The 121,896-nt window shown below is 44.6% G+C and overlaps 4 protein-coding genes and 1 pseudogene across 13 annotated transcripts; 2 read left to right on the top strand and 3 right to left on the bottom strand.

Moving 5' to 3' along the window:
* The first annotated feature begins 299 nt into the window (after positions 1–299).
* ABCC3 (ATP binding cassette subfamily C member 3) lies at positions 300–49,661 on the top strand. 2 transcript variants are annotated; one of them, XM_043904152.1, is made up of 31 exons: positions 310–631; positions 13,581–13,757; positions 14,107–14,232; positions 14,438–14,575; positions 15,386–15,511; positions 15,722–15,783; positions 16,449–16,580; positions 17,967–18,158; positions 21,401–21,578; positions 21,677–21,838; positions 22,354–22,446; positions 23,687–23,890; positions 23,996–24,142; positions 24,555–24,642; positions 25,011–25,077; positions 25,296–25,422; positions 25,504–25,680; positions 31,285–31,452; positions 31,769–31,961; positions 33,482–33,596; positions 33,768–33,915; positions 34,013–34,220; positions 34,506–34,816; positions 35,948–36,147; positions 36,290–36,416; positions 37,449–37,550; positions 40,125–40,271; positions 40,407–40,565; positions 41,129–41,295; positions 46,283–46,477; positions 49,043–49,661. In XM_043904152.1, exons 1-31 carry the CDS (start codon positions 587–589, stop codon positions 49,149–49,151), a joined length of 4,590 nt encoding a protein of 1,529 aa, XP_043760087.1. In that variant the 5' UTR covers positions 310–586; the 3' UTR covers positions 49,152–49,661. The 2 variants fall into 2 exon arrangements, with proteins under 2 accessions (XP_043760088.1, XP_043760087.1); XM_043904153.1 differs by lacking the exons at positions 35,948–36,147; positions 36,290–36,416; positions 37,449–37,550; ... (3 more) ...; positions 46,283–46,477; positions 49,043–49,661 and having other exon boundaries at positions 300–631; positions 34,577–34,738.
* A 1,462-nt stretch (positions 49,662–51,123) lies between these two features.
* ANKRD40 (ankyrin repeat domain 40) lies at positions 51,124–67,801 on the bottom strand. The gene is made up of 5 exons (XM_043904154.1): positions 67,366–67,801; positions 61,208–61,356; positions 60,022–60,507; positions 54,105–54,286; positions 51,124–53,503 (listed from the first exon to the last, which is right to left on the bottom strand). Exons 1-5 carry the CDS (start codon positions 67,497–67,499, stop codon positions 53,357–53,359), a joined length of 1,098 nt encoding a protein of 365 aa, XP_043760089.1. The 5' UTR covers positions 67,500–67,801; the 3' UTR covers positions 51,124–53,356.
* On the bottom strand, positions 67,552–76,289 carry LOC122693229 (annotated as a pseudogene).
* On the top strand, positions 76,290–99,398 carry LUC7L3 (LUC7 like 3 pre-mRNA splicing factor). 8 transcript variants are annotated; one of them, XR_006341252.1, is made up of 13 exons: positions 76,290–76,549; positions 85,518–85,584; positions 88,478–88,517; positions 89,476–89,620; positions 89,999–90,073; positions 90,881–90,985; positions 92,236–92,397; positions 92,785–93,068; positions 93,759–93,919; positions 95,979–96,104; positions 97,254–97,394; positions 97,500–97,605; positions 98,064–99,398. XR_006341252.1 is itself a non-coding variant. In XM_043904150.1 (13 exons), the coding sequence occupies exons 6-13, from the start codon at positions 89,498–89,500 to the stop codon at positions 97,694–97,696; spliced, it is 1,248 nt and encodes a 415-aa protein (XP_043760085.1). In that variant the 5' UTR covers positions 76,475–76,549; positions 85,518–85,584; positions 85,821–85,996; positions 86,666–86,723; positions 88,478–88,517; positions 89,476–89,497; the 3' UTR covers positions 97,697–99,398. The 8 variants fall into 8 exon arrangements, 7 of the variants coding, with proteins under 7 accessions (XP_043760079.1, XP_043760080.1, XP_043760082.1 ...); XM_043904150.1 differs by lacking the exon at positions 95,979–96,104 and adding exons at positions 85,821–85,996; positions 86,666–86,723 and having other exon boundaries at positions 76,475–76,549; positions 97,500–99,398; XM_043904149.1 differs by lacking the exon at positions 95,979–96,104 and adding exons at positions 85,821–85,996; positions 86,637–86,723 and having other exon boundaries at positions 76,475–76,549; positions 97,500–99,398.
* A 6,704-nt stretch (positions 99,399–106,102) lies between these two features.
* Positions 106,103–111,654, bottom strand: ANKRD40CL (ANKRD40 C-terminal like). Of its 2 annotated transcripts, none has more exons than XM_043904142.1 (4): positions 111,590–111,654; positions 111,063–111,152; positions 107,166–107,341; positions 106,103–106,363 (listed from the first exon to the last, which is right to left on the bottom strand). In XM_043904142.1, exons 2-4 carry the CDS (start codon positions 111,097–111,099, stop codon positions 106,220–106,222), a joined length of 357 nt encoding a protein of 118 aa, XP_043760077.1. In that variant the 5' UTR covers positions 111,100–111,152; positions 111,590–111,654; the 3' UTR covers positions 106,103–106,219. The 2 variants fall into 2 exon arrangements, with proteins under 2 accessions (XP_043760077.1, XP_043760078.1); XM_043904143.1 differs by having other exon boundaries at positions 111,063–111,147; positions 111,590–111,644.
* Between the last annotated feature and the right edge of the window lie 10,242 nt (positions 111,655–121,896).

Here is a 121,896-nt window from a genome sequence, read left to right as displayed (position 1 = left end):
AAGCCACCATCTGAACGATCCTGGGACCCTCTCCCATTCTCTCTCCTTGGGTGTACACACACACACACACACACACACGTGCACACTGTGTGTTGGTCTCTGCCAGTTCCCAGATAACTCAACAAGCTCTTCCCATTTCACAGATGAGGAGACTGACATTCAGAGATGAAGGTGGCAGGGGTTTATTCACGGAGAGAGTCTTGTTAAGTCCCTTTCCACGTTCCTTGACTCCTGGGGGGCCCCTCCCCCAGCAGAGTCCGGGAGCGGGTTGGGTGTGTCCCTCTTGGAAACAGACCCAGCTCCCGCCCTAGCAGCTTCATCTTTCTGGGACTTCTCTCGACGCGGCACAGGGGCCACCTGAAGGGGTTGTCGCTGTGTCAGTGGCCTCCTCCTGCCCCCCAAACCTTCCTGGACCGCAGTTTCGGGGAGGCGCTGTCGCAATTCGACCCAAAGGGCCTGGGGGAAGGGCTTGCGGGGGCGGGCCGGGGCGGAACGCCGGGGCGGAGGCGGCTCCAGGCGGTCGCTAGGTCTGTCCCGGGCTGGTAGGCGATAGTGCTCACCCTCCTCGCAGCCGCGCCCGGACCTCATGGACGCTCTGTGCGGTTCCGGGGAGCTCGGCTCCAAGTTCTGGGTAAGGAGGTGTCCCCGGACTGAGGGCGCGAACTGGCTAGCCCTTACACAGCGCCGGGGAGAGGCGCTGTGGTGCGGGGAGGAGGCCTGGGTGGCACCGCCCAAAGCCTGGTCCCTAGTGGCCTCCCTGTTCCCCCCCCCCCCCCGCCCCCCAGCCGCATGGCAGAGTCTGGGAAAGCCAAGTACTAGGCTCCTTCAGGGCTCGGTGGGTGGCATCCTGAATTCAGAAGGTGTCCCCGCTTGCCCCCCTCACCCCAGTCCCTCTCTGGGGCTGACTGCAGGGGGCAGAAGAGGCATGTCCCGGTCCCTCAGATGCTGATAACCCTTCAGCACCTGCCCCGTGGACTAGGACTTGGGTGCCCACCCCCCCACCTGGTTGACCAGGTGCTTTGGGAGGCTGGCTGCACTGGGCTTTCCTCTCCTTCAAGGGTTCCTGCCCTCTTGGGAAGAGTTCCTTCTTTCCTCTGGGCAAGAGCCACCAGAGAGCAAGCGATCCTCGCTACCCCCGCTGCAGGAGTGAGAGGCAGACCTCACTCTGGAGGCAGGGCCTTACAGGTACAGGGTATCAGGATTTCCTGGTCCACCCTCTCCTTTTACAGATGGGGAAAGGAGGGCCTGGAGACTTGCTCAAAATCAGCCAGTTAGAACGGCTTAGAGCTGGGATAGAAAAGCAGACCTTCTGATTCACACACCGAATCTCTAAGATGTTAGGCTGCTTTTCAGGCTGCTGACTGCAGACTCCCCGCTAGTTCAGGTGCAGTCCAAGTAGACAGCCCAAGAGCTTTCTTACAGTTTTCAAAACCTGCTCACAGCAGCTCCTTTGGTCATCATTGCTACTCTGGGAGGCCAAGCAGTGGTGCATCTCTGTTTTACAGATGAACTCAGATTCGAGGTGGTTATCTGGGCCTGCCCAATGTAGGCTGGTCTCAGATCCAGGGCCTCAGAATCCCAGTCTCTAAATCTTTCTCCCATTTCAGGTGTTTGTACAGGTGTACTTGGTGTTGTATGTGCCTAATGTGTGTTATCCATGGGTGGGTGCTTGTGTGGGTGCGTGTGCCTGTGTGTACTTAAGTGTGTGTATACAGTCAGGAACCCTACCCTTGGTCTGTGTTTGGGCTGGACTGAGGAGTTACATGGATTTTTTAAATGTGGGGCATTGGAATACCTGTAAAAAACGATTTGGGGGATCACTCTTTTTCTCTGGGCCACTAATTGATTCATCAGAGATGGTGTGAGTTCTCTTTGGCTCTCCTTCTTGCCCAGCCCCACTGGAACCCCGTCTGTCTTCCAGCCCGACCTGGTCACTTGTTACCAGAGTCCAGAGATTGTCCCTTTGGCTCAGGAGTAGACTTCCTCTCACTGCCACTTAAGCCTGGCTGATGTAGCCATGGCAGATCACAGTGTCTGAGGTGGCCAAGCAGAGGACTTGTAAATCAAGGGGGCAGATGTGCCCAAGCCTCAAATGCAAGGGCCCCTTGTTCCTGGGTAGACTGTTAACCCTAAAAGCTTAGGACTCTCCCAAGAACAGACTTTAATGGACCAGGAGTTGGGGAACTCAGGACTCCTTTCCTGTTCTCAGGCCTTCCATGATACTGTGGAATCCAAGTGTCAGAGCTTGTGGACTTGGAGCAGCCGGTCCAGCCCCTGATTACAGACCTGAAGGAAGGGGTAACTGAAGGAAGGGATTTTTCAAGGTCACGTGACAGTCAGCTACAGATTCCTGGACTGGAAAACAGGACCCTGAGATATGGTTCTTACTTTGCCATTGCCTGACTGTGAACCTTTGGGCTTCTGGACTCCCTGGTCCCTGAATTTCCTGTTGCTTATGAGCTATGTGCACCTCCTCTGAGAACCCCAGGGTCCATGGGAGTCAGTGCATCTATGTTAGGTTCAAGAGGTGACTCCATCGAGGTCTCTGACTGGATACCTCAGATGACAAGGGAACTGACCACTCCTCTTCCTGACTTCAATGTCTAAGCACCTTCCATTTTCCACATTATCTTCTTGGCTCCTGAAAGCTGTTCTAGGCTACACCCGGTGTGGCTGGTGACTGGAGGGGGGTGAAGAAAAAGCAGGAAGGTTCCCAGCTCATCCTCTGAGTGTTTGCAGAGCTGAGACAAGGGGAGCAGGGTCTGAGGCCTGGAGGCTGGAGCTGTAACCTCAGGTCTAGCTCAGTTACCCAGAAGGCCTGGAGTTCAGGGCTCCTCACTGATGCTGTGCTAGTTTACAGCTCATATTCCTTGTGTGTCAAGTATACTTGTCCCTGAACCTTTTATCTTTGAGGCCTGTGGATGACCCACTTTGTTGGAAGTTGGTTCAGGGCAGCCAGAAAATACCTGAGCCAAGGGTGAAAAGCAGGGGCAAGAGATATGGTTCAGGCCCCTCTGGGCCACTTGTTTGTTCTACCAAGCCTTTTTGCTAGCTTATCCTCCCAGCCTGTTTTTCCACCTGTGACATGGGGAAATAACCCATCTCTTAACTATCTCACAAGACATATGGAGATCAAATTAGAAACAGAATGTGAAGTGATTTGAGAACTTAAAACTCTCTGTTGGTAAGATGTTCATGGGTCATGATATCCCTGGGAAGAGGAATAAAGAGGAAGAGATGAGGTTAGCAGGTCTAGATTTGGGAAGACCTACCAAAAAAGGGCTGGCAAGGCCATTGGGCCAGGGGCTCCCATTTCAGCTGTTTGCTGGGTAATTTGTGGATAAATCCATCTGCCTTAGCCCCAGCTAAAGGTGAGAGTAAGAACCCCAAGGGGACTCCTGAACCCCCTGGACATGTGCATACATGCTATGTACTCACACACACTGTGCACTGGATGAGTGAGTCATCCTTTCTTTGACTCTCTCTCTTACCTCTACACGCTTTGGGGTGAATTACCAGCATCTCTGATCATGCTTGGGAGTGTGTGGAAATAAATTCCAAGGGAATGAACTGTGGCCAAGTGGCCCAGGGATGATGGATCCCGAGATGCCTCTAGAACAAAGAAGGTGGAAGTGTCCCTTTGATGTACCATGTCGCCTCTTGCCCAGAGGATTACTCTGTTCTGAGCAGTGGAGACAGGGGAACACCCACATGGTAATGAGTGTGCACAGAGGAAGGGCCTTCAGCTGTTTGTCCTAAGGAGGTCTTGACCTGTTTGCAGAATTAACTTTCATCTGATGGCTCCAAGAAATTCCTGGGAGGCTGATGCAGGCTTAGAAATCCAACGGTCCTAACCAAGAGAGCTGTCCAAAGATGGCACTGCCTGCCTGAGCAATAGTGAGCTCCCCATCACTGGGGGGCTCAAGCACGGGGTTAGCAACCACTTGGTGGGGGTGTTGGAAAGAGGAAGGAGGTGGGGTCCTGGCCTGAAATTCTGCGACCAGCTAGGAAGAGAGAACGTGTTGTCAATAGGAGACTCACCAGTTCCTCCTCTGAGATTTTCAGACCTCTTTCCCTGACCCTGTCCACACTCACCACATGGAATTACCTGGCAGCAGCTCTTGGCAGAGTCCTGTGGGTCTCCTACTGGTCTGACACCATTTTTCACTTTCACTATCCCCTTGGCCGTTTACTCACCCTGGGGAGGGGCAGGGCTTTAGTCCCTAGACCCTCCCTGTGTCTCCTGCTCTGTTCCAGCTAGTGCCGTTCTGTTATTCACCAGCTGTGTGACTTTAGGCAAATTGCTCCCCCTCTCTGAGTTCCAGCTGGGACCTCCTTCAGGTCTAGTTGCTCAGTTCTGATTCTGAGGACCTGGGCCTCAGACTCAGGGGGGTTATGACTAGGGTTCTGTGGACTTTAAGGCTCTGGGATGTCAGGGTCTTCCCCGGCCTCCTCCTGGGTCACTGCACAGTCTGAATAGGTGGCCACCGTAACATATGAGTAACAGACAAGGCTCTAATTTCAATGTATTTTGATTCCCAAATGAAGATAGTAACCCTCAAAGATCTGGGGAAACTGGCAGAGGCAGGGATGGCTCAAGCAGGTAGTAGGAGGTGGACACCCCTCAGCCTACTGGACACCAAACTCCACCCCCACCAGAAACCCAGTCTTCCCTGCCAGCCTAGGGGCTCTGGACTCCCTTCTCTCCATCCCATCTGGGGCACCAAAACTGAGCCTGTGAACTTCTGTCTCCTGGTAGAAAGATGAGGTCCCCAGGCTGGCCTCTCCCAAGCCCTGATGTCCCAGACCTGGTCTGGAGAGCTGGAGACTTAGGGAAGGAAGTGAGTCAAGGAAGTGGCACTTGGGAGGGAACTTTGCCAAGCCCGCCTGCTGGTCCTCTCACCAGGAAATGACCTTGGAGCACGGGACCAGCCCCCAGGGAGGGAGGCCCCCGTGGGGCCTGCCAGCTGACTGGCCGAGGAGGCAGGGTCAGAGCACCTGGGTCGTGTCCACCCCTCCCTGGCGTGGCTGACCCAGGGGCACAGATGCAGCAGGATCTGTGCTGCACCTGGGGTGGGGCAGTGAGACTTGGATGTGTCACTGCTGTGTGTGGGGCCTCCCCTCCCCGACCTGGAGCTGCTCCTGTTTCCAGGGCTGGATCCAGGAGGTGTTCCTGGGCTGGGGTGGGTGCTCATGGGGGCTAATCCGTGGACTGGATTTCTCCTTCTAACTGGATAGTCAGGTTTCTAGTCCAGCGGCTCCCAGAATGCCGGCTAGTCTGTTACCCTGTGATGGCAGCCTCTTTCCCTCTGGTCTGTGAGAAGAGCCACAGCAAGGAGGTGGTTTGAGGGCAGGCTGTACGGCTGAAAGGAGATTTTTAATGTTTCAGGTGATCTGGACACACACGTTCTATCCCCAGGATGGTTCATGTCATGTTGGAACCCAGACAGGAACTGGGGCTCTGGAGCTGCATGGCCTGGGGTCAGGTCTGGCGTCAGCCCATGCAAACCGGGGCTGGTCACTTTTCAGCCATGAGTCTCAGCTGTTGTGGACATTAAATAAGAATCTTGGAACACAGTGGTGCTCAAGTACCCGAAGTTCTTGCTGGTTGCCAAGGCCCTTTTAGAAGCAGACGGGCCGGCCAGGCTGTGAGCCACAGATTTTTGCCTCCAGACCCAGACCCTTCCAAAGGCTACAGTTAGTGCGTGTGAACAGGCCCTTGCCCTTTTTCTGTATCTCCATTTCTGCTGAGATAATGAACTTGTCAGTTGATCCCTTCTCCCCACAACACAGGATTAAGGAAGTAATTACTCTTCTCTCGACAGAGGCTATCAAAACGCCTGGGGCGCCCGGGGGCTGGAAAGTCCCTAAAGGCGCTGTGGCAGAGGGCTCTTGGGTCCTTACCGCCACCTGTCCCCTGCCTGGGTCTCTAGGGATTTCAGTCTTGGTGCCCGTGAAGGGGCTCCCCGGTATGTGGTCCATTCTGGGTTCCAGACCTTATCAGTCCCATCCAGCTGTTTAATCACATTGTTAAGGTTGTTGTTGTTGCCGTGGAAACTGTGTGGGTGGCAGTGGGGGCAGGCTGTGGTCTTGGCTCCCAGCCCAGCTGGTGTTCTTCAGACTGGGGATTGGGGGCTGGTGGTTTGAGAAGGGATCACCCATCCTGCCCTGTGGGGTTGCAAGGAGTAGTACGGGGTCCATGACCTCCACCAACCCTGTCCTTTACACTTAGCTTTGCTTGGGTCAGAGACCCTCTAGAGTGCCTTGGTGTCAAGGAGGGGACAGTCTGAGCTCCTGGGCATTCAGCTGCAGATGTGGGCTTTAGAGGGTAACTTTAACTTCTTTGTCCATTTATTCTTTCTTTCTTTTATTCCACAAATGCATAGGAGTGTGGTCTCTGTGCCTGGAACTCTTCTAGGCAGTGGGGCTGCCTAGCTGGCCCAGCAGAACTAACAAACCGGTCCTCACAAAGCACATATTCCAGTGGAAGAAGACAGAAAAATTATAAACATAACAAATAACTCAGTTATATACTATCCTAGATAGTGATACTATCCTAGATAACGGTAAGGGCTATGGGAAAAGAGGACAGGCTAGCAGGGGTGGGGATGCAGGGCCCGGATGGGGGTTACAGTTCCAGTTTTAATTAGAAAGGTCAGGGTGGACCTCCACAAGATCTGAGATCTGAGCACAAGCTTGCAGGTGATGAGGGAATGCTGCAGCACCACTGCCTTGAGACAAGTGCAGGCCTGACCTTTGGAGACCACAGAGGGCGGGAGGCAAGGGAGAGAGGGCAGTGGGGAAGCTGAGGTCAGAGAGACAGGGGAGCAGATAATGTGGGTCTCAAAGGCACCCTGGGCTTTTACTCTGAGTGAAATGGGGAGCCCTTGACAAGTTTTAACCAGAGCAGTGACATGGTGCGTCACTAAGACGTCCTGCTTAGGTTTCGTGAAGACTTGCCTCTAACTGCTGTGCTGAAGGAGACTGCTGGGTAAGCGGCAGGAACAGAAGCAGGGAGATGAGAGAGGGGGCGATGCCACAATCCAAGTGAGAGAGTGGGGTGGAGAGGAGCAGTTGGATCCTGGACCTATCAGGGAGATTCAGGTGAAGATGCCTTTTTATACATAAAAAGCATTGGATATAATCCTTTCATGTAGTTCACCTAATAATTTGAAGGGAGAATAGACAGGATTTCCTGAAAGGTTGGGTGTGAGTTGTGAGAGAAAGAGAAAGAACCAAGGATGACTTGGAGGATTCCAGCCTGAGAGAAGGAAAGCATTTTCCTGCATTGAGGTGGGCAGTCTGGAGGAGGGACCAGCAGGAGTTCTATTCTGGACATGTATGTGGTGGGTCCTGTCATTGTCTTAGCAGGCTGCTGTGCTGTGCTATGCTTAGTCGTGTCTGACTCTGCGACCCCATGGACTGTAGCCCCTCAGGCTCCTCTGTCCATGGAATTTTCCAGGCAAGAATACTAGAGTGGGTCGCCATTTCCTCCTCCAGGGGATCTTCCTGACCCAGGGACTGAACCCACATCTCTTGTGTCTCCTGCATTTGCAGGTGGATTCTTTACCCCTGAGCCATCTGGGAAGTCCTTAGGTCTTAGCAGAATGTCTGAGGCAAATAGACAGTCTGGGGACAGAGGCATGGACCGGTATGCTATCTCCTGGAGAGGGCTCTACCCAACTGAGCCCAGGCCGAATCTCCCTGTGGGTCATCTGGTCCTCCTAAGATCTCTTGATTGTTGCCACAATGGAAGTTTATGAAACCAAAACAAGGTCCCAGCAGCTTCTGCTCGTGACTGCTTCCTCCAGTATTGCCCTATTTGAGTCAAGGTGCCTTGCTGTTCATTCTCCCCCCGAAGTGAGCTGGCTGGGATGCTATCACTACTGCTGTTACTCACGGTCAGAGACAGGTTCAGAGAGATGAAGGCACTCACACACGATTCCACAGCTCCAAAGAGACAGCCCACACTGGGTCCTCTACATCAGGGTCTGTTCTCATGGCCGTTCCGTGCCTCCCTCAAAGAGCCCTGCCCTTGACCCCTCGCAAGCGTGATTCCTGGTTGTGCCTTTGAACTCAGGCTCTGATCCCCCTGCACACGCGCTCCCTCATCAGTCAATGAATAGACCTTGGTTGACAAGGTCAATCTGGGCTGCTCCTTGTACCTGACCCTGTGCTGGAAGGTGTAGGGCAAGAGAGGAGAGGAGTAACAGTAAGGCCCAGTGTCTACCCCGAAGGGCTCACATCGCTGTAGAGAGAAGATTTATTCACAGGTGCAGGGCCAAGGAGCATAAGGTGGGAGTGTCTCGGTGTTATGAGGCCTGGTTGTTCCTCCCAGCTCCTGACTGCCAGGTGTCCTTGGACCTGTTGCCAGAGCAAGTGGAACCTGTTTTTTCTTTTGCAAGCCAGGCCTAATACTGTTCCTCTTCTTTTCTTTTGGAATAATGACCACTTAAGTGCTATAATAAAATGCTGCTGAAACATAAAGGGCCTCGATCTCTCTCAGGTAATAGTCATTTGCCTGAGTGCCAAGACCATACAAAGCAAAGCAAAGCCAAGCCCCTTGGAGGCTGGGGCACCCCAGAAATGCTTTCTGTAGAAGGAGTAGCTTGAGTTGGGCCCAGAGAGGTCAGTAGTTCACTCCCTCCGGCCCAAAGACCAGGTGATAGAGTTGGGTATGGTCTTGGGCCAGGTATCGGACTGGTAACTAAGAGGATGGGATTAATGGGTTTGTGAAGGGTTAAACAGGGTGTGGCTGCCACTTGAGGGTGGAATGGATCAGTACATGGTCCTTTTTTTTTTTTTCCATTTATTTTTATTGGTTGGAGGCTAATTACTTTACAACATTGTAGTGGTTTTTGCCATACATTGACATGAATCAGCCATGGACTTACATGTATTTCCCATCCCGATCCCCCCTCCCACCTCCCTCTCCACCTGATCCCTCTGGGTCTTCCCAGTGCACCAGCCCCGAGCACTTGTCTCATGCATCTAACCTGGGCTGGTGATCTGTTTCATTCTTGATAATATACATGTTTCAATGCTGTTCTCTCGAAACATCCCACCCTCACCTTCTCCCACAGAGTCCAAAAGTCCGTTCTGTATGTCTGTGTCTCTTTTTCTGTTTTGCATATAGGGTTATCATTACCATCTTTCTAAATTCCATATATATGCATTAGTATACTGTAGAACTTTTATAAACAAAAATGTTTCCTTACTATGTGTGTGCATGCTCAGTCGTATCCGATCCCTTGCGACCCCATGGATTATAGCCCACCAGGCTCCTCTGTCCCTGGGATTTTCCAGGCAAGAATAGTGGAGTGGGTTGCCATTTCCTCCTCCACATGGTCCTTTTATACAATGGACCACGTGTAAGAATGGGGAGGAAGAATCCCCACACTCAACACTGAGGATATGGTGGTGGTGGTTTAGTCGCTAAGTCATGTCCGCCTCTTGCGACTCCATGGACTGCAGCTGGCCAGGCTCCTCTGTCCATGGGATTCTCCAGGCAAGAATACCAGAGTGGTTTGCCATTTCCTTCTTCAGGGGATCTTCCTGACCCAGGAATCGAACCCGGGTCTCTTGCATTGCAGGCAGATTCTTTACCGACTGAGCTACGATGCCACCCCTCAAATGCAGTGCAGAGTGAAGAAGCTAGACATGAAGGATCTAGGCTGTGTGGTTTCGTTTATAGGAAGGTCCCACGTGGGCAAAATCACATGTTGTTGGAACTCAGAACAAAATTCCCCTGGGATGAGGAGTGGCTGAGAGGAAGCCCAAGAGGAGCTTCTGGGCATCAGCCATGTCCTGTTCCTTGATTTGGGTTCTAGTTACACAATCATGTTCAGTGTGTGAGAATTCACTGAGGTGTATACTTAAGCTGTGTGTACTTTTCTCTAAGTTTATTATACTCGGATAAGAAATGTCTTAAAGAGGAAAACCATGCAGGCCGGGGTGTCTGCCTCCCCCATCTTGGAAGAGCCTGACCAGGCCTACAGTGTAATCCCGCTCTATGATCCAGTCCTCAGCCATGGGCTGAGTGCCAGTGCTCAGCAAGAGTCTGCTGGGCCTTAGCTTGCATTGCTTGAGTGACTACCGAGTACTGGGTTCTAGAATATAAGATGTATGTGGCGCAACCTCTGCTTTCCAGGGTTTGAGTGAAACGCCCCCAAAGCAGTGTGTCTGTGGACCTCACGCTTCCTAGAGGCAGGAACCGTTTGTCCCAAGTGTGCCTCCACCCCACCTCCCCAACCTCCCCACCAAGCCCATAGCAGGCCTTTACCGGAGCATCATCAAGTGGAAGACGTATTCTGGAAGGCGGCTCTTTAGGTCTTTAAGTGCTGAGTTCAGAGCAGGAAGGATGCTCAAGATGGGAGAGGTGGGTCCTAAGCTGGGCCCGTCACCCTGCTCTATTGTTATTGGGATTCTGACAGGTGGAAAGAGGGACCAGACTGAAAAAAGGTGTAGGAGTGCAATTTAGAGTGAAGTGAGTTTGGCAGTGGGGGAAAGGAGCAGTGGGAAGGCAGGAGGGGTGCTTGGACTTGGCTCCAGGAGCATGTCTGGGGACACGAGGCAAGGGGCACAACATTGCATTTCAGAAATCTCGCAGCTGTGGGCAGGTGCATTACAGGCAGAGTGCTGACCCAGATGGAATGAAAGAGTGGGGACAGGCTGAGGAACAGGAAGCAGGGTGTGCAGACCACTCCGTGAACTGTTTTCTTAAGATGATAGAACTCAGGCACATAGTTTAATAATTTAGATAGATAGATGGAAAGTTCAAGGCCAGCTGTGGGACTTGAATACCATGCTTGGCCTTTGTCTTCTAATCAGTATGAAACCACTGAAGGTTTAGAGGGAGGGTACAAGGTTATCCTTTTGTTTATTCATTTATTCAACAATTGTTTAATCTATTTAAAGCAAATTTTTAGTGAGCACTTAGTACGTGCTGGGCATTGCTCTCAGTAGTTAGGATACATCAGTAAATGAAATAAAGATTCTTTAAAAAAAAAAAAGATTCTTTCCTTCAAGAAACACATATGCCAGCAGGAAGAGATGAAAGAAAACACATTAAACTACTAAATTATATAGCATGTTAGAAGGTGGTAGGTATAGGGGAAAAAAAAGCAGAGAAAGGTTAAGGGAATGCTGGAGATAGGGTGCAAGAGACAATAATAAACGGAGTGGTCAAGGTAGGCCTCAAAGAGAAATAAAGACTTAAGGATGCCTAAGGGAGGAGTGTTCCAGACAGAGAGCAGCAAGTGCAAAGGCCTCGAGGCAGGAACATGCCTGGTGTGTTCCGAAGTAGTAGTGAGGCCACTGGCTGGAGTGATGGAGGGAGAAGCAGTGAGAGAGGTCACAGGTTGGCAGGAAGGTACACTGTGGGGGCCTTGTAGGCTCTTGTACGATGTGTAAATGGAGATGTCCAGTCGGCAGCTGGATATAGAGTTGAGGATTTGGAGAGTGGTGGGGTAAAGTTAGGGCTTCTCAGGTGGCGCTAATGGTAAAGAACCTGCCTGCCAATGCAGGAGACGTAAGAGATGTGGGTTCTATCCCTGCATCAGGAAGATCCCCTGGAGGAGCACGCATGGCAACCCACTCCAGTATTCTTTCCTGGAGAATCCCATGGACAGAGGAGCCTGGTGGGTTACAGTCCACAGGGTCCCAAAGAGTTGGACACGACTGAAACGACTTAGCATGCAGGCATGCACAGGAAGAGATAAACTTGGGAGCCATTGGCACGTAGATGAGACTGGAAGAGATTGCCCTGGGGTTGAGTGCAGATGGAAAAGAAGATGGAGAAGAGGAAAGGACTGAGTTTGGGGGCACTCTGATGCCAAGAGAGGGAACCAACAAAGAGGCTTAGAAGGAAAGAAAGACCAGAAAGGAAGGGGAAGACCAGGAGAGTGTGGGCAGGGATCTGGGCCCATAGGGCATAGAAAGGAAGAGACCAGAAAGGAAGAGAATCCCATGGAAATTGCTCAGGAAGAGAAGAGAGCTTGGGCTAGACTGATGGCTGAGGGGCCAGGTGGGAGGGGCCCTGTGGGAGATGTTATCATCCCAGTGTTACCCTTGAAGAAACTAAAGCCCAGAGAGGTAAAGCTCAAGCATCTTGCCTAAGGTCAAACTGAAAGGAGTAGAGTCAGTAGCAATGAACTTAGCAGTGAACAATATTTACATAGTCAAAAATATGTAAACTCTGAATGTTTATTTAGCAACAGCCTGTGATGTTTCTACACTGGAAGGCTAAGGGAGTTCAAGTGGAGAGGGAGATAAAAGCCTTACCTTCCAGTGAGAAGAAAATGGCAAAAGAAAATAGCAATTACCAAATAGTGGTAGATCATGTAATAATAATGAAAGCAAATTGCTTAAAATCATGAAAGTAGCTCCCAGAACAATGTTAGCATGTTTGACATATTTACCCCAGGAAAATGGAGCTAGGGGTGGGGAGTAATGAGGCAGGGTACCATTTTCCTTTTCACAGTTAGACTTTTAAAATTATATGCATGTTATAACTTTGAGAAAAATAAAAATGGTAATTCTTTAAACTGGCAATTAGAAGGTAGGAGGTTCTATCCTTTGGTATTGTCTCTAGGTGAGTGGGCTTGTGGGTGAGGCTTGTTTTTTATTTGTTTATATTTGATGAGCTTTCTGTAAAGAATGTCTAATACTTTGCAAGAAGGGAAAAAAGGATTAGTTCGTCGGTGGCCTTGGGGGAAACAATTTTAGTAAAATATATGTTTGAATAGTTTCCCCCATCTATTTCCAAAAGAATTCTTAGGTGTAAAGACAAAACGGAGGGTGGGGATCTTGTCTGGACCCAGTGGTTCCCAAGGACCCAAGACTTGCAGTGCTAGAACCAGGACAGTCCTCTGCAAAATGAGAGGATGGGTCACCAGGGCTTTGTTTACAAAGCTCTCTCGACATCACCTTGTTCCTTTGAGTTCACTCCCACTGAGGGAGGTAGGTGGGGTGGGGGGATGGCCTCCACTTTTAACAGAGAGGCAACTAAAGCTGAAAGAGGCTCCCTACCCCTTCCCTGGGAGACTTAGAGAGGAAGTGGACTCTTCAACCATGTGCATATACTACTTTGATAAAGTAAATTAATTTAAAAAAAATAAAGAGGAGGGGGAGAAAAAAAAAAGAAAAAAATAAATAAATAAAGAGTGGAAGTCTAGAATGACAGAAAGCAGTTCAGTGGTTGCCTGAGAGGGATGGGCTGCAGAGGGGGCACAAAGGAACTCAGATAATGGTGGAATATTTGATATCTTTATTGTGGGTAGCGGTTTTGCAGGTATGTACAACTGTCACTCACTGGATTATGCACTTTAAATGGGTGCAGTTTATTGTGTTTAAATTATACGTCAATTAGAGAGAGAGAAAATATGAGGAAATGAGGAAACTAGCACCCTTAGCCTCCTGGGAGAGCTCATGCTTGGGACAATGCCTGCTTATTTGCTCACTTAGCCTTTCAAGATCACACACCTTCCAACCACTAGGGCGCATGGAGCAGCTCTCTGGCCCAGCCCCCTTCCTGGAGCGTGAGCCCATTGCTGCCCCTGAATTCTTCTCTCTTTTCCCAGGACTCCAACCTGTCCCTGCACACAGACAACCCGGACTTCACTCCCTGCTTCCAGAACTCCCTGCTGGCCTGGGTCCCCTGCATTTACCTGTGGGCTGCTCTCCCCTGCTACCTGTTCTACCTGCGGCGCCACCATCAAGGCTACATTGTCCTCTCTCACCTCTCCAGGTTCAAAACGGTCAGAGGCTCAGGGCTCTCCTGCGGGTGGGCCTGGAACCTGAATGAGCCCCTTCCCCCACCTCAGTGACTGGACTGGGCTCCCCAGCCTCACCCACCCTGCGCTCAGGGCCATGGCAGCCTGCCAGCTGGGTCTACAGCCCGTTGAGATAATCTCTGGGGAAGTTCAGTCAAGGTCCCCAACAATGCTCTCCCCACTCTGGAGGAGCTTCCGGCCAGTGCCCAGCCCGGCCCTTGAGGGCAGGCCTGGGCAGATCTGTTGGTTTCAGGACCAAATGCCCCTCCCCGGGGGGGGGGGGGCTCTCCGTTTCTTTTGAGGATGGAGGCTCCAACCTATGCCCTGTTCATAGGCCTTGGGCGTCCTGCTGTGGTGTATCTCCTGGGCTGACCTCTTCTACTCCTTCCATGGCCTGGTCCACGGCTGGGCCCCTGCCCCCGTCTTCTTTGTCACCCCCTTGGTGGTGGGGGTCACCATGGTCAGTGTGGGACCAGGGGATCTGGGTGGGGGAGGATCTCTAGTGGGTTGTGGGATGCTGATGGGGGAACTGTGGGCTCTGAGGAGAAGGCTGGACACCTTAGAAGGGGGTAACCCCAGAAGCATCTAGCCATGGGGCGTGGGGAGGGATGGAGTCAGGTCCAGATGTGTGCTCTGGCCCAGCGCCTGCTGCTCTCACTGCACAGCTGCTGGCCACCCTGCTGATCCAGTATGAGCGGCTGCAGGGGGTCCGGTCCTCGGGTGTTCTCATCATCTTCTGGTTCCTGTGTGTGGTCTGTGGCATCATCCCCTTCCGTTCCAAGATCCTTTCAGCTTTGACACAGGTAAGGGGAAAAGAGAAACCTGCTAGGTCCACACTGTCTAGGGGTTGGCCCCAGAGCTCAAGGTCACTGTTGGCTCCCAGGCTCCTCCTCTCTGCCCCTCCCCAGCTCCCAGGACCACCTCTGCTGTTCAGTCCCTTTTGTGTCGTTCCTTACTTGTTGCCTCTCTGCCGAGAAGCAGATTGGTGAGCAGGGTGAGAGTCAGTGTAACCAAGGAAATGCAGCAAGATGAGCCCTTCGTTGGCTGCTTGTGGAATGTAGCCACTGCCACTGTTGCCACCACCATCAAATTCATATGTTTGTGCAGTGAGAACGTGTGTGCAACCATGAACAATTCTGGCTTCCTTGGAGTCCCATTATCTTGTTCTCCCCCTTTTTCCCACCTCCCTCAGTTCCTGGTCTTCCTCTTGATCTTCAGTGGTGGGTGGGTGGGGAAGGTGATGTGGTGGTAGGAGCACTGGGGATCAATCTAGTATCTCCCTATTTCTCCATCTCAAGAGAAGTCAGTCAAGTGTATTCATAAGAGCACAGGCTGGGAACAATCCAATTACTTTGTGATCTTGGGCAAGTTCCTGAGCCATTTGAAGCCTCATTTCTTCAATTACACAAAGTGATGTAGGTGAGCAGGGCAAATCTCCACCAAATAGCAGACCCCCTATGATCTTTCCCCTCTCTCAGAACCCTCTGGGTGGGGGACCCAGGGGCCCTCAGGGGCTGACTCCTACACAGAGGGGTCTTGTGCCCCCAAGAAGTCCTTTGGACTGCAGGCCCAGGGATCCCCAAGCTATGATGTTGCTCCCCTCTCTCCCCCAGGGCAAGATCTCAGACCCTTTCCGCTTCACGACCTTCTACATCTACTTTGCTCTGGTGCTCTCTGCCCTCATCCTCTCCTGCTTCAGAGAGAAGCCACCGTTTTTCTCCCCTAAGAATATCGACCCTGTAAGTTTTAATGGAGTTGGGTGGTAAAGGTGGTTCCACAGCCCATTGGTCAGCCCAGCCCTTCCGATTCATTCGATCTTCTTGTCACCTCCAGAGTGTGCAAACTAGGGCTTGGAGCAGGAAGGAGTGAGGCACCCTCCTCCCTCTGCTCTGCCTTGAGAGGGTGGTGTGCGCTCCTGATTTCCCCTATCTCACTCTTTTACCTTCTAGAACCCCTGCCCAGAGGCTGGAGCTGGCTTCCTCTCCCGCCTATCTTTCTGGTGGTTTACAAAGTAAGTTTACTGTTCCCTAAGCCTGGGAATCTGGGGGTGGGGTTGGATAGTTGGGGGATTAGAAAGAGGAACAGGAGCAGGCAAAGAATCCCGGAGCTTGAGGAACTGTGAACCCCAGTGGGCATGGGGCAGGCAAGGGTGGGGAAACCTCTCTGTTTGGGCTGGGGGCTGAATACAGAAGCCAGGCCTGGTCTGGTTCTGATCCCAGGGCACAGGCCAGCCCAGGGTCTGGCAGGCCATGGGGACAGGCCCAGGGTTCTAGAGGGAGAATTAGTTCCCAGCTCTTTGGTCAGGGATAAGCTTGCAGCTGTCATTTCCTTGGGCATCTCTCAGAGGAGCTAAAGCAGGAGAATTATGTCTGTGACCTCGGTGACAGCTCATTAACCGTGTTGCACTGAGGAAGCTCCTGGGCTTGGGATCCATCCAGTGGGTCTTGTCATCGCTCAGGGCCCCCGTCAGCATCAATTTCATCACCAGGGCCCAGGAGTCAATGGGGCATCTGAGAGGGAGGGAGAAAAGGCTGGAACTTGGAGTGGGAGTCACTGTAGGAATAAAGGAGACACTCTTCTTGGCTACTGTCCCCCCAGGGACACCCTCCTGTCTGGAGACCCTTGTCCCCAGGCTCCTAAACTCTGACCCAGTGTGGTGCTGCCTGCCCACTCCAGGTTGGCCATCCTCGGCTATAGGCGGCCCCTGGAGGAGCGAGACCTCTGGTCCCTAAACAAGGAGGACCGCTCCCAGATGGTGATGCAGAGGCTGCTGGAGGAGTGGAAGAAGCAACAAGATCAGGCAGCGCGGTGAGGCCCCCCTTCCCCTGGTCCCCGCACCCCTCCACCCCAGCCCCTTCACACAGCCTGGGTCTCCTGCAGGCAAGGTTGGTGGATCACATGGCTGGGGGTGGAGAGAAAAACAGGTGCAAGTGGTCCTGGGGTGTGCAGTTTAGGCATGGGGCCAGCTGGAGAATGGCTGACACTTGCGCATTTACTTGGTCCAAGGGGCTTCCCTGGTGGCTTAGACAGTAAAGAATCTTCCTGCGGTGTGGGAGACCTGGGTTCAATCCCTGGGTTGGGAAGAAGCTCTGGAGAAGGGTATGACTACCCACTCCAGTATTCTTGCCTGGAGAATTCCATGGACAGAGGAGTCTGGCTCGCTACAGTCCACAGGATTGCAAAGAATTGGACACAACAGAGCGACTAACAGTCTGTCTGAGGGGGTAGTTCTAAGATTAACCCAGTTAGTCTGACAGCCCTACTGCACCAGCTCTTTGTGTGACAGATGACATCACTGAACACTGAGGTTTGATGATGCACCCAAGGTCCCCTAGCTGGTGGTGGCATGGGCAGAATCCACACCCAGCTGTCTGGCCCCCTGCAGTCACCACTGCACTGCCCTGACTGACTTGAAGGGTGGATTCCAGAGACTTCCCTCGGGAGGGGAAAGGACCAGGAGAAGGTTAAGGCCAGCATCTCCACTTAATCCTGCCTTCTATGTGGAGGCAACAGCTGGAGGAGATTACCATCTGATTGAGGGCCTTCCCACTGACCCAGGAGTCTGTCTCAGGCTGACTACTCAGACAAAAAATCTGAGACTCTGAGTCCTCCTTCTTCACCTACACTCCACCCCCCAGGACCAAACCCTTTTGCTTTCCACCCACAGTCTGGGTCCCAGAAGTCCCATGCTAGCTCTGTCTGAACCCCTGATGGCCAACTGGCTGTGGAGGAGCCAGGGACTTGGACTTGGTCATCCGTGTCTTGGGTTCATGGCTTGGAGCCTCTGAGACCTAATGGTCTCCAGTCTGCCTGCTACACTCTATTTCTGTCCCTTCATGCCACCTCCACTCCTTCCCTGCTCAGCCCCCCAGTGACTAGGCCACTAGCCAGCCCTGCCCAAGTCTCCTTACTCATAGCATTCTCCTTGGAGCCAGCCCTGGAGAGGCAGATGCTGGAAATTTCTGGGTGTATAGTTCTTGGGGAGCAGTTAAGACACCCCTTCATATATCCTCTAGAACCTGGAGACAGAGTCACTTGGGGATTCTCAGCTGGAAAGTTGCACTGTCTGTCCCAATTCTGAGAGCCAAGAAAGCAGCTCCCCCTCCTACCTGCTCTTTAATAGCCCCGGTGGCCCTTGGCTTCATGGGGCCTTTGTACCCATTCCTACTCACTGTTCCTTCCTCCTCGGACCAGACGCCAGGCTGCAGAGGCTTCGAGGAAGAAACTGTCCAGCGAGGGAGAGGTGCTGCTTGAGGGCCGACCCCGGGCCCAGGAGCCCTCCTTCCTGCGGGCCCTGATGGCCACCTTCAGCACCAGCTTCCTCCTCAGCATGGGCTTCAAGCTGATCCAGGATCTGCTGTCCTTTATCAACCCACAGCTGCTCAGGTCTGTGCACGCTCCCTTCCATATGGCCCTTCCTGGGACAAGGGGCTGGCCTAGGGGATGATCAGTGGGAAAAGAGCCCCAGTCCAGGAACTGGAGGGGCTAGCCTCATTTTCTGTGTGACCTTTGGCAAGTGGCAGAGCCTTTGCACCTCCTTTCCCCATTCACATCCAACTTACCTGGCCCGAGTACAACTGCCAGGTACCCTGATGTATACCTTAACAAACATTCTCTCTTTAAATCCTCCCAACAGTCCTACAGAGGATTCCCATTTTACAAATAAGGAAGCAGAAAAACAAAAAACAACAACAAAAATGAGGAAATAAGAACTCAGAGAAATGAAGTGATTTGACCAAGGGCACACAGCTGGTAAAGATGGATTTGAGTTCAGAGCTCTGAACTCCAGCTATGGTGCTCTTTCCAGATAGGCTCCACCATTTGTCCCCTGAGTAGCTTGGGCTAGAAAGTGAAAGTGAAAGTGAAGTTGCTCAGTCGTGTCCGACTCTGCGACCTCATGGACTGTAGCCCACCAGGCTCCTCCATCCATGGGATTCTCCAGGCAAGAATACTGGAGTGGGTGCCATTTCCTTCTCCAGGGATCTTCCCGACCTAGGGATCAAACCCAGGTCTCCTGCATTGCAGGCAGACGCTTTAACCTCTGAGCCATCAGAAGGAGCTCTCAAATGAGGGAATGGGAAGGAGCCCTCACTCCGTTGCCCCTCCATCCATGAATTTGTGCATTCATTCATTCAACAAACATTTTTTGAGCCTCCAGGGTCTCAGAATAGTGCCAGACCCTAGGTATACAGAGATAAATAAGATATGGTCTTAAAGTCTTGTGGGAGAAACCGGTGTGTAAATCTATTAGAGCACAGTGTGGGCAGATGTGTATTCAGGTGTCTGAAAAACCCCTCAGAGGGGCAGGAAGCCAGTCTGGGAAGGGGCAGGGTACTCTTGCCAGCCAGGGAGGTTATCTAGTTTGGAAGGACAGGCAACTAACTAACTAGGTGAAGAAGGAGGTGGAGGTGCAGAGTCACAAAGGCCTGAAACAGCATGACTCAGGAAATCCAAGTACTTATGAATGCTAGAGGGAGGGTGACTGGAGGGAGGGGCAGAACAACAAAGGGAGAGAGGGAAAGCTAAGAAAATCCTTGAAAGATTTGAAGCCAGGGAGGGGCATCTGGCTTTGCATCTGGAAGCAGCCCCTGCTGGTAGTGTGGGTGGTGTAAGGCAGTGTAGCCAGATGGAAGTGGGCCAACTAGGTCTAAGGAAAGTCCAGGTCAGGAATGAGCTGGATTCAGGAGCTACTCTGGAAATGGGTGCTTGTGTCGGAAAGGGAGGGGACAAAGGTGACCTGGCTTCTCGGATGGCTAGAGGATGATGGATTTTTTTTGCTGAGATAGTGAACTCAACAGGAAGAGAGACCTGGGCACTGGGCAGAGTGGTGAGCTGCATCTTTGCCATGTCAGGCCTGAGGTGCTGGTGGCCCCCAAGATTCCCAGCTAGCGGGAGGTCAGAGAGTTTTCAGAGTCATCATGGAAGCCCAGGGCTCCATCTCTTTGGCTAACCCCTCCCAGAGAGGGGCCTTCACATGAAGGGAGACAGAGTCCTAGGGCATTCTGACAGATATGGGGGAGCAGAAGACTAACTTGGAGGGGCCAGAGTTGGGGAAAGAATCCAGATTATGGGCCAGGGAACACATCCAGGGAAAGCCATGGCCTCCAGTGAAGCAAGTTGACAGGTAAAATAGAGCCTGAAGAAGGCAACATGGAGTTTGTTGGTGACTTTGCCAAAAACGGAAGCTGAGACAAAGGGGAAGGGCCTGAGAGAAGGGTGTCTGCAGTGGAGATAGGGCCAATGAAGGTCTAGAAACTTCCTATAAAAGTTTTTAGTTTCCTAGGGTAACAGAGTCCCACAAACTGGGTGGCTAAAAACAGAAATGTATTCTTTCATGATTCTGGAAGCATGGTCTGAAATCAAAATGTCAGTGGGTTGATTCCTTCTGGAGGCTCTGAGTGAGATCCATTCAGCTTCTGGTGCTGCTGGCAGACTAGACTTCCTTGGCTTGAGACTCATCACTCTAATCTCTGCCTCCATCTTTGCATGGCATCTTCCTGTATGTGTGTGTGTGTGTGTGTGTATGTGTGTGTGTGTGTCTGTCTGTCTGTCTGCATTTGTGTCTCTGTGCAAATCTACCTCTCTTTTCTCTTATAAAGATTCCAGTCACTGGATTCGGGGCCACCCTATTCCAGTACGACCTTATCTTAACTTGACTACATCTGTAAAGATTCTGTTTCCAAATAAGAAACATTCATAGGCACCAGGGGTTAGGACTTGAGCATGTCTTTTGGGGAGTCACACCCAAACCCACAGCAGAAGAGGCCTGGCCATGACTGTGGAGGAAGCTTCATGGGGCCAAGGGGAGATTTGTCCTAACATGGAAGAGACTTGATCATGTTAGTCGGCAAAGGCACAGAGCTGCCAGTGGAGAGGAGGTTCCTGGAGATGAGACAAAAGGGGGCCAATGATGAAGCATGCTCCTGAGGAGGTGGGTGGGATCTGGGGCTTATGGGGCAAAATCCAGCGTGGAAAGTCAGAAGGATGCCTCTGTCCTGAGGCAAATGGAAGAGGGTGAATGTTTGCAGGGAAGTTTGTAGTTGGTAGGGAGTTCTCAATGGGAACAAGTAAGTGGGCCACTGCTGAGAGAGGTGGGGAGTGAGGACAGATCAGAAGGTAAGAGGTGAAGAGGACTGTGGGAGAGGAATTAGATTAGGGTCCTGGAGAAGGTCAGCGGGCAGCACTCAGCACTGGGGGCTGATATTGAAGAGGATGGATTTAAATGGCAAGAGTCTGCGTAGTCATGCACTGGACTTCAGAGCCCTCAGCAGTCCAAGCAAAGATGCAGGAAAGTCTAATCAACAGACATGTGGCATTGCTTCCTGCCACATGGTCCAAGGAGGCAAGACAGGCAGGCCAGTGAGGTTGGTGGCCAGAGAGTAATAAAGAGGTGGGTGGAGGGAGGCCATGGTAGATAGGAAAGGAGGTGGAGGCAGAAAGGAGTAAGGAGGCAGAGCCTTGCGGCAGCTCTGCCCTGATTCGCATGGTCTGGGTTGGGGCTATGGAGGGCCAGCAGCCTCCAAATGAGATGCCTGAGAGAGTGGAAACTGAGGGGCAAGAAGAGAGCAGCAGTAGGGGAAAAGCCTGGGGGGATTCCCCACCCTTACTGTTCTCTCCTCCATTTGCAGCATCCTGATCAGATTTATTTCAAACCCCACGGCCCCCACCTGGTGGGGCTTCCTGGTGGCCGGGCTGATGTTCGTGTGCTCCGTGATGCAGACCCTGATCTTACACCAGTATTACCACTGCATCTTTGTGATGGGGTTGAGGTTTCGCACGGGGATCATAGGTGTCATCTATAGGAAGGTCAGCTGGAGCGGGGCATGAGGGGCTGGGGAGGCCAGCCCCGGGGAACTTTGGAGAGACTCGCACGACAAGTCTATCAGCCAACTATCCACCTGCAGGCTCTGGTCATCACCAATTCAGTCAAACGTGAGTCCACTGTAGGAGAAATTGTCAACCTCATGTCAGTGGACGCCCAGCGCTTCATGGATGTTGTCCCCTTCATCAATCTGCTGTGGTCAGCACCCCTGCAGATCATCCTGGCAGTGTACTTCCTCTGGCAGGTGACTCCTGAACCCTGCTCTCTGCCTCCTTCCTCTGACTTCTCCTTCCTTCATATGGGACAAGAGAGAGTTATTCTGGGTCCGCAGAGGGGTGGGGGACAGAACTATGAGGATGCTGGTGTCTGCAATCAAGTCTTTCCAGCCTGTGTGATTGTCCCGCTCACAGAACCTAGGGGAGGGAAGAGGGACTTGGAGATGAGGTGGGTGTGACTCTGGTTGTCATTGCCTATCTGTTTGTATTTGCCTTCCTGTGTGTCTGGACACCCTTCAATGGAAACCAGTGTTTGTCCCTATCTGTTGTCATTACCTGATGGCTGGCTGTTTCTGCAAATGTTTTTGCAATTTTGGCTTTATCTGTATGTTTACTTTTCACTGTCCATCTATTTGGCTGACCACTGACTTTTGCTTCGGGCCCATCCCCGCATTTCAGGTCAATAGGCCTCTGTCTGTTGGGTTCTGTCTATATACTCTGTATATCTATCTGTCTATCTAATCTATCCATCGTGCGCCCTCAGAACCTGGGTCCCTCCGTCCTGGCTGGAGTTGCTCTCATGATCTTGCTAATCCCGCTCAACGGAGCTGTGGCTGTGAAGATGCGTGCCTTCCAGGTGGGTGAGCTGCTCCTCCCTGGAGCCCTGGCCAGGTGCCTGGTGGAGGGCAGTCACAACCTGGACCTTATCCACTACCTTGCTTACTGAGTACAGATGGCTGTAAGCCAGTTTCACAAACCTCAGCTTACTCTAGCCTTACAACCCTGAGAGGGTTTTAGAAACATTCTTATTTTGCAACTGAGGAACCAAGGCCCAGAGAGATTACAGCAAGCCAGAATCAGACAGAACTTGCCTCTTCTGGTGTAACGAGAGTTTCTCCGCTACATTGCACTTAGTGTAAATAGCCTGTCATTCAGTCCTTTATTTGCAAACATTTACTGAAGTCTTCCCTAACTTCCCACTGTACATAGAATAAATGACAAATTTCCACTACCACCCACTAGGCCCCTGCTCACCTTTCAAGCCCTCACCTCCTGGAATGTGGCTGAATTTCAGCCAGTCTGGCCTTTCTTTTCTCCAAATCACCAAGCTCTGCATACCTCTGGGCTACCATACATACTGTTCCCTGAAAGGTGCTTCAGCTTTTCTTGCTTGCCCAGTTCCTTTCCTTCCTTCATAAACATAAACATTGATTTCCTAGCATAGGATAAAACTTTGATTTCCTAGCATAAACTTTGATTTCCCAGTTCTTACCCAAATTATTCTTATCCCAGAATCCTGTTACTCCCATTGGAGTATGCATAATGATTTAGTGTAAGCATTTATTCAGGTGATTGTTTGCTTCCTAGCTACTTCTCCTATCAGACTGTCAGCTTTATGATGGCTAGGGCCTTCAGTTGTTTGTTATTATCTGCCCTACATCTAGCACATGGCCTGGCACATAGTAGGTACTCAATAAATTGGGACTGAATGAATAAATTAGAGTGACCTGCTACACCTTGGGTTGGGGACTGGGGAACAAAGAGAAATAAGGGATCTATTCCCTCAGGCTCACATGGATTTGAGGCGGCATACATGTTCAGGGTGCCCTATGAGAACATGCCTTAGAAACCCAGGGAAGGGGCCTGGGATGGTCAGTGATGGGGTACTGAGGCTGGAGCTGGATTTTGTCCAGCAGAGAGGAAGGGAGCTTGGCCTGGGCATTCCAGGCTGGGGTACAACACAGGCTGGCAGGGAGGAGGGTGGAGGAGTGGTGAGGAATCTAGCTGCCATGTGTGTGAGTGCAGAGAAGATGTGTGCCCCTATTGATAGAGGTCTGGGGAGGGGCTCGGGTATGCACTTGCCACACTTTTCATAGGTAGAGCAAATGAAGTTCAAGGATTCACGCATCAAGTTGATGAGCGAGATCCTGGGCGGCATCAAGGTGCTGAAGCTATATGCCTGGGAGCCCAGCTTCTTGAAGCAGGTGGAGGGCATCCGGCAGGATGAGCTCCGGCTGATGCGCCAGGTTGCCTACCTCCACGCCATATCCACCTTCATCTGGGTCTGCACCCCCTTCCTGGTGAGGCGCCCATACCTGGGCTGGTGCCCCATCTCCTGCTTGGCCAACCCCGGGCTTCTGAACCCAGCAGACTCCACCCTGACACCCATCCCCACCACTGCCCAGGTGACCCTGACCACCCTCGGAGTATATGTATCCGTGGACAAGAACAATGTGCTGGATGCTGAAAAGGCCTTTGTGTCCGTGTCGCTTTTCAACATCTTAAAAATTCCCCTCAACATGCTGCCCCAGTTAATCAGCAACCTGGCCCAGGTAAGCCTGGGTAGGGCTGGGGTTCTAGTGGAGTTTGGGCAGGTTGATGGGGCTGTTTAGGGTCAGGGGATAATCAGGGAGAGTTATGGGAATCAGGGGAGGGCCGTTTGGCATTATGAAGAATTGTTCCAAGATGAATGAGGTTAATAGACTCATGGGCCATATGGAGTCAGGGTTAGGTAGGGTTTCTGGAAACGCAAGTTCTGGAGACAGCCTCTGCTTACCAACATGGACCCTATCTTTGGCAGTGGGAGCCAGCCAAGACTCAGTCATGAGAAGGGACCCAGCACCAGCATCTGGGCCCTCAGGGGGTCCAGCCTCACCCAGGAAGTTGGGGGCCAGCAAGGGTAAGAGGAGATAGGTGTAAGAAAGGCATAGCTTCCAGGGCTGACTCCCACCCTTCTGCATGCAGACCAGTGTATCTTTGAAACGGATCCAGCATTTCCTGAGCCAAGATGAACTTGATCCTCAGTGTGTGGAAAGAAAGACCATCACCCCAGGTCCAGACAGCCTCTCCCTGGGCTTCCCTTAACCCAGCCGCTTCTCCAGAAAATTCTGTTTTAAGTTTTTAACTTTTCTCTTATGACCTCCTTTTCTTCATCCTCTTTTCCCATCTGCCCTCACTCTGTGCCTGCCCTCTTCCTCTTCTGGTTCTTTACTCTCTGTTACTTCTTCCCAGGCCTCCTCCTTCTTACCCTCCTCCTCTAGGGCGCTTCTTATTCCTCCCTGGGACGTCCTGCCACCTCCCCCTCACCACCCCCAAGCTTCCTTGTGCTCCCCGTTGCTCCTTTCCCTAGGGCTCTTCCACCCAGGGATCCTCTCCCCCTTGCCCTGGGCTCCCTGACCCTGTGCACCTCTGTCTTCCCAGGCTACGATGTCATCATACACAATGGCACCTTTACCTGGGCCCAGGACCTGCCACCCACCCTGCACAGGTACCAGCTTCTCCTTCCCTTCTCAGCTGCCTAAAGTGGACCGCAATTCAGATCATAGCAGAACTCACCCCACTCCCACTCTTCAGTTTTTGACCTGGGAAGCAGGAAGAGCCTCAGGTGCTGTCTGAAAAGGAGGAGAGCTTGGGTCTTCAGGTGGAAGGTGGGGGACAAAACCTCGATGCCTCCTCTGACTGGGCTACTTGTCTCCTTATCCCCAGCCTAGATATCCAGGTGCCAAAAGGGGCACTAGTGGCAGTGGTGGGGCCTGTGGGTTGTGGGAAGTCCTCCCTGTTGTCTGCCCTGCTGGGAGAGATGGAGAAGCTGGAAGGCAAGGTGTATGTGAAGGTGAGAGGGGCAGAGATTACTGGGAAGGGAAGCTTGGCCAGGCCTTGGGCAAACCCCGAGGTAAACTTCTCTTTTGGCCAGGGTTCTGTGGCCTACGTGCCCCAGCAGGCATGGATCCAGAACTGCACTCTTCAGGAAAACGTGCTATTTGGTCAAGCCCTGGACCCCAAGCGGTACCAGAAGGCTCTAGAGGCCTGTGCCCTGCTAGCTGACCTGGAGGTTCTGCCTGGCGGGGACCAGACGGAGATTGGAGAGAAGGTACAGTCTCTTCTCTCACTCTCTGGGGAAGTTAGCACATAGAGCTGCCAACCTCAATCCAGCTCAGATCCAAATAAGCATTCATTCATTCACACATTCATCTATTAATGATATCATGCCTAACTCTGTGCAAGGCACTGGTAAAGCAGATCTATCACTGGGGGAAGCTGACTTGTAAACAGGTAGGGGCTGTAGAATGTCCTGGAGGCCAGGCTAAAGGCCTGTTCAAGGTACTGGGAAGGAGTAAAGGAGGTAGTCTACATAAGGAAAAGCATCACTTTTGAGCTGAATCTTAACAGCTAAGGAAGAAGCTCTTATCATTCATCAGATTTTATGACATACCTACTATATGCCGGGCAATATTATATATTAGTAAATGTGTGTGCGTTCTAACTCACTTCAGTCGTGTACAGTTCCTTGTGACCTCATGGACTGATTCCTCCAGGCTCCTCTGTCCATGAGATTCTCTAGGTAAGAATGCTGGAGTGGGTTGCCATGCCTTCCTCCAGGGGATCTTCCTGACCCAGGGATCAAACCCACATCTCTTATGTCTCCTGCATTGCCAGGCAGGTTCTTTACCACTAGCACCACACGGGCAGGCCATACATTAGTAAATACACCAGACTAAAATCTCTGCCTTCATATAGTTTACATTCTAGTGGGGAAAGAGATGTTAGCAAGATAAATCAGTAAAATATATAATATTAGGTGAATGCTAAGGGGAAAGGATGTGCAAGGTTGTATTATCAGTATGCTTTGTGAAAGCCTCACTGAGAGTTGGAGACTTGAACAGAGTGAAGGAGTGGTCTATATCCAGGAGCATGAAGCCCTGTCTGGGACATTTCAGGCAGAGAGAGCAGTAAGTGCAAAGGCTCTGAGGCAGGAGTGTGATTGGGGCATTTAAGGACCAGCGAGAAGAACAGTGTGACTGGAATGGAATGAGCAGGGATGAGGAGGAGGAAATGAAGTCAGTGAGGTCCAGGCAGCAGACATAGGGCCTTAAGTCTACTGTAAGCACTGCGGCTTTTACCAAGGGTGATGGAAAACATTTAAGGGTTCAGTTCAGTTCTGTCACTCAGTTGTGTCCAACTCTTTGTGACCCCATGACAGGGCCAGGCTTCCCTGTCCATCACCAACTCCCAGAGCTTGCTCAAACGTATGTCCATTGAGTCAGTGATGCCATCCAACCATCTCATCCTTTGTTGTCCCCTTCTGCTCCTGCCTTCAGTCTTTCCCCAGCATCAGGGTCTTTTCCAATGAGTCAGTTCTTCTCATCAGGTGGCCAAAGTATTGGAGCTTCAGCTTCAACATCAGTCCTTCCAATGAATATTCAGGACTGATTTCCTTTAGGATTGACTGGTTGGATCTCCTTGCGGTCCAAGAGACTTTCAAGAGTCTTCTCCAACACCACAGTTCAAAAGCATCAATTCTTCGGAGCTCAGTTTTCTTTATAGTCCAACTCTCACATGCATAACATGACTACTGGAAAAACTATAGCTTTGACTAGATGGACCTTTGTTGGCAAAGTAATGTCTCTGATTTTTAATATGCTATCTAGGTTGGTCATAGCTTTTCTTTCAAGGAGCAAGCATCTTTTGATTTCATGGCTGCAGTCACCATCTGCAGTGATTTTGGAGCCCAAGAAAATAAAGTCTGTCACTGTTTCCATTGTTTCCCCATCTATTTGCCATAAAGTGGTGGGACCAGATGCCATGATCTTAGTTTTTCGAATGTTGAGCTTTTAAGTCAGCTTTTTCCTCTCCTCTTTCACTTTCATCAAGAGGCTCTTCAGTTCTTCCTCGCTTTCTACCATAAGGGTGGCGTCATCTGCGTATCTGAGGTTATTGATATTTCTCCCAGCAGTTTTGATTCCAGCTTGTGCTTCATCCAGCCTGGCATTTCACATGATGTACTCTGCATGTAAGTTAAATAAACAGGGTGACAATATACAGCCTTGACATACTCCTTTCCCAATTTGGAACCAGTCCGTTGTTCCATGTCCGGTTCTAACTGTTGCTGCTTTGAGGGTTAGTGTTAGGGTTAAGGATGGAGGGCATTCGATGCAACTTGGTGTGACTGGAGGTTAGCAGTGTGCAAAAGATGCAGGGTAAGGTAGAACTTTGATGACTTTAGTTAAGGTTTTGATCTTTACCCTAAAAACCATGGGATATCAATGAAAGTTTTTATTTTTTTATTAATGTATTAATTTTTGGCTGCTGCAAAATATACATAACATAAATCTCTTTTTTGGCTGTGCTGGGTCTTGGTTGTGGTGGAGGGTTTCTTTAGTTGCAGTGCATGGGCTCTAGAGTGTGGTGGCATTAGTTGTGGGACAAGGGCTTAGCTGCCCCATGGGATGTGGGATCTTAGTTCCCCGACCAAGCAAGGGTTGAACTCCTGTCCCCTGCATTGGAAGGCAGATTCTTAACCACTGGAATATGAAGGAAGTCCCCATAACATAAATCTTTACCTTAAAAATCTTTTGAAGTATATAAATCAGTAGTGTTAAGTTCATTCACACTGTTGTGCAACCAATCTCCAGAACTCTTTTTATCTTACAAAACTAAAGCTCTGTACCCATTAAACAACAGCTTTTACTTACCCATTCACTCATCAATGGACACTTGGGTTGCTTCCACCTTTCATATATTGTGACTAATACTACTATGAACATGGGTGGGGAAAGGCCTTTTTAAGACCCTAGATACCCTAAAGTGGAATTTGTAAATCAATTCTATATTTTTATTCTTTGAGGAACTGCCATACTGTTTTTCATGATGGCTGCACCATGTTATATTCCCACCAACAGTCCACAAAGGGTACAACTTGCACACATTGTTTTCTGGGGTGGTTGTTTGTTTTTTGGGGTTTGCTTTTTTTATAATAACCATTCTAATGGATGTGAGGTGATATTTCATTGACATTTCAATTTGCATTCCCCAGTCATTAATAATGTTGAGCACCTTTACATGTGTTTGTTGGCAGTTTGTATATCTTCCTTGGAGAAATGTCTATTAAAGTCCTTTGTCCACATTTTAGTCAAGTTGTTTAGTTTTTTGTTGTTGAATTGTAGGAGTTCTTTATATATACTAGATAGTAACCCCCTATCAGCTATATGAGTTGCAAATATTGTCTTCTATTTATTCTGAAGGCTGCCTTTTCACTTTGCTGATTGTGTCCTTTGATGCACAGAAGGTTTCAGTTTTAATGTGATCCAATTTTTCTATTTTTACTTTTGTCGATTGTGCTTTAGATGTTATATTCATAAAGTCATTGCCATGTTCTGTGTCATGAAACTTTTTTCCTGTGTTTTCTTCTAAGAGTTTTATAGTTTCACCTCCTTTTTAATACACTAACGATTTCAACGTATATTCCTTCAAAACAAAGACATTCTCTTAGGGATCTATGGTTAAGTTATCAAAATCAAGAAATTTATCATTAATACAGTGTTACTATCTGAAAATCACTGCCTGACCTTCGAAATGTCATCGTTTATCCCAGTAATGTCTTTTTTAGCTGTGTTCTTTCCTGGTCTAGAATTCAGGCCAGGATCATGAGTTGCATTTAGTTGTCATATCTCTTCGTTCTCTGTCAATCTGGATAATTTCTCAGTCTTTGTCTTGTATTTTATTTTTGAACATCTATGTATTTATTTTTGGCTGTGTGGGTCTTAGTTGCATCACGCAGGATCTTTGTTGCAGTATAAGAGCTCTTTCCTTGGGCTGTTCCTTACGCCCCGCAGGCTTCTCTCTAGCTGTGGCACACGGGCTCCAGGGCACGTGGGCTCCGCAGTTAGTGGCACGGAGGCTCTCGAGTGGAGTGGGCAGGTTCAGTAGTTACAGTGCAAGGGCTTAGTTGCTCCACAGCATGTGGATCTTAGTTCCCCAACCCGGAGTTGAACCCGCGTCCCCTGCGTTGGAAAGCAGATCCTTAACCAGTAGACCACCAGGGAAGTCCCAGTGTGTCTTTTAGAATATCAACACTTTTGAAGAGTACAGGCTAGGTATTTGGCAAAAAGTTTCTCAATTTGAACACAATCAGATTTAGGGTACATATATGTGTGTATATATGTATATACACACATATATATACTTTTTTTTTTTTGCAGGGGGTTGGGAAACCAAAGAAGTAATGTTGTATCCTTCGTGCGTCATATCAGGAGGCACATGATGTCAGTTCATGTCTTACTGACTAAAGTTAACTTTGATCTCTTGATTGAGATGACATCGTCCATTGATGATTTCACTTTACAACCTTCATTGATTTTTGCCTGAGTCAATGTTACTATGATGTGGGCCAAATGTTGAGTTTGTAACTCCATTCTTTCTGTGATTATTAGTTGGCGTTTTACTCTAAGAAAGAGCTTTCCTCTCCTCCCTTTTTACTTATCCTTTAGTGTCTTTCTGTCAATGTGGGCTCATGTTTTCTTATGTGATTCCATGGGTTATAATCCATTACTATCATTTTTCATTTTGATGTTCAACTTGTCAGTGAAGAGTTTTAAGCAGGGACATGAATCGCATTTTGAAAAGTTGCCCTGGCTGCAGTGTGGAGGGGCCCAAAGGCACAGGAACCAGTGAGGAGGCTCTCCTGTTGGTCTGGGGAAGTGATTTGGGCCTGAGCCTGGCAGTGGGGATGATAAACTTTTAAGTAGGAGTCCGAGGTTATTGGAACCCAGAGCAGACCTCCCCATCTACAATCTAACTCCTCCTTGCCATCTCTCCTGGACCCACACTGACCTCACAAGCCGAATTTAGTGCCCGGAACATAGTAGCACTGAAGGAAGAAGACTGGTTGGTTGCAGGCATGTTCACATGTCTCAGTCACTATAGCTGCCGTGGCCACCCCTTGTTTCTCAGCAGCTGCAGCTCCCACCCCAAATTTGCTCTCCCCAGGGGTCAGTTTCTTAGGGTACCCCTAAAGAGCTGAGCCTGTTCCAGAGGGAATGAGGAAAGCTGGTGGCAGGAAAGTAAGGTGTACCTCTGGGGTCTGCCCTCTGGGGTCTGCCCTCTGGGCTCTGCCTTGCTATGTGTCTGAGTTTCTGCATAATGGGTTTAAGAGTGATCTTACTTTCCCTCTGGTATGTGAATGATCTCAGGGTTGATGAACTCTGAGGTGGATGCTGGGTTTCCATTCTTGCTTTTGCCCTTAATAGTTTGGGACTTTGGACAAAGTCATTAACATCTTGGGCTCTAGTTTCTTCATCTAGAAAGTGGGGCTAATGATACCTCCCTGGAAAGACTGACATAAGGACCAGAAGGGATAATTGTTATGAAAGTCATCTGCAGACCATTTGGGCGATGGGAGACTAAAAGGTCTTTTAAGGACCTCCTGGGGATTTCCAGGATCCTAGAGTAAGATGGTGGAAGGCAGGGAAACCAGCTGGGCAGGGAGCAAGTTGTCCTCACCTGCTCTAGGAGGACTCTGAGAGCCACCACCCCTTCGTCCATGACCTTAGAGCCTCCCAGGGACAGGACCAGGCATATGAAATGTGAATTTAGAGGTCTGCCTTGCTGAATGACAATAGACAGGGTTTTTGCCTCCCTTGTGATGGCCTGACTCTCTTCCACCCAATACACACTTCTCACCTCCCTTCTCCATCAGGGCATTAACCTGTCTGGGGGCCAGCGTCAGCGCGTCAGTGTGGCCCGAGCTGTTTATAGTGATGCCGACATTTTTTTGCTGGATGACCCACTGTCAGCCGTGGACTCCCATGTGGCCAAACATATCTTTGACCAAGTCATTGGGCCAGAAGGTGTGCTGGCAGGAAAGGTGAGGCTCCCAGAGGTTAAGGGGGCTAAAATGAAGATAAGGCTACAGGAAAGGAGTGGTGGGATGCCAAGGGGTTTGGTGAGACCTGGACATATGGAGTGCCTAAGGAACAGGCTGGGCAACAGGGGAAACCTGGGGCAGGGGAGGGAATGCCCCTCGGGCACTGAGTTGACTTTGGAGAGCACAGGTTGAGTCCCTGATGTGCCTGCTCATGTTGCTGGTACTCAAGCACCTCACGCTTGCTCCGTGGCCCTGCACTGTGCCAAGGGTGTGTGCTGAGGGCAGTAGGAGTGATAGCCTGCTGCCTTCTCCCCAGACCCGGGTGCTAGTGACGCACGGCATCAGCTTCCTGCCCCAGACGGACTTTGTCATAGTGCTATCTGACGGGCACGTGTCTGAGATGGGCACCTACTCGGCCCTGCTGCAGCGGGATGGCTCCTTTGCCAACTTCCTCCGCAACTATGCACCTGATGAGGACAAGGAGCACCAGGAAGCTGACAACAGGCCAGGTATCTGCCATTCTTGGCTCTTCATATTCCCCTCCCCTCCCTGCATCTCCCCTGTCCTGGGGCATCTGAGTGTTTCTGGACAGCCCCAGTGTTATGCAGGGAGGTTCTGGAGTACTTGGATCATCCATGTGATGTCAGACATCAGCAAGACGGAAAGTAAACTGGATGGAGTCGAGTCCCTCCTCCTCTTCCCTCAGTCTTCCTATGTGTCGAAAGGGCCTATGGGCCCAGGCCCAGCTTATACAGCAAGGCTGTTTTACAGATGAATTGTTTAGTAAATATGCAAGTGCTTTTTGTTGCTGTTCAGTCACTCAGTCGTGTCCAACTCTTTGTGACCCCACGGACTGCAGCCAGGCTTCCCTGTCCTTCACCATCTCCCAGAGCTTGCTCAAACTCATGTCCATTGAGTCGGTGATGCCATCCAACCATCTCATCCTCTATCGTCCCCTTCTCCTCCTGCCTTCAGTCTTTCCCAGCATCATGGTCTTTTCCAATGAGTCAGTTCTTCTCATCAGGTGGCCAAAGTATTGGAGCTTCAGCTTCAACATCAGTCCTTCCAATGAATATTCAGGACTGATTTCCTTTAGGATTGACTGGTTTGAGCTCCTTGCAGTTCAAGGGACTCTCAAGAGTCAACTCCAACACCACAGTTCAAAAGCATCAATTCTTTGCCATTCAGCCTTCTTTATGGTCCAGCTCTCACACCCATACATGACTACTGGAAAAAACCATAGCTTTGACTATGGAAGTGCCTAGAAAAGTCATTTATTTATCAACAAATATTTATTTATTGAGCAACTAACTTTGTCTAGGCACTATTCCAGCAATAGTGAGACAGCACTATTAATAGTACTACTGAGACAGCAATGAACAAACAAAAAAATCCCCTTCTCATGGAGCATATTGAGACATTGAGACCCCCTTGCTGTTCAGTCCTGGCTCTTCAACCTCAGGCTCTGGGCTGGCTCTCAGACCTTCTGGGCTTTCTTGTCTACTTCTGTATATGCAGTTAACATGTCTCGAGCATTTACTAAGGGCCATCTATGGGGTTGCACAGAGTCGGACACGACTGAAGCGACTTGGCAGCAGCAGCAGTGCCTGTTGCAAGCTCTTGACACACATTCTTTCCTTTAATCCTCACAATGACACGATGAAGTAGGTACTATTATTATCCCCACTTTACATGCCCGCCTAAAGTCATGTGGTGAGGAAGTGGGATTTAAGCTCAGCCAGGCTGACTCCAGAGCCCAAGCTCCTGACCCTTATATTTGAATCCTCTTCTCCACAGTCCCTGAAGGGAAGCTTTTCTTCCTACCTAACATAAGTCTTTCTTGCTGCCCCTTTTTTTCTCCACACAAAATTGGTCATTTATTTTTATTGTTGTTCTTGCTGCCCTCTCAGTCCCCCTCATCTTCCCTTTTGCTTATCCATTCAGTCCTCTTCATTGGAGTGGGACTGGGGGATAGCAGGGCCTTGCAGGGTGAGCTTGCCAACCTCTCCTTTCTGCCTCCCCACTGTAGCCTTAGAGGACAAAGAGGATGAAGGGGTATTGATGATTGAAGACACGCTCAGCAATCACACAGACCTGACAGATAATGAGCCCGTGACATACGAGGTCCAGAAGCAGTTTCTGAGGTGAGCTCCTGAGAACTGTCCACCCCTGGGAGATGGTGTCAGGGCCCCCACGCCCTGCTGGGGAGTGGGGCAGGTGGGTGTTCTCCCTAACACTCCCTGGGGCTCCGCTGGGGCTCTGTCTGTGATTGTGCTGGAGGCTGCCTCTCTGGGCCTGACCTGTTGCCTCCACAGACAGCTGAGTTCCATGTCCTCGGAAGGAGAGGGCCAGGGTCGGTCTGTACCCAGGAGGCGCCCGGGTGCGGCAGAAAAGGTCGTGCTGGCAACCGAGGCAAAGGCGAGCCATGTGCTGACCCAGGAGGAGAAGACAGAGATGGGCACTGTGAGTAGGGTGGGCGAGGAAGGCTGGAGAGGGTGGCAGGCCCCTAGCACTCCTGGGGCTCACGGGAGTCCTCTCTTTGACCGCTGTGGCCACACAGGTGAAGCTGAGCGTGTACTGGGATTATGCCAAGGCTGTGGGGCTCTGGACCACTCTGGTCATCTGTCTGCTGTATGGGGGTCAAAGCGCAGCTGCCATTGGGGCCAATGTGTGGCTCAGTGCCTGGACCGATGAGGCTGCGGTGGACAACCAGCAGAACAGCACCTCCTACAGACTGGGTGTCTACGCTGCCTTGGGAATTCTGCAAGGTGAGCCTGCAGAGATACTTAGAAGGGGCGCCAGTGTTCCCTTCCTCATCTCTGGGCTGCTGGGTCCCCCAAACCATGCCCTTGCCTCTGAATCTCTCTCCACCGTCACAACGCTAGTGACTCCCTGACCTGCCCTACCTGCCTCTGGGCCTGTCCAGCTCATCCTAGCTATGCCTTGCCTTTGAGACTACCTAGTTCACCGAGGAGATCCCTCATCTCGGAACTTGCCCCTGCATTCTGCCCCCTGGCCCAGGTGAACAAGCACCCCTCTGCCTCCTCCATCAGGGCTCCTGGTGATGCTGTCAGCTATCACGATGGCGGTGGGCGGTGTCCAAGCTGCCCGCTTGCTTCACCAGGCGCTGCTGCACAATAAGATGCGCTCGCCACAGTCCTTCTTTGATACGACGCCCTCCGGCCGCATCCTCAACCGCTTCTCCAAGGACGTCTACGTCATTGATGAGATTCTGGCTCCCACCATCCTCATGCTGCTGAACTCCTTCTACAACTCCATCTCCACCCTTGTGGTCATTGTGGCCAGCACTCCGCTCTTTGCTGTGGTCATCCTTCCTCTGGCTGTTCTCTACCTCTTTGTCCAGGTGCGCCCTGAGTGAGTGGGCATGACTTAGCGTGAGCATGGCCGTTGTGTGGGCCGGGCTCTCTTGGGGGTCCCCAGTGGCAGATGTAGGGAGGGCACACCCCCTTCACCTTCACAGCTGGATTTGATTCAGTAAACACCTTTTTGAAACTCATTTTCCTCACCGGGTAAAATAGAATCACAGATCCAACCTCATAGAGTTATCAATAGGATAAAATTAAATCCTTGTCAATTATGACTGGCCCTGGAACTCCTTCCTGCTGGCTATTTTTTAATAAAATATTGTCAACAGTTTAAGACACACTATCCTTCCCTTGTTTTTAGGTATCATCTAAACTTACATGCCATATCATATGATGCATGTATGATATATGATGCATATCATATAAACTTACATGTTTTTTTAACATAGACGAGTGATAATATTCAGATACAGCTAACTCTAAAAGGCATTTGTGTTGCTGATCCCCTGTCCTGCCATTAATCAGTTGATGAAGGTAACCCACAAGTGGTAGAAGCTCAGGCCTGTGTGTGAAGACTGACCTGGGCTGCACTCTGTCCTGGGACAGGGACTTTCAACTGTACATCCTGCATGGCTCTGGCCATCTTGGGGCCCATGGGGTAGAGGATGGAAGATGGAGGCAGACTGTGGTTTTGTGGGGCTGACATTTAAACAACTGAGGGGTGGAGTCGGGAGAGGCTCTTTAAGAAAAAGAATACAAAATTATCTTATTTTTGCAAATTTTTCAAAATTTTCATTGTGTGAACATATTGCCAGGCCCCTAAGTGGAGATAGGCATTGTCACTGACTTGGGAAGCAAAATGAAGTCAGTGGGATAATTCAGGCCTGCAGAATGAGGGGCCAAGAGCTAAGAGGCAATCGGGAAAGGCTTTGTGGACAAAGTGGCCTGAAAGACTTGAGCAGAGCTGAGCAGAGGGGAGACAGTGGGAGGAGTTCATGGAGCCATATCAGGATCCCAAGTCTTGGGTTCTTCAGGGCGAGGGAAGGGAGTGAGGTCTTATGGGGCAGTGGGACTGACGGGGAGGTGGCTCAGATGGGCCCAGGGGACACTCAGGACTGAGCTGGGATTCCACGGTCCTGACTCTAAGTTCTCTCTCCAACCTCTGTCAGCGCTTCTATGTGGCTACATCACGGCAGCTGAAGCGGCTGGAATCTGTCAGCCGCTCGCCCATTTATTCCCACTTTTCGGAGACAGTGACTGGCTCCAGTGTGATCCGGGCCTATGGCCGCAGCCAGGACTTCGAGACCATCAATGATGCTAAGGTGGACACCAACCAGAAGAGCTGCTACCCCTACATTGCCTCCAATAGGTCAGAAACCACTCCGTCAGCCCCTGCTCCTTCCATGAGTCTCTGCAGGAGAGATCCTGGTGTTCTGGGTCAAGCCCCTCCTTTCCTCTAAACAGCCCCCTTCCTGCATCCGCCCCGTTTCCTCCTTGCCTGATCTCTACAGGTGGCTGGGGATCCGGGTGGAGTTCGTGGGCAACTGTGTTGTACTATTTGCTGCGCTCTTCGCTGTGACTGGAAGAAGCAGCCTGAGCCCAGGACTGGTGGGCCTGTCTGTGTCCTATGCCCTACAGGTACGCAGAGGTCTCAGCCCCAAAGTAGGGCCACCCCTGGGGCAGAGGCCACACAGGTTTCATAAGCATCTCCTGAGTACCCCACTCTACCCAAAATGGGGACCAGCCACAGATTTTGATCCCCCAAACTGTGAGCTCCCAGGCAGGCATGGAGAGTCATTCCCACCAGCAGGGGATGATACTTTGGGGTGTGCAGATCTTAGTGGAGGAAGGACAAAAGATAAGAGCCCAGAGGAGGTCTCTACCTGGGAGTGTTGGAGAAATGACCTTGGAGCTTGGCCTCAAGAGACAAATAGAAATTTGCTGTGCCTGCACAAGATCTAGAGGTCAACCCTGACAGGGGTCCTGGGGCAGGGACATGGAGAGCTAGACTACACCTTATTTCACAAGCCTACAGAGAAAGTACCTGGAGCAGGTAACTAGAGCCTGAGCAGGTCACCCTGATATCAGCTGATATTGTCAAAAAGTTAAACAACTGCAAATGGAATTTTTGTAAGCAGATCATATTTGCAATGCCTCAGGTGACTCAAGTCTTTGAGTTTTGATAAATAAAAGACAATCCAGACAGGTCAGTCTTCTCAAACTATTCAGTGTGCCTATGGATCACCCGGAGATCTTAAACTGTAGATTCTGATACAATGGGCCTGGGGCTGTGGCTTTTGCGTGTCTATCAGGACTTCTTGATTCACGAAGTGTGGTCCGAGGACCAGTTGCATCATCTGTGAGCTTGTTAGAAATGTAGATTCTCGAGTCCTACCACAAACCTACTGAATCAGAAGCTACGTTTTAACAAGATTCTCTGGGAAATCTTTCTTGTGCATGTTAAAGTTTGAGAAACACTGGGATGGGGGGCCATTATCACTGCCTGAGGTACAGTTGTGATTAGAGCCCCAGGTGGCATAGCTGTGGGTTTGCCCAGGCCCACCTGGGTCATAGTTGGGATAGGAGCATAATGAAGGAGTCTGAACTCCTCCCGTAGCCATGTCAAGGGAGTACAGATTGCCCCACTTATGACCCAGTCCCTCTGGCTAGGTGACGCTGGCTCTGAACTGGATGATACGAATGATGTCCGACTTGGAGTCTAACATTGTGGCTGTGGAGAGAGTCAAGGAGTACTCCAAGACGGAGACAGAGGTGGGTATGGAATCAGCCTGGGGCAGGCAGAGTTGAGAATAGCTGGTAGGGGTGCTTGATGGCCCACCATCCATCCCTACATCCCCCTAGGCCAGCTCTTCAGGTGGCTTTTCATTCAACCCTTAATGAGTGTCAACCAGAGGTCTATGCGAGGAGGTGTAGAGGATTCAGAGTTGGACAAGGCAATTCCTGATGAGTAGATAACAGCTCCCATGTTCCAAGCCCTCCTCAGTCACAGTACTCTGTCCTCCCTGGGACCGCCAGTCCGGTGACCTGCCTCTGTCCCTCGGTCCACGAGTTCATCAGCCTGGACTCTGGGCTCCACCAGTGCCAACGCTCTCACCTCCCTTGCCCTTCTCTCTCAGTCATCCTCTCTCCAGTTGAGCCCATCTGTCTACCTTCTACAGGCCGGTGCTCAACTGCCAAAATGTTACTGGAGAAAATCACTGATTTTACTTCAGGTTTATAACCACACACCACTGCCGGGTATTCCCATCTTGCTTCTCCAAGAAGCATGTGTTTCCAGTTTCAGAAAGATTTGTTTTGGCCATTCCCTTTCCTTAAGCTCCCACTCCCTGTGCTCAGCCATCGACCTTGCCTAACAGTTCAGTGAGGAAATAGGTTATGAGATGTGAACTCCCTCCAGCCTTCCTGCTGCTAGACTTTCAAACCTGCCTGTGTCCCTTCACCTTTTCCCTCTTTTAGCAGGAAATGTCCCTTCTCGTTTGAAAGTCCACTCCCTCTACTTGTTCGCATGGCTACCCGAGGACTTCACTTCCTTAATTACATGCTACATCATCCATCTTGCTCCCTCTGTTGGATGATTCCCATCCACATGCAAAAATATGCACTTGTACCTTCCGTTCTAGACTCTCAAACCAACCCTCCCTTTCCTGTGTATCATGTATCCCATTTCTCTGCTCTCCTTTGTCATGAAACTGGCTTTAAAATAGGTGCTCTCCCCCTGCCTCATCACCCGGTAGCTTGTCTGCCTGCTGCAGCCTGGTTTCTGGCCCTGTCACTCCACTGGATGCACTCAGCAGTGACTTCCTTGGTTCTAGAGGTAGGGACACTTTGCTGTTCTCTAGTTCAGCCTCTTAGCATTACTTGGACAAAATACCCCTCGCTGCTTCTTGAAGGCACTTCATGGTTTCTGTGACCTGAGTTCCTGCCCTTTCAGCCCCCATTGAGCCCCCACCCCATCTGTTCCTCCCAACCTGGCCTCTCCTGTCCCTGGGGCCCCCATCTGTCCCTGTCTTCCCCAGGCTTCTCTTGTCACCCCCTCCTCCCCCCATTCTCTGGGATCTTCAAATTCTCTCTCTTCAATTTCCCCTGTCTACATACATGATCCTTTAGCCACAGCCTCAAATATTCTGCCCCTAATCCTGCTACCCATTGTTTTGATACCTCCTCAAGAGAGCATGGCAACCCACTCCAGTACTCTTGCCTGGAAAATCCCATGGACAGAGGAGCCTGGTAGGCTACAGTCCATGGGGTCTCAAAGAGTCAGACACGACTGAGCGATTTCACTTTCACTTTTCACTTTCATGCATTGGAGAAGGAAATGGCAACCCACTCCAGTGTTCTTGCCTGGAGAATCCCAGGGACGGGGGAGCCTGGTGGGCTGCCGTCTATGGGTTTGCACAGAGTCAGACACAACTAAAGTGACTTAGCAACAGCAGCAGCAAGAGAGCAGTTTATCTGTACTGGCTGCTTTGTTTTTTGATTGCTGACACTCTGACTCCCCCATTTCAAAACATCCTACCCTCTGCCTCCCCAAATAGCAGCAGAGAGATCCCTTAAAAACATACCAAATCACATTATTCTTCTGTGTATGGCCCTACATCTTACTCAAGGTAAAAAAAACAAAACAAAACAATAAAACAGTCCTTAAACTGCCCTGCAAAGCCCTGCATGGTGGGGTCTTCCACTACCTGTCTCCTACCTCTCACCTCTGTCACTGTGCTCCAGAGCACACCTGGAGGTATTTGTCCTTGCTGTCTCCTCTCCTGGCATGCCCTTCCCCCAGATATCTACTTGTCTTGTTCCGTTACTTCCTTCAGGTCTTTATTTAAATATCACCTCCTCCAGGAAGCCTTCCCTGACCACCCTGTACAGAACAGCAACACCAGGCACTTCACCATACTCATCACCATCTGACATTATATAGACTTACTTATTTGTTAATTGTATGCCTCCTTAGATTAGGATGTAAGCCTCACAGGGACAAGGACTTTGTCTAGTTTACCATTGCTCCCCAATACCTGTCATGGAGTAGCCACTCAATAGTAAAGAATGGTGAAAGGGGGAGTGGGGGCAGGTGGAAGGGGCTACTTAGGGATCTTGGGCATGAGGGGAGTAGAGGAGGGCAAAGTTCTGTGGGGAATAATGTCAGATGGATAGAGTCATTGAACCACAAGGTTGGGCCACTCAAGCGCCAGGGGCTCCCCGCCAGGGTCCCTGGTGGGTGAGGGTGGCAGGGGCCTGGGAAGAGAGGCAGACTGAAGATGCAAGGGGCTGGGCTGGGGAAGAGATGTCCCCCTGATGCAGAACCTGTCTTCCCCTGGTGGCCAGGCCCCCTGGGTGGTGGAGGGCAGCCGCCCGCCAGCAGGCTGGCCACTGAAGGGTGAGGTGGAGTTCCGAAATTATTCCGTGCGCTACCGGCCGGGCCTGGAGCTGGTGTTGAAGGACCTGAGTCTGCGAGTGCATGGTGGCGAGAAGGTGCGTGTGGGGCGGGTTTGTGCCTGGGGGATGTGGGTCTGTGGGATGGCAGGTACCCAGCCTAGAGGTCTGCTTAGCCTCCCAAGGGAGTCCCGGAGACAGACCCACCAACTCCCCAGCCTCTACCCCCTCCAGGTGGGGATCGTGGGCCGCACTGGGGCTGGCAAATCGTCCATGACTCTCTGCCTGTTCCGCATCCTGGAGGCGGCTGAGGGCGAAATCTACATCGATGGCCTCAATGTAGCCGACATCGGGCTCCATGACCTGCGTTCTAAGCTGACCATCATCCCCCAGGTACCGGCCTGGCTTTGTCTGGCCACACTGACCAGTGACCCTGGGGGCAGGCCCCAAGACTGGAACCTCTATCTGAGAAGCTGGGGAGCAGGACAGCAGGAGCAGAGCCACAGAGCGACCACCTGTCATGGGTCTGGAAGGGACAGATGTATCCTCCTCAATATCACCCTGTCCTCTGACCTCCTAGACCAACAGAACCACAGACTCTTCCATATGGCCCACGCCAGAGGTGTTCTATTCTGCTGTCCTGGTTTCACAGCTCTGAATTACGTTTCACTTTTCCTGGCTTCTCTGGAGTATTTTTCTGCTGACTGGACACTTTGGAGTCAGATTAGCGGCTCAAGGTTTCTACTTTAGCAGGGGACTTTGGGTTGGCAAAGCTGAGGTTTATCACGTCCCCACAGGCATTTTTCTATCTCCTTGGCCATTGCCTACCTCCTGGAGGGTTGGGGACACAGTAGAAATGCTGCCATCTCAATCCCTTTCTTGTTGCCTGGCCTCAGGGCCCATGGCTCCCTATGGGGCCTGAGCTGCCTCCCTCTGAGAACTTGCTTTGTCCCCAGGACCCCATCTTGTTCTCGGGGACCCTGCGCATGAACCTGGACCCCTTTGGCTGTTATTCAGAGGAAGACATGTGGCAAGCTTTGGAGTTGTCCCACCTGCACACATTTGTGAGCTCCCAGCCCGCAGGCCTGGAATTCCAGTGCTCCGAGGGTGGAGAGAATCTCAGGTAACAGCTGGGAGTGGGTGGGTCAGGAATAGCACTCTGCTGCACTAGAGGATCTAGCATCAAATGACACCCAGGCCAGCTCTCTCCTGCCCTCCCACTAACATCTTGTTGTTCAGTCACTAAATTGTGTCCAACTCTGCAACCCCATGGACTGCAGCACGCAAGGCTTCCCTGTCCTTCACTATCTCCCAGAGTTTGCTCAAATTCATGTCCATTGAGTCAGTGATGCCATCCAACCATCTCATCCTCTGTCACCCACTTCTCCTCCTGCCCTCAATCTTTCCCAGCATCAGGGTCTTTTCCAGTGAGTTGGCTTTTCATATCAGGTGGCCAAAGTATTAGAGCTTCAGCTTCACCACCAGTCCTTCCAGTGACTATTAAGGGTTGATTTCCTTTAGGATTAACTGGTTTGGTCTGCTTGCTGTCCAAAGGACTCAAGAGTCTTCTCCAGCACCAGGATTCCAAAGTATCAATTCTTCGGCACTCACCCTTATCTAGGGTCCAACTCTCACATCTGTATATGACTACTGGAAAAACCATAGCTTTGATTATATGGACCTTTGTCAGCAAAGTGATATCTCTGCTTTTTAATATGCTGTCTAGGTTTGTCATAGTTTTTCTTCCAAAGAACAAGCATCTTTTAATTTCATGGCTGCAGTCACTGTCTACAGTGATTTTGGAGCCCAAGAAAATAAAATCTGCTACTATTTCCATTTTTTCCCATCTATCTTCCATGAAGTGATGGAACTGGATGCTATGATCTTCATTTTTTGAATGCTGAATTTAAGCCAGCCTTTTCATTCCCCTCTTTCACCTTCAACAAGAGGCTCTTTAGTTCCTCTTCACTTTATGCCATTAGACTGGTATCACATGCCTATCTGAGGTTGTTGTTATTTCTCCCGGCAATCTTGATTCCAGCTTGTGAGTTATGCAGCCCAGCATTTTGCATGATGTACTCTACGTATAAGTTAAATAAGCAGGGTGACAACAAGAGCCTTGATGTACTACTTTCCCAATTTGGAACCAGTCCATTGTTCCATGACTGGTTCTGTTGCTTCTTTTCCTGCATACAGGTTTCTCAAGAGACAGGTAAGGTGGTCTGGTATTCCCATCTCTTTCAGAATTTTCCAGTTTGTTGTGATCCACACAGTTAAAGGCTTTACCATAGTCGTTGAAGCAGAAGTAGATTTTTTTTTGGAATTCCCTTGCATTTTCTATGACCCAACCAATGTTGGCAATTTGATCTCTGGTTCCTCTGCCTTTTCTAAATCCAGCTTGTACGTCTGGAATTTCTCAGTTCATATACTGTTGAAGCCTAGCTTGAAGGATTGTGAGCATTACCTTGCGAGCATGTGAAATGAGTGCAACTGTACCATAGTTTGAACATTCTTTGGTATTGCCCTTCTTTGGGATTGGAATGAAAACACCTTTTCCAGTCCTGTGGCCACTGATGAGTTTTCCAAATTTGCTAGCATGTTGAGTGCAGCACTTCCACAGCATCATCTTTTAGGATTTGAAATAGCTCAGCTGGAATTCCATCACCTCCACTAGCTTTGTTTGTAGTAATGCTTCCTAAGGCCCACTTGACTTCACACTCCAGGATGTCTGGCTCTAGGTGAGTGAGAAAGAGTGTATCTTTCCCTTTCTCCTTCGCCTTTCACTTCTTTTCTCAGCTATTTGTACAGCCTCCTCAGACAACCACTTTGCCTTTTTTGTGTTTCTTTTTCTTGGGGATGGTTTTGGTCATTGCCTCCTGTACAATGTTACTAACTTCTGTCCATAGTTCTTCAGACATTCTGTCTACCAGATCTAATCCCTTGACTCTATTTGCCACTCCCACTGTATAATTATAAGGGATTTGACTTAGGTCATATTTGAATGGCCCGGTGATTTGAACTCAGGGGGCACTCTATTGTATTGAGCATATTCTGCGTGCCAGGTTTCTCACTGACTCCTCACATAAGCCCCAGAGAAACTGAACTAGGGCCAAAGGAACATAGCTGGGAGAAGGCATGCCTGGGATTTCAGTTAGGTCTGGGAGATTCCAAGGCCCCAGTCAGTCTTCTCTTGTGAGGTTGTCAATGCTGTGCTTCGCCTGATGAGGCGGTTGTGGACCGAACCTATTGAGAAGACAGAGGAAACATACAGAACTTTAGAGAAGTCTTTTATTTTTTCTGAGTTGGATGCAATTTTGTCTCTGGTTTAGAAGCGGACAAAGTGAGCTCTCCAGGCCTTTCTTTGCTTCCTTATAGCCCCAGATTTTATATCCCCAGCCACTGACTGGGTCATATATCAGAGAAAGTCAGAGTCACTTCTTAATGAGTCTAAAAGCTTGAGATAGATGTACCTGTGTTAGCTGTGTGATCTGGGGCAAGTTGCTTAACCTCTCTGTGCCTTCTTTTTCTTAACTCTAAAAGGAGTGTGGGATAATAACAGTTCCATTCCTTTTAGCACCATGCTGCCTAATAGCCACATTGAAAAAAGAAACAGATGAAATAAATTTTGGAATTATGTATTTTATTTAGCCCAGTATATCTAAAATATTATCACTTCAACATGTAATTGATACAAAAACTATTACAGATATCTTGCATTTTTTCATATTAAGTATAAAATCCTATGTGTATTTTTTTTTCCTCCAATTTCTCCTTTATTTATTTATTTATTTTTTTCAGTGGGTTTTGTCATACATTGATATGAATCAGCCATAGATTTACACGTATTCCCCATCCCGATCCCCCCTCCCACCTCCCTCTCCACCCGATTCCTCTGGGTCTTCCCAGTGCACCAGGCCCGAGCACTTGTCTCATGCATCTCACCTGGGCTGGTGACCTGTTTCACCATAGATAATATACATGCTGTTCTTTCGAAACATCCCACCCTCACCATCTCCCACAGAGTTCAAAAGTCTGTTCTGTACTTCTGTGTCTCTTTTTCTGTTTTGCATATAGGGTTATCGTTACCATCTTTCTAAATTCCATATATATGTGTTAGTATGCTGTAATGTTCTTTATATTTCTGGCTTACCCTATGTGTATTTTTATACTTACAGCACATCTCAGTTCAGATTTGCCACATTTCAGGTACTCCACAGTCATGTGTGGCTAGTGGCTATCATTTGGACAGGGCAGTTTTATGGGTTTTGTGATGAAATGGAAAGCATTTAGTCCAGATTATACTCCTGAGAAATTTAGCTATCCTTATTATTCTACTCAGTCCATACCTACAGACTGGACTGTCTCCAGACAAAACAAAAACAAAAACTTGTACATTTCAGTTCAGTTCAGTTCAATTGCTCAGTCGTGTCTGACTCTTTGCAACCCCATGGACTGCAGCACGCCAGGCCTCCCTGTCCGTCACCAGCTCCAAAGTTTACTAAAACTCATGTCCATTGAGCCACCCAACCATCTCATCCTCTGCCATCCCCTTCTCCTCCTGCCTTTAATCTTTCCCAGCATCAGGGTCTTTTTAAATGAGTCAGCTCTTCACATCAGGTGGCCAAAGTATTGGAGTTTCAGCTTCAACATCAGTCCTTCCAATGAACATTCAGGACTAATTTCCTTTAGGGTGGACTGTTTGGATCTCCTTTCAGTCCAAGGGACTCTCAAGAGTCTTTTCCAACACCACAGTTCAAAAGGATCAATTCTTCGGCGCTCAGCTTTCTTTATAGTCCAACTCTTACATCCATACATGAATACTGGAAAAATTTAGTAGTGTTCAAGGCACTTTGGCCTCCACTGTCTCCTTTAATCTTTACTGCAGTCCTGTGGGCTAGAAATGAGGCTCCAAAGTATAAAATTATTTGCCCAAAGCCACTTAGCTAGTAAGGGGTGGGGCAAGGACTCAGGGAAGTGGGAGTTTTTGCCCCAAGCCTTTCCTTGCTGCATCATAGCCACTGGTGGGATTCCCCTGCCTCCACCGTCAGACCTGTAAGAATGAATGTGGCCAGTCCCTGGATCTCACTTACACAACCACGTTGAGAGTAGCTGGCAGACAAGCCTAGGCTACCAGACCCTATGCCCCATAGCTGTTTTTTGGCCCATTCTCCCATCCCTGCTTGCCATCAGCACCTCTCACCAGATCTTCCCCTCCATCCCCGCATCAGCCAGGACCTGAGACAGAAATCCACTCCCCTCCTCCCTCCCTGAGCTTGTAGTCACTTTAAGTATAACCTGTATCCTGTGCCAGTCCCACCATAAATCAGCCCTGAGTTCTATCTGGCAGCTCATTCTGCTGCCAAAACCTTCATTAGTTGCGGGAACGGGCTGAAAGAGAGCCTGGTCTTCACTCGGGCTGGAGTGACTCACCCCTTTGGGAAGGGCTGAGGTATTTGTCCTTGGGTGTGGGGGTGCTGTAGCCTCTGTGGTTGGGAACACAGCCTTGCTTTGTTCATTAGCTCTGGCTTCCAAGGCAGGGGTTGAAGGTATGCATTCCACCCCTCCTCCACCTCTGCAGAGACCAGACATGGGGACCCCCCCAGATCCTCCTCTGCCCTGCCCCTTCGGAGTTCCCACAATAGAGCCCTGATCTGTATTCCCTGTGGGGGCAGGAGATGGCTGAATTATGTGATAGCAGGCTCAGCAAGATAGCATGATGCATGCAAATATCCAGGAGGAGTCATTTAAGTGTGTTATCACTAAGGTGTAAATGACTAACAGAGTGAAACAGAGAAACTCGGTGACATAGCTGAAGAGTGAGAACAGGGAAGAAAGCTCAGAAAGAGGAAGCCAGGGGTGCCAGAGAGAAACTGGGGATTTCAGTGTTAAGTGCTGGCTCTACCTCAAGGCCCCTCATCACCCCAGTGGTGTCCAGACCTCAACTCTGTGTTCCAGGAGTACTGGGCTAAGGCAGAAATGGGAGAGGTTAGACAGAGAGCCAGCCCTAGGCTAATGAAAAGGAGTGGAGACAGAAACAGCTTGGGGAGTAAAGCCTGGAGGGCAGGTTGGGGGCACCCAGCCGGAGTCTTCCCTGTTTTCCCTATTCCCAGTGTGGGCCAGCGGCAGCTCGTGTGCCTGGCCAGAGCCCTACTTCGCAAGACTCGAATCCTGGTTTTAGATGAGGCCACAGCCGCCATCGACCTGGAGACGGACGACCTCATCCAGGCCACCATCCGCACCCAGTTTGAGACCTGCACGGTGCTAACCATCGCACACAGGCTGAACACCATCATGGACTACACCAGGTAGGGCACTGGAACCCAAGCAGGGAGGGGCCTGGCTGGGTCTCCTGGGCCATGGCGGAGGGACAGGCAGATCAAGTTTATCTGGATGTGGGGATATGGGAGCCTTATGGGATATCTGCGGTATGGAAGGGGGATAACAGCATGGGTTACCTGGGCACTGGGTGCACAGTGATGGTTTCGGAGACACAAGGGACACTTTGGAGTTGCCAAAATGTTGGGAATGGGCATGTTGGGGCTCCTGAGGCTCGGTTCACTCCCCCACCCCAGCCCTTAATGCTGAGATGAGGGGAACTGGATCCTTCATGCCAAATCCTGTCACTTCCTGAGCACCTTGCCCATGGCTTCATTTGCTCCTCATTCCCACCCTCTGGGCATATAGACCAGGAAGCCACTGAGGAAAGGTGTATGATGCTTGGGTCCCTGCCTTGGTAAGCCAGACACACCATCATGCAGAATAGATGCTTTGTTGTGGGAAAGCAGAGGGCTGAGTCCCAAGCCTGGCTCTGCTGCTGTGTGACCTCGGGCAATTTGCAAAACCTTCCTGAAACTCTGTCTCTCGAGGTTGTTGTAAGTAATCAATGAAATAAAGTATTAAAAGTGCAGGTGATCCTAGAATATGTTGATTTCCTCCCTAACCCCTTGTTGTAATTCTCCCTAGAATCAGCTTCTCAAAGAATTAGGGAAGAAGCCTTGCTCTTGGTATCTTACAGCTTCCTTGGGGAATCAGCTCATTCAGCCAAAAGGAAAAAATGTGACCTGTTCTCTCATTGTGCCTAATGTGTCAAGGTGTGGTGCTGGAGGACAGAGTAGGGGTTGGGTGACTCAGAAGCCTGATGGAAATGAGCTGGTACTGGACTGCCAGGCTAGCTCCCTTGGAAAACCCTTGTCTCCCTGGGAGACACAGGAGCTCAGAGTGAGGAAGAGGCAGGAGGCTGCAAAGAATCTATGCTGAGGTGTACGGTGGGAGTACCTCAACAAGGTTTCATTCACAAAACAAACACCTGCAGGGTGTGGGGAGGTGGGGAAACACACACACACACAGGGCAATGGGCAGACCTTGTCCCTCTCTCAAAAGTGTCCCTACACAGGTCTCAGGGGCTCAGAAACGAAGCTGAGAATGCCTGATGCTACTGTTCCATCCCCACCATATCCCCACTCTCCACACCTATTCAAGACCCACTGGGAGAAGGGTGGGTAGGAAGGCTTGAGCCCTGGGTCCACCCAAGGGAAAGGGCCAGACCGACAGGATCTCTTCCCAGGCCTAACTGAAAATGGATTTCACCAGCAGCCCTGAGGGGCAAAAACTCAAATTGACCTTGCGGGTTGGGAGTTCAGTCATTTGAGTGGATCAGGCAGAAATTAATGAAATAATCACACTACTGAACTGTAACTAGAGCCTGCAGGAAGGAAGCAAGTGTCCACGTATGTAGGCAGAGAAGCCAATCCATACAGGCAGCAAAGGAGCCAAGGGCCTGGGCTTAGAATTCTGCTCCCGCCTCACCCTTGGAGCCAGCTTGTTGGCCCTGCACTAGGTGCACCCTGTGTTTAGTTGGCAAGAGATTCTAAGCCAGGCTCAGGCTTGAATTCTCGTCCTTAAGGGCACCAGCCAAGCCCTAAAGGATGAGTAAAAGTTAGGTGGCAAGGAGATGTGATAGGGAGGGAGCTGGAAATTTCAGAAGGCACATGCAAAGGCCCGGAGGTAAGAGGGCACATGAGTGGGAAAGTAGACAGGGCAGTAGAATCAAGAGGAGGGGAAGAAAGATAGGCCTCACTTTGCTGCACTTTGAGGACCATGGGACAGCGTTTAGTCCTTACCCCAAGAGCGAAGGGAAGCCACTGAAGGGGGCCGTCTCCTAGACTTCAGTTTGGACAGTGGCTAGACAGTGATGTTCACAGACACACCTCTTCCCAAAGGGCTCTTCCAGGAGCCCCACAGGTGGGTAAATGAGCACATGCAGTCCAGGCCCTCCTACTGGGGAGCATCTCCTAGGACTTGGGGGAGCCCTTTCTGCTGCCACCTCATCCTGGGAGCCAGCTTGTCAGCTCTGCGCTAGGTGCACTTTGTGTATAGTTGGCAAGAGATTCTAAGCCCAAGCCCTGGCTTGCCTATGTATGTGTGGGCGGGGGGAGACCCACCCATCAACCACAGCCAGGTTTGTAGCCAGATTCCAGTGTCGGGCCTCACTGCAGCCGTTTCCCGCCGTGTGCCTTTGTGAGTTGGCACAAAGCAGATGGATGCATTCAGGCCCGTGGCTCCCTGCGCACAGTCCTGTGACCCTGGTGAGGGGAAGGGCTCATTAAGGAAGGTGTTCAGAGCCCTGGCTAGCAGAAATGAATAGGACCTTGTGTTTGATCCCGAAAACTGCCTCATCTGCCAGAACAGCAAATGGAGTGGCTAAAATAACCAGTCTTGCAAGTGTGCACATGTGGCACAGTGCTTGTGTTGGGTGGGTTAACTGAAGTGGAAGGGTTGGCATGTCACTGAGGGGTCCAAGCTGTACTCAGAAGGGCAGGGTTGGACCATCTGGGCTGATGGAGACCTGATCACTTCTTTTCTTTGGCTAGGGTCCTGGTCCTGGACAAAGGGACGATAGCTGAATTTGATTCTCCAACCAACCTCATTGCAGCCAGAGGCATCTTCTATGGGATGGCCAGAGATGCTGGACTTGCCTAAAATATATTCCTGGTCTTTCTTCCTGGACATTCTTAGTTTTCATCACGAATGGAAAGGACACCAAATATGTCTACAGAATGGACTTGATGGCAAACGTTGGGGACATTTGTTAGGTTTTTGTCCCTGCCAGGTGCCTTGTAGGATGACCATGCTAAATGCTTCAGGGGAAGTGAGGGCCCAGAGGTGAGTGACATGCCCAAGGTCATTGCTAATATGAGGCAGAGCCCAGACTAGTCCCCGAGTCTCCCGATTCCCAACATGGCATTATTTCCACACTGTACTGCTTATAATCATTTCAAGGGATGACCTCCCTACCCCCATGATTTTTCATATTTTCTAATCTGAAGTGGTTTTTTTGTTTTTTGTCTTTTTTAAATAAAGCTTTCTCCTCCACAAACAGAAGACTGCCAGGTCAGGCCATCCCTAGGAACTGAGTCCAATACTCTGGGGTCCTGGCCTGAATCCATTAAAAATGGAGTACTGATGAAATAAAGCTATGTGTTAACAGTACATACACTCCAATGTAGCCTTTCTCTCTGTTCACAAGGTCTAGGGGCTAGGACCTTTAGAGGAGGTGGAGAAGGAGGGAGATGCAGAGGTAGCCTTTATATACATCTACATGGCTGGAATTATCTGAAAACTTCAGACCCAAGAGCTTTTGGCTGGAAATATTGTCTTCACAGCCAAAACTCACTGGGTAATTGCCAGTAGTTCCTGTTCTGCTGTGCAGAGGCTGTAAAAAGGTGAGAAATAAAGCCCCTGATAGCTGACCTGAGGCCTCTTGAGAAAGCTGCTGTGAACACCTCCACATTTATGTCATCCCTCAGACCACTATGCCTGCTTCTCTAGGGGATGAGAAGTGCATGGCCCTTTATTTCCTTGCCCCTTTAGCATTCTGTTCCAGACAGGTCCCCATAACCCATGAGGTCTCCAAGTCATTCATCTTCCTCACTCTGGCTAAAGCTGACTGCGGGAGCACAGAGCAGCCCAGGGCCTACCCCCCGTTTTAAACGTCCCAGGCTGGTAAATGAGATGAGGGGGAACTTGCTTTTTTGAACAAGCCAATGAAATGTTTATTTTTCTGCAGGTCAGAATTTACCTGGTACACGGCCTTCAAGTTTTCTGGTCTCCTCTTTCATTTCTCCAACCTTTATTCTTGGTATAATGTGACTGGTTATGGATGATGTTTTTTTTCCCCTCCATCTTAAATGGTTTGCAGGAGGTGTGGAGATGGCTCCTTTGATCTGATTTTTCTATATGCGTTGGGCCAGCCTGTGCTGCAGGACTATTTGTTAAAGGCTAATCACATTTTTGGGACTGGCCGTTTCTGCCCAGGATGTTTATGAGTGTACAGAGGAAGACTTCCATCCTTGTGATAAAGCAAGTATAAAAGCACCAAGGCCCAAATTATTCTGCTTCTCCTTGGAGCTAAGAAAAGGTCTCTGCTATGCTTCCTGATTTATCAGGCCAATTTGGCATGACGTATGCTTTGTGAGGCTCTAGCTGCCCCAAACCAACAGAAATGCAGATTCATTTGGCATCATTCTCAGCTAAAGATCTGAAAGTGTAAGGCTGTATTTCCTCTCCTGTCTTAGAGTTTGCCTCTGAGCTCACTGAGACCCTGACAGGTGCTGACAGCCCAAAGGAGAGACTCAGTTGTATAGAGTAAACAGGATAATCAAAAAATGTGGTTAATAAGGATGACCTCCATCTAGTGGGCTCAGCTACTGTGGGGAAATGAAACTGACTGCTGTGAACTTAGAGGAAAGACACTGCACAAAATATCTGTCTCCGGTGCCACTAACAGACTTAAGCGCCACCATGGCAGCAGGATGGAGGAGGCTCAGGTGGGGACCAGTTCCTTCTGTTCTTCCACCAGAGGGTCTTGTCCCTGAAACTGTTCAACAATTCGAACACCCTATGATTAGAAGTACAGAGCTGTTTTAGGAGGACAAAGTAAAAGAATAGGGGCTTAGTCAGTTAATATTTAATTTTAATAATACTTGTTATGCTTGAACAGTCAGCAGTGCACAAAGTGAATATTTACACACAGTGTGAACACATGCTTTAAATATGCAGTAGAGGAGGCGGGGCGAATTCACAATTAACAAAGCTAAAAAAAAATCCTTGTTATAAATTACACAAAACATATAAAAATATTTCTCTGAATGCATAGATTAAGACTTTAAACTCACCTACCAGCAACTGTGCAGTCTAATTCCACTGCCATACTCAAGAGTCAGTTGACCACAGAGGACATAATAAGAAAGATGCAGTGCAGGGCTCATCTCTCACTTGTGACTTCCTCAGCCTCTGTTTCTAAGCCCAGGAAATGCCCTGAAGCTACTCCTCTGTAGGCCACCTCCCATCCAGGGACTTCCACTGCTTCTGAGAATCTCTAATTGATCTAGATGGCTGGAAGAGTACTAACCCCAGTGATTGAGACACATGAATTAATACTGAATTTATTTGTTCCAAGATAAAACTAGCCTTAATTGTATCAGTAAATTGTAACTTTTTTCAAAGGTATAGGGAAAAAAAGGTTAGTATTTCTAGCTTCTGCCTGGTTGAAACACAAGGGAAGTTTCTTCTTTAAAGTATTTCAGAGAAAGGGAGTAATAAGTAACCTTTACTCTGCTAGACAAACACTGCACAAAGTGAGTAACTCACCATCAGTAATTAGTGAATTACAATTAAGTCACTGAACACAGTGACTCCACGTCACAAAGTTGGCCTTGAAAACACCTCAACCTCAGCTCAGCATTTAGGCAGCAGCAGGAGGCCATTATCTTAGCACAACACTCTCTTCCACTGACATCTTCTGCACCTTCTCTCTCAATCGTAGTGTTCCAATAAAATTAACCCAGTTAGGAAGTTAAGTTTCTTTGGAAACTATAGGCACTGTGGGGAGAAAGCTTCTTAAGACAGCAGGGATGCTCTTCAACAGCTGGCTTCAAAACCCCTGCTCTCCTGTTTATCTAAGTGTGCTCATTCTTATTTCTAAAGTTAAGCTATTTAGTTCAACAAGACAGTGGCTTTTCTTTTTAACATTAATGACAGTGAAGGGAAGGAAAAGAACCCTTAAATGCATTCTTTACAAAAATTCTTACACCATGCTCAAGAGTTTAATCAGGTGTTTGTTTCCAGAACAAAGCCTGGTAGACTCACATTGACTTTGTTAAGTAGGTTAGTGGTGGTTGTGGGGGATCCCTAAGATTAAACAACTTGTTTACAAAAGCAACAGATTTCAGAGTTGTGTAAAAATCTTAATAATTTCAAAATAATCTTTATCTTTGATACAAAAATAAAGATGCTAACTCCTTTAGTTCGGTTTCCCACAATAACCTTTAAAATAGCAACAGATTCTGTCCGGAAAATTGCTTCTCATTTCTAGCGGAAAATGAAAGTGGAGAACACGGACCAGCAACGATTGTGCTCGTCTCTTTCAGTGAGATTAAACAGACACGCGAGGACAGAACTGCTTCAGTTTAAAAAAAGAAAAATAGCCGCTGCTCTTTCAGAAAGCGTCAGAGAGCCCTCTAGTGACCAAAAAGGGGAGTTAATGCAGAGATGACTACAAGCAATGGCTAGAGACAGAAAGTCATGAGTGTTTACAATGGACAATGTGGGGGGAAGGGAAGCTCTTTTGGTTAACAGCGTATTTACATTAGGTAACTGTATTCTTAAATACTTTTAACCTGAGTAACATTTATAAGTATGTTATGTGAAACTTCAAAGCCACAAGTCACACCACAATTCCTGTGTCCAGTACCTCGGCTTTCCCGTTTTCCTCTCTAGTCAGTTCACGCTTCAGGAGAGTTGTGAACACGCAACACCGAGAGAAGTGCGTCCTGGCCCTTCAGGTGCACCGTCAACAGGATGGAAACAGGCTCCGCTCCCTCTCAGCGTCTGCCTAGACAACTCTCTTACATACACAGAAAACACACTCGTCTGCCTCTCCAGGCCACTTCTCAGCTGTTCACAGCTTCAAGCAATAGGTTTATTGTGCACCAAGAGGCTTGGAAGAGTGGCACCGCTGCTTGGGGGTCAGGGACTTCCTACCTTGGCAGAACGATGTTAGTATATACTACGAAGTGGCATCAGGGGCCCTCCTTGGGCATCCAAGGCATTAGATCAATGGCTTGTCCTTGGCCCAGAGGTGATGCACACTGTCACAATACTCAGTAATAAAAGTTCCTGCTGCATTAGTAAGTCAGTTTTGAAGCTCTCCTATTGTAGCAAGGCCTTTCAGTCAGTGTGGATGCAGCATTTCTGAACAGAAAATTATTTTCACTTATCATTAAAACCAGTTCCAGCTCTTGAAAATCTTGGAGTCGAGCGACATCTTTGTCCTGAAACAAAAATAGGTTAACTAGATTAAGAGGTGCCCCTTGTCTCTATGGTCTTGGTGTTCTGTGTTGAAACCAGTGATAGTGTAGGCAAGTCCCCAGGAGCATGAACGGGGTTAAAATGTAGAAGCCCTTAGTAGCATCTGTCGCTCCCAGACGAGCACACCATGAAAAGCAGTGCAGGGGTGTTTTCCTCAGGTGCCCTGAGAAGCCAGAAGCCTGACATTCAGGGAACCCAGAGATGTTGGGAGGACCACACATGTACCGAAATAGAGGTGCCCTGTGATTTAGCCTGGTTCTTATGTTATAAAACACAAGGCACATCCGATAGTACACTAAGGTAATCTTTACAGATCACTACAGAGAAATAACTAAAAATAGGTACATGTGAACGGTAATTCTGAACATTCTTTCTGGTATTCTACAACTTTTATAAATGCCAGTATCTCTATAGGCCCAGGAGAGGAAAGAAAGCTCAATGGAAGACCACCCTTTGCTCTTTTTCTATTCTTTTCTCATTTCTTTAACTATGACTCACATACCCAAAGAGGAAGGTATATATTTTCCAAATGGAAAAATCAACCACGTAACAGACCTTTCTTACCTTTCTTACCAGAGTATTGGGTAACTTTCTGATCTTCTCCACTTGATCAGGATTAACACCCAGCTCACAGCAACTCACTCTGAGCAGCTCTTGGTAGGTGAGCTCCTGTCGGTCCAGTTCAATTTCAATGAAATCATTTTCTCTAAGAGATGGGTTCTGAATTCTCACCTTGAGTACCAGCTCTAGGGAAAAGGGGAAGAAATGTTAATGAATCATTCTAGCATAGTTAGCTGATGCAATTTAAGATCTTTTCCAGAAGATGGTTACTGTTAATCATGCCCCATGCTGAAGACCTATGCCACCCAACAAGAAAACCAAGCACAATCAGTACCATTTGCTCACGTTCAATTCTGGCTCTGCTGGTGCAGCGGCCTGCGTTGTCCTCCCTATGTCTAACACTGTGGTTCATAAAGTAAATGGGCAGCAGAAGGAGATAGTGGACAACCATCCCAACTGTACAGAAGGATAATTTACTTCTGCTACTGGAGCTAAGCAGGTAAAGGCTTGAGAATGGGTTTGGGTATCAAACTACACATAAGCAGGGTATGAGGAAGAGAAGAGAAAAGGCGGCATGGGAAAGATATGGTACGAGTTACTCTACAAAGATTTAACAATTGTGGATCTAAAGATATTTATGAGACGTGAAAATCCTTGCAATAAACACAGTACAAGAGCAAAAAGATAAGCTACTAATAAAAATGAAGTCTAACTATGATTTAAATGCCTTACTTTATTTATTTATTTATTTATTTATTTTTTTTTATGCCTTACTTTAATAAGGGAAGAATCTTGGCTTTGGGAGTAAACAGACCATTATTTGTGGATCTGGGATCTAAACAGTCTGCCTTTCAATTCTGAGCCTGGCTGCAAAGAAGGCTCAAGCTAAGCACATACGTGCTTTTGGTAGTTCTGCTTTGCTCTTTACATGGCATCCCTGGGCCACTGTTAGCAGCACCTAGAGTAACAGGTCCTCAAAAGCAGAAAGAAGGGAGCTGCTTACATGGAAAAACAAAGGTAACACTAGACTACACCCTATGGTGTCTGACTAGAATTGGAGGTATTAACATAAACTTAGAATGTGAGGGTGGGATATTTCAAAAGAACAGCATGTATACTATCTATGGTGAAACAGATCACCAGCCCAGGTGGGATGCATGAGACAAGTGCTCCGGCCTGGTGCACTGGGAAGACCCAGAGGAATCGGGTGGAGAGGGAGGTGGGAGGGGGGATCGGGATGGGGAATACGTGTAAATCTATGGCTGATTGATATCAATGTATGACAAAACCCACTGAAATGTTGTGAAGTAATTAGCCTCCAACTAATAAAAAAATAAAAAAATAAATATAAAAAAACCCCCACAAACTTAGAGTTTTTAATATTTTAAATTATAAATAGATATAGCAATATAGAAAAAAGTAAATATGTGTGGTTGTTTGCTTGCCTTTTAACTTCACTAATCCTCTCAGGCTAGTGTGCAGCTTGATATCCAGGAAGTATATGTTTATTTTCTACTTTTCATCTAAAATATCAACGGAGAGTTTGTTGCTTTTGTCATAAATTGTGGGAGCTGCTTTCAACTCTTTTTGTGACCTTTTGAACCTTGAATGACTGTGGTATGAATGGGTATATCCCTCATCTATCCTGTACTAGATGTGTGACTCTGGACAAATTACCTCTTCGTGTCTAACTTTCTCCATTTCTAAAATGTACTAATGGGAATTCTCTGGTGGCCCAGTGGTTAGGACTCGTTGCTCTCACTGCCAAGGCCTAGGGCCAATCCTTGGTTGGGGAACTAAGAACCTGCAAGTCATGTGGCACAGCTAAAATAAGTAAATAAAAATAAAATGTACAAAAGTCTGTTGTAACAATTAAATGAGAACTCAGAATGCTCTGAAGTTATGTTACTATGTACATAAATGTTTAGTTTATAAATAAATCTTCCTGGTGAATCTTTCATTATTCAATTGTTCTTTATTGTTTGCTTGCTTTTTTCTTTCTTTTCTAATTCTGTCCTCTGAATGAGCTTAGAAGAAATGATACACTAGTAGCAATGAGCACATCTAGTGTTCACATTCTGGTTTCTGAATACCATCCTGCACCAAGAAAAACCAGGGCTCCTTGGAGAAATGCGTGATTCCAAGGCTGGGTCAGGGAAGTTGCACTAGGGAGCCTGAAACATCCTGCTGCACCACAAAGTAAGGAAATGAGCTAAGAATAATGAAGATGTCCAAGAGACACAAGAACTAGCTTCAAGGGGCTTCCTCTGGATCAGTCTGGCATAATTTGAACATCAAAATAAAGATACTAATGAATTATCATCCAATAAATAATAATCTATGTATTTTCTACTGCTGTAAATGGCAGAGAAGGGAAGGACCTTCTTTATAACTAGTTCAAGAACAATGGGTATGAAGCTGTGATTTGATCCACAAATTTCAGAGCATTGTCCATAATATAGACCTGGTCGAGTCGATATAAGAGTTGTTTGGTTCAGGCGGCCTGGGATTGCATCCGTTTTTAGTCCTAGAGAGGGTACGGCTCAAGAGTGCAGTACGTCTTCAGAGGAGACTAATATTCAGATTGTTATTTCTATTGGTAGAACAACTCGGTTATCTACCTCTAGTAGTCGCAGTTCTCCTGGTTTTAATTCTGATGTTGGAATTATATAGGAGTCAAAGTTTAAGTCTTCATAATCTGTATATTCATAGCTTCAATATCATTGATGTCCTATAGTTTTTACTGTGAGAGATGGGTTGTTAATTTCGTCTATCATATATAAGATTCTATAGGAGAATATTGCTCATCAGAGCGGAGAAAAAATGAAAGCATACTCTATAACAGAACTGGCCTGGACTCTTCAAAAATCTGAAGGCCAAAAGGTAGTTAAAGGCTGAGGAAATGCTCCAGATTAAAGGAGACTACTCCAACATGACAGCCGAACACTAACACAGCAGGCAGGGGTGGAGGGGGTAAAAATAGCTACAAAAGACACTGCTAAATGGCTAATAAAATTTAAATACAGACTGTGGATTAAAGAATAGTATTACATCAAGGTTATATTTTCTAAATCTGACTGTTGTATTGTGATTATGTAAGAGACTATTTTGTTCTTGGGGCTTCCCAAGTGGCTCATTGGTAAAGAATCTGCCTGCCAATGCAGGAGATGCAGGAGACCTGGGTTTAATCCCTGGGTCGAGAAGATCGCTGGAGTAGGAAATGGCAACCCACTCCAATATTCTTGCCTGGAAAATCCCATGGACAGAGGAGTCTGGTGGGCTCAGTTCCTAGGGTCACAAAGTGTCAGACTCAACTGAGCACACATCCTTGTTCTTAGGGGAAAAAAACACATAAGTAGTTCTGGGTAAAGGGGCAAAAAATAATTTGTAAATCTCATTAAAGAGAGTTCCTTTTACTAGTCTTGTAATTTTTCTGTAAGGTTGTAATTATACTCAAAATTGCAGCCGAAGATGGAGAAGCTCTCTACAGTCAGCAAAACTGAGACCTGGAGCTGACTGTGGCTCAGATCATGAGCTCCTTAATGCAAAATTCAGACTTAAATTAAGTAGGGAAAACCACTAGGCCATTCAGGTATGACCTAACTCAAATCTCTTATTATACAGTAGGAGTGACAAACAGATTCAAGGGATTAGATCTGATAGAGTGCCTGAAGAACTATGGATGGAGGTTGGTAACACTGTACAAGAGGCAGTGACCAAAACCATCCCAAAGGAAAAAAAAAACACAAGAAGGCAAAGTGGTTGTCTGAGCAGGCCTTACAAATAGTTGATTAAAAAAAGGGAAGTGAAAAGCAAAGGAGAAAGGGAAAGATATACCCAACTGAATGCAGAGTTCCAAAGGATAACAAGAAGAGATAAGAAAGCCTTCTTAAGTGAATAATGCAAAGAAATAGAAGAAAACAAGAGAATGAGAAAGACTAGACATCTCCTCAAGAAAATCAGAGATACCAAGGGAATATTTAATGCAAAGATGGGCACAATAAAGGATAGAAACAGTAAGGACCTAACAGAGGCAGAAGAGATTAAGAAGAGGTGGCAAAAATACACAGAAGAACTGTAGAAAAAAGGTCTTAATGACCTGGATAACCACAATGGTGTGGTCACTCACCTAGAGCCAGACATCCTGGAATGCAGTCAAGTGAGCCTTACGAGCATTACTATGAACAAAGCTAGGGAAGGTGATGGAATTCCAGCTGAGCTATTTCAAATCCTAAAAGATGATGCTGTGAAAGTGCTGTACTCAGTATGCCAGCAAATTTGGAAAACTCAGCAGTGGCCACAGGACTGGAAAAGGTCAGTTTTTATTCCAATCCCAAAGAATGGTAATGCCAAAAAATGTTCATACTGTACAATTGTGCTTATTTCACATGCTAGCAAGGTAATACTCAAAATCCTTCAAGCTAGGCTTCAACAGTACATGAATAGAGAACTTCCAGATGTACAAGCTGGATTTAGAAAAGGCAGAGGAACCAGGGATCAAATTGCTAACATCCACTGGATCATAGGAAAAGCAAGAGAATTCCAGAAAAACACCTACTTCTGCTTCATTGACTACACTAAAGCCTTTGACTGTGTGAATCACAATAAACTGGGAAAATTCTTTAAGAGATGGGAATACGAGACCATCTTACCTGTCTCCTGAGAAACCCGTATGCAGGATAAGAAGCAACAGAACTGGTCATGGAACAATGGACTGGTTCCAAAGTGGGAAAGCAGTACGTCAAGGCTCTATATTGTCACCCTGGTTATTTAACTTATATGTAGAGTACATCATGCAAAATGCTGGGCTGGATGACTCACAAGCTGGAATCAAGATTGCCAGGAGAAATATCAATAACCTCAGATATACAGATGATACCACTCTAATAGCAGAAAGTGCGGAGGAACTAAAGAGGCTCTTGATGAAGGTGAAAGAGGAGAGTTAAAAAGCTGGCTTAAAACTCAATGTTCAAAAAAAAAACAAACAAACCAACAACTCAACATTCAGGAGTTCCCTGGTGATCCACTGGCTAGGACTCCAAACTCCCAGTGCAGGGGGCCTGGATTTGATCCCTGGTCAGGAAACTTGATCCCACATGCTGAAACTAAAGATCCTGCATGCCACAACTAAGACCCAGAACAGCCAAATAATTTTTTTAAAAAAGGAAAAAAAAAAAAACCCAACATTCAAAAAACAAAGATCATGGCATCCAGTCCCATCACTTCATGGCAAATAGATGGGGAAGATCGGAAACTGGCAAATTTTATTTTCTTGGGCTCCAAAATCACTGCAGACAGTGATTGAAGCCATGAAATTAAAAGATGCTTGCTCCTTGGAAGAAAAGCTATGACCAACCTAGACAGCATATTAAAAAGCAGAGACATCAGTTTTCCAGTAGTCATGTGTGGATGTGAGAGCTGGACCCTAAAGAAGGCTGAGCACCGAAGAATTGATACTTTGGAATTGTGGTGCTGGAGAAGACTCTTGAGAGTCCACTGGACAGCAAGGAGATCAATCCAGTAAACCCTAAAGGAACTCAGTCCTGAATATTCACTGGAAGGACTGACGCTGAAGCTGAAGCTCCAACACTTTGGCCATCTGATGTGAAGAGGTGACTCACTGGAAAAGACCCTGATGCTGGGAAAGACTGAGGGCAGGTGAAGGGGGTGACAGAGGATGAGATGGTTGGATGGTATCACCAACTCAGTGGACATGAGTTTGAGCAAACTCCAAGAGATGGTGAAGGACACGGAAGCCCTGCAGTCCATGGGGTTGCAAAGAGTAGGACACAACTTCACAACTGAACAATACTCAAAATAGATAAATCCTATCCCCACTCCTCAAAAAAATAGGAAGTAAAGAACTAGACCCCTAGCCAACTTTGCCCTTTTCAGAGGCTACTTGCTGATGAGAGGTTACCTTGCATATTAAATGGAAATGCTCCAGTGAAGAAAAATGGCTGGAATGCTGGCGCTGGTCCTGCATATGTCCCATTTTGAGGCTCCAGAGACATTGGTGGCTTAGATGGGACAGTAGAGAACAGGGATCGAGTCTGACTCACTGGTGGCTGACAAACAGGACCTGGTTTTGTGCTTTCTGGTGTTCTAAGTATGGCAGAGGGGGCAGACACATCCCCGTTCTGAACCAGTGCCAAAGAGGTGTGGTCCCGTGGAAAGGGCCCAAGCAGGGGAGGTTCTCCAGGGGGCAGCAACGCAGGCGAGCCATCTGCAGGGGGTGATGCAGGAGGTGTGGAGGGGCCCCCATTCTGTAGCTGGGCTGAATCCTCTGATGCAGGTGTATAGATAAAAGGGAAGGCTGGGTTGGCCAAATAGTTGGGAACAAAGGGCAGTTCTGACTCTTTCTTCAGCTGGGGGTAGTCATCGCCGTCACCATCATCATCTTCCACTTAAAAAGATGAAAACACAGAACACTTACATAGTCTTATAAAAATGAGCAAATAAAGGGACTTCCCTCGTGGTCCAGTTAAGACTGTGCCTCCCAATGCAGGGGGTGCAGGTTCGATCCCTGGTCAGGAAGCTAAGATCCTACATGCCTCTTAGCCAAAAAACCAAAACATAAAATGGAAATAATACTGTAACAAAGTCAATAAAGACTTTAAAAGTGGGCCACATCAAAAAAAAACACATTTAAAAAAAAAAAAAAGATTTCATACAAAAGAAATTACCAAGAGTCTCCTGTGAAAGCTAGTGTCCTTTGGTATACAACAAATATTTTGGTCAGTATTTACTGTAGGTTTTTTGTTATCATTTTTATCTCCTTAAAAGTTTACAGATAAAAAACTCAAAACTTTATAATGTCTACCTTTCCAGAAACAGCACGGAATAATTATCTTGGCACAGTAAGATTATCTTGTTTCTAGAAACACACCGGCTGTTTAGCGTCAAGAATATATACAGGGGATATACATATATATTTAGATACATATATATAATTATGACTGATTCACGTTGTTGTTGGCAGAAATCAACACAACATCTTAAAGCAATTATCCTCCAATTTACAAGAAACCTTTTTTTTAAAGAATACATACAATGATACCACAAGTCTCAGTTTGACAAAATCAAGTTATCTCAGAAAAACTCACCTCCCATAATCTTCCTAATTTCTCTTCTTGATGTTAGCTGGACAGGCATTTCTCCCTTTGTGGTAAGAATCTCTTTGTCAGCTCCTGATTTCAGTAAGTAAGAGACCACCTGACCGTGATTGCGCTTACATGCCCAATGTAAACAGGTCCTATCCCCAAAAAAGAACAAAACAGTGATTTAAAAAGTGGAGAGGTGATCTGGGATTTCAAGTTCTACACATCAGTAAATAAATATATGCAAGGCTGTTAGGGTTCAGTTAGAACCAGAAAATCAGACTGCTAATTTTAACTTTTCTTTTCGGAAAGCAGATGATCGAAATATTTAATATGCTTAAAATTTATTTTTAGATTTCATTTCTGATCCTTGGAAAGAGCTAATTTATCCTAGGAGCTTTATTACAACGGCTTCCAGAAGGCTGGCTGCCTGGCTGGCTAGATAACTCTAAAGATACTGCTCAGTGTCCCTCATTATATTGTCCCAGTCTCTTTAAAATATACTTTTACATGGCCATATTCCTTTTAAGAGAGTACCAAAAATTGCTTTGTGTGCATCAAATGCACACAAGTGACATCAAATGTCACTTGAAGATTAAATATTATCAGGCTACTAACCATCTCTCATCTGCAGCTTGCTCTGCCACTAAACTTACTACTACAGCAGGTTCCTGTCTGAATCTCACTCTTTTGCTTTTTACTTTTCTTTCCTTCACACATACACAAAAGGATTTCCATTTTTAAAAGTTCACTTCTCTAGTTCTCTCCAGAAGGCTACAAACATATTCTCATTTGCTTAAATACAAGGCACTACACACATACTTTTAGTTCCTAAAGCATCTGAAAAATATACATCAATGGCCAAAATTTTTGGGAACTCTTCTGAAGTATTAAGATTCATTTAAGTAAAACTAATTGTTTATGATTGTATACTTAGGAAGGAATTATGCACCCTCTAAAAGAGCTATTATTTTAACACTGCACAGAAATAGGATTAGTGTGCTGGCCAAAATTCCATCTTAACAGAGCTACTAAATTCATCCCCATGGAAGGAAAATACTTTTTCTCTGTTTTGAAATGTCCTCATTCACCAACTCTCTAACTGAACTGAGATAAATATCTTCAGAGCTTTTAGACGAATATAAATATGGCAAAGAATAGAACATATGTTCAATAGTGAGGATTAGGTCACCCACTTGAGAAGTATAACTGTCTAGAAAGTACATTTGGTTCCAGGAAAAAGCAGATTTGCCCTGGGTACCTCGAAATTTATGACTTACAGAAAGCCAGCTTGTCTGGCTGGCTACGAGCAAACTCCACTGATGTTTCAGAGTGATATTTGAAACTATTATTCATTAGAATCAGATTATAAAAAAAAAAGAACCAGATTATTCAGGTGCCTTTAAAATGTACTTCATCATAAAAAGAATTCCAATTTGGGGAAAATAAAAGAGTCTTGATATGGACTTCTAAAGTATAAGCTCCATGAAGATAAGGAAGTATCTGCTTGAATATACAGGTACTTAACTGATATCTGCTGAATAAGTGAACCAAGGACAAAGTGGACACTGCTTAGAGTAGAAGGATCCTGTATATTCTTGATTCTGGGCAAACTGTAGCTGAGAGTGTGTTTGTGTATGGCTGTCTTGAAAACTTAAAAAATGAATAATTATAATGATAAGCATTCAAAAATGAATAGAACATGGTGAGAAAAATATGTTCTTTTCTGGAAATAAAGTGCTCACTTGTAAGCAGTAAATCACTTGTTCACAACAAACCTGAGAGTGAAGGAAGTAATATTCTGCCAGTGGATCTGAGACATTTTGGGACAAACCAAATGCTAAAGTATCACCATGTAAAGTGGGGCTAAGTCAACACAGCACATCCCCCACAGCCCTGTACCCTGAGTGACCATTTATAGTCCAGACTTGGGTGGCTCCAGGCAGCCATAATCCACAGACACTATAGCCAGGCAGTATTTTCAACTTCTTCATGAGCTATTATACTTGCTTCTTAAAGCCAAGGGGTATGCATGACACCTGAATTACAACTGACGTGGGAGCTCAATCTCTGAACTTCGATTCTTTAAGCTTTAAATCTGCAGTCAGAATATCCTATCAATGCTGGGAAGTATTGATATTTCAGACCAGAAATCTGAAATATGGGCCTCCTATCAGTGCTGCTAAGTATTTCAGACCAGAGACATAAATTTCAATTGTGCAGAAATTGTGGTTACTGGACAACTAAGAATTAAAAGCAGTAATCATTCTGCTTTTCCATGCTACTATGTTTTCTGAGGGTAACCTTTATATCTGATTACCCAGCACACTGCTTAATTTTTTTAAAAAAAGTTAAAAAAAAAAAAACAAAAACAGAACTTCTCTGGTGGTGCAATGAATAAGAACGCTCCTGCCAATGTGGGGTACTAGGGTTTGGTCCCTGGTCTGGGAGGATTCCACATGCCTTGGAGCAGCTAAGTCTGTGAGCCACAACTACTGAGCCCATGCTCTAGAGCCTGAAAGCCACAACTACCGAAACCCATGCACCCCTGAGCCTGTGCTCTATAGCAAGAGAAGCCACTGCAATGAGAAGCCCTCACATCCCAACGGAAAAGAAAGCAACAAAAACCCAGCGCAGCCAAAAAAAAAAAAAAAAGTTAACACAGATATAGTACTTTACATACTGGACATTGTTCTAAAAGCTTTACATGTATTAATTCATTTAGTCCTCTAAACAACCCAAGTTAAGTACTATCATCAACACTCTCCGGTGATCTAGGTTGGGAACCCGCCTGCCAATGCAGGGAACATGGTTCCATCCCTGGTCCAGGAAGATTCCACATTTTACAGGGCATCTAAACCTGTGCGCGGCAACCTGAGTGCATGCTCTAGAGCCTGAAAGCTGCAACTACTGAGCTTGAGTGCCGCAAATACTGAAGCCGGCCTGCTCTAGAGGCCCTGCTCTGAAACAAGAGAAGCCACGGCAATGAGAAGGCCTTGCATGGCAACAAAGAGTAGCCCCTGCTTGCTGCAACTAGAGAAAGCTCATGTGCAGCAATGAAGACCCAACAAAGCCAAAAATAATTAAAAAGCAAACAGGCAAAAATAAAAGTCTCCTACTTTACAGATGAGGAAACTGAGGCAGTCAGCAAATTAGCAAAACAAACAGTATGGTATACAGCAATTGTGTTATAAGGACAATAAAGGAAGGAAAGGGATTGAGGAATGCCAAAGACAGCGGAGGGGCATGGCACAACTTTAAATTAAGGACCAAGGAAAGACTCATTCAGGGGACATCTAAGCTAAGACCTGATGGAGGTGAGGGAGAAAAAGCATTTAAATGAAAGGAAGAGAAAACATAAGGGCCTTGAATCAACATTGTGCCTGGTATTTTGTTTGTTTTATTTATTTTTGGCTGCACTGGGTCTTGGTTGCTTCACAAGGGCTTTCTCTAGTTGCAGCGAGCAGGGGCCACTCTCGAGTTGTGGTCTGTGGGCTTCTCTTTGGTGGCTTTTCTTGTTGCAGAGCACTCGCTCTGGAATGCTCTGGCTTTGGTGGCTGGGATACGCGGGCTCAGTAGTTGTGGCTCATGGGCTCTAGAGCTTGGGCTCAGTAGTTGCGATGCATAGGTTTAGCTGTCCCATGGCATGTGGGATCCTCCCAGACCAGGGATTGTCTCCCGCACGGGCAGGCAGATTCTCAACCACTGCACCACCAGAGAAGTCCTGTGCCTGGTGTTTTCAGGAAAAGCAAGAAAGCCAGGGGAGAGAATGAAGGGAGCAAGGGGGCAAATGCAGAGATGAGGCCTAGAAATAAAGACCAAGGACTGAGGGACAAGGATTTGAACTGTAGGACCCTGTGGGCTTTTCCCCAATTTGAGATTGGAGCCATTAAAGGGTTTTAAGCAGAATTAAATGATCTGATTTATGTTTTAAGTCAGGATTCCTCTGGCAGCTGTACTGAGAAAAGACGTAGGATAGGACTAATGAGGAGGCTACTGCATTAATCCAGGTGACAGATAGTGGCTTTGCACAAGAGGTGCAGTGGCAGAGCTTGTGAGAAACGGTCAGATTCTAACTATATCACTGCTGGTGAAGCTGGCAGGATTAGCAGCTTGACTGGATGTGGGTTTTGAGAGAAAGACAGAAGGCAAGGAGTGCACCAAAGATTCTGGCCAGCCAGTGCAGCTCAGATACTCAGATGAGGACTCAGAGGCAGGCTGGGGACAGTTAGGGGTATGAGGGAGACCAGGAACTCAACCCTGGACATGTAGAAGTCCTATTAGATATCTTCCCCCAATTAAATCTATGAAAGCCTCTTCATAGTTCAACAATCTTATATTTTTCTGAGCACCTACTATGTGGTTAAGAAAGTATGGTTTCTAAGACTCCACTCTACCACTGCAGGGGGCACGGGTTCAATCCCTGGTCAGAAATTAAAATCTCACATGCCCCAAGGTGTGGCCAGAAAAAAAGAAAATTGTGTGGGGTGGGAAGGAGGGTCAAGAGGGAGGGGACATATGTATATCTATGGCTGATTCATGTTAATGTATGGCAGAAACCAACACAATATTGTAAAGCAATTCTTCTTCAATTAAAAAGAAATAAATTGAAAAAAAAAAAAAAGCATGGTTTGAAAGCAGATGCTGGGTTTGATTCCCAGCTCCATTAATTACTGTAAATTCTTGGGGAAACTACTTATTCAGTTTTCTTATCTGCAAAACAAGGGAATAACTATAGCTCTGTCCCTGAGCAGCTATGAATGAGATGACACACATAAATAATACATTTGGAACCTTGTTTGCACTACAGAGCAAGCTCAGTAAATGTTACCTACTTATTTGATGCTTCATTTCCTTAAATGTTCACAACTCTTCTGAAATAACTAGAAAATGAAGTGACTCTGGCAAGGTCATATTGCTAAGCAGGAATGGAGAAGAACCAGCACTGAAGTCCAGGCTTGTTCTTCTATACAACACTGCCTCCCAGTGCCAAACCAATGATTCACAGCTTGTGAACCACACAGCAACGCTAGAAATCACATACATAGAAAAGCACACACAGAAACCACACAGGGAAAAGCCAGCTAGTTTGTAAACACTTAAACAAAATAAAACAAAAAAAAGCAATTTCTACTGTTTCCTGGTTTTCTGAACAGTCACCCAGGCTGTTTTCTTTGGGGTAAGTTGGTTGATGGATTTGTGAGGAAGTAAGGAAACGGTGATTCTGGTCCTGGCTATTAACAGTTGTGTGACCTAGGGCAGGTTATTCTCTGGGATTGAACCTATCTCCAATGAACCTTTTAGTTTTAAACTGCATGATTCCACTTTAGAAAATAAAACGTTTGCAAACTCACTTTAATTCTCAGCTAGCAAATAGCCTGGTTAAGCATTACTTGGATCAAATAAAAAAATTTAAATGAGAAGAGAGCAGAATAACACCACATTCAGTAACTTAATACAAAAAAATTGACCACCAGCATTTCTTCAAATGTGGCTCCTTATTAAGTTGGGAAGGACTCAATCACTGGCAGGCATCTGAAGCCTTGGATAAAGTCCCATATTTGAAACTGTTTTAAGAAAACAAAACAAAACATTATCTAGGATTAATGAATGAGTCTTCCAGCCACAGGCAGCTGTGGGTAGCAGCAAATCACTGCTGCAGTAGGACAATAGAGAAGCAGAACAGGAATGCAAGTGATTTATTTTCCCTAGTCTTGGGAAAAGAAATCGTGCTAAAAAAAAAAAGAAAAAGAAAAGAAATCGTGCTAGTTTATAAGATCCACGTTTGCTCAACTGTTTATGCTTTTTGCTCTGCACAGATGTGTTCTTCAGAGTAATTCCAAACTCGAACTGGTGTGAGCTCCAAGTGAGGGTGAGAGGAATCAGCACCTTTCGGGACACGTTATGGGGGTGGGGTCGGCGGGGCACGGGGCGCCAGGGTTCGGGTGGGCGCTGCCGGCGCAGGACCACGTGGGCCGAGATTTGGGCACGACACGCCGCAGACTCTCCGAAGCAGGGGGGCCAGTGCTAGCTTCCAGAGCGCACAACCTCGTTGGCTCTGGGGTGCCGTGCCACGCCTTAGCAGGCTTCCGGGGCTGCGCTAGGCCGAGGTCGCGTCCCGGGCCGGATGCTCTGACCCTAGGCCTCCCCCGCTCCCCACTTACCAGCCGTTGACCTCATTTTGGGAGTTCACATCCACCCCGCTCTCCACCAGTTTCTGCACCTCCCGAATGTCCCCCAAGGCCGCGGCCTCCCGCAGCCTCTCCTGCTGCTCCTTCTGCTCGAGGAGAGCGCTCATTTTTCCTTGGCCCCAGGTCCCCGCCAGGGCACGCCCGCCCAGCCCTGGCCGGTCAGCGCCGCCGCCGCCGCGGACCACTCCCCGCCATGGAGAGACCGCGCGGGGCACACCTGCCCCGCTCGCGCTGCAGCCCGTGCCGAGCCAGGGGCCTCCGTTCCCCCTCCGTGGCACGCCCGCCGCTCCCCTGCTGCTCCCGGCCCGCGGGCCTAAGCCTCCTCCCGGCCGCGCCTCCCACAGGCCGGCTCCGGGGGAACCTATTCAGAGTGACAACCCTGACCCAGATATTTTCCGTTCCTACCTTCCGCGCGCGCGAGGGCTGGCTGTTTATGTAACTGCTGCACAATATTATCTGCCGTGATTCACCAACTATTTTTAGACCTCCCCACCCCGCAGCTTCCAGAGAGGAGGACAGACACGAGGAAAGGGAAGAATGCGTATTTGAGAGCCAGGAAAGCCTAATCCTCTGGAGCAGGGTGTTTACCAGGCATCAAAAATAATTGGTTTAAGAAAACAGACAAAAATAATAGTAATAATTGGTTTTGTTTTTACCCCAGTTTGCTTGGCTCTTTTTCCTTATCTGAATCAACTCTCGCCTAGCAGGATGGGGAAATGGGCTGAAAACGATCCCACTATTATATGCCCATTATTGCAGAAATAGAATACACGGTTCTTTCTTTTGACACTGCTTGGGACCATTCAGTTCGATTCTTTATTTCAACTGCTGTTGTCTTACTTACATTTTAGAGATTTCTTCTAATTCGGCTTTCAGGAAAAATATTTATATTGTGCTCAGAGTCTATAAACTGTGATTCATTACTGCTTTTAAATCATAATTAATTACTCTTCGTGAAGGCCATGTAAGGAAAAAAGAAAAGAAGAACACCAAAGAGGCTTTCAAGTTATCCCAGTCTTTAATATCAGGAGCTAGGGAGAGAAGTGGTCCAAGCATAAACAGCATTCTTCCTGACTCTCCGCCTAATCAATCTAACGAGGCTCAGAGCCTGGGCTGGCACTGCTTTACTATACAGCAGGAGAAAAAGAAGAGTATTGTTGTGCTGAGCCCAGGTTCCTAGGCGAGATCTTCCAATGTGGCACAGGATGGAAGCTTGCAGATGGGGTTGGAAGGATTAAGGAGTAACCCTGGGGTGGGGAGGAGGAAGGCCTGAACACAAGAGATAAAATAGGAAATGACAAATTTAGGCATGGAGTTTTCATTTCCCTCTCTTGGGGCAGCCCAGGGTTTGCACAGCAAGCACTTTTCTTGCTGTGCCTGCTGCTCAATCACTTAGCAACCCCATGGACAGGCTCCCTGTCCATGGAATTTTCCAGGCAAGAATACTGGAGTGGGTTGCCATTCCTACTCCAGGGGATGCATCTCTTGCATTGGCAGTCAGGATTCTCTACCACTGAGCCACCTGGGATGCCCTTTTTTCTTGCTACTGTTTTATGAAAAACTCATATCTGTTTATTATGTTACAGTCATTCACACAGTGCACATCAGTGGGTGCTGAATATAAACTGACTGCACACTTATATTGACCTTATAGTGAACTGGAACTCTGCTCGAGGTTACATTTTCATTTGTCCCCCAGTACCAACTTTAATTCTCAGCATGGTACTCCATCTGAAACTGATGTGCATAGTAGTACTGGAATTGGGCCCTTCAGCACAATTCAAGGGACAGGGGAGTAGATAGTGGCCTCTTTAAAAAAAAAAAAAAAGTAGCAGTTCAAAAAGCTTGGTAGTGAGCACACATCAAAATTTGTGAGTTCTCTTCGTAAGGATTCATTTGTTAAATTACCCATGTGCCCTACAATAACTATTGAATCAACGAACATAAATATTTTCTTAAGCAATCTCTGGTGCCTGCATGCTAAGTCACTTCAGTTGTGTCCGACTCTTTGCGACCTTACCCACTGTAGCCCACCAGGGTCCATTCTCTGTCCATGGGATTCTCCAGGCAAGAATAGTGCGGTGGGTTGCCATGTGGATCTTCCCGACCCAGGAATCGCACCCACGTCGCTTATTATCTCCTGCATTGGTGGGTGGGTTCTTTACCACTAGCACCATCTGGAAAACCCTAAACAACCTCTACTTATCTTTAACTCCAGTATTCTGCTTGTTATTCTCACATTAAAAAAACAAAACTTTCTCTGCAAACAAAACCTTTACCCTGGCCATAACTGAATGCAACCTGATGGCTATTCATTTCCATTTATCTACACTTTGTCTTGTCTCTAGGGAGTTATCTTAACTCCCTGGGTGTATCAGACATGTATTGTTTGCCAGGCACTATTCTAGGCACTGAAGATCCTGCTGCAAAGAAATCAGAGTCCCTTATTTCAAAAAACATGCAGTCTAGCCAGGGAGACAAGACAAACAATAGGATGTGATAAACATTATATATACTAGAAGTCCTATGGCATATAGCATAGTGGTTGTGAGTATGGAGATTATAACCAGAATGCTTTGGTTTGTATACCAGTTTTGCCTCTCATATCATCTTGGATCAGTTACTTAACCTTTCTGTGCCTCAAATTCTGCATCTGCAAATAGGGATGATAATAATAGCACCTACTTTGCAGGATTTTTCAATGAATTGAATGACTATGTGTAAAGTTTGGATGTTGAAAACACTCTGTGGTGTATTACAACAAGGTTGAGTCAAGGAAGAGAGCATCTAATAGGAGGATAAGTGGTGGTCAGGAGACAAAGATAACACCCAAGTTTCTGGCTGGGCAAATAGTAGTGCCATTTACTAAGATCTGGATCAAAGAATGAAGAGAAAGTTTGGGGTATGTTGATGAATTCATTTTTTAATCAGTTGAATTGAGCTTTCTGAAAACATTTAGTTACTGCTGATAGCAACATTTACCCACTGCCAGACACTATGGTAAATGCTGTACCTGAATTGTCTCGGTTATTAATCATTCTCACAACAACCTTATAAGTTAGGACCATCATTATTATCTGAAGCATAGAGAGGTAAGTAACTTGCCCAGTACTGTACAGTTTAGTGACAGAGCAAGGCTGTGAACTCAAGAAGTTCAATTCTAGAGCCTGTGCTTTCTTTCCTGATTTTCATTTGAGTGGAGATGCCTAGTAACAACAATAAGCCCGGTAAACAGTCATGTATATGGGTATAATATTTCAGAAGGAGTTCTGGGCTGGTGATTTGGACTTGGTAGTCATCAGCAAAAGTAGCGAACTAAAGTCATGGGAACAGAACTGATGGCCCCAAGAGAGTATGTTGAGTGTCAAGAGAAGACAGCCAAAGACACCCAAAGAACACCCAATATTTTATTGATGGACAGAAAAGGAGAAATCCTCAAATGAGACTGAAGAGGAGCAAACGGAATAGTAGAAAGAAAAGCAAAGGAATGAGAGGGTTTGGAGAAAAGAGAGTGATCCACAGGGTTAAATGCTGCGGAAAGGGCAAGAAAGAAAGGACTGAAAAGTGTGAATGGATTTAACCACAAGGAGATTCCTGATGACCATGGAGAGAGAAGTGGTAGGGACGGCACCCATACTATAATGGGCACTGCATCACTCCAATAAAGCTGTGGGGTTCATCACATTCATCAATAAATCTACATGGCTATTTTCTGCACTCCTCTTCCATGGAATGTATTTTACACCTGTTGTACCAAACAGCAATTTAGACACTGACATATAAACTTCCTAAAAAGATAAAGCAAAGACAACAGCTTTTCTCTTATTAGAAACAAGATATACCATCACTTATAGCTTCCCTGGTGGCTCAGCAGTAAAGAATCCACCTGCAATGCAGGTTTGATCCCTGGGTCAGGAAGATCACCTGGAGGAGGGCATGGCAACCCACTCCAGTATTCTTGCCTGGAGAATCCCATGAACAGAGGAGCCTGGCGGGCTGCAGTCCATAGGGTCACAAAGGGTCAGACGTGACTGAAGCCACTGAGCATGCATCATTCTTCAAACATTATTGTACTTTAACTTCCGTAATTTGACAATGCATTCATGAAATAATTTGTAGAAACCTAGTTTTTTAAAACTTTATTTATCTAGTCATTTATTTTTGACTGTGCTGGGTCTTCGTTGCTGCTTGAGGACTTTCTCTAGTTGTGGTGAGTGGGGGCTACTCTCTAGTTGTGGCACACAGGCTTAATTATCCCACAGCATGTGGAATCTTCTTGGAGCAGGGATCAAACCTGAGTCCTCTGCATTGGCAGGCGAATTCTTAGCCACTGGACCACCAGGGAAGTCCATAGACACAGTTTTCACAGACAAATTAAAAAACACTTCTTAGACATGAATGTTCTGGTTTATCACGTTAAGAATTTCAGAAACATTACTTATGTTGACAGAAATGGTGGAGCTGGAGTGTACCGTGCCATCTCCCAGCTACATAATGAGAACCACCAGTGGTACTGTGAAACTTGTCACCCTTTATGAGCCCGTGGTTCTTTAAACTTGTGGATGTCAGCTCTTGTAGCTCACTGTGCTTTTGGACTGGTTTGGTGATCCACTGGGTGTTAGGATTTCTTCTGGTAGCTTTATGGAATGAGGATAACCTCAAAGAATCTGTCTGTAGAATCTTCACCAACCCAGTAAGAATCCAGGACTCTCAGAGCCCCAGAGCGGCATCCAGCTCACTCCTCCACAACAGAATGAAGGCTTCAGGCAAACTTTAGCCATGATAATCAGGCTTGCCGTAACTGGCACCCTTAGGCGTTTGTGGCCAACACAGCTCACAGGAATCTGATACGTGACATAACCTTGCTTGATCTTGTGTCCCAGTCTGCATGCTTTATGAGGCCAGGTAGGATGGAGGGTCCTGCGGGCTGCAGAGAGCTGGCAGTACTGTCAGCAGCACACCTTGAGAAGAAAGTGCATTACATGGGACTGCTTCTTCTTCCATAGCTCTTGGATATATTTGAAAGCGCATACTTTGGCTTATCTTTGAGATAAACTGAAGGCTGCCACCAGATGGAAAGGGAGAAACTTTCATTTAAAAGAAAAAGGCTGATAATGGCAGTATCACGTGACCAACCCCAAAATGTACAAGGTAAAATGGCAGCACAAAGAAGATGATCAGTTGTTGTGTGTGACAGGCAGAGAATGAGGCTCCGGGTTGGCTTTACAGAGCTGGTGATGCTTGGCGTGTGACCTGAGAAAGATGGGTAGGTGTTTCTGGGGTGAGGAAAGAGCATTCCATGTCTAGAGCAGTGTAATGTGATGTGGTAGGAAGCAGGGGTGTTCAGGGTGTGAGGGAACAGTAGCAAAAAGTTGGAGAAGCAGGTAAGCTCATGGATGACCTTGGTGTTTAAATTTTAGATGGGGGCCCACTGAAGGATTTTGAGCAGGGACGAGACATAACCAGGTTTACATTTAAAAAGATTGAGGCAGCAAAGCAAATAGAGGATGGCGTCATGGGACCACACAGAAGTCTGGGAAGCATTAGTAACTGTGGCTTTGTTTCTATATTTGTTCCCCAGAGCTGTCAAAACAAAGTATCACAGACTTGGGTGCTTAACAGAAATTTATCCTCTCACAGTGCTGGAGGCTAAAAGTCCAAGATCAACGTGTCAGCAAGGTTGATTTCTCCTGAAGCCTCTCTCCTTGGCTTACAGCTGGCTGCCTTCTCACTATGCCCTCACATGACCTTTCCTCTGTGTGTGCCTACCTGGTGTTTCCAAATTTCCTCTTATAAGGATACCAGTCAGATTGTATTGGGGCCTATTTTAACTTCATTACCTCTCTAAAGGCTGTTTCCAAATGCAATCACATTGTGAGGTTCTTTTGTGGACTCTGAGAATTTGAACATATGAATTTGTGTGTGTTTGTGGTAGGGCACACAATTCAGTCCATTACACTTTGCATTAGCAACACATATGGAAAGGGGTCTGCACACCACAGACTGATAAGGTTGTTTTTCATCTCATCATAAGAAAATAACCAACTCATATAATCTATAAAAGTTATGTATAAACTGGGCATTGTGATTTGTTCATAAGACTACTTTTGGGAATTCCCTGGTGGCTCAGTGGTTAGGACTCTGAGCTTCCATTTCAGGGGACATGGATTGTATCCCTGGTTGAGGAACTAAGATCCCAGATGCTGCGGGGTGTGGCAAAAAAAAAACACAAAACTTTTTTTCTCTGAATCCATGATGCCCAGTAGTTGATGCTGGTACTGGTTGAACTAATGAAAAAGGCAAATGAGTGAATTCGTTATCAGCAGTGGTAATACACACTAACTGTGGCTCTGGCTACCCTTAGAGTCTACAAAAAACCAAGCTATATTCTAAGACTTGCCTAGGATGGGACAGGGTAGGAGCTCTTGCCTCTGAGATCCAAAGGACAGTAGTTTCCTTTTATTTCATTTGAAATTATCATTACATTTTTGTCTTTCATGGATCAGGAGCTCTCTGACAACCAGGTCTCATACATCTATCTATATTCTTGGTCACTAATGCAGTTTCTGGCACGATGCACATGCGCCATTGAAGTCTGCGCAATGAATGAGGGAATTAGAAGTTCAGTGGTTAGGTTAACACTTTGGATGCCAGAGTGGAGCCCAGATTAAACCCTTGGTCAGGAACTTGAGATCCTGAAAGCTGTGTGATGCAGGCCAAAAAAAAAAAAAAAAAAAAAGGTTTTAGTTGAGCAGAAGCTGTAACTTTGCACTCAGGTTTTGTAAGTCCTGTTTGTAGTTCAAGATGAATACTTTTTTCCCCCTTTTTGGTGGTCGTGGCAGTGGTGAACCTTCAAAATGCTTCACTGAGAAAACAGCAGCCATCAACTGAAAACTCCCTTATCCCACTGCTACATCTACAAACTGATTTCTATCTTTTCTCTTCTGTAGTTTTAGTGGAGAAAAGGTCCTTTTTTCCTAGGAAAGGCCAATATGCCCTGGAGCCTACACTATCACCTTCCCCTCTTAAGAATTTGGAACTTTAGCTATTCTCTTATCTTCTACCTTCAACACTCAGTTCAGTTCTGTTGCTCAGTCTTGTCTGACTCTCTGGGACCCCATGGACTGCAGCACGCCAGGTTTCTCTGTCCATCACAAATTCCCGGAGCTTGTTCAAACTCACGTCCATCGAGTTGGTGATGCCATCCAACCATCTCATCTCCTTTGTTGTCCCCTTCTCCTACTGCCTTCAATCTTTCCCAACATCAGGGTCTTTTCCAATGACTCAGTTCTTTGCGTCAGGTGACCAAAGTATTAGTCTCCAACACTAAACATATTCTAATTTCCCATATTAAAAAAGCCTTCCTTAACTCATACCTCCTTTCACTTCTCACCCTGTCTTGCTGTTTCCCTTCTTCAAATGAGTTGTCCATCTGCCATTTTACCCCCTCATTGTTCCTTCATTCTTTGATCCATTTCAGTCTGACTTCCAGCTACAGATTCAATGAATTCTTTTTAGTCTTCTCATGCCAGACCTTTGGCAGACTTCTACAATGTTGGTCACTTTCACCTTCTTGAAACAGTTCCTCCATTTTTCTTTGATCTTCCCTGACTATACTCTTCAGACTTTCCTCTTACATATTTGACTTCTCTCTTACATCTTTGGCTTTCCTTTCACAGCATCCTATGCTGGTTCCTTCTCTACCCCTTTAAAGCAGCATCTCTCAAATGTTTGGCATCTTCAGGACACTTAATGAGAATCCTGCCAGTTTCAGGTTTACTTAAAATAATGATGAACATTGCTTCATGTAATGAAAGGGCCTTTTAATATACTACTCTCTCTGCCTTGAATTATTTTCTGTCCACTTTGTTTGGCTGGAGAGCCATCATCTTTTAGGTCTTAAGTCATTTCCACAGACAGTCCTCTCTGTTACTCTTTGACACAACCCTATTTTCCCTCCATTATGATCATAATTTTTGTTGTTGTTTAGCTAATGATTAAACTTAAAAGGTGTTGGGCCTGTTCTACCTGTCTCACGTGTTATTTTCACAGTAACATCTTATGTATGTAGGGGGGTATTACTATAAATCCTAATTTTACAGATCGAGAAAGGAAGGCAGAGTGGCAGAGCTGGGATTACCAACCTAGACGATCTGTCTTTAGAGTCCATACTTTTAATGGTGCTAGAGTACTTATTACTAAAATTTATGTCGATTTATTTATTTATTTTTATAGTGACTGTCTCACTCTCTAATCCTCAAGGTCTGTGAGAGCAAACACCGTGTCTGAAAGGTTCGGAGCTTAGCTTCAGGAGTTTACCGGGTACATGGTAAGTACTCAGTTATTTGTTCAGTAAATGAATCAGTAATTAAAAACAAGATTCCGGTCTGGGAGGCATGCTCCTCCCTACACTCCTCGTGACCTTGTAGAAACTTCCTTATCTCTTCCTGCCTTGTTAATCTGGGGAGTCGGAGTGGGAGGACTAACCCAGGTAGAAGAAGCGACAAGCTCAAAGCTAGAAGAATGGAGTCGGAAAACGGCAAGAGTGCTGATCTTCCGTTTCCTCCACTGGAAGACGGCATAGAGAGCACCGCGTGAGATAAGTGATACGCTACCCGCTGCCCTTTTCTCCATTTCAGAGTGGTGTTGAAGCTTCAAGACGTAGGCTCCTACTTCTGTGAAAGAGTGGGCAACGCGAGCCCACGGTAGAGAGCAACGGACTCGGCCGCCGTGAGTAGCCTTGGCGCGGCATAGGGCGGTTCCGACGTGCAGAGGCGGAGTCCCGGCCTCGGAAGGCTCCGCCCCCGGGCCGGCGGAAGCGGCCCGCTCTCAACTCCCTGGTCTGGGCGTCTGGGCGTCTGGGCGTGTCCCCGCCGGCGCACGCGCGCGAACGGCATGCTGGGAAGGCGCCCGCGCGGCGGCCATTTTGTCTTATCGGCTCCTGGTTAGAGGAGGCATTTAGGCCTGCTAGGGCCCCTGAGAGGTTTGCGACTGTGTTGCCGGCGTTTTCTTTGGCAGGTGCCAGGGCTGGTGGGAGCAGCCGCCCGAGGAAAGCACCATGATTTCGGCTGCGCAATTGTTGGATGAGTTAATGGGCAGGGACCGAAACCTCGCCCCGGATGAGAAGCGCAGCAACGTGCGGTGGGACCACGAGAGCGTAAGTCCCGCGGGCCTTGGGCCTGTGCCTGCGCGCCATGGGGGAGGGGAACGGCGCGGGCTGGGGCTAGCCGGGGCCTCGGCAAGGTTTGGGGCCCTGCCGCCCCGGGGTCAAGTGTCTGACCCAGTGGCTGGAGGGAATCGGGAGAATAGCCTAGGAGGGGGGAGTCTGCCTGGATCCTTGGTTAAGGGATGATTTATTGTTGTTTAAGTATCAAGAAAGTGAAAAAAAGAAGACTCTTGGCAAAATTGAAAAGCAGTTTAATGAGGCAGGGAAACGCGGGAAAGGAAGGAGTATTTTTGTACATCTAGAGGTTTCGGAGTTTTCACCTAGCTGTGAAATAGGGAAAAGGGCAAATTTGGCCGTTATTTGGCTGAGCGTCATATCGTGACAGTATATTCAGAAATGTTTCAGTTTCGACGCTTATATGGGGCAATAAAATTTTAAAAGAGGTCTTGATAGGGTTCACCGTGATTTACAAATATTGTGTGATAGCAGTACGGTCTAGTAAGCCATTCTTGTAGATAATTGTCAAGGCTTTTTCTTCATAGGAAACTCTTTGATCCTCTTAACCCTGTGAGGGTAAATGAGTATAAACCCAGTTTCACAGATGAGACTTGAGAGGCTCACCCAAAACCTTGTCAAGTTAAATGGCGAAACTAAACCTAATCTTTGTAGTCTTGTTCACTTTTCTGTTCTGTGAACATGGTGTGTAACGTTTGTTTTAGGTCTTACCTGAAGAATGGATGTGTAATTAACTTCACATGCGATTGTAATCAAACAACAAGATAGTTTAAAAACGGTTGCTAGTCAAAACATGAAGGAGTTGTTAAATATGCCTTTTTTTTTGTTTTTTGTTTTTAGAAGTTGCTTACTCATTTTAAACTTACGCTTTGGTCACAGTAAAATTTCTCTTTTGCTAGTGTTTGACTAGACCTGTGGGGTGCTGCCCTATTCTAAAGTAGTGTGAAGTGTTATAGTAGAATTCTTTGTACGGGTTAAATGGTTCGATAATATCACTGACTCAATGGGCATGAAGTTGAGAAAACTCCGGGAGCTAGTGAGGGACAGAGAAGTCGAGTGCTGCAGCCCATGGGTTCGCGAAGAGTCGGACATGACTTTGCGACTGAACAACAACAAATTTTAGAGGTGAAGCTTTTTAAAGCTTTTTTCCCTTGACTTTTGGGTTTTTCCTCAAAATAAAAATAAGAGTAACTTTGTTGCTTGCCTTGACCCTTCTGTTTGTAGGCATTTCTTTGTCATGATGAAGTAACTTTTTCTTTTGCCACTTCATTCAGTGATCTCAGCTATGCAAAAAGAAAAAGATGAACTTTATGTTTGACTTGATGTGCAAATAGGACGTTTATCTATTTTGAATTACAGAGAGAAAATTGCTTTTGATTGCGTGCTCATCAACTGTAGCAGCCTGTTTGCCTAATTGGTTTTGAACAAGAATTGTGGAAAAACGTTTTTCCCTGGTGGTATTTTATTGCCACATTGCGTGGGATGCGATGGGTTTATAACCTTAGCAGTGATGGAAGTTCTCAGAAAAGCAACTTAAGTTTTATGTCATCTCAGTTATAATAAATCTCCTTTCCTTTCAGGTGCAGCCCCCCTCTTCAGTGTTTCTCACTGATTTAAACTTTTGATGTTTTTGTTAAAATATTTTATGCCTTTAATGACAGATTACACTTCATTTTGGATTCAGGGATTTGAAAAAGTCAATTGCTGGTGTTTCAGATTTCTGTCTGCAAGAAGACGTTGGTACAGACCAGGAATGTAGCATGTGACTTTTTCTAAATAAGTTAGAATTATTGTAGGGTTTTATAAAGTTGGGGAAACTTGTGGCATCACTTCTGGGCCACTTGGCATTTGTTGTTGGGTGTTTGCTAAAATCCTGGAGTAATGGCCAACCACAGTATATACTGTAAGGGTTTTTTCTTTTTTGGTGGGGGGGCGGGGGGCGTTGTCTGCACTGGGTGGCTTGTGGGATCTTAGTCCTTGTGAAAAGGGAAGTCGTTCAGTCGTGTCTGACTATTTGCAACCCCATGGACTGTAGCCTGCCAAGCTCCTCGTCCGTGGGATTTTCCAGGCAAGAATACTGGAGTGGGTTGCCATTTCCTTCTCCAGGGGATCTTCCCAACCTAGGGACAGAACCCGGGTCTCCTGCGTTGTAGGCAGATGCTTTTACCATCTGAGCCACCAGGGAAGTCCTTAGTCCCTGACCAGGGATCAAACCCAGGCCTTGTCAGTGAAGGCGGAGTCCTTACCACTGGACTGCCAGGGAATTCCCCCAAATATTTTTGCGTTCCAGTTCTACCTGGAAATTTTTCTTTGCCACACTTTCACTAGATGGGGAAAGCCATTTCAGCTGGGCGGGGTCCTTTTGTTTAACAATGAAATGGAAACTTCATTGTTAAAAATAATTCCTAGATATCTGTATTAAACTAATCTGTGGAATTTGTTTTAAATGCAGAGCTGTATTTCACCAGTGCCCACCCCCCATTCTGATTCTGTAGGTCTACAGAAAGGCCCCTGAAATCTGCATTTTTTTAAATGGCATCTTTATGCATTCTAAAACTTGTAAACTAATGCTTAATGACCCATTTCCTCAGTACTTTGTTTTTAAATGTTGAACTAGGAACACTTGGAGGAAATTCATTTTTTAAGTGAAGGCTGTATCTGTGATGCAAATTATTGACTTATTTGTAAAGATGTATGTAAGTAACCACTATCAGGGAAAGTGCTTTACTATACAGGTGTTTCCAGCTTTTGTAGATTGTTACCTTTTTGATCTAAGAGAAATTGGTTTTCAACTAAAGCCATTAGCTTTAATACTCTTCCAAGGATTCATTGACACACCTCCCTCCCTCATTGATTAATATTTTACCTTTCCTTGAGATTAGTATTTTTGCATTAAGCAATTTGTTTCCTCTGCTTTATTAATCCTAAACAACCAGAGTAATGAGGAAAGCATGTGATTTTAACTGCCTAGGGTGAACATCTTTCAGTTAGCGTCCACATGGGACGATTTCAGTGTTAGAGAAGGCATTGGCAGCCTTTGGATAATCTGGAGTTGAGATTGTAGGGGATTGTAATTAACGTCTGGTCTGGAGCTTTTATTGTTAAATTTATAGCAAGAACTTTGTAGTTCAAATTGAGGATTTTATTTTGTCGTGAAAGTCTCTCAGTCGTGTCTGACTTTTTGTGATCCCATGGACTATACATTTCATGGAATTCTCCAGGTCAGAATACTGGAAGTGTGTCGTTCCATTCTCCAGGGGATCTTCCCAACCAGGGATCGAACCCAGGTTTCCTGCATTGTAGGTGGATTCTTTACCAACTGAGCCACCAGGGAAGCCCAAAAGTGAAATTTTTTTTTAACCATTAACTCTGATTCTAATATATAAAATGAGACCTTGTTCATCATTTATCAAACTCATGTATGCCCTCTGTTCAGCTTAATAATTTATGAAGGGAATTGAAATAAATGTTCTTTTCTAAAATCTTCCCAATGTTAACAGATACCATCACTTACACCGAAAGTTGTTTGGAAAAGAAGAAACAGTTAAGTTTACTGTCCACATTTTTTACTTGTGGCTTTTTTTTTTTAAAACATCTGAAAAAGGTATTCAGAATCTGAGCAGGAAACCAGAAGCAACAGAAGCAAAAAATTAGTAATGATAGTGCATGGCATCTACAAGTGTTTTGTTAGACAGTTTTAAACCATAGTCATCAAAATGTTTTTTCTGTCATAAGTGTAGACATTTCCTGCCTCACTGTGTAGTACAGGGTAAGCGTTGGGCTTCTTGGAATTTCCAGCAGTCTCTATGTAATGTAGATAATTACTGTTTGCTTTTTCTCTTCAAAACTTGAAAATAGAAGTGAGTAGTGGAATGAACTGTGTGCATCCATGTGTGTAAGACACATTATCAGTATATGACCAGTATTACTCCTCTGTATCTCCTACTTCTTTCATTATTTTAAGGCAGTTTTATCATTTCAGCCTTAAAGACATGTCTAAAATGTGAGGACTCAATAACCACAGTATTATCACATTGAAAATATTAAGGTATTTCCTCAATCTTTGGTTGATTGCTTCTGGAAAACCATGTCTCATTAGACTGCAGACCCTTTTTTTTTTTTTTTTTGGATGCCCCATGTAGCTTTCAGGATCTTGGTTCCCAGATGAGGGATTGAACCCAGGCCCTCAGGCAGTGAAAGCTCGAAGTCCTAACAACTGGACAACCAGGGAATTCTCAGTGTCTCATTAGACCTGATTTCTTTTTTTTTTTTTCCTGATTTCTTAACAAGGGGAGAAAGTAGCTTAAGTTAGTATACAGTGCTTCATTGTTTATGAAATATGTTTAATTTTCCATTTCTTGTAAGAAAGTTTCTGTGATTATTTTACAAAAATGTATCACTTTAAAAATTTTTTTATTTTTGGTTGCAGTGAGTCTTCATTGCTGTGCATGGGCTTTCTCTAGTTGTGGCGAGTGGGGACCACTCTTGTTGCAGGGCACAGGCTCCAGGCACTTGGGTTTCAGGAGTTGTAGCAGGCAAGCTCAGTGGTTGTAGCACATGGGTTTAGTTGCTCCACATCATGTGGAGTCTTCCCCAGCCAAGGATCAAACCTGTGTCCCCTGCATTGGCAGGCGGATTCTTATCCTCTGTGCCACCAGGGGAGTTCTGAATGTTTTTTTATAAACCTTGTTAAAAGTTGGGACTAAATGACTTTGGGAAGTAATGGAAGACTTCTTAGCAGGAGAGAGATGTTTACTATTCCTGCTGCTGTGGAAAATTGATTAAAATTTTATGAAAACTTTGTGTAGGCAATAAAAAGAGTGAACTGTGATTAATTACTATATTAGAAAATTGATTTTTACTGTTTTATGTTCCCTCCAATTTAGGCTCATTAAAATGATTCTTTTTTTTTTTTTTTTTTTTTTTTACAGAAGTCAACTTGGCTTATATAAGTACACATGCGTGTGTGCATGCCAAGTTGCTTCACTTGTGTCTGATTCTTTGAGACCCTATGGACTATAGCCCGCCAGGCTCCTCCATGGGATTCTCCAGGCAAGAATACTGGAGTGGGTTGCTATGCCTTTCTCCAGGGGAATCTTCCCAACCCAAGGGTCAAACCCCCATCTCTTATGTCTCCTACATTGACAGGTGGTGTCTTGACCTCTAGCTCCTCCTGGGAAGCCCATATAAATGTAATATATATTTAATAACTTTCACTTATACTGTGGAGACTGTCCTTGTAGGTACATGTCCTTGTAGGTACAATGTAAATGTACCTTAGTTTATTTCATGTAGATTATGTCAAGTTCTTTTACAATTATCAACCAAGCTGCAATGAACATTCTGGTACATATAACTGAATCACTTGTAGGATAGGTTCCTAGAAAGATAATGACTAAGTTAAGTGCATATTTTACATTTTGATGGGTGTTGCTAGGTTGTCCCACAGCTCTAGTAACATTTGGAGTGTTCCTCTTCCCAGCAGTGTATCTAATGCCAGATTTTGTTTTTATTTTTCACGTTTAATGTGATGGAAACTCACGATTAAGTTTTCCTAGTCAGATTCCTGAGATTGATTGTATCTGCATTCTCTTAAGTGGTAGTAAATAGTATGCTATTGATACTGAACTCTTCTGGTCTTTGCTATTACCTTAATTTATCACGAGAATCACAATTATCTTGTGATTGTAGTTCTGGCGTGCTGCAGTCCGTGGGGTCCCAAAGAGTAGGACACTACTTAGCAGCTGAACAACAGCAACAACAAATTCTGCCTTTGCCTCGCTCCCCCCGCCCCCTCTTCTGAGCCCCTTTGGTTATCAGATTGTTAGGTCCACAATGGACATTTAGTAAAGACTTGCTGAATAAAAGACTGTTAATATTTTTAGTTAAACATTCTCAATCTCTGGGAAAGGTTAAAATAAGCAGTTTATGTAGCTAGGGTTTATTGGGTAGAGTAACAGTTGTTTTCATGTACCATTTCTTTACAGCAGTATCTTAAGCAGAGTTGGAGGGTAAGAGCACACAGAACAAAGAATTAGGAAAATAGGTTTTAATCTGTATTTTGTAAGTAGTCTCATGCCTTCTTGAAACTCCAATACTTTGGCCACCTGATGTGAAGAGCTGACTCATTTTGAAGGCGGGAGGAAAGGGGACGACAGATGATGAGATGGTTGGATGGCATCACCAACTCAATAGACATGAGTTTGAGTAAACTCGGGGAGTTGGTGATGGACAGGGAGGCCTGGCGTACTGCAGTCCATGTGGTTGCAAAGAGTTGGACATGACTGAACTGAACCGAAGATGCCTTCAGGGCAGATCATGTGGTTGATCTCATCTCAGATGGAGTGATAGGACTAAATGACAGGTAAAGCTGCTGGCATATCTTGTTTGATTGTCTTGAGTGCCTAAAGACATATTTAAGAAAGTCATGGGTATTTTAAAAAACAGACTGAATGGCAACCCACTCCAGTATTCTTGCCTGGAAAATCCCATGGACGGAGAAGCCTGGTAGGCTACAGTCCATGGGGTCGTAAAGAGTCGGACACACTGAGCGACTTTGCTTTCACCTTCTCAATAAACATACTAAAATTTACAGTCCCACTATGAAATAGTTATTATCTCCTTATTTTTGTATTGAGAGTACCAAGGCAGAGTTACAGATTTAGCTTTTCATAGTTGAAAAGTAACAGCCAAAAATCAAACTGTTTTGATTCTCCAGGCATACCGATTTCCACTTGACTATTTCATACTCTGCTGAGTTAGTCTTTTCATGCCTGGAATGTGTTGTCGTTCATTTCTGAACTTAAGCAGTTCAGAAACTTAACCAGGTTAAGCTTTACCACCTGACATTCCTGACTAAATTCCTATTTGTTTCTAGTGACAGCATGTACTGAAACACTTAAAATGATGCAAAAATGAACAAATCAGACTTTTTAATAATTAGAAAAGTATATAGCATTTTAAAACTTTTGTCTTTTGCACATATAGAGCCCTTTTTAAGTTGAGGTACAGTTGATATATCGATATAAGTTTGGGGTATACAACATAGTGATTTACAATTTTTAAAGATTGTACTCTATTTATAGTTACTATAAGGGGCTTCCCAGGTAGCTCAGTGGATAAGGAATCCACCTGCAGTGCAGGAGTTCGATCCCTGGGTTGGGAAGATTTCCTGGAGGAGGCCATGGCAACCTACTGCAGTATTCTTGGCTGGAGAGTCCCATGGACAGAGGAGCCTGGCGGGTTCCATAGGGTCATAAAGAGTTGGACACAACTTGAAGCGATTGAGCACACACATAGTTACTATAAAACATCAGCTGTATTCCCTTCTTTGTAGCTTATTTAACTTATATTATATATCATAGTCTGTGCCTCTTAATACCTACCGCTATTTGCCCCGCCTCTTCCCTCTCGCCACTGGTTCTCTACATTGCAGAGTCTGTTTTGTTGTTGTTATTTTCACTAATTTTATTTATTTTTCTAGATACCTCAAATACATACAGTGTTTTGCCTCTGTTTGGCTTATTTCACTAAGTATAATTCCCTCCAAATCTATCTGTGTTGTCGTGAATGGCAAATTTCCAGTGTTTTTCATGGCTGATTATTGTTCCAGCATGTATATTTACCTCATTTTCTTCATCCATCCATGTGTTGATGGACATTAAGGATGCTTTCCTTCTTGGCTATTGTAAATAATGCTGCTGTGAACATTGGTGTGAATTACTGTTTTCATTTTCTTTGGATGTATACTCTGAAGTGAAATTGCTGGATTAAATATAGTAGCTTTATTTTTAGTGTTTTGAGGAACTTCCATGTGATTTTTTTCAGGGTGGCTGCACCAATTTACATTTCTACCAGCAGTGTACCAGGGGTTCCCTTTTCTCCACATCCTCGCCAACGTGTTACTTGTGGTCATACTGAGCCTTTTTAATAATTCAAAGTATTAGGAGAATTTCCAAAAGAAAGTGGTACAAAGATACTATGACATATGCCTACATGTGACAGGATTAATATTGATATAAAGCTAAATCTGTTGTTTAGACATAATTTTTGAATCTGGTTGTTCTTTATGACCTTAGTTCTTCTGGACATAGCTTATGGAACCTCACTGCTTCCAATAAGTGTAAAACAATTGATCTTTGAAGCAAAAAATAGTATTTCAAATTCAACATCCAGTTCTAAATGTCTCAAAACTCATTCAATCCTAAGTTTAGTAGACCTTTTCTATGTTATACTTGTACATTGATAATTTACCCAATAGCACTGAAGGGTTATATGGAGATATTTTGGAATTTTGCTTAACAAATTTTGGTTTGCAGTGTTACAAAATTAAATTTAGGATAGAACAGTCTCAGAATATATCTGAAGGAGTTACAAAAGTACCAGTGCGAGAGAATTGAAAATTGGTCTCATGTTAATAATTCTTCCTCATACCTTAGAAGTCACTCAGTGCTGGCATGTGTGAAAATACCCAGGACACCTTAGGACCTGTTATGAGATACTGAACCAGATCGCTTTAAATGAGTGTTATTTGGAATTTAGGCAGTGATTTCTAAATCTCGTGTGTAAATCTTTAACAAAGTTAAAACAATAAGAACAATGCAGTTTTGTTTTTTGTTTTTTTAAATAAAAAAAATTACCTTTATTCTGGATGTCTTTATCCAAAATTTGTTTTTTCTAGGGAGTAAGGCAGTGATTTCTATTATGGTAGAAATTGAAAATGCTCTCAACTGTCAGTCTTGCATTTCTTATACTGAAATCCAGGAGTCTGAAAGTTGTTAATTTGCCTAACTAAATGATTTAACAAATGAAATTGTTCTTAAACTTACTTGGTTGAAAGATGTAGATCATGAAATGAGAAAATGGTTATTTGGCATTCTTTTCTGGCATAGTTTTAAAACTGACCAATTTCAAAAAGTTAAGTTACGTTTGTTTTTTTCACTAGGTTTGTAAATATTACCTCTGTGGTTTTTGTCCTGCGGAATTGTTCACAAACACTCGTTCTGATCTTGGTAAGTAAATTTTCTATAATTTTTATTGCATTTATGATTAAAGAGAAAGTGATACTTTATAATTTTGGAAAGAAGTTTTCTGTTAAAGGTGTTGATAATTTCTTTCCTGGCTTTTTAAAAAATGTATTAACAAATGCCAGTCTGATTAAACATGGTGGCTTATTTGAATCTACATATGTATTTCCATTCCCTCCTGAAACCCCCTCCACTAAAATGAAAATTTAAAAACAAAAAAGGTGTAAACGGAAGACGAGATAACATTAGAGATGTCAACAAATTTTTGGAAGATGACAAGTGGATGGAAGAATAGCAGAGAAACCTGTATCCTAAAAGCCTGCAGAAGGGGATATTAAACAGAAGCAAGAGTTTGATCAGCAGAACCCTGGACAGGCTCAGGATTTGAAGGCATCAGGTACCATAGAAGGCAGAGTTGAATTATGGGGCTGAAAACCAGAGATTAGTCTAGTTCAGGGTTTCTCAACCTTGGCATTTGACATTTTGACCTGGAAAATTCTGTGTTTGGGGAGGTGGGAGGGTCTCCTGTGGGTTGTAGGATGCTTAGCAGCATCCTTGGCCTCTATGGAGTAGATGTCAGTGAAAATCTCCCAATTTTGACAACCAAAAATGCCTCCAGGCACTTCTAGATATCCCTGGCAAAACTGCCCCATGTTGAGAAGCACTAGTCTGGGTGGTCTGACCTGTGCATCAGGTAATTCTGTCTTCCATGCCTACAGCACTGGAGACTAGGGGGTTATGTTCTGAAGAAATTGGGCTAAATGAACCACAAAATGCAAAATAATCGACCATTTTCTCTCCAGGATGGTACATAACTAGTATCATTCTAGAAACATAAAATGGAAATTAAATTCTTTAAGCACAATGCTTGCCCTAAAGCATAAAGAGCACTTTATGGCTGGATATATCTAGGTATTGGGATTTACAGATATAGGACAGGGCAGTAATGAATAAAAATGAGACTGTAAGAGAGATTAAATGAGTCTGTTTTCTTAATAGTGAGGTTTTCCCATTCCCTTCCTCTGCCCTGTTCCTAGAAGGATACAGCCAGATGTTTTTTCCCCAGGCAGAAGAGAAGAGGATTCTTTAGAGAAAGTGAACAGTTCCAGAGAAGTGATCTACAGGTACTGACCCTTGGGGAATCTCCTAAAAGAAAGTCTTGCTGCCTGATTTTCCTATGGTAAAGCCTGTTAGTTGACAAACCCTGCCTGTGCATACCAACTTCAAGTCAGATTTTGGAAGTGTTTGGCCAGCCAAGGATTGCTATTTGAAGAAAACCTTCAAACATAAAAGATTAACCAAAACCAACAGAAAAAAAAGAATTTAGTGGAATATGGTGGATAATGGTAGAAAACAGAAGAAAGAAATTTTTAAAGCTGTAACTAAATTTAGTATCCTCAGAGAAGTAAGAGAAAATATCAGGAGGAATAGGATGCTATATAAAAAGTTTTGAAAAAATTAAAAGTTCTTGAAATTAGAACTAGAGAAATATGAACATCAGTGGGAAGTTTTGAGGATAAAATTGTGGTATGTTTGAGAAAAAATTAAAATTTGAAAAAATTCTATCAGTCCAGTGCTGTGATAGCTAATTAAGAGAGTTCTAGATAGAGAAAACAGAAGAGAGAAAAATCTTAAGATTGCATTATTGAAGGATTTTACTCTCTAGATGGAGTGGAATCCTTCTAGAACTCAGCACAGCAAATGATAAAAAGATCCATACCAAAGCACATCATTGTGAAATTCCAGAACACCAGGGGTGGGGTGGGGCACACAAGATTATCAATCAGAATGTCCTCGATTTGTCAGTAACAACACTGGAAGCTTGAAGACACTGGAGAAACATCCTCGGGATTCTGAATGGTAAAATGTTTCTACCTAGGTTAGCTGTATAGCCAAACAGCAAAATATGAGTTTGAAAAAAGACATTTTCAGGCATGCGTGGTCTCAACAACATTATCTACCAGGAATCTTTTCTGTGGAAACTCATTGGTGTAAACCAAGAAGGAAAAAAATAAGAGATCCAGTAAACTGTATCTAGTACAGACCAGAAAATGACTTTCAAAGGATGACAACTCGACTAGTGAGCTTAGGGGGGAAAAAGTAGCTCAGATTGAAGCAGCTCATGGAAGAAAATAAAGCTGGTTTGATTATCTGATATATTTTGAATCTTGAGGGAGATTATTATTGAGCTAGTTTCTATAGCTGAGTTAGTGTCTGGAGTGAATTTGGAACTAGAACATACAAGAGACTGAACTGAAGAAAAAAATTCCAGTAAGTGTATCAAAAGTGTTATCATAATGCCCTTTTTGCTTAAAGCAGGAGTTAATAGGACATGGCATCAAAATATAAACACTGCATGTTCATTTAAACTAAATTTTTCATGCCTAAGATAAACCAAGAAAAAGCAAAATAAGCATAAAATTTAGAAATATGGAGGCAAATTCCAGAAGATAAAGCTAAAAGGGTTACAATTGATTGCCTTTTGGAGATGGTAAGAGGTAGGACTAGGGTGTTAGTCTTACAACTAACACCCTAATTTACAGAGACTAATAAAACGTCAGTGGTGGTTCAGACCAAAGGTCTGCCATCATCCTAGCTCACTTCTTGGCAGTGAGGAATAATTTTTTCATCCCTCCTACTCCCTCTCTTCTTTTACCATATAGTACATCTTGAAAGCTAAGGAGAACAATTTTCATGTGCGTACTCGGGCATGTTGCTTCATGATTTAGCAGGCTCAATTTAGGTGTCTGCAGACCACTCAGTGATTAAATGGATCTTCTTTCCTTTTTTTAAAAAAAATAACTTCCTTTGTTTTGGCAAGAGAAAAGTTAATTTCAATAATTTATATTGAATACATTCATATTTCTTGTTGTTTTAGGACCATGTGAAAAAATTCATGATGAAAATCTACGAAAACAGTAAGTTATCTCTTTTGGGATCATCCCCACCCCCAGTCTTTATTTGCTTTAAAGAGGATAAGGATTGAAGAAATAATTGGAATTTATGTAAAATGAATGTCATGTCGAGGTCCTACTCATTAGTTGGGGGTCTTAGAAAGTGATACAGCTATATGTAGCATCACCATATAAGTTCATACTATATGCCAAGAATAAGCCTAAGCTTTTTTTTCCCCCCTATATCCCACCTTTTTTAAAATTTTTTGCTAAGTCGCTTCAATCATGTCTTAACTCTTTGCAACCCTATGGACTGTAGCCCACCAGGCTCCTCTGTCCATGGGATTCTCTGGGCAAGATTACTGGAGTGGGTTGCCATGCCCTCCTCCAGTTTTTATTTTTTGGCTGCTCTTCCCAGCTTGTATGATCTTAACTCCTTGGCCAGGAATTGGACCCAGGCCATGACAGTGAAAACACTGAGTCCTAACCAGAGAATTCACTCAAGTTTTTTTTTTTTTTTTCCCTTTCACATTTGTCTTTTAACAGACCTAATTTTATAAATGAAACTCGTCCTGGAGCTAGGGTCACAAATCCAGTATAGTGTTCACCTAGATTTGCCCACTTGTACCATCTGTGCTCTTGATACACTGTTGAATGCTACCTTCTTTACCAGGATGAGGGACAACTGGAAATTCACTTCTTATGTGTGTGCCTGGTTTACACTTCTGAGATTTTTTTTCTTTTTCTTTTTTTTTTTTTAAACTTTTATGGGCATGCCACGTGGCGTATAGGATCTTAGTTCCCAGACGAGGGATTGAACCCAGGCCTACAGCAGTGAAAGCAGGGAGTCCTAATAGTTGGCCTGGGAATTCCCTACTCTTCAGTCTGAATGTAGTAGTTCATGAGATTAGTGAAGATAGAATATGAGAGTTGTAAATGGATAAAGAATTGGAAAGAAAATAATTTATTTTTGTTTTATTAGGTATGAGAAGAGTTCTCGTTTTATGAAAGTTGGCTATGAGAGAGATTTTTTGCGATACTTACAGAGTTTACTGGCAGAAGTAGAACGTAGAATTAGACGAGGTCATGCTCGTTTGGCATTGTCTCAAAACCAGCAGTCGTCTGGGGTGAGTATGAATTAATTTACGAACTTTGTAAAGTGTCCTTTCCTCTGGAAACTCAGAGATCTCCCTAGTCTTGAAACTTGGGCTCAAGTTCAGTCATTGCTTTATATGTTTTCAAATGACATAAAAACTTAAAAAGGTGGTTTTTTCCCGATCTTTATTAGTAAATGAATATTTTGTTAATCGGAAATTTTTTATCTTAAATATCAGTAACTGACAAAATATGCAGCTGATTAACAAAAATTGAGATAATTGAGTTACTGTCCTTGTGGTTTAGCATTTCAATTATTAAATACGAATACTAGGTATGGTATATGGAAATTTAAATGTTTATTTTTGTATTTTAGTTGTTGATAATACACATTCTATTGTCTTCATCAGGCAGCTGGTCCAACAGGCAAAAATGAAGAAAAAATTCAGGTTCTAACAGATAAAATTGATGTACTCCTGCAGCAGGTAAGAATTGGAACTCCTACTAGAATTGCTAAAATTAAAAAGACTGACAGTATCAAGTATTAGTGAAGATCTGGGCAAACAAACTATTTTACTCTGTTGGGGTTATTTAAAATGATGCAGGCACTTTAGAAGAGTGTCTTTCTTCAAAGGTTAAGAGATGCACCATGAGCTATTCCACTGCTAGATATTAATCTAAGAGATGAAAGCATATGTTTACACAGAGTTGTATACCAGTGTTTATAGAGGCTTTATTCATAATAGGTGCCAAAAAAAACCCCAGACAAACCTGGAAACAAATGTCTGTCAGTAGGTTAATGGGTAAACAAATTGTGATGTATCTATACAGTGTGATAGTACACAGTGATACAAAGGAATTAACTGTTTGTAATAATATTGATGAATCTTAAGATACTAGATTGAGTGAAAGAGGCCAGAGCCTCACAGAAGGAATAGAGTACGTGGTTCCATTTAAAAACAGTTCTCGAAAATGCAGACTGATTTATAGTGACAGAAACAGACTGGTGGTCGCTTTGGGAGGAGATGCATCACAGAGACAGTGGGAGACTCGTGGGATTTCTAGGATCCAGTCTACCCTGGAGGGTGTCTGTGTGCTTTCTGCCAAGTGTACATAGTTAATGCTGTGGGGGAAAAAACCGATTAAGGGTAAATCACACCAAAGAGGCTTCACTAAATGAAACAAAACAGGCCCCGAACAACTTCTATATGCTAATGAAGCTGGAGGGTAAAAAAAATACTAGGACAGTGTGGTTAGAAAGATATCCTGACTGCTTTTTTAATTCCTCTCAGATTGAAGAATTAGGATCTGAAGGAAAAGTAGAAGAAGCCCAGGGAATGATGAAATTAGTTGAACAGTTAAAAGAAGAGAGAGAGTTGCTTAGGTCCACAACTTCGGTGAGTAGCAGCCTCATTTTGGTATAACCATGCTGTTAGCTGTGTATTGCTAGGATCTGTTCTATTCACGAACAATTTTCTAATGTCACCAAACTTTTATTTTAAAGGGTCACATAGTATTTATGATTTCAGGTCGTAAGAATTGTAATAAAAGCTCTGTTTTTATATTTATGTTACAAAATAGCTTTAGACAATGTGTAAACAAATGTCTGTAATTTTGTTTCAATAAGACTTTGCAAAAAGGCCTCTAGCTGCTGGCTTGGTAACCTATGCCTTAAATAGTTAAGTATTTTGGTTGGGCTTAGGTTTTGGTGTTTTTTTGTTTTGTTTTGTTTTGTTTTGTTACTAATCAAATTACCTTACTACAAAGTTGGTATACTCCTAATAGTACCTCCTACTTACTTAACTTTCAATTAGGTGATACAGGATACATGTTTTGGATATTGATGGTAAAATATAATTGAGCATTGGTTCCCAAATATTAAAAGGGTATGTTCAGATTATATGCAGTGAGTTCAATTCCTTAATGATTTTGAAAAACTTTTTTTATTACTTATTTTTATTATTTTTGGTTTTTCTGGGTCTTCATTGCTGTACTTGGGCTTTCTCTAGTTGCAGAAAGTGGAGGCCACTCTCTAAGCTCATAGACTTCAGTAGTTGAGGCACAGGGGTCTTTAGCTGCAACTCGAGGGCCCTACCTAGAGCCTGCAGGCTTTAGTAGTTGTAGGACACAGTCTCAGTAGTTGTGGCTTACAGGCTGTGGAGTGCAGGCTCAGTAGTTGGTACATATGGGCTTAGTTGCTCTGAGGCATGTGGAATCTTCCCAGACCAGGGATCAGACCTGTGTCCCCTGCATTGGCAGGCAGATTCCTATCTACTGCGCTACCAGGGAAGTCCCAAAAAACATTTTTAATATGGAGTCCACATCTTTAACCTGTTGAACCAAGCGGGAAATGAATTCAGACTAAAATAGGTAGCTTTCTGAAAGGTAGATTAACTTTTTTGAGGTGATATGGGTAGTTCAAGGGTTACAATTGAGGGATGGGGTCTTAATACTTCTTGGAAAGTTGATTGCTGTTGTCATGCTTCCCCTGTCTAAAAGTTGCTGCTAAGTATTATGTCTTTGGGGAAATGGAAAGTAGCAGTTCACAAAATTAAAAATCTTTTCTAAATGTTATAAATATTTTTGAGGGGGATTTGTTTGTTCTCTCTTGATCAGATATTCTATAATAACTGATGTATCGTTTCAGACAATTGAAAGTTTTGCTGCCCAAGAAAAACAAATGGAAGTTTGTGAAGTGTGTGGAGCCTTTTTGATAGTGGGAGATGCCCAGTCCCGGGTAGATGATCATTTGATGGGAAAACAGCACATGGGCTATGCCAAAATTAAAGCTACTGTAGAAGAATTAAAAGTAAGTTTCTTATAAGCATATATTTTAGCTATACCTAGTACTTTATATTAGTGTGGTTAAGAATTGATTGTATAGATTTAAAACTCTAATTGATATTTTTGCTGTGTTATTTGAGGTAGTGATAATTCCTATAATATTTATAATCCTATCAGATTAGCGAGGTGCTTTATTTTCTTTGCTCTGTAGTGTCAGGAATTTGGGAGAAGGAATATTCCTGAGGGTTTAGTTAAATATCTTGTGTACATACATGGTGTTAAGATTTCTCCATTTCACTTTTAGGGTATCAAATTTCATAAGTTGGTCTACAGTTGATTCATGTCAGGCAGCTGTTTGACAATGTCATTAAGGTTATTTAGTTCTAAAAAAAATCAAATTTGATTTCCTTAGGAAAAATTAAGAAAAAGAACTGAAGAACCTGATCGTGATGAGCGTTTAAAAAAGGAGAAGCAAGAACGAGAAGAAAGAGAAAAAGAAAGGGAGAGGGAAAGAGAAGAGAGAGAGAGGAAAAGACGAAGAGAAGAGGAAGAAAGAGAAAAAGAGCGAGCTCGAGACAGAGAAAGAAGAAAGAGGAGTCGATCAAGAAGTCGGCATTCAAGCCGAACTTCTGACCGAAGATGCAGCAGGTCTCGGGACCACAAAAGATCACGAAGTAGAGAGAGAAGGCGAAGCAGGTATATTGAACACATAAGACAGTGCCAGGCATATAGTGAAAGTGTTAGTTGCTGAGTTGTGTCCGACTCTTTGAGACCCTGTGGACTGTAGCCTGCCAGGCTCCTCTGTCCTTGGAATTCTCCAGGAAAGAATACTGGAGTCAGTTGCCATTTCCTCCTCCAGGGGATCTTTCCGACCCAGGGATTGAACTGGGTCTCCTGCATTGCAGGTGGCTTCTTTACCTAGTGTCTGAGCCACCATAGTGAGTGTGCATGAAATAATAGTAGTTACTGGTGAATTACTTGGTACTTGGGACCCTCTTAAGTCTCATTAAGCACTTGGGCGGATGAGAGTTGACTCATTGAACAAGTTCATCTTGTAGGCAACTTCACTGCTCCTTCTTAGGCCGCCTAAGGAGATTTGATGCAGTCTTATTAGGGAGTTAGTATAATGGATGAGTGCTTCTCTTATTGATTCTAAGACATTGAAATCATAAATTATTTTGGGTAGGATTACCTATTTGAAAAATTGAAGTTAAGGACTTTCAATTTTCAGTTCTTAAGGTTTCTTATATAAATGTGTTTTAATAGTAGATTGTATTCATTTGCCTTTAAGAGTGATTTTTGCTTTAACAGTATGTAATTCTTCAAGGTTTTTTCTCACTGTAATATCAGCTGAAGTTGCTCTCCTTTTGTTTCAAATTATTTAAGAAGTAGAGATCGACGAAGAAGCAGAAGCCATGATAGATCAGAAAGAAAGCATAGATCTCGTAGTCGGGATCGAAGAAGATCAAAAAGCCGAGATCGAAAGTCATATAAGCACCGGAGCAAAAGTCGAGACAGAGAACAAGATAGAAAATCGAAGGAGAAAGGTTAGTTTTTGTGAGAATTTGATTCTTTAAGGGACCATTTTCACTTTGTCTCCTCACTAACTCACTTTTCTTTATAGACACAATCAGAGTTCCACTTCAGGCTATATTTATTTTTACTTTCGATGAACCCCATTCAATAGGAGACAAGTCTTATTTTCCCTTCTCCTGCTGATTTATGAGAATGACAGTTGACCTTGTGTTTTCTTAGAACATGTTAAAGTTGCATACTTCAATTTATATCTTCAAGGCTTATCATTTAGATTTTTCCAAGTATTGCATTACCTGTTAGGATTATTAGGCTATAGAATTCTTGGTTATTGCAACATTTTTAATTTTTTTGACAATACTTGCTGCAGTGTTCCATAATATTTTGAAGAGTAAATGTACGGTATTGCATTGGTCTTCAAGTACAGCATTTACAGTACTTCTAAGTTTGCATAAGTTGAATGCCTTATGTGTGCGTGCCATGCCCCCTCCCCCCCAGTGCGCGCCTTTTTTATTGAAACATGCTTTTTCCCATCTATTTTTTCCTTTGATTTTCTGTGGCATTCCAATAGCTGGTTGACTGCACTCTTAATCGACTTTTCATTTTCTCTTTGGCATGTTTTCACATTCTCATCTTTCAACTTAGCCTTCATTGAACGATGAACGATAATTCTTTTAATCATTAGGGTCCCATTTCTGCATATTCTTCAGATTCTTTGTATACCTGTTTTTTTTTTTTTTTTGGACTGGGCTATTCTGCTTTGCATGGTTTTCAGGAATGAGAGAAAGGGCTTATTTCTAATTTTCTTGGCTCTGCTTATTCCATTCTGTTCTGCCTATCTGTGTCCATGTTTGATCACCAACATGTGTGCTCACGTATGGATTTATTATATTAGACATGTATGTGATACTCATTATTTTCTTTTATGAAACTAGTCTGGTTTTTGTGGGGTTTAACTGAGTTGAGTTAGGAAACCAGCACAAACAATGGATTATCTTTTTTTTTTTCCTTCAGTCTTCAGCTTTTATTTTTCCTCAAATAAGTGCACCTTCTCTTTTTAAAATATTTAGATATATTGGCTTTTTCTAGAACATGGAGCAAATGTTAAAAAGTAGGAAACAGTGATTTTCAAAACTTTCATGAGCTTTAGTATCTGCCATTTAAGTTCAGAAGTTATTTTTGTGATTCAAAAGGCAATTGATACCATTAACTGACTTTTATTAGTTTTTAACTAAGCTTCACTCAACCTTTTGGCAAGACTTTCTGTATAATGTATTTGGGGGGTCAGCTCTCAACAACCAGATATATCTCTTGTCAGAGATGAAAGTAATCACTTTGAGAACTAAAGCTCTTCACTGTATCTTCATTTGTGTCACTTAAAATACTTGGATTAGTTCTCAGGGACAGAAACTAGGCAGCTTTTATAACTATTTAGGATCAAAATTGAGCTATAAATTGCACTGGCCTGACTTAAACAGTTTATGTAATTTTTGGAGAGAGCAGAGAGGATGAATTGCCAAGCTATGATCCTTATTACAATAATGACATCATAGACTATAATCAGACTTGTTTACATAAAATAAACTGCATTGTGTTTAGATTATGGACAAATGGATTTTCCTGGTGAGATGTGGAGGAAGGAGTGAAGACTTGATTCAGGAAAAACTCTGTCTCTGGTCTATCTTGAAAGATTGGGTTTGCCATTGTAGATTTATTTTAAATGTTGGGATCTCTTTTAAAAGTGACATAATTTATTGATTTTTTTCAAATAACCGTGTGGCCAGTTAGCCATTCTTATATATACAACTGAAGGCCTGAACTTTGAGGTCAGATATGAGTAGTAGTGAACATTGGAAATGACAGTAAGAGGGAGCTCACGTGCTGTAATGAAAACACTTTATCTCACTCCACAAACAAAAAGTGGTTTCTTGCACAAAACTATCTTTGTTAACACCAACCAGTTTAGGGTGCTCTCTTTTGTCAAGAGAGGTTCCTTTTTTAATCCATAGCCCTGAAGTCCACCACACTTTGTGGATGTCCTTAGGACTATTAAGATCTACCATATTTATATAGGGCAGAAGATAAGATTATTGGACTGACTACTAGTCCTCTACGGGGCAACAAGACGACTCTTCCTCATTGAAGCTACCTGTGCACCGGAGAAGCCCATAAGGCACAAAGGGAGGACTTTCCCACAAGGTCAGTTAGAGCACACTGTACTGGCACAGTTCTCATGAGTGAACAGACAAGACATGAAGCAAGTCCTGCAGTCAGCTACTTGGACATTGCTTTGTGAATTTTGCAAGTGTATGGACTGAATATATTCCTTCACATAAGATCTTCAATTCTTAATGTTCTTTGAGTGAGTGCCTCCCAACATCCCCATAACCATACTTTTTTGTTACCATCCCTCTCCCAGTTATTTGGTGTTGCGTCTTAACAACTTTGTCTAGAATCTGTAGAGGGTTCTGCTTCTCTTAAAACATCTTTCTGTCTTATCAACTATTCTGTTAGACTAGCTGTTCTTAGTTTTAAAGAGAAAGATGATTTTTCCAGGTTTGTAGTTTGCTTTAAAATTTTCTGTAGAAATCTTTTGTTAGGCAGTACTTGGAACTGACAAAGCTAGAACATAACTTGCTCCATGTACCACTTTTTGCCTCTAGTCTCTAGTTTGACCATTCCAAAGAAAACAGAAGGAAAATCTGACCTTTTTTCACCCTTTATTTGCAGCTGAGGTGAATTTTTATTTCTCTCTTTGGAAAAAAATAATTTTGAGATGGCGTATGTGTTACTTAGCGAAGCACAAAAGTTCAGTAATTGAAATGGGATTTAAGATCCACTTTCATTGGTGTTGTCCCTCTTGGGTCTTCAAATATATATAGGTATAAGTCATCTTTTGCATTTAAAAATAAATAGTTGCAGAAGCATGCCTATAAATGTTCACCTTTTGCAGTTACTGTTTTTACCTTTTTAACTTAGTTCATGTGAACACAGTTCTTTGTACTATCTTTCTTGCCTTTCCCTTTGCCTTTTGATGGTCTTTACTCCAAGTGAAATTTACTTAACTTTTAGATTCTGCAGTGATTTGGTGTTGCCTGTGCATATCACCAGTTTGAGAGAATTTGCCCACTATTTTTACCTTTTGCTTTCTGTAATTCCCTGTTCTGCCCTCTCCCTCCTTTATAAATTGCAAATTTTATCCCTTTGATAGATTTATCAAACTGTGTTACTTGAAGTCTGTGGGAAATGATTGTCTTTTCATCTCTAAATTGTTTTCACTTTTCAAAGTGTCATGTATGTTTTGTATTTTACTTTAAAATCCATGATCAATGTCTTCTTTTATGGCAGAAAAGAGGGGATCTGATGATAAAAAAAGTAGTGTGAAGTCCAGTAGTCGAGAAAAGCAGAGTGAAGACACAAACACTGACTCAAAGGAAAGTGATACTAAGAATGAGGTCAATGGGACCAGTGAAGACATTAAATCTGAAGGTGACACTCAGTCCAATTAAAACTGATCTGATAAGACCTCAGATCAGACAGAGGTAAGTGTATTGTTTCTCACTTTGATTAGGGCTTTTTGTTACTGTTTGACAGTGCAGCGTAAGTATGCACAGATGAAGATGGAACTAAGCCGAGTAAGAAGACATACAAAAGCATCTTCTGAAGGAAAAGACAGTGTAGTCCTGCAAAACATTTTGAGGTACATTGTTTTGTCTCAGCTATTTTGTAGCAGACTCGTGCCCCCCGTTAGTGTGCCTCTTTGCAAATTATTGCCCACGTTTGTAATATAGTCGCCATTGAAAAGTTAATTATCCTTTTTTTAGGGATTTTGCTGTCATTTCTTGTTTTTTTTCTTTTTTTTAATAAAAAGGTTGAACTGTTTTTTTTATTTTTTTTCTTTTTGGTATTAAGTCCATCTTGTGTTGGTACATTGGCAGAGACATATGCTTTAAAACTTAAATATTTCTGAGGCACATGTTGGACTACTTTGTTTTAATTAAACTGCTAGTATTTCTTTGTCAAGGATGTTTCTAGTTTTTTGCTTTATTGCCTTGCATTCTAATGCAGTTTGTTCTGTAACTCGAGAGCCAGTAGCATTGGATTGATGGAAGTGTAGGGTTTATGAATTATTGCAGCTGACTACCATACCTCACACAGCGTTGGTGTTGTGAGCGGCCCATGAAAAGCCAAATTAAAAATCAAGGATTCAGTCAAACTAAGCAGGTACTCATGCCAGGTACTCCTTTCTCTACCCACATCCATGTTTGAATGCTATTGCCTGTGATCTTTACGCTTAACTGTTGTGTATCTTTTTGTTCTTTACAAGAAGCACAGAGGGGTTTTTTGTGTATTGCGTGAAAACTTATAATCAGATGTTAACAGAATGGAATTTTTTTTCAACTGTGTGTAGGGATGCAGTGGTGCCCAGAATTAGATATCTTTAAAGAATTTTAAATACAATAAACACTTCATATTATTCGCCTTGTTACATTCAATGCAATTCTCAAGTCTTTAAGAGGTATGTTGTGTTTAATATTTCCTACTGTGTAGGAGAATTTGCAGTCAGCCATAGGTATATTAGGAATAATCACTGGCTGATACATGTAAAGCAGCAGTGAATAGCAAGGACAGACACCTTTAAACAGAAACACAAAGAACTGATGAACCATGTAGAATGAATTTGGGTTTTTAAAGAACTATTAAAAGTCAGTCTTTTTGAGGGTTCTTGAAACCTGTAAACTGTTCATTCTTTGGGCTAGTGGCATGGGATTAAATATTCCTAATGAAAGGAAGTACCAATTAGTTGAATTGTTGATGACCTTCCTTTTCTAGGATAGCAATGTAGTGTTATATTTGTGTGAGCCATTCACATAGAGGCAAGCATACACAGGCACATGGTTTTAAAAAACCACACTGATGCCTTGATAATTGAAAAGAATACAAACATTCCATATACATATATTAATTAGCAGTTAGTGACTGGGCCACTTAGTCATGAAAATTTGCCGTATACATGTTGTCTAATTATCATTTTTCCGCAAATTTTGCTTTGTAGGAATACTGTTGGAAGATTTTTGGAAGAAAACTGAAAACGGCATAAAGTGAAGATCGACATTAAAATGAGGTGAAAGAAAACTATAGTGGCATAGAAAAAGTATAAAGCTCGGTTAGTTTGTTTGTTTTTTTTAATTAAAAATTAATTCAGGACTGATGTGACCTATCAGATTTCAGAACATGTATTAATAGCATATATGCCACTGAAAACTTAGGTCCTGTATCATATCTTTTTCTTTAAGACTTTTTAAGAAATATTACCTAAACATGTGGCTTGCTCAGTGTTTAACTGCAAGTTTTCATTCTTGGGACTTTGAAAACGAGATTAAACGTTAATATTTGTGTGAATCAGACTAAGTGGGATTCCATTTTTACAACTCTGCTATACCTAGCCTTTGGATTTAGAAGTGAAAATAAAGTATCTCCGACTTTCTGTTACAGATTTGTCTCTTTGTCATTGAAAAGTTTTAGTATTAATCTTTTTTTAATAAAGTTATTGACTCTGAACTAGTCCCTTGTTTTAAATATGAGATACGCTGTTACTAGAGATTGTGGTGTACAGTTTTATCTGATTTGTTCTGTTTTAAGACTAATTTTTTTAGAATTTCCACAGTTTAAATGTTTTAAATAATGGTGCTTCAATTTTTAGTAGTTATGGATACATTTGGATTTTGCTTTTAATAACGAAGATATACAATGAACTGAAATATATTTTTACATCCCTGAGAGATTACTTTAGTAGTACAAAATTCAAAATATCCATCTGACAAACACTATCATCCTCTAGCTGTGAAATAATGATGTAGAAAAGCATTCAGACACTTTTAGTTGTTTTTTTGTCTTAGAAATCCTGTATCAAGATTTTTTTAACCTGGTCTTATAAATATATTTATTACTGTGTATGGAGTGTATCACATCAAACAAGGATTTTTTTAAAATGCTTAAGGTAATGGGAGTGTGTGTGGGGGTCATGTTCGGCAAATTTGGCAGCACATTTCTAGTTATAGCCAGCTTGTTGATTGTATAAAAGTATTATTAGCTCCAGCTGCATGTGTCATAGTTCATATAAATCAGTTCTTCATGATTTATAATTTTCAGATATTGCTATCAGTTTATAGGTAAAGAAACTTGAGTTGGTGCATTAAGTGACTTACCCTGATGTCTTATAACTTCATGTTGATGGAGAAACTAGCACATGGAATCTAGGTCTCCACCTCATGGTCCACTGCCTCACTTTATGCCACTGTAGTTGTTCTAATAGGCTTAATAATAGGCTACAGAATTTACTAAAATATCCTCCACCAAGCTTTGGAAAATAATGATGCTTCAGAGGCTTTGTGTGAAACAGTGCTGTGGGGACAGCACTCCTGGCTTACCTAGATGGGGATAGATGGATTTTCTCTGAATTTGTGAGGATTGATGTAAGGTGGGAAAACAGTCTAACAAAAAGTCGGTCACCTCCCAAACACTGCTTTGTGTAGTTTGACAAGATACGATTGTAGAATAAAGGTCATAAAGTGAAAGTTTACCAGTTTCTATTACCAAGTATTAAGAAAAACAGAAAACAGAAGAAGTTTATTTAAGTATTAAGATACTTAGTCATTAAGGTGTTAAATTGGGTATTAAAATGCCAAGTTTGTTCTCTTCTGCCACATATATAATCATTCGCTAATTTATTTTAATGAAGTACAGTAAATGAGTTTATGAAATCTTCATCTGTATGGATCACTAATGAAGTTAATATAAAATTTGAAGGGGAGGCCTGGTCGCTTGAGGGGTCTATGACTAAAAGTCTGGCCTTGGTTGTGGAGACCTAGAAATTGGATCACATCCAACATCCCAAATTAATTAGGCTCAAGGAAATTATTCTTACTAACCAAATTCAGAAGAATCCCATGTAATGGTCATGTGCCTATTTACATTGAGAAATACACATTTCTCTGGTGCAGACCAAAAAGTTGTCAGTTGCTTCATGCGTATTTCTCTTTGAAAAGCCTTTAGGGGGAGTCGATTTGTACTAACTAGAAGATTAACTTGGTAAGACTGCAAGCAGCAATCAGTTTTTAAAACTTTTTTTATGTTGGAAAATTTAATGCAAAAGTAGGACAGTGTAGTTAACTTTGATTAATCAAACGTTCATCACCAGTAACATTCAGTGACCATTCTTACTCTGTGTGTCCCCTGTCCCTGTTATTTTCAGGCAAGTCTCAGACATAATTTACAAATGTTTCTGCATGTATCACTAAAAGACTTAAAATTTATTAATTTAAATAAATTGGGTAAACTTGAGTTCATACTGGTCAGGTGGGAGCCTGGTAATTGCTGTTCTGGCATCCTCCTTTTTGCAGGGTAGTGACATTCATCTTCACCCTTTTTGTTAAGACATCTTTTCTTCAAACAGATCATAATACAATAACTTTTCAAGTTGGATTAAAACATCTTTCTTGCCTTCTTAAGCTAATCATGTCACCCAGCCTAGAGACACCTTCTTTCCTTATATAACATTACTTACCTGCAGGTGATCTGTCTGGTTTCTTCAATACAGTGTCACAGCCATATCTCTAAGGTGTGAACACTTTGACCACATGGTGGGTTGAGTTCAGTCACTTGATTAAAAATTTTTAGAGATGTTAAAACTGAACAATTTAGGATGGAAGTGCTTTTAACTGTGTCTGTTCTGTGCTTTCAAAAATGTGTTGTAGATGAGCTGTGTGAGTATTTTTTAAATGTGCATAAAATGAAAAATACTTGAACTTGTGTATATTTTCTGTGGGGTGGGACTTCCTGCAGGGCTGGTTTTCAGGTTTGAGTTTGGACTGATTTTTAGTTTATGAAAAAATCCCCAGGTGACTGCTTTTTAAGAATTTTGTATGACAGTTGTTACACTTGTGTATGGTTTGGAAAAACAACAGAAATGTTTTGTGATATGTCTCTTCTGCTCCTGCTCTTCTTTTCCAGGAGCTACTAGTGTTAAGAATTATTTTTCCAAGTGGTTTTTGTGGGGAGGTGGGTGGTGGGGGATGTAATCATTCATATGTATGAATCTTTTAAAATATATCACAGTACAGCATATTTTCTGAATCTTGCTGTTTTCACTCAGTGTATTTAGAAACATTTGAGACATAGGAGATAGCAATTTTAAGTTTAAAAATGTAGTTTCAAAAGTCCATTTCAGTAAAAGAAGTAAATGTATTCTTCATGGTTGTATTAGATTTTTTAATTTCCTAATTTAAAAATGCAGTTTGAGAGTTTCATAGTTGATCTGTTTCTTCCCCTTGGCCATCCCAAATAGATCAGTTGGCATCAGCTTTTAAAAATGTTTAGGAACAACAGCTTCAGAAAACAGTTGGGCACAACTGTGCGGTAACTTCTGGCTGTTCCATCCCGAGATACATACCCTAGAGAAACATTTATGCATGTGTGCCAGGGGATGGATGTAAAAATGTCATAGCAGCATCATTTGTAATAGGAAGAAAGGAAGCAAAAACAAACTGGAAAGACTTGAAATGTCCAACAGACCAGGGGACACATGTTGTGGTACTTTGCTATAGTGGGATTCCAAGAAGTCAGACTGAACTACCGCTACACATGTGAACATGGAAAGTCTCTGGTCAGAAAAGCAAGTTGCAGAAGAATAATCCAATTCCTTTTCTGTGAAAGTCAAAACCAGTCCGTAAATATATGGTAAATGGAAAGCAAGGAAATGATTTAACACGACTCAGTGTATTGGAGGGAGATCATGAAGGGCAAGAAGGATCCTTCAGAAGAACTGGTGGTGATTGTTGAAGCTGGATGGGTGGTTTCTTTTTTAAACTGTATGTGTATGTGTTTTTGTATGTATATTTCTTAATAAAATTTAAATTTTAAAAAATGGGAAAAGGTCTTGATGTAGGTAGTAAGTAGTAAAATAGATACATAAACAGTGTATTTCATGGAATTAAAGTGATAGCAGGTTTAAAGGGTATTGTTTTTCGAGTTCCAGACTTAGGGTCTTAATTGTAGTTTTTAAAAGCTAGAAAAAGGGCCTCCGTGTATGTTTTCTTTGTACATTATTTTTATCTTGAAGTAATTTTCATTTGGGTGTCTGCCAGGAAACTGATTCTGCTTCTGTATAAGCAGCTTCCAAGGAAGCTTTTTCTCTCAGATTTATACCAATCTAGGAAGGAAAACTGCCATTCTCCTGACCCATGGTTAACACATCCTTCCCTTTGTTCAAGTTACATTGTCACCTCAGAGGGGTTACTCTTGGTCCTTGTTTTACTCTTTAGAAGGACTTACATGAAGTGTTTAAATAATGTTTGCTCTGTAAAGGGGAAGTGGTTGAAATTTGAAAGGCACCTCGTTCAGTTCAGTCACTGAGTCGTGTCCGACTCTTTGTGACCCCATGAACCGCAGCACACCAGGCCTCCCTGTCCATCACCAACTCCCGGAGTCCACCCAAACCCATGTCTGTTGTGTCGGTGATGCCATCCAACCATCTCATCCTCTGTCGTCCCCTTCTCCTGCCCTCAATCTTTCCCAGCATCAGGGTCTTTTCAAATGAGTCAGCTCTCTGCATCAGGTGGCCAAAATATTGGAGTTTCAGCTTCCACATCAGTCCCTCCAATGAACACCCAGGACTGATCTCCTTTAGGATGGACTGGTTGGATGTCCTTATAGTCCAAGGGACTCTCAAGAGTCTTCAACAACAACACACTTAAAAAGCATCAATTCTTTTGCGCTCAGCTTTCTTTATAGTCCAACTCTTACATCCATACATGACTACTGGAAAAACCATAACCTTGACTAGAGTAAATAAAATTCATGTAGCTAAAAGGCCTTGTATCAGTTACCAGTGGCCCTTGTATACTTCCAAATATATACCCCAAATCACTTCGTTATATGAACCATATGCATTCTAGACCGTTTCTAAATATGTTCTGGAAATCTTTTTAGGATAGCATTCTGGTAACTGATTTGTTTCAATGACTTGAAAATGGCATAATCCTACAGCGGAATTGTATGTCATCCAGAAATTAAGTTTTTACAATCTGTGCATGAAATACATAATAAAAATTATTCTTGGAACTTCCCTTCCAGTTTGGTGGTTAAGACTCTGTGCTTCCACTGCAGGGGTGAGTTTGATCCCTGGTGGTGAGGGAGCTACGATCCCCGTCCCGGGTAGTGTGGCAAAAAATAATTTTTTTGTTAAAATTACTCTTGAGATATTTATTAATCTTCAGCCTTAAAACTGTCGCTTCTAGAAAATACATTTGATGCAGGTTGTATTAACTTGAAATGAGTATGCATATTTAATTTTATCAACCTTGTGGTAATTGCTGTCCTTATTGATCTTATTGTACTTCACTAGGTGACACCTGTGCAGGTTCTATTGTAAGCTTTCCAACAGTACTGTTTTCAAAGAAATTTATTCTACCATGTTCACTTAAAAGCAACCTAAAATCTCACTTTTCCACAAGCAGTGATTTGGGGCCATTAACCAACCTTCAGTTCATGCCTAAATTTATCTTCTTTAAGACAGATTGAAAATAACAGGGACAAAGCACTTGGGGATTGACCCCTTGTCATCCCCTGTCACACCCCTGGCAATGGAACACCAGGCTCTGGGTGGCATTGGCTTTCATTAGGGGGCATGCTATCTTACAAGTGTGACTTGGATGCCAGACTTACATTTGGTGCTGAGGTGGTTCTAACCAAAGCCCCGTGGGTACTAACTAAACTGCAGATTTAGGTTTCATACTCATTTCATGAATAAAATGGTACACATTTCACTTGTGCTATTCAGAACATTTTCCTTTTTTTTTTTTTTTTTTTGGCAGTGGGTGAGATAAGTGTTGATGCAATGCGTTAGTGTCCCTTCACCCTTCATCAGAAGTGAGCTGTTGAGGATTTGGAGATGAGAGAGGGATGGCTTATTTCATTGTGCTTGCCCAGGAGGTCTCTGGAACTTTTTCCTTGTTTCCGTAAGGGTTAGAGATGACTTCACACTGGTGTGTAAAAAAGTGTGTATTAATAAAAGTTGGTAAATGGAGTCAGGCAGGAGTGCACTTGCAGTGCTGTATGCTGTGCCTTGGCTTTTCTGCAAGTTGTTAGGTTGAAAAGTGGTTACTCAAGTTGTGTAAGTCCTGCCATTTAAAGGTTGTTGCTATGAGCTGTGTACGATGCCAAGATTCTTGACCTCCGGGCCAGTGGCAACGCTTGATCGCTCAGAGCTTTTGTGTAATAAAGTTTTATTAAGTATAAAAGAAAACTTCTGACACAGACATCAGAAAGGGGCAGAAAGAGTGCCCTCTTGCTAGGTTTTAGCAAGAAGTTACATAAGCTGCTAATTAGAGAAAAGAAATGTCTCAAAACTCAAGAGAGTGGCACCAGACCTCTCACCCATAACATGCATTTTGAGATAGCATTGGCACAAGGTGAGTCATCCTGTGCCATAAGACAATTGACATGAATCTTGAAGAGAGGCAGGTTTCTAAACAAATACATAGTTTTATAAACATAACTTAAGAGAACATTTGGTTTCTTAAGCCAATACTGGTTTGTTGAGCCATTATTGGTTCTGAGTCTTAGGTGGAACCGACTTGAAAGAGTAAATACATAGTTCATTAACACAGATTAAGCATTTCCATAAGAAAAACACATTGGTTAGCTCAAGGTTTGAGAAAAGTTCAGGTGGAACCAGGTGTCATGACAACAGAATTTTTAAAGAAACCTTTTAATTTTGTATAGAGAAGGAAAAAACTACATCTGACACTTGTTTCCTCCTGTTGCTTAAGAGAGAAAAAAAACGTCTGATGCTTGGGGACACCTAGTCTTCCTGCCTGTTACCCTCTCACCATTTTGTAGATTTAAAAGTTGTAAAAAGGAAATGATGGTAAGAGATGGTTTTAGAAGCTAGGATCTTTAAACCAGAGTGTCAAGTGGGTCCTGGCTTTCACAGTTCCAATTAACTCACCCTGCCCTTAATGGAGTTATGAACAGAGCCTGGCCATTTGTCTTGAGTCTCAGGAGTGCATACTTCTGCCTCATCAGGATTGGGGTACAACTTTACAAACTAAACTTGCGTTGATAGGTATCATACTTAAATTTTTAAAAATACTTATATTTGTCAAAGTACTTTGAACGTACTCTACTCCCAAGCCTCGAGAAGTTGCAAAACAAGGAAATAAGTACATACATGAAGTTAGCAAACTGTTAGGTGCATCCAGACAGACTTCATTATTTACAAAATATTGATTCCAGTTTTTCATTTCTGCAATTTAATACGTCATTTTTGCAGCATTGCTGTTGTAGCAGGGCTTCTCTAACAGAGATGGTGTATATTCTGTCAGTTCAGAGCTTCCATCTTTCATTAAAATGAGTTCTACTTCCTGAAAGTCCTGTAGTCTTCGAATGTCTTTGTCCTTAATATGAGAAAGAAGTTACATAATGGTTCATAAATACATGTAAAGTTATGATGAAAAGGCTTAATAAGATTGCCCCAGCATTGTTTTCTTTCCATTCATGGTAAACTAAGTCAGCAGTTGAGAATTGTTTTCCTTTTCTGTTTTTGTTTTTGTGTTTCAGACCTTGTTGCTGATTTCCAAGGGGAATAAAGTCTCAATTTTAAAAAGACGTTAGTCCAGGGCATTAAAAATATATATATATATCTGAAAGTATGATCATCCCACCACTTTTAGTTTACAAAGAATATACTGTTAGCCACGACACCAATAAGAATTGCTAAAAGGCATTTTGAAAGTTGCTTTTTAAAAAATGCCCAAAGAGATAAGAATTTTCCTCAAGTTAAAAAATGAGATTTGTTTTTGAATCATAAAAATACATACAAATGCCCCCAATTTTGTTTCCTGAGATTGCAAAGGCTTGACTTTGCTAAGCAGTTAAGAGTGGCTTTGTATTTTCTGTCCCTGGGACCATCAGCTTTGTGGAGATTGGAGGCTGGACATACATACTGAGCTAGGGTTATAAATTTTGTTGTTAGTTGTGATTCAGACAATTTAAAAGAGTGAGTAAATTAAAGGTATGCAAATCTGTAAAAGCACCAGATTGAAAATAACCCAGCTACCATGTTTGGCTGTCCTGCAGCTAAAATGTCCAATGTCTTGGATTTGTTTTCATATTAGTAATACAAAAGCTAGTGATCGGCTTCAATGAACATAATTTTACCCACCTAGAGCCCAGTCTCTATTTAGATAAACACCCTACCTTTCTGAGCAATGTGTTTGGTAGCTTTCTGATCTTCTCTACTTGCTCTGGGTTAATCCCCAGTTCACAGCAGCTTACTTTCAGTAGATTTTGGTAACTCAGCTCTTGTCTATCCAGTTCAACTTCAATGAAGTCATTTTCTTTGTGGCTCTGAATTCTGACTTTAAGTACGAGCTCTGGATCACCCACAAATTTTTTTTTGTAAAAGAAACAAAATACCCATTTTAGACATCAATTATACAAAGAGCTGAATAATAATAAAATAATAAAAGGCATATATAAACTTTTAATTATCTGAAACCTTGATAGGAATGCTGGGCAAACTCGGGTGTATACCCCATTATACTCACCAAAAGGCAATGTGAAGCCAGGATCTAAAAACCCCAGTGTGTGACATGCAGTACCCTTGGCAATACATCTGTGTTGGGTGTGCCTTGTTGGCTGTTTGAAAAGTTTCAAGAAAATGTGAGCCCTGGGGCTCTATGTTCTTAAGGGTGCAGATCATCCTGTTGATTCCTGTTGGATCCCCTGGGACTTCCAAGGTGAGAGGAGGATAAACAGGATAATTCTACCATCTTTGGAGACATCTTTGCATTTCCCTGATGGCTCACCTGGTAAAGAATCTGCCTGCAAAGTGAGAGACCTGGGTTCGACCCCTGGGTTGGGAAGACCCTCTGCCACTCCTGTATTCTGGCCTGGAGAATTACATGGTCTGTATAGTCCTTGGGGTCGCAAAGAGTTGGACATGACTGAGCAACTTTCACTTTTCACTTGGAGACAGTGGCATTGGTTTTAAGTCTTAAAACTTAATTGTCATGAGAAGGAGCAGTCTTGACTAAAGGTGGAGGAAGTTGATGAAGCCAAATGATGAAGTTGGCTTTGCAACATGACCTAGGGATTGAATCCTCACCTAAGGCAGGTGTCATCAGGTTTGGCATGATCACCTGGGTCAGTTGGCAACTGTTGATTTGAGCTTCCTTGTTTATATTCGCCTGAGAAAGAATTGGAGGAGACATGAGAAACAGCAGCAGCTCAGCGTTTAGCTCTGCCAACTCTGCCGGTTAGACAAGGGACAATAGAGCCCCATTGCCACTTTCTGCTCTGCAGCTCCTCACTGGAAAAAACTCGAAAAGGGCAGTTATTATACTCAGACTTGAATAGGAATTTTCCTTTACTGCCTAAATCATGAAAAGGAACTGAGATAGTATTTATAAATGGTATGTAATCTGAAGAAGAAATATTTATAATCTGTGTGCTTAACTCGTTTCTACTTAAATATATTTGGCATTGAGTTTTGTGTCTCCAGATCTTCAGCAGAGTTGTACAGTTAAGCGAGTCCCTTTAATAAGGAGAAGTTTCTCAACCAGAGGGAAGGAAAAGGAGGGAACATTAGAGCATCCAGGTGCCAGGTGTTTTACATAGAATATCTTCCTAAAGCTATTCTGTGCTGTGCTAATCCCTGGGGAAATGATTCAAACAAAAACCCAAAGTGACCTTTGTGCTGGTGTTTACAACAGGAGAGAGAGATTAATCAGGTGACCTCAGGTAAATGTGATATTACAGTTGGAGGCCTGGTGAGATCAAGATACACAGTAGTGTGAAAAACCTGGAAAGGGGTCAAGAAAGACCTCCCTGAAGGCTAAGTGACCTGACATCTGAAGGTTGAGTAAGCTTAACTAGATCCAGAGGGTGGAGAGAGAAGAGCTTTTCAGGGCCTGGTAACAGCAGAAGGCCCAGTGCAGCGAGGCAGTGGTTCTTTAGAAAGAAAAGCAATTCAGCATGGCTGAGTGTGTCAGAATTGTAGGGTTATCCACCAACCTCTGCCACCCAATCTGTGGTTGCTAGTCACGTGAATTGGGATATGCTCTAAGTATAAAATACACACTGGATTTCAAAGACAGGAAAAAATGTAAAATTCTTTTTAATATTAATTTTATGTTGAAATCATAGTTTTAATTTATTGGGTGAAGTAAATGTATTATAATTAATTTCACCTGCCTTTTCAATCTGGCTACAAGAAAGAGTTTAATTACCTACTGGCTTGCGTGCTAAGTCGCTTTAGTCTTGTATGACTCTGCAATCCTATGGACTGTAGCCCAGCAGGCTCCTCTGTCCTTGGTATTATTCTCCTTGCCAGAATACTGGAGTGGGTTGCCGTGCCCTCCTCCAGGGGATCTTCCCAATACAGGGATTGAACCTGTGTCTCTTAGGTCTAACCTGCTTTGGTAGGTGGGTTCTTTACCACTAGTGCCTTATGTAATAGTTTAATTGGACAGTGCTGGTGTGAGTGAAAGGTCTTTATTCTAGAATAGCGTCAAGCCATTAGACAGTGTTCAGGAGAAGACTGTCATAATCAGACTTGCATTTTGGAAAAAAGAATCACAACAGAAACCTCATTGGCCTCACAATAATCCCATGGGGTATAGGTATTATTCCCATTTTAAGACAAGAAAATTGGGGCTGAAGGATAAAGTAACTTGGAGTTTGCTCCAGGAAATGGCAGGACCTGGATATGACCTAGTTAAGAGGAAAGTGAAAAGAAATTATTAGTCATTCAGTCATGTCCAACTCTTTGTGATCCCATAGACTGTGGCCCTTTGCGATTCAAAAGGCCTGGCACCTGGCATCTGTCCATAATTCTCCAGGCAAGAATACTGGAGTGGGTAGCTGTTTCCTTCTTTCTTCAGGGTATCTTCCTGACCCACGGATTGAACCTGGGTCTCCTGCAATGCAGGCAGATTCTTTATTGTCCGAGCCACCAGGGAAAAATGTGACCCAGGGCAAAATGGCTACCCAAAGAATTGCAGCCTCCCCACCCAAATGCTGTTACCTGGATAGGGGTGACTTGGGGCCCCTGCCTCTTCCCTGCCCGGTGGGCCTCAGAGCATGCCCTGCCTTGACCACCTTTTGCTTGAGTCGCTGCCGGTTACAAAGGCGACAGAGGAGTGAGGGGCTTTGGTGGAGGTTGGAGTGTGGTGGACTGAGAGAAAGGAATCACACATTCGAGCCACAGCTCCCGGTCTCTCAGCAGGTGCTCCATTGTCCCATCTGATTTGGCTTACAAAACAAACTCAAAATTATAAGAAATTTCAAGCCAACAACCACAGAGCACTTAATGCCCAGCATGAGGTCTGTCTGCATGTAGGACTGCACAACTGCTCTGATCTCAGGCCCATTGAAGTCAGTTCTGCTTGGGGCTTAAACTGTACTTTTTCCACACTGCTAAATGCTTCTCCCAAAGATAAGATAGTCTTGCCCAGTGCAGCTCTCTCCCAGGACAGAAATAATGTCCTTGTGCCCTTCCACTCCAGCCGTGGAGGGAGCTCCGTGCTTGTCTGGGAGACTGAATGACCCAGACACCTGAACTGGAACAATGCCCTTCTCATCCCGTCACTGCTCACTCCACACAGCATGAGATGTCCCCCACCTTGGCCTACCACGTGCAAAAGCATTTCATTTTCGTGATGGACCTGTGGCTGGACAGGGTTTCTTAGAGGTCAGAAAGCATGCTCTTTGAAGTCTGGCAGATTTGGATCTGAATTTTTCCTATGCTATTTAGTAGCAGTGACACCGTAGACAAGTCACTTAACCCTTCTGAGCCTGTTTTCTGATCTGGAAAATGGGATTAATAATCTCTACCTCACAAGATTATAAGAAGGAATGAGAAAATGCATAGAAAATATAACCACTCCTAGCATGTACTGAGCACCAGTATTTGCTGGCTGCTATTATTAATTATAATCATTGATACTTGCCTCCCTCTGAAAGGACCCATGGCCTACTTGCTCTGCTCTTGACTACACCACTGGCAGAGTGGAGAAGGACACCCCACCCCTCCTCAGGCCCCTCCCCTATCCTCCTTGACAACCATGTTGGAAGCAGGGTTTAAAGACTCACCTGAGGGCTTCTTCACATCCAGTTGGGGTTCAGCCATGAGTAAGTTCTATGGTCTGTCAGATCAGCAGCCCCTCCAGCATTTATGCTGAGCTTCCAATCAAATAAAAGGCATGTTTTAAAGCTTCAGTGCATCTGTCTGCTTTGAAACGATATGTTCTTGTCATTGGCCAGTGAGCTAGGGCAGGGTTGGCCTGTTTTACAGATAGTCAAACTAAGGCTCTGCTGTTTCGTATGACTTGCACAGGATGCTGCAACTGAAGGGACTGAAATTCAATGCTCTCTCCTCTCAGCTTGTGTCCATGGGAAGCAGTGCAGGCTAATAATGCCCACCCAAAGGTCCCTGAGAGGGGAGGCCTTTGGGGGCACAGCCCTCCTTGGGAAAGGTTAGTAGCTACTACCTCAAGGGATAAGAAAAGTCAAACAGTATCTTGAACAGACACCCTCTCCTCCCCAATTCTCTCTCCCCTTTGCCCCAGCACCTTCTTCATCTGTGCATGACAAGAAAGCAAGAACACCTGGGCACATACCTTGGGAGACTCCTCTTTGGCAAGGATCCTGAGTCCTTGATTCCAAACATCAAAATGGTGAAGGCAGGGTCTGGAGCAGGAGGTTTTATGAAGGGTGGGCGGGGTTGGGCAAAGTCCTTGGGCAGGGCTGTAGTCTCAAAGGGCTGAAGATAGGAACTCACATGTTTGGGATGACTCTCCCATTTCATTGAACACCAGTGTCAGAAGTGGGGCATCAGGTGGGGCTCATTATCATGAGGCTAGAGGCAACCGTGGAGATCAGCGCCCATAGGTTTCTCAAACCGAGCTGTGCATTGAAATCACCCGCAAAGTGTGATGCGGGTATCGGGATTCTACCCTCCAGTGAGTCCTGTTTAATTTGTCTAGGGTGCAGTCTGGGTCCTGAAATTTTAAGAGCCCCCCAGCTGATTTTAATGTGTGGCCAAAGCTGAAAGTTTTGACCAAACTGCCTAAAGTGCAAATGGGGAAATGGAGACCCAAAGCATATAAATGCTCCCTGGTAGTCACAGGGGCAGCTGAGCACAGGCCTGGGGCTGGATCTGGGTCACCTTGTTGCCAACCTGATGCTGTCTCCTCAGCAGGCCTGGTGTCCTGCCAAGAATGCAGGAGGCCCCACCCTGGGCAGAGAGAAGGAAGCAGCAGGGTTTCACCTGGCTTGACCTCCTAAGGGAGGGGAAGAAAATGCACTTTGGCCAGCCCCGATGCAAGGGTGTGTCACCCTTAAACAGAGCCACCCTCCACCCCTCACCTGAGTGGATGGGGCTGTGAAGGTAGAGAGACTGGGGATAAAAGTGCTTGTGCTTTGAGGGGGAGCCTCTTGCATCCCCAATGGCCCCATGTCACTTGCTTGCTCTGTCCATACACTCGCCCACTCCCCATTCACTGGTTCACTCATTCATGCATTCTCTCAACAATACTCACCTTTTCTTGTTGTTTTGGGGAACCTTCTTTTTTCTTTATTTATTGATTGCACTGTGCGATTGTGGGATCTCAGTTCCCAGACCGGGGATTGATTAACATCCCCAGGCCATGGTAGTGAAAGTCCAGAATCCTGGCCACCAGGGAACTCCCTTGTATTTTTATTTTTTAAATTAAGTAAATACATGCTCTAGAGTAAAAAGTCTAGTGTTAAAAATCAGAGCCCATTAGCAAGCAAGAGCGAAATGTTTGGAGGCAGCCACACAGGCCTGGGCATGAGTCTTTTTTCATTCATTATGTTGGGCAGTTAAGGGACCCTTCTATTTAAATATTAGCTTTTGTGGGGGGGGGGGGTGGTTGGGGGGTAGTTTTTAATTTTGATAGAGTTTTAAATTTACAGAAAAGTTGCAAAAATGTATACCCTTTACCAGTGATTAACAATTTGCCATATTTGCTTTAATTCTCTCTTCCTTGGTATATATATGCATGTGTATGTGTATAATACACACACACACACACACACACACACACACACACACACACACACACACAAATTTCCCCCCTGAAATTTGAAAGTATGTTGTAGATATGCTCCTTTATCCCTTTATCCCTAAAGACTTCAGGCTGTATTTCCTAATATCAAAGGTATTCTCTTATATATCCAAGATACGAGGATCAAAATCAGGGAATCTAACTTTAATATAATGCTCTTAGCTAAACCATAGTCTATACTCAAAATTTTCAATTAACCCAACAGTATCATTTTTAACGTTTTTCCCTGGCCCAGGATCTCATTCAGAGTTATGCGTCATGTTTAATTTTCATGTCTCATACATTTCTTTAATCTAGAAATGTGCTTCAGCCTTTCTTTGTTATCCTAACATTGACTTTTTTGAAAAGTCCAAGCGAGTGATTTTGTGGTTTGTCCCTCACTTGGGTTTGTCCAGTGTTTTGTTGTGATTAGGGTAAGATTATGTGCTTTGGTTGGGACAGCACAGAAGTGGTATGTCTTTCTTAGCACATAATAATGGGAGGCACATCTTGGTTTGTCCCATCTTAGGGGATGGTGACTTCAGTCACCTGTGAAAGGAATTGTCTGCCAGGTTTTTCTATTGTAAAGTATGTCTTTTTTCGCTTTCTTAATTAAGATGTAACTTATGAGGAGGTACTGTGAAACCATACAGATATCCTATTCCTTCTTCAAATATCCTATTCCTTCCTTCACTCCAGTTTCCAGAATCCACTGAAGGTTTTACTTGAATCAGTAGTTACTGTGATGATTGCAAAATGGTGATACTCTGGTTCCATTTTCCTTTCTACATTAATTTCTTATTCTACTATAAGAAAGCACTTTCCTTCTCCTTCACTCATTTATCATCTGTGTGGGCTCATGGATTCTTGTTTTATTCCTTGAGTTATATTTTGTAATCCATTCAGTGAGTTATAATCCATTACTCCCATTATTTATGTTGGTGCCCAGATTATCCCAACTGTGTACAGTGTCTACTTACAGCTATTTCCTATATCCTGCTATCCTTTCCCATATCCATCACTTTATGAGCACTTTCTTACTTCTTGGCATATCAACTTGTACTTTCCCTGCCTCAGCCCTGGAGTTCATCATTTCTCCAAGGAGCCACATTCTGTTCAGTGGGGAACAGTACACTCATTCCTATGTGGATGCCAAGAAGAATGCTTCTAGGTCCTTTTCGTGGAAAGCTAGGGACACACATACACACATATGTCTGCACCTATTTCTTGCGTGTATATTAATCTATTAAATACAGCAAGTTCATACTGACACTTCTGGTTCCATTTAAAAACAAAAGAATTTTCCCTAGCTTTCTCCAATTCCATTTTGTAGTTCTTTTCCAACTGTGGGAAATCTGGCTCCTAACATCTTTAATATATTTACTCATTCGCTCAGTCTGACAATACACAGACGAAGTAGTTTCAGAATTGCTTATTTGAAATACAGTTGGGTTGATTGTGTTTGCATTTTAGGATTCTTCCCAATCCTTATTTATATATATTTTTTGAGTATATAGCTTGATTCTAAGAGTCAAAACTATTCAAAAATTAGAGTCGAGTCACTCAACATTTCCATGCCTTCCCTGTGTGCTCCTCTGTCCCCTGCAGGAAATTACATCCTCAGTTTCTGACTTCCAGTGCTTCTTTTTGAAAATTCAAACAGATACTTGCATATTTCCTTATTATTCCTTTCTTACAGAAAAAGTGGTATAAAATTATTTTTTTAAATTATTTTCTATTTTGCTTTTTCTCCCACTAAACAATATATCTAGAAATCATTCCATATCAGTTCATAGATATCTTTCTCACCTTCTCCCTACGCTCTATACTGTGGGGATTCTATAGTTTATTTACCAAATTGTTTATGTACAGGTATTCAGTATGTTTCCAATATTTTGCAGTTACAAACAGTGATGTAATTAGTAATATTGTATCCATGTATTTTTTATTATTGGAGATACATATTCTGGGTAAATTCCTAGATGTAGGATTCATTGGTCAAAAGTAAACACAAACTTTTTGTTAGCTATTACTATATTTCCCTCCATGAATGTTTAACCATTGTTCATTCCTATCAGCCACATGTGAGAGCAACATCCACAGTGTTGTAAAGTTTTGTAATTTTTGCAAATAGATAGTAAGAGATAAAATGTAAAAAGGTAGGTTTTATTATTATTGAGGTATGGTGAGACCAACAGATCAGGAGTCAACTGACATTGAAAAGATAGTTTGTTACAGTTCCAGAGAGGAGGAGGACGTGCCATGCCACACAGGGCCACACAGAAAGGCCCCAGGGTTGGCCAGGAGGCAGAATGCGGGGGAAAAGTAGACAAGAGCCTTTTTTTTCATGGGAAGTAGGAAATTCGCTAGCTGAGCGCTGAAGAATTGATGCTTTTGAACTGTGGTGTTGAAGAAGACTCTTGAGAGTCCCTTGGACTGCAAGGAGATCCAACCAGTCCATCCTAACGGAGATCAGTCCTGGGTGTTCATTAGAAGGACTGATGCTGAAGCAGAAACTCCAATACTTCGGCCACCTCATGCAAAGAGTTGACTCATTGGAAAAGACCCTGATGCTGGGAGGGATTGGGGGCAGGAGGAGAAGGGGACGACAGAGGATGAGGTGGCTGGATGGCATCACCGACTCGATGGACATGTGTTTGAGTAAACTCCGGGAGTTGGTCATGGACAGGGAGGCCTGACGTGCTGAGATTCATGGGGTTGCAAAGAGTCGGACACGACTGAGCGACTGAACTGAACTGAGGCAAGTATAGGATTGTCTGCTTTTTGTCATTTCAATGGGCTCTTGTAGAGGCTGTGTAGGGGCTGCCTGGAGCTGTCTGGTACCTGGTCCTGGGGTTCACAGGGGCAAACAGAGTATGAGAACTTTCTATCTTGCCACATTAGAATTCCTTTACTGTTCTAGCTTTGTCTGTTAGTTGTTGTTGGTTCTTGTTTTTCAGTCAGCCAGTCATGTCCGACTCTCCAACCTCATGGACTGCAGCACGCCAGGCCTCCATCTGTGTCCCTCACCATCTCCTGAAGTTTGCCCAAGTTCATCTTCATGTACATGTGATGCCATCCAGCCATCTCATTCTCTGACGCCCTCTTCTCCTTCTGCCCTCAATCTTTTCCAGCATCAGGGACTTTTCTAATGAGCTGTTCACATCAGATGACCAAAATACTGGAGCTTCACTTCAACATCAGTCCTTCCAATGAGTATTCAGGGTTGATTTCCCTTGAGATTGACTGATTTGATCTGCGTGCTGTCCAAGGGACTTTCAGGAGTCTTCTCTAGCACCACAGTTTGAAGGCATCAATTTTTCGGCATTCTGCCTTTTTTTACAGTCCAGTTCTCACAATTGTACGTGACCACTGGGAAGACCATAGCCTTGACTATATGGACCTTTGTTGGCAGAGTAATGTCTCTGCTTTTCAACACATTGTCTAAGTTTGTCATAGCTTTCCTGCCAAGAAGCAATCGTCTTCTGATTTCATGGCTGCAGTCACCATCTGCAGTGATTTTAGAGCCCAAGAAGAGGAAATCTGTCACTACTTCCACCTTTTCCCCCCTATTTGTCATGAAGTAATGGGTCTGGATGCCATGATCTTAATTTTTTTAATATTTAGCTTTAAGCCGGCTTTTTCACTCTCATCAAGAGGCTCTTTAGTTCCTCTTCATCCTCATCAAGAGGCTCTTTACTTCCTCTTCATTTTCTGCCATTAGTTTGGTATCATCCGAATATCAGAGGTTGTTGATGTTTCTCCCACCTATCTTGATTCCAGGTTGTAACTTATCCAACCTGGCATTTCTCATGATGTGCTCAGCATATAAATTAAAAAACAGGGTGACAGCAGACAGACCCTGTACTCCTTTCTCAATCTTGAACCAATCAGTTGTTCCATACAAGGTTCTAACTGTTGCTCCAGGTTCCTCAGGAGACAGGTAAGATGGTCTGGTATTCCCGTCTCTTTAAGAGCTTTCCACAGTTTATTGTGATCCACACACTCTAAGGCTTTGGCGAAGTCAATGAAACAGAGGTAGCTGTTTTTCTGGAATTCCCTAACTTTCTGTATGATCTGTTAGTAGGCCTTTTTAATTGTTGGTAGATAATTCTTTATGGGCCTCTTGCATGTAGTTAGTGGAGCATAGGCATTGGCTATCTTTGGACTTGTTCAAGAATATTTGCATAGTGAACAACCTTGAAAGTTAGAGATAGTGTCTCTCTTTGGAGCACAGGGCAGATTTCTTTTTTTCTTTTTTGGCCATGCTACTTGGCTTCTGGGATCTTAGTTCCCTGACCAGGGATTGAACCTGGGCACTGGTAGTGAACGTACCAAGTCCTAACCACCAAACTGCCAGGGAATCCCCAATGGGCAGGTTTTCTTTATTGTTCAGTTGTGGGGGAATGAACAAGATGGCTCTAGTCAGGCTCTCTTGCCCCATGTTCTGTAAGCAATGACTTTGCCCAGTTATGTAACAGCTGAGATCGCTGTGCATGTGCCTCATGAGGTACTTGCTTGTTTGCGGGCTACTTTGTGTGGTATGCCTATATAAGCTTCACCTGGAAAAGCCCTGAAGGGTTGTGTGCAGTTATGTTGTGTTATGTTATATCTGCTGCTACGCCTGCTGTGCCAGCCAGAAGAGAATAAGCACATCTGCAGTTCCTAGGCTCCTCTTCCAGCCTGCTAGCTCACACCTTGCCTACACCGGTATGATAAAGATAGCATCTCCCTTTGGGACCAAGGTCAGGCAGGCTGACTTCCTAAACTTGGGGATCCTCATCTGTAAACTTTTTTCTTAAAAAAAAATTATTTGCATATGTTACTTGGAAAAACTATTTTTAATGACTGAGGAAAGTATTGCGGCAAGTGATCCAGAAGACAGCCTGCAGGCTCCTCCCTCACATGGAGAAGACAGCTGGGAGCTCCTGGTTCCTAGGGATGTTACGCCACCACTGAGCCAGAATAGACCTGAGATTGTGATGAAGAGTGAGAAGCCAACACACTTCCCTGTTTCTGTGATTAACAATATAGGGACCAGGCAAAAATGACTTGACTGCTTGCTCCAGGAAATATTTGCTCCTGGGAGATAAGATTGTGAATCCATTAAATAGTACTTGGCCCTTAGCAGACCCTCAGACTGGCTTCTAGGATTGGAGACCCAGCTAAAGATTCAATTTGACTTTATAAAAAAGATGGCAGCTCTGGGAAGGTAGGGCGGCATAGGAAGAAGAGTCCTACTGGGTTACTTGTGAGTGCAGGGCCATCTGTGATTTGCTTAACTCTCTCTGAGCCTCAGTTTCTTCATCTGTATATTGGGTGATAATAAATGATTCCTTGTATACAGTTCATGAGGTTCTCATGGCAAGCATGCTGGAGTGGTTTGCCGTTCCCTCCTCCAGTGGATCACGTTTGTCAGAACTCTGCTATGACCCATCTGTCCTGGGTGGCCCTGCACGGCATGGGTCATAGCTTTATTGAGTTATGCAAGCCCCTTCACCATGACAAGGCAGTGATCCAGGAAGGGGTCAAGGCTATGGTCTTCCCAGTGGTCACTTAAAATTGTGAGAGCTGGACTGTAAAGAAGGCAGAATGCCAAAGAATTGATGCCTTCAAACTGTGTTGCTGGAGAAGACTCCTGAAAGTCCCTTGGACAGCAAGGAGATCAAACCAGTCAATCTTAAGGGAAATCAACCTGAATATCACTGGAAGGACTGATGCTGAAGCTGAAACTCCAGTATTTTGGTCATCTGATTTAAATAGACGACTCATTGGAAAAGTCCCTGGTGGTGAGAAAGATTGAGGGCAGAAGGAGAAGAGGATGTCAGAGGATGAGATGGCTGGACAGCATCACCAATGCAATGAACATGAACTTGGACAAACTTCAGGAGATGGTGAGGGACAGGGAGGGAGACCTGGCGTGCTGCAGTCCGTGAGTCAGGCAAAGAGTCAGACACGACTGGGTGACTGAGCAACAGCAGCAGCAGCAGCAATAATGATTCCATCTGTTCTGCAAAGATAGAATGTAAGAGCTCTGTATCAGTCGTTACTATTGTCATTGCTTCATAGAACCCTGGTTGGCCTTAGAGAAGCCAGTTCAGACGAAAGTCTTGGGTGACCACTAGGGTACAGGAGAGGACGGGGGCCTCTGTTTCTTCAGGGACAGTTCTGTTTATCAAAGACCCTTCACCCACTAGCACCACTTTCCCTCAACTGTTTTTTTTTGCTTTACGTTTTATTTTATTTCTTAAACTTTTATTGTGTATTGGGGTGTAGCTGATGAACAATGTTGTAATAGTGTCAGGTGAACTGTGAAGGCGCTCAGCCATACATATACAATGTATCCGTTCCCCCTCAAGCTTCCCTCCCATCCAGGCTGCCACCGTAACACTGAGCAGAGTTCCCTGTGCTATACAGTAGGTCCTTGTCGGTTATCCATTTTTATTCATTTATTTATTTATTTTAAAGTGAAATGCATTTTTAAATTTTTTAGTTTATTTATTCTTTGGCTGTGCTGGGTCTTCAATTTCAGCATGGACTTTTCTCTAGTTGCAGAGAATGGGGGCTACTCATTGTTGCCGTGTTCGGGCTTCTCATTGTGGAGAATATTGTGGAGCTTGGGCTCTAGGTGAGTGGGGTTCCAAAGTGGCACACAGGCTAGTTGCTCCCCGGCATGTGGGATCTTCCCATCCCCAGAATCATACCTATGTCTCCTGCATTGACAGGCAGACTCTTTACCACTGAGCCACCAGGGAAGCCCCCAGTTATCCATTTTAAATATAGCAGTGTGCACATGTCCATCCCAAACTCCCTAACTATTCCTTCCCCCTTCCTTCCCCCCGCCTCCCCCTGGTAACCATAAGTTCGTTCTCTAAGTCTGTCTCTTCCTATTTTGGAAGTCAGTTCATTTGTATCATTTCTTTTTAGATTGCACATATAAGGGATGTCATACGCTATTTCTCCTCCTCTGTCTGACTTACTTCACTCAGTATGACACTCTTTAGGTCCATCCATGCTGCTGCAAATGGCTTTATTTCATTCTTTTTAATGGCTTTTTAATACTTTTTAACAGCTAGTCCCTTAGCTGTTTTGTTTGCTTCTAGGGGACAGAGGACGCTATTGTGGCTATATATATATTTTTTCTTTTTTTCCCCACTACACCCCCCACCCCCACCTTGGTCCTGGATTCAGCAAGAAAGCTTCCTTGAGACGCTGATCTATAGACAGCTGTTATAGATATAGTTGGCTGTTAACCCCCTATGGTGCTTGAACTACAGGAGTGGATGGGCAAGCAGAGTCCCAGAGCAGCTGCACAAAAAGGAGATTTTAATAACTTGTTAGGGTGGTGGTTTGTCTATTATGAGGGCTTCCCTGGTATCTCAGCTGGTGAAAGAATCACCTGCAATGCAGGAAACCTCAGTTCGATTCCTGGGTCAGGAAGATCCCCTGTAGAAGAGATAGGCAACCCACTCCAGTATTCTTGGGCTTCCTTGGTGACTCAGCTGGTAAAGAATCTGCCTGCAAAGTGGGAGACCTGGGTTTGATCCCTGGGTTGGGAGGATCCCCTGGAGAAGGGGATGGCTACCCACTCCAGTATTCTGGCCTGGGGAATTCCATGGACTGTGTGGTCCATCCATGGGGTCACAAAGAGTCAGACACGACTGAGTGACTTTCACTTAGTCTATTATGCTGCTGCTACACCACGAAGTTCAAGAGACTAACAGTCCTCCCCCAGGAGAAGGAAATTGCAATGCACTCCAGTGTTCTTGCTTGAAAAATTCCATGAACAGAGGAGCCTGGTGGGCTACAGTCCATGAGGCTGCAAAGAGTCTGCCACAACCGAGCAGCTGAGCTCAGCACAAGAGTCCTCTCTGCGGTCTGTTGGGCTTCTCCCTAGGGTGCTGCTGCTGCTTCTGTTTGTCTCAGGTTGTGGGTGTCTTCCTCACTTCCAGAGACTCAGGCAGACCAGAGGCTGAGTCTCCTCACCTGCCCAGCCTACCTGCTGCTGTGAGCTGTGAGGCTCTCACTGCCCTGATTCCTTTCTTCACATCTGTGTCTATGTGCTGGTTAGTATCTATGGTATTTATTTTGTTTTTTCAGGGTCTACAAATAACTTTATTGAACAAATAACCCAACAGCCTTCCTAGATTGAGGACTACCCTCCCCAAGCCATTTCTCACACTAACTTAAAGCACAGAGTTTGCACAGTAAGGAATTAAATATATATATATATTTATATATAATTTTTATATATAATATATATTATATATATATATGACAAGGATAGGGATCTGGCTCACGAATTCCTTGATATAATTTATATGTAGATTTATTTATATTTATATATGTATATATAATTTATATGTAGATATAATCTATAGATATAAATTATATATATATAATTTCTATGTAGAAGTCAGACTTTGCCCCACCAACATCATGGACTATACTGCTGCTGCTGCTGCTAAGTCACTTCAGTCGTGTCCGACTCTGTGTGATCCCATAGACGGCAGCCCACCAGGCTCCCCCGTCTTTGGGATTCTCCAGGCAAGAACACTGGAGTGGGGTGCCATTGCCTTCTCCGATGGACTAGACTAGTTACAAGCTATTTGCAAGCTTTTACATTTTAAGTATTCCTTTTATGTGTTCTCTCCTTTCTACCCCTACACAGGGCTCCACTGCTTTTCTCTTGACTGCTCCTGAAAGGATGGGTATACCGAATGGAAAGGGGTTGTGGGCTCCCCAGACTACTGGCACCAGCCCTAAGGTGCTGTGCCTTACCATAGGGTTGTGGATGTGTAAGGGCGAGGGGGATTAGACACAGCAGGTGGGATGGGGCACAGGCATCCAGAACCCTT

The sequence above is a fragment of the Cervus elaphus genome, chromosome 5 (genome assembly GCF_910594005.1).
Source record: "Cervus elaphus chromosome 5, mCerEla1.1, whole genome shotgun sequence".
NCBI lineage: Eukaryota > Metazoa > Chordata > Mammalia > Artiodactyla > Cervidae > Cervus > Cervus elaphus.
The sequence above is the reverse complement of the archived record's forward strand: the minus strand, read 5'-3'. Positions and strand labels throughout refer to the sequence as shown.

What these genes read in the sequence shown, in the direction of transcription:
- ABCC3 (XM_043904152.1), top strand. Translation starts at nt 587, where the DNA reads ATGGACGCTCTGTGCGGTTCCGGGGAGCTCGGCTCCAAGTTCTGG. An exon ending in TGAAGATGCGTGCCTTCCAG is followed by an intron (nt 22,447 to 23,686) that starts GTGGGTGAGCTG and finishes CACTTTTCATAG; the next exon opens with GTAGAGCAAATGAAGTTCAA. An exon ending in ACTCCAAGACGGAGACAGAG is followed by an intron (nt 37,551 to 40,124) that starts GTGGGTATGGAA and finishes CCTGGTGGCCAG; the next exon opens with GCCCCCTGGGTGGTGGAGGG.
- LUC7L3 (XM_043904144.1), top strand. Translation starts at nt 76,451, where the DNA reads ATGATTTCGGCTGCGCAATTGTTGGATGAGTTAATGGGCAGGGACCGA. An exon ending in AAACACTCGTTCTGATCTTG is followed by an intron (nt 85,585 to 88,477) that starts GTAAGTAAATTT and finishes TTGTTGTTTTAG; the next exon opens with GACCATGTGAAAAAATTCAT. An exon ending in TGCTTAGGTCCACAACTTCG is followed by an intron (nt 90,986 to 92,235) that starts GTGAGTAGCAGC and finishes GTATCGTTTCAG; the next exon opens with ACAATTGAAAGTTTTGCTGC.
- ANKRD40CL (XM_043904142.1), bottom strand. Translation starts at nt 111,099, where the DNA reads ATGGCTGAACCCCAACTGGATGTGAAGAAGCCCTCAG. An exon ending in GGATGTGAAGAAGCCCTCAG is followed by an intron (nt 107,342 to 111,062) that starts GTGAGTCTTTAA and finishes TGGGTGATCCAG; the next exon opens with AGCTCGTACTTAAAGTCAGA. An exon ending in CAAACACATTGCTCAGAAAG is followed by an intron (nt 106,364 to 107,165) that starts GTAGGGTGTTTA and finishes TCTCATATTAAG; the next exon opens with GACAAAGACATTCGAAGACT.
- ANKRD40 (XM_043904154.1), bottom strand. Translation starts at nt 67,499, where the DNA reads ATGAGCGCTCTCCTCGAGCAGAAGGAGCAGCAGGAGAGGCTGCGGGAG. An exon ending in AATTAGGAAGATTATGGGAG is followed by an intron (nt 60,508 to 61,207) that starts GTGAGTTTTTCT and finishes CATCTTTTTAAG; the next exon opens with TGGAAGATGATGATGGTGAC. An exon ending in CCAATACTCTGGTAAGAAAG is followed by an intron (nt 53,504 to 54,104) that starts GTAAGAAAGGTC and finishes TTTTTGTTTCAG; the next exon opens with GACAAAGATGTCGCTCGACT.